The sequence below is a fragment of the Paroedura picta genome, chromosome 3, assembly GCF_049243985.1.
Source record: "Paroedura picta isolate Pp20150507F chromosome 3, Ppicta_v3.0, whole genome shotgun sequence".
Lineage (NCBI taxonomy): Eukaryota > Metazoa > Chordata > Lepidosauria > Squamata > Gekkonidae > Paroedura > Paroedura picta.
Window position 1 is genome coordinate 59,990,756 of NC_135371.1, and position 144,179 is coordinate 60,134,934.

Below are 144,179 nucleotides of genomic sequence, written 5' to 3' on the forward strand. Positions count from 1 at the left end.
CCCTGGTAGAATGACTAGCCTGACAAGATCAGGTGAGTCTTCATACTTCCATAAATCTGTAAAATGTATAAAACCAAACTTTTCAGAGGGCAATAAAAAAAAACAAGAATAGGATTGTGCAAAATGTCATTGCTCAGGAGGACACTTTTAAAATAAACACAACAGGGCTGTTTAATAATTCTGTCTCATCTCATATTGCATTGTTTACTGGATGTATATTACTGGCCTTACTGCATTGTTTTATAATTCTGTAACCCACATTGAGTCTTACTGAGAAAGGTAGACAATAAATGAAGTAAATAAAGCATGCTCTTAGTCGTAATCTTCAGAAATGAATAACTGCGTGCTTGTGTTCATTTTGCTCAGTAAGAAGCACAATTGGCAATGGATTTGCCCTGTATATTCATCCATTGAAACAGACACATTTGTCAACCATTACGGTGTAAATAGCTTTCTTACAAAGAAATAACTTTTTAGGGAAATGGTCTAGGGAAATTACCGCAGGAAACAAGTAACCTCGATATATTAAATGTGGGTTGGTTCTGCATCCACTCCCCCCCCCCCTTGTCAATCCTGCTGAATTCAGATCCATCTGAACCCAAGTCTTCCGGCTTGCTTTTCCTGAATTGAAACAGATGTTGCATTCTATACTTAATTGTCTGGCTGCTCTCTCCTTCCCAATTGATTGGGGAAGCTAAGAGGGGGGAAGGGAGTGGCGGAGTGAAGCTCCAGCTGGCACTTTAGAAATGAGGACAAAAATAAGTCTTGCAAGAGAATGGCAAACAGGAACCAGGAAGTCTTTGAACTGATGCCTTGACCAATCAGTGTCAGAGTCCTGCGCTACATCAGCATTGGAGGCATGCAGGAGGAGGAGGAAAATCCAGCAAAACGCAGATATCTACACTTAATATTGGGGCTTTTGGAGCAGTTTTCTCAAATGTAGCAAGATGACCAGATTTTAACATTGGTAAAGCGGGACACCACTGACAGGGGGGGGGCGGTTCTTGATTAAAAATGTGGTCTATATGGAGGAACAAACATATTCATAGAACGCAAAAATAGTATTGTAATATATATTTTTAAATTTCAACATAAGTACATTTTGCCAGGTGCCCCCAGATGTCCCTCCAAAAGTGGGACAATCTGGTCACCTTAAATTATATCCAATCCTGGATATTGCAGGGGAAAGGTAGTGTCACCATGGATTTGCTGGATCGTGGAAATTCGGTTGATGTCGTTTACTTGGATATTAGTAAAGCTTTTGATAAGGTTCCCCATGATGTTCTGATGGATAAATTGAAGGACTGCAATCTGGATTTTCAGATAGGTAGATAGGAAATTGGTTAGAGAACCGCACTCAAAGAGTTGTTGTCAATGGTGTTTCATCAGACTGGAGGGAGCTGAGTAGTGGGGTACCTCAGGGCTCGAGGCTCGGTCCGGTACTTTTTAACATATTTATTAATGATCTAGATGAGGGGGTGGAGGGACTACTCATCAAGTTTGCAGATGACACCAAATTGGGAGGACTGGCAAATACTCCAGAAGATAGAGAGTTCAACGAGATCTGAATACAATGGAAAAATGGGCAAATGAGAACAAGATGCAATTTAATAAAGATAAGTGTAAAATTCTGCATCTGGGTCAGAAAAATGAAAAGCATGCCTACTGGATGGGGGATACGCTTCTAGGTAACACTGTGTGTGAACGAGACCTTGGGGTACTTGTGGATTGTAAACTAAACATGAGCAGGCAGTGTGATGCAGCGATAAAAAAGGCAAATGCCATTTTGGGCTGTATCAACAGGGGCATCACATAAAAATCACAAGATGTCATAGTCCCATTGTATACGGCACTGGTCAGGCCACACCTGGAGTACTGTGTGCAGTTCTGGAGGCCTCACTCCAAGAAGGACATAGATAAAATTGAAAGGGTACAGAGGAGAGCGACGAGGATGATCTGGGGCCAAGGGACCAAGCCCTATGAAGATAGGTTGAGGGACTTGGGAATGTTCAGCCTGGAGAAAAGGAGGTTGAGAGGGGACATGATAGCCCTCTTTAAGTATTTGAAAGGTTGTCACTTGGAGGAGGGCAGGATGCTGTTTCTGTTGGCTGCAGAGGAGAGGACACGCAGTAATGGGTTTAAACTACAAGTACAACGATATAGGCTAGATATCAGGAAAAAGTTTTTCACAGTCAGAGTAGTTCAGCAGTGGAATAGGCTGCCTAAGGAGGTGGTGAACTCCCCCTCGCTGGCAGTCTTCAAGCAAAGGTTGGATACACACTTTTTTTGGATGCTTTAGGATGCTTTGGGCTGATCCTGCGTTGAGCAGTGGGTTGGACTAGATGGCCTGCATGGCCCCTTCCAACTCTATGATTCTATGATTCTACATTGCAGGGGGAAAATTTAAAGCGCCATATATCAGAATGGAAATCAAGCGAGGTGTAGATGAGTTTTTCTTAATTTGGGGTCACCAAAGATAAAAAGCCCAGTGTAGATTCCACTGTGCTTGTCTTGGAAACAGTCACTATACTCCAGAGTAGCTGGACAGATAATTGCATCTATAGGTCAGACAAGGCCAAAGAAGCAAAAGGGGCAAGCAGGAGACCATGGAGGAATGGAAACTATTCACTATTACAAACCAATTCACTATTAGCTTACTAATAGTGCAGTCCTAAGCAGAATTAGACTCTTCTATGTCAACTGATGTCAATGAAATTAAAAGGATATTACTCTACATAGGATTAATCTTCTTTAGCATTTACTGTTAACTTATAAATCACACTTAAGCCAATTAGAAGATAAAGCGTCAATGGTATAACAGTCTTTCTGGGCAGAAGTGAATCCTTTAAATTAGGTTTCCATTCTCTGGTTAAATGCAGTCCTTTTTGCTGCAGGGCTGGGAAAGATTTCTACAGATAAAGCCGGTTCAGGGCCCCATTACAAATTAATTACAATGAAGAAGCAGATCCGTTTAAGAAAAAAAATGCAAAAGCACCATTTATTAGTTTGTGTAAAATATTAATGTTTTACCAAGAACAATTCCATCCAGCGCTCCTTAAAATCAGTCCAACGTCTGCCTGCAGCTCAAAGAGAGGCACTGAGTGGTCAGCGGAGATGTTGCTCATGGCAGATTTCATATGAATAGCCATCCTGGTCATTTTGGAGTAGTGTTATCATGTGTGCACCCTTGTCATGGGAACAGCCTACACATGATGGAATGGCTTGAAACAAGATAGCGGCCATGTGACTAGGCAACTGTGGGCATTTAGCCTCTGTTTGGCACAACTGCTGCAACTGGTGCATTTTATTACCATGATGGAACATCCATGGTCCTGAGAGAAGTGTCCACTTGAAAGTGCTAAGAAGCTTAATCTCACCCCACCCCCCGTACAGTTCACCAGATTAAAATCTACAGTATAACAAGTAGGAAGGCATCTGACAAAGTATATCACCCGATCAAACCTCACACACTGAGAGGAGGAGCATACCTAGATCAATGCCCTTCTGTGCATGGGTTCCTTGAATTTAGGAACATTGTTGGCATATTCAATTATTCTGCTCAAACAAATTTTCCCTGCTACATCAAGGGATGTTTGTTATGCATGACATGTGATTATTATAAATCTAGTGAATAAAATGGCAGATGACAGAAATCAACACTCGACATTTAATAAAAACCCTCCTGTAACAAGAGGTCTGGAAATTCAGATCTCAGTTTCTGTAAAGAACACCACCCTCCCAGCTTCTTCCAGTTGGGTACAGGATGTTCTTTCAACTGAAATCATATGCTTTTTTGGCCAAATTTGTGCATTAAGATTTAAAAACAACAGAAGATCAAGTCGCACTACTGGAAAAGCCATAATATAGGCCCATTATGCACGGCCGCCGAAACGGCGATTTCGGGTCACATGGAAAACGCGGAGGGGGAAGACGCGACGCATACCGGTTATGTACGGGGCGGGGCGCGACGGCGGCAAAACCCAGAGTAACCGATTATGCACGCGGCGATCCGGGCGCCGCTTCTGGTTGCGCCCCTTTCACCCGGAAGCTGCGCTTTCTTCCGCGTTTCACTCATGCGGCTTTTTCGGCGGCATGCACCGAAGCTGCGGCCGGTTGCAGCCGGCTCCGTGCGTTATCGGTGATTTTAGTCGCCGCCATTCCACCCCGAATGTGCGCTAAAACCCCCGTGCATAATGGGTCCCACTGAGAAAAATATGTGCCAAGGATGTTAACCTGCTACATCTTAGTATGTACTGATTATACACATCTGTTTTGCTGCATGAACATGCACAGGAAAGCTTGAACCAAATGCAATTTTCCACTGAGTTTTTCTACAGAGAAACAAGTGTGTGCAATCCACATACATATTATGATCTTCATGTGTTTCTCTCAAATTTTCCTATACAATGAACTTTTGGTGTAGCAAATTTCTGAATACAGAAACAAATCTTAAAGCTTAAGTTATAAACATTTTCTTGAAAAACAAAAAACAACGCTTTCCTCTTTCAATTGATACTGTGCAAGTCGTCAGCATTAACCCAAGGAATGACACAGCCTTATATACAACATGAGCATGTTGGAATACAAAAATGTACTAAAATCACGCAGGAAGATGTAAAAAACCTTATATTCCTCACACTTATCAGTGTGCTGTTGTCAGAGTTCTTGAAATACTCTGATCTTTCTGATATTTGGGATTATACCACGGGAAAAAGCACTCCCTCACTGCTCAAATACATAGAGCATAATCCAATCAAAGCAGTTTTATATTCCACTAAATTCAATGGGATAATGAACTAAATACATGTTTAATTCTCTGTCCCTGAAATCAATGGAACTAAAAAGTGATTAGCCTTGGCAACATTGTGCTGTTGTGAATAAGCACTAAATCTGCATGGCTTCCAGTGCCATTTACTAACCTAAAGCTTCACTGGAATCCCAAGGTCTTCTGGAACTCTTAGGCAGTTTCTTTATTAAAATGTAAAAAACATAATTTCCATTTTGAAAAAACAACCATACAACAATCCAATACCCAAATAGAGGTCTTAGAATATCATATGTCACAGTTCACCATCTCTTTTAGGACATGAATACTGCACTGTTTCAGTGATTTATCCTTCTTTTTTATAGTAAGGAGCTGGAGCCAATTGGATTAATTGTTCCTTCTGATATTTATGTTCTTTCCTCCTCTTTATTGGTTATTACATCCAGGAGATGATGAAGAGGTGCCTCCTTGTTTCTGTTTCTTGCGTCGTTTGTTGAGGAGGCGGTTGTTGGATGTTTTCAAGTCTTTGATTTTTACCTGGTCGTAGTCCACCCTCATGGTAGCCAGAGCACTAGTCATCTCCTCCTGAAACCCACAGGGGACAACAATGAAATGGAGACAGTGCCCACTCCCATTATGCTTTGACAAAAACCCAGAAACCCCCTGTTACAGAACCTCTTAAATTTTACTGAGACAATAACTACCCCTCCCAACTCATCCTGCAAGAATACAGGAAACATCTTAACTGGCAGGTTGTGTGTATGATCAACCATTGTGAAGGAAGGAGGGAAGGAAGGAAGGAAGGAAGGAAGGAAGGAAGGAAGGAAGGAAGGAAGGAAGGAAGGAAGGAAGGAAGGAAGGAAGGAAGGAAGGAAGGAAGGAAGGAAGATGAGCAGGCAGGCACATTTCATGCATCTGAGATGCTGAGAAATAAAAACGTGTTAAACTATAAAAGTAAACAAACCCTACATACTGGTTGTTGTGGGTTTGCGGAACTGTGTGGCTGGTATCTGGTAGTTTTAGTCCCACAGAGGAATTCCTATCTTGCCATGTCCTACCCATGAAGAAGTCTTGAACAATTCATCAAACCCTTCATACATCTTTGATTTGGAATTACTTGCCTTTTTACTAGCATAGAGAAACATTACCTTCACTTCATCCCAGTGATCTTTATCCTCTTGTAGGACCCGAGCAGTGTGAAGAGGAGTTGGTGGCACCACCATGGATTGCTAAGACAAACAAAGAAGCAGGAACATATAAATATTACCTTAGAAAACACAACTGCTCTTGACACTGTGCCACTTGCTGTCCTTTCTGATAAGATGATTAGAATTCTTAAGAAAATATAAATGTATCACCTAAGGAACAGGAGAAAATGTACTTGACTGCTCTGCTGAGCACAAATTATATATTTTAATGTCACTGAAATGCCTGTCACTTAAACAGGCCTGTAGCTAGAATCTTTTGAGGTGATTCACAGTACAGCTCTAAGCAAAGTTACACCCTTCGAAGACCACTGCAGTCAATGGAGTTAAAGGAGTGTTTACTTAAGATGGTGCTGTGAGAGGATAAGTACAGGTCTCAGTGCTGCTTTTCTTTTCTTTTTTAAGAAAAAAAAAAGCTTTTTTCCGAAGAGGCACTTAATCAAATCCTCCTAAGCAGCTTCCCTTTCCCCAGTGTTTCCAAGCTATGTTTGTCCTCAAACACTCAGATTTAAAAACCTGTGGAGGGGAAAAAAAGCTACTGGGGAGGATCAATTTGGAGCTGGTGAAAATGTTTTGTGCCCATACCCCACTACTGGTGCTGTGGTTGGAGTATCAGAGCAGAAGCCGGGAGATCAACGTTTGAATCTCTGTTCTGCCACGCAAGCCAGCTGGGCCACCTACTCTCTCAGCTGAACCTATCTCATAGGTTGCGGTTGTGAGATTAAAATGGAGGAGCAGAGAGTCGTGTTGCAAGCAGCTCTGGGACTCCAATGGATATAAAATCCAGGGTATAAATATCTAATCTAAGTAAAAAATATTATTCTCTGCTCTGTAAATACTGCTTCTCTGTTCTTAATATCCTCCACCTACTGTCCTTAACAAACCTGGTATGGCGTATGTTTTCGCATCATATGTACTTACGGCTTAAACTTCCAGACCACTAAGGCCGCAAACCATCTAGTCCACCCCTCTGCTATAGCCCATGACCATGTCAGTCATGGCTTCCAGATCTACTTTCATTCTGTGGGCTGATTAAATAAGAGCAGAGTGAAGCAGAAAGGTTTTAGCAGCACTGATTACTCCAGAAGTTGCAAGAATGCCAATGCAAGTAATATACTGTATGGAAAGGAAAAATAGGTGAAATTTATTGGGAAGGCTGGGATATCTATTTCTGGGATATCTATTGCAAGTTGCTTCTCCGGAGACTTGTTTCATGTGGCTCACAAATAAAACCAATACCAAAAAACCAACAGAAATTATTAATATAAAAGCAAGCCAATAAGAAGCCATGAGCCTAAAACAACATACAACAACCATTAAACAGCACTCTCCCTGCCCTGCAGTCCATGAAATAGTACTCAGGCTATAAGCAGACCATAAAACCTCCAAAGCAGTAAAACCACTTAATTAGAAGCCTGGGTAAAAATAAATGGTTTGGCATAATGCCTAATAGATAGTTAAATACTAAGGTTGCCAGCTCTAGGTTGGGAAATATCTGGAGACTTGGGGGGGGGGGAGAGCTCTGAGTGGGTGGGGAGCAACCTTAATGTTGTATGATGCTAGGCAGTCCACTCTTCATGGCAGCCATTTTCTTCAGAACTGATTTCTGTTGCCTGGAGATGAGCTGTATAACCAGGAGACCCCAGGTCTCACCTATTAAGTAGGCACCAGGTGAGCCTCAAAGGGGTTCACATTCCACAGCCTAGGTGCTGCCACTGAAAATGCCCCCTCTCTAGTTGCCATCCACTTCACCTGGGGGGGGGGGCTCAGAATGCAGGATTGGCAAAGAAGATTTTAACTGTTGGGCTGGAAAGTATGGGAGGAGGTTTTTCAAGAAACTTGCAACAGGTGTTGAGTGGCAGACAAATATTCCAGCATTAAAAAAATCCTTTAAAAATCTCATTTCCCTACTTTTCATTTACAAGAGGATACTGCCAACAAGATTTATAGGCAGGAATTAAAGGAATCATTAAAACATCAAAAGTTGTCTGAACAACTGAACCAAATATATAGGGAGCAGCAAAGTTGGTATAATTTCTTACTGAGTTGAACTCTTTTTCAAAGTAAAATTACTGTTATAAATCAGTATGACAGTGTTGTCTGTTCAAGCTCTTTAAATTCATGTTACAAAATGTCCATTGATACCGGTAAGTAAAAGCAACAGACCTGAACATTCCCACTTTGAAAACAGTGACTAAATGAAACAGACTGAAAAGGAGTTCAATGCAAACACTTAAGGAAAATGGTCTTTTCTCCCCCCATGGCTTCTCATCATCTCTACCCTGACATTACATACTGAGTTTTACTCTCGTTGTTCATACCTCCCACCCCTGGTTGTGAATTGTCATTTAATATTGCTGACAAGAAATGTACAGGCACATGCTTCTACCTCCTTTGTGGATGAGCTTGCAATTTTCAGAGCTGTATAAGCCTTGACAACTTAACCAGTTAGTGAATATTTGCAGCACAAATGCAGCCTTGGCATCCTGCTCATGGACTCCTCATGAGAATCCTTCCATACACGCATATGAGGATGCCAGTGCTTACAGCCTCTATACCATGATGCAATACACACTGAGACCAAAGAAGGGCAATGAAATAACTGTGGCTCACAAAGTACAAGCAGGAAATCAAGCCCGTAGGAGTTCTGATCTTTTCCCATTGCATGGTGAATAATGAAGCCAGGCCACACAGTAGAACTATATCCCTCTCCCATACCCATCTCAACCAGTATATTGAGATGGGAGTGTCAGGATTGAGTTTTAATTATTTAGTGTACAGTTTTTATATTCTCAACCACTGGACCATTTAGAATGACATACACACACCTGAGTGGAGTGAGGATGGAAGCAGCAAGGGGTGAGTAGTGTTTGCTGGCTTGCTTGGAGTTGGAACGGCTCCATGTAAGCCACAGAATGCTGTTGGACCCAAGCTTTGCTGTAAACCACTCTATTGATTAAGCACATATGCACACCTCTGTAGATGGCAATGGATGCTTATTTAATTATCCATGGGCTTACTAAAATTCAAAGTAGCTTCATTTTTATTTCAATCTCGGTAAGAAGCAAAGTGCTTCTCTATGGTCTTTAGAAACATAAAGTTTATATCAAATAACCAACTATCTCTGTCACCCAGGCAGTGTTTATGTTTTTTGATCTAATTTGCCATGCCTGAAGAGTGATGGTTATTTTGTGAATCAGAAATTTGTTATTTTTAAAAAGACCTTTTGGTGGTCAACTGCACTGTAAGCAAATCAGACTTTTTCACATTATTATAGTGCAAGGCATAAAGGAAAAGACAGATCAAATAACAGTAGTACTGAGCTTGAGAGGAGTGAAAAAGGTTGATGGAAGGCATTACTTTAATGTGGACAGGGAATGGTTACTAAGATAAAAGGATCTCTTGGCCTTGGTCACTGCCCAGAGGACCAATAGATATAGAGAGGTTGCACTCTCCCTTATAGCAGAAAATTACCTTTCGGCTGCACTATTTTTATGGCCTGTTTAGGGAAATTTAACCTCTTTCATTTTCTCCACATCTTGTAAAAAAATTTTAAATATTTAATGTAAACTTACAGAGCCTTGGTAACAGGCAAACAAAATTAATACAGAAAGCTGGTGATTCCTGTATGGAAATACAAGAGAGACACCCTGAAACACTTTAGAGTTTTAGCCTGAGCAAAGGCTTGCTTCTGCCTGAGGCAAAGAATTCTACGTCATGGGGTGTGGATGTACACATGTGTGTGTGTGGAAGAGACATTTGCTCAAGATGAGGAAGACCCAGGTCAGCATTGTCACAGCCTTTTAGTCACCATCACTATTAAAAACAGTCTCTGGTGTTATTTTCTCAGTGTGTTTCACATAAACCTCCCCACCCCCTTATCCCTGGCATTTTTAGATCTGCGCCAAAGACTGAGAACGCCCTCAAAGCAGTAGGTTCTCTATTCATATCAACACAGTTCAGCACGATGTTGCCTCAGATATCTAATAATAGTGCTCCACAAATCCTACACTGATGAGGTAACATGACTTTTTATAAGTGAAAAAAGGAGGGTGTGTGCCCAGTGCCATGAACATCAAGTGCAAGCTGAGAGTACTTAGGGTGGGGGTATAATATACTCAACTGCCACTCACCAAACCCCCCTCAAAAAGGTTCCCCCACATGCTGGTGGAGAAATTATATGTTTGTATGTTCAAGCCATTCCACACAAGGCAGACTCATGGTTAAATTAGGTTACAGTTGCCCTTACAGTGGCAGGCAGCCAACATTTTACTGTTCCAAAAGTGAAAAGGATCTACCCACTTTAATAAAAACACTAGAGTGATTGTGCAGGACCTACATTAATCCAGGGGTGATTCATAAACTGAGAAATTGTCATCCGCTCAGTGGGATCCGTCTTCAACAATAGACGAATTAGCTGCTTAGCTGATGGGAGGAAAAAAAGAGTCCAACATAAATGACAGATGCCTGCAAAGTTCAGAGATGTGGACAAAACCTTGAAGAATCAATAGAAACTGTTAACCATCATATACTTTATTTTAACACCAGTGTTCAACACAGAAAAGGCTTGACATCTACACATGACTATAGACTATGCATGCAGTCCTATTTAAAGATGAGCGGTAACAGGGCAGAAAAGTGGTGAAGGAGGAAAAAAGAATTAAATATATTGAGCTGTAAAACAGTATTTCTTTTTGCAGCTGTAATGCATCATCCTAGACCCATGTCTGACAGCCCATTTCTAATAAGATGTACCCAGAAGTGCCTCTAAGTCCAGTGGGACTCGCTTCCATCTAATTTAATTAGGCCTCTTGTGGCGCAGAGTGGTAAGGCAGCAGACATGCAGTCTGAAAGCTCTGCCCATGAGGCTGGGAGTTCAATCCCAGCAGCCGGCTCAAGGTTGACTCAGCCCTCCATTCTTCCGAGGTTGGTAAAATGAGTGCCCAGATTGCTGAGGGGTAAACGGTAATGACTAGGGAAGGGAATGGCAAGCCATCCTGTATTGAGTCTGCCATGAAAACGCTAGAGGGCGTCATCCCAAGGGTCAGACATGACCCAGTGCTTGCACAGGGGTTACCTTTACCTAATGGTCAAAACAGTTCTTATCTTAGCTATCATCTACTGTTGTGTGTCTCCAGCTTGTAGCTCCATAAACATGGGAGCACTTAATAGTTCACATATGCTGCAATAGGGATAGTGTTAAAATTTCTAATATTTCTTGAATCTTTTGAGTCACTGAAACCTTGTAAAGGCTGATTTAGATGCTACAAAGTACTGAAGATGTGATTTCAAGAATGCTCATGCTTTTGAATTCCTGGTAGAAAAATGACATACCGATCTCTGCTGATAAAATAAAAACTTATAGTGCTTGCTTCTGGTTGTGGACATATCACAGCTAACGTACAGTAGCCATCTTGCTGTAGTGGTTAGGAGTGCAGACTTCTACACTCGGGCGAGCCGGGTTTGATTCTGCACTCCCCCACATGCAACCAGCTGGGTGATCTTGGGCTTGCCACGGCACTGATAAAGCTGTTCTGAACAAGCAGTGACATCAGAACTCTGTCAACCTCACCCACCTCACAGGGTGTCTGTTGTGGGGAGAGGAAAGGGAAGGCGATTGTAAGCTGCTTTGAGCCTCCTTCAGGTAGAGAAAAGCAGCATTTAAAAACCAATTCTTCTTCTACTAGGAATCCACTTCTCAGTTCTGGCTTGGCAACACTGATGCAAGGGGTCTTATCCCTAACAATTACATCAATTAGCATCTTAGGGCTAGTTTATGATCTATCAGTTCTACAGATGCCCCAGAGGGAGAAGATCTACTGAATGTTTTTTGTCTCACATATTTATTTCTCTCTTTTAAAGACTATTAAAACAACCTCCTTAATGTCATGTCATACTATTGACACCCTATCCTTCAAATCTCCACCCTCCTGTGGAAACTGGAACTTCTAGCCTACATGAGTGCTTGGAAGGGTGAGATTTCTGGCTTTCAAAATGCTCACATTTTATATTGTTGGTGTTTGAAGGAAGACAGGCACAGCTGCACCAGCTCAGATTGACGAGGCAGATGCTTCCTTTTATCTGGCAGAGATGTAAGGTATGTTCCTCTTGTTATATATGTCAGCTGTTACTATCTGATGGATATGACTGTGCCAACAAAATTGGCCCTGAGGTGACAAAACATCTTGCATGGAGCATCAATGAGCTACTTATAATTCTTAACGCAAGCTTCCGCCTCACTCTGTTTCACATAAATGGCTCTGGGCATCATCACAACTGGAAAGAATAGCGGCTGTGTAGTAGTGACAACCAACCACCCATTGGCATGATATGCAGAAGCCAATACAAGATGCCACAAAGGGTGATGATATGTGGGCCTGACACTCATCCCTAGAGTCTGCTTCTGTCTCCATTTTTGCTGGGCCACCACCATTTATCAGCTGTATCATGACCTCAATGTGGAGTTTGAAGGGGGGAAAAAAAGGAAAATACAATTAAATAGAGTTTTGTTCAACATCTTCTGGGTTTCTGGATATTTTAGCACTGATTTGACTTCTCACATGTGATAAAAAACTAAATAACCATTTTCTTACAGTCTAGGTGTATGTGTGGATCTAGGCAGTGAAACAAAATCCTGAACAAAACAAAATTTCAAGAGATTGCAACCCTTGCAATGTACAAGATATAGCACAGATTTCTTTTTAAAAAAGAAACTTGTCTCATCCATCCATCACGGATACATGTGTATGAGTAGCCCACAGCCATTTATTTACCTTCATCAGATACTTCTAACCATTCAGGATTTGGAAATCCATACTGCCCCATCCGAATTCTCCTCTTCATTCCTGGGGAGATGGCTTGGCCCGTGTTGGAATAGAAGGGAGGGAACCCACACAAACTGCAAAAAAGTGTCACAGAAAGAATAGCTTGTGATAAGTAGGCAATCACTGCATCTCCCCGCTAATCCCATGCAGAATCACCAATGGCTGCCTACTATCCCTATGATGGAATGAATAATAACCCCCAGTGACTATTTTTCTTGGTGAAGCATAAACAGAAATATCATCAATGTGCTGCTGGGATCAGGAATGGGAGTGGGCTGGGATATAAGGGAAGTGCCTGCTCATTCCTGGCATCTCGAGGACTATGCTTTGTTAAATCTATCCCCCTTCCCACTTTCACACTTACAGAATGTACATGATGACACCAAGAGACCACATGTCACAGGATTTGTCATACTTCTCAGGACCAAGAACTTCTGGGGCTGGATGGGGAAGAATGATCAGAAGGAATTTCATTTCCCCCCCAAAGCAAGAATTGGTGATTACTTCACAAATATGCTTTAAAGAAATTCAGTATACCAGGAAAGTAACAAGTAATCAAACTGGTTCAATAAATTCCTTATTCCTTTGTTCTCCCTTCCCCATGTCCTTAGAAGTACTAAATGGAAAGAGAGGCCTGAGATAGACTCACCTACATAATAGGGAGTATAACAAGGGGTCTGCAGTGCATTCTGTATTGTTGTCTCTTTGGCAAACCCAAAGTCTGTCAGCTTGAGCACTGCATCCTTTCCTTTGGATGTATAGAGCAGGTTTTCTGGCTGTAGTGGTATGAAGAGAAAACAAAAGAATATAAAGCTGTTCCATTCTTCTGCACTGATAGGTATGTCACCCAGAAGAAACTATCAGTAAGTTAGAATGTAGCTATCTTGTCTTAAGCAAACACTCACCTCTCTTAGCTCTTCCTTTTAAAACACGTTTGGCTCCTAATAGCTATTATTTATAAATTTTAGATCTTGATCTATATGTTCAACAATTAAAAAATGAAGTAATCAAAATATTGTACAGCAATATGGCCAGCGTACATCACAGCCATGTTTTTGCTTGTATGGTTTCATTTTTCTTCTCTATGCAAAAGCACATTCAAGGCTCACCTTAACATCTCTATGTGCAATGTTCATTGCATGTAGATGTTGAATGGCTGTTCCAATGTCTCTCATTATTTCAGAGGCCTCTAAAAATAATTTTAGAGAAAGATCACATTAATATTCCCACTGTACTTCAGACATACACAACCAGGCAATGCTTTCTGACTAGCAACTAGCTTGTTTGTTTACAGGACTAGTGTCAAGACAGGGGAAAACTAAAATTAGCCTCAACAGCTGTGTTTTGGTTTTTGCAAATGACTGTGCCCCCACACTTTCTTATTAAACTATGCCTGCTCCTCAGCTCCCTGGCTCAGAAGATACCTCACTCAAAATGGCAGAACTCTTGCAAAATCTAAATGCATTGTTTCAACAGGCACTCCCAACAGAAAATAATATATACATAAACAGAAACTTGAATAGAAAAAATATATACTGAAACACCTGAATGCCAGTAATGGGGAACTGGCTGACTGATTACTGAAACCAAGTATTTAATTTCCAGTAAAGTTTCAGGCCACAATTATATAATGCATACATGTGATAACAGACTCCCACAAAGCTCTGTTATAATCCACCCCTATCTCTTGAGGGTGTCTTGGGCATAAGCTGCTGAATACTGCCAGGCAAGTCATAGGAAGACCACTTGTGTATGTGACAGGAGTGCCCATCACAGCAGAGATAGTAAGGGAAGGTTATGCTGGAGCTCTGTAGGAGCCCCTTTGTCAATATTCTCTCTGGTCTTCATCCACCCAGAATGTAGGACTGTGTCCTCAGTGATCAAACTGGGAAGTCTTCTCTTATATACATATACCAGTTTGCACTGAAGAACTGTAAAATGAGAAGAAAAAGAATTTTATCAAATATTTTTTGGGAAACATAGAAGATCTGTATGAAATGGTCAGATTCTCCATGTTTCCTACATACGCACACCCCTACTTTCCTCAACACAACAAGCTGACTTTTTCGTTTCAAATTCTACCTTTTTCTGTGAAAGCTTGGTCTCCACGCTCTTGGATCCTGCTGAACAGCTCTCCTCCTTCCATGCTGTGAACAAAAGTTGCATACAGAGAAAATTCAATATGCAAGCACAAAAGGGTACCCCATTTCATCAGCTCATTTTTATAGGTACCAATGTTTCTCCAATGCACATTATGTATTTCTAATATTTATTTTATTAATTTTAAATGGTGACTAGTAAACAGTTACAGCAACCTGATAGTAGAGGCAAAAGTTTTAATAGTTTTACCATTAGCTGATCAAATGTATAACACCTGATACGAAGAACAGTCTTGCTAGGAATAGCTGGAAAGTCTACAGGTCCCCTACATTGGTGGTCCCCAACCTTTTTATCACTGGGGACCACTCAACGCCGGGGACCACTCACTGGGGACCACTCAACACCTTTTACTGAGGCCCGGTGGGGGGGGGGAGTAATTTACTCCTCTACTCTCAACCACTGCCCTAACACTCTCTGATCGCTATGGTAATGTTTAAACATCCCTTCAAAATAAGATACAGACACGCCACAACAATGAACATAAGGAACATTTTATTTTCATGGAAATTTTAACTCATGACAATGACAAATCAATGGGAGCCCTGAGCTTGTTTCTCTGCAACGAGATAGTCCCATCTGCGAGTGTGGGAGACAATGACACCTGAAGTGTGTTGTAAAGGGCCCGGGGGGGGGGGGAGAAGGTGCCCTTTGCGGCCCATCTCCAATTAGTCGACGGACCACATGTGGTGCGCTACCCTACATTACTTCCTGGTTTTTTCTGTTAGTGGCATAGTCATGTTTTTTAAGTGGTGAAGGGTGGCAAGAAACTTCTGCCAGTGGGAGGCTTGGCAGCCCTAGGTCCTACTTGCACTGGGCTTTTAAAGTTCATTGGTTGTGGTTATAAAACAGCAATCTGTATCTGACCTTGATCTCCACTCTGATGCCGCTCTCCCCCTCCCCCCAATCTGCACTGCTGAGAATTGACTTGGGAGTCACATTTCCTGGCATATCTGAGAGTGCATTTTCTCTGCTTCATTGGAGAAATGTGGGTCCATGGCACTCTCTTTTAGGTGCAGATGCCATGACTCGTTCAGATTTTTTCTCCCTCACCCCAGCCATGCCTCTAGCACTGACCTTGTGTAGAGGTCTCTGCTGAATTTCCTCCAGGGCAGGCTGGATTCTGGATATTTTTGGTGGAGGGATTATTTGAGCATGATATTGGGGTCACTGTGGATGGGTAGGAAGGTGTGAGTTCCTGCACTGTGCAGGGGATTGGACTAGATGACCCTGGAGGTACTTTCCAACTCTATGATTCTGATTGGTCGATTTTTGGCAGCAGCAGGGCTTTCACTTCCAGGCTTCACATTTTAGTGTTTTTTAATGCTTCCTTCATTTTATCTAACCTTTTACACTGTAATCTCACCAGGGCTCTTTTCTCCTGCCTTTCCCCTCCCATCTTATTAATTTTTTTTTTTAAGTTAAGGGGATGCTTAACACTTCCTTTAAAAAAAAGACTATAAGGAGCCATTTCATTCTTTAAAAACAAATTTTAAAACTTGTCAGTTAAACTTGTGAATAGGACCCACAGGGAATAAATTTTCACACAGCTGAGTTGGCTCATTGAGTAAGGTCTTGGGACTCAATATGAATTCAATGGATCTTGAGTTTTCTTTCTGATGCAAGAGTTTTTTGGGTCTTTTTACTTTTGAAAAGCTCATGTTTTAAAAACTAAAACTCCTGCATGGGGAAAAAAATTATTGCCTCCCCACCCACGTGAAGCATGTGGAGACTTGGGAGAGAGGGGAGGAAGCAACAGCTTGGGCTCGTCTTTACTTCTTTGGACATTAATTGTTGTTGTTGTTAGGTGCGAAGTCATGTCCGACCCATCATGACTCCATGGGCAATGATCCTCCAGGCCTTTGGACATTAATACTTATCACATAAGGGGGCTGGTAAAGCACAAAATATGCTTCTACAGTGTAAAAAATTAGATAAAATGAGGGAAGCATTGAAATGCACTAAAATGTGAAGCCCAGAAGTGAAAGACCTGCTCCTCCTGGAAACCAATCGACAGAGACCAATCAACAGCTCAAGGGGGAAGGTGGCACATTTCAGCAATCTTTTTTTCATTGGCATGCAGATTTAAACTCTGCGATTTTGAGGAGAAAACCCAAGAAAGAAGATAGGTGCAGGTCAGATGTGAACGGGATGTGGGTTAAAGAGATATTGTTACAATTCAGTAAAAACAGAAGAAGGTGGAGGAGGAGGTGGAGAAGGAGAAGGTACATATATGCTGCTTTTCTCTATCCAAGGTAGTCTCAAAGCAGCTTACAAACGCCCCCCCTTCCTCTCCCCACAACAGACACCCTGTGAGGTGGGTGAGGCTGAGAGAGCCGGAGATTACTGCTTTCTCAGTGTGAGCCCAAGGTCACCCAGATGGCTACATGTGGAGGAGGAGGGAAGCACACCCAGCTCGCCAGATTAGAAGTCTGCGCTCCTAAGAGCCACTACACCAAGCTGGCTCTTTTAAGCATGACAAATGATCAGAAGTGCTTGCTTAACACCCCTGATCATCATGAAAAAGCACCTAGAGGTGTGTCTTCGGAGTTTGTCTCAGAACTTCCTTCTCTTGCAGCTTGCAGCTAATTCCAAAGCAGCAGGAGAGGATGCCATTCTGCGGTAACCACACTCCATCACTGGTCCTTTTAACAAGTCTTTTAACAACTGGGAGAGCTAGCAGGGTGTAGTGGTTAAGAGCAGCGGGCTCTAATCTGCAGAACAGGGTCTGTTTTTCTACTCCTCCACATGCAGCTAGCTGGGTGACCTTGGGCAAGTCACAGTTCTCTCAGAGCTGCTCTTGCAGAGCCATTCTTGCACAGCAGTTCTCTTAGAGATTTCTCAGCCCCACCTACATTACAAGGTGTCTATTTTGAGGAAAGGAAGGGAGAGGCTGTAGGCTGTTTTGGACCACTTTACATAGTGAAAAATGTGGCATAAAAACCCAGCTCTTCTGCCTTTCCCCACCCAGTCTACTGAGAGGCAAAATGAACATCCTGCTTCATATTAGCAGAAGGAAAGAGGATGGCACAGAGGAGCAGAACAGGAGGTGCAGTGACTGCATTCTCTGTGGTACACCATAAGTAAGAATGGCGGACCTATCTGGAGAATTAGGTTCGATCACCCACTCCTCCACCTGATGCCTGCCGGGTCACCTTGGGCCAGGCACAGTTCTCTCAGAGTTCTCTCAGTCTCACAAGGTGCATGTTGTGGGGGGAGGAAGCTAATATGATTATATGCCACTTTGAGGCTCCTTAAGTACAGAAAAGGAGGGGGTTATAAAAGTATAGTCTTCTTCTGTCATTCATTAGGAATTCTTTTAAAAGGTAGGATTGCTTGCTTGACATCTGGCAACCCAAGTTTGGCTAGTGTTTTGTGACTGATTTTGTAAAAAATAATCTGCCTCTTTCTAATGAGTCAATACAGAGTTATTTTATATTTCATATATTTTTAAAAACACAGATGATGAGGCAAGCACTGCACACATTTAGGCTATTTAAACCCTACCCAAGTCAATGAGCTTCAAGTTGCCTAACTTTGTGTAGGTTCACATCCTAAATGAATCACCCGTTTGTGACTAGATCCCTGCGGCACAGTGAGGTTTAAAGCCTATGATTTAGTACACAGGCAGGCTCTTTGGAGAAAGCTGAATCATGCTGTTAGTTGACCCTACTGGAAATGAACACAACAGACCGTGCTGCAGAAAGGCTAAGAGCCATCCCTGTAGCTCTGGTACCATCAACATTCTGGAAGAGCCATGGAATGGGGAGAAAACAGCAGAAACAGCAAAAGGAAATAAGTGGCTGGTGAAGGGGGAAAAATTAAACCTGGCTTTATAAAGGAAGTGATGTGACGCCTCTGCATCTTATGCCACAAAGGGATAAAAGTGCCTGAGAGAAAATGTAATTCCAATAAACATGTTCAGGGTTGGCATGCAAAACAGTAGCCTTCAAAACAAGAATGAAGTACTGAGTAGTATGATCTGCTTATATCACGGCTGATTTCGGTGTGTCAGATATTTACCTCCACACCAGTCCTTTTGACAGGGTGGATGACTGGTGGCAGCTACAAATTTTACTGTGAATGTGTTATAGTGGGGGTGTTTATTAACTCTGAAATGACTCTGTCTTCTCCATATTCTCCACTTTCCTGACAGCACACCAGCACGGCAGGCAAACTCTTCCACCTACATTCATTTACTCACCATGTCAGATCATGTACAAGAATGTCTACAGAATTCTCCCAAAGGGCCTGTCTTTGCAGCATGTAAATAATGCCAATAACAGGTACAAAAGCAGAAAGTCCTTCAAATGTTTTTTCCCCAAGAAGTAGACATCTTGTGTGTCTTAAAACTCTTTGTCGGAATGTATGTTTTATTATTCTCCTAGGATGACTGCAGAATTCTTCTTTAGCAAGCTAATATTTGAGCCAAGATGCAGTTACTAAGTTATGCTACGTATCATTTCTTTGGTCACAATATGAGAACAAAACACAGATTTTGCCCTTTAGTAAAACTACCTACCAAAATGCACAGAGCACCTACTTCCTTGAATAAATAATTTTGAGTGCCTGTGGCTTTTAAAGTTCTGCATAGAAGCTTTCATCACTTCCTCTGATATGCTTAAGAGTGGAGAAAGCAGCATTTATGCAAAGTCAGTATGACGTGGAGTGGCACTTTACACTAGCCACATGAATTAGCCTGACCATGTACATCATGGGCTTACCTGCATGTTCCATACAGGGAGAAATCTGTCTAGGCTGTGTAAAGGCGAAGTCTGGATCTCAAATATGCAGAATTAACATACTTGGAATCCAGAACAAGAATATGCCCTGTTCTCCAGGCTGCTGTTCAGCTGAAGGTGTCCGTAAGATGATCTGTGATGGTCTAAGGCAGTGGTCCGCAACCTTTGTCAGGCTGCGGACCGCTGTGCCGGGGTGTGGGGAGAGGGTGACCTGGGGCCCCGCGCTGTGCGCGGCAGCCCTGGAGCAAACGCACATGCGCGGACTTGCCGGCGGCCGCGGCTCCCTCTCCCCGCCCCTCCAGGCCGCAAGGAAATCGGCCGCCGAAGTGGCCGATTAGCTTGCGGCCCGGCAAGCTTCTCTTCCCGCCCCCTCCTAAAGCAAGAAGCTTCCCGGGCCGCAAGCTGATCGGCCGCTTTGGCGGCCGATTTGCTCGCAGCATGGCGAGCTCTTCTCGCTGTGGGGGGGCGGGAAGAGGGAGCCGCGGCCCAGGGATTGGGGACCACTGGTCTAAAGAACTGGTCTAAGGAAAGTTGTATGCAAATTAACAGGGCTTTTGTGCCTCCACTACATTCAGCTCTTTCACTTCCATTACTTGCTATGGAGGTGTATTAGCATCAAAGCCATCACCAGCCACAGCCAGGATCTACCATCAAGTATATTGGCATGGCTGGGTTCACAAGAGAGCAAGCTCCTGAAAGAAATCCGGGAACTATTAAGTGGGCTGCCATATGCTGTTGCTGGTGCTTCTCCATGCCCAGGATGGATTCTGACCAGTGCAGTATCAACAAGGCAACAAAGTGAACAATGTCTAGTTTTGCTGAAGCATCACTCAGTCTGTGGCACCAGCATTAACAGTGTTTGGAGTACAGTGTTTGGAGAAAAGCAAGTAATAGAGAGAACAGTTGTTTTATCCACTGAATGTTCTTTTATGATTATAGAGACATTTCTAAATAAATGAAATGTAAGATTTGTCTCGGGGATCATGAAAAACCCACCAATGTTTCCAAGGAAGGTGTGCTGTTTTACTGCACGATGGAGCTCTTACCAAAATATAGACTGGGTAAGAAAAAAATGAATTGTTCCATACCATTCCATGATGATGAGGAGACATCTCTTTCCGTGGTGTATATTTTCATAAACATCCAGGATATGGACAATGTGGGGGCAGCCTGAAGCTCGCCAGTGATAATCCACCTCCTGTCGTGCTTTTGGACTGTCATACAAGAGCTGGAAAGAGACAGGGAAGAGGAATATTATCAAACTACCCCATATTCTCTGGATTTAACTCACTGTCCTTGAAATTCTGAGAGCCATGAAACTATGAACTATGAAAGTTGGCTGGACAACTGGGTTTCCCCAGAGCAACTAGAGACACCTGACTGAGCTTGGAAATAGGTGATTTCATACAACCATACCTAACATGAAGGGAATAATCCATAAAGATATTAGCTCTGGCCTTTATTTACTCCAGTAAATTGCCAGAATAGATAATACACAATCTTGGTTTCTCAGCCACTGTATGCAGATCAAATTGGCAGCGCTGGACTCTGACTGACACAATTCTAACACTTTCATCTTCCACATGGAATAGGAGGCAGAAATGTGGGTGGGATCTAAATCAAGACCAAGGAAAACCAGAGGTTTCCTTCATCTCCTCTCTAAAAAGGTAAAGGTATCCCCTGTGCAAGCACCGAGTCATGTCTGACTCTTGGGGTGACGCCCTCTAGCGTTTTCATGGCAGACTCAATACGGGGTGGTTTGCCAGTGCCTTCCCCAGTCATGACCGTTTACCCCCCAGCAGCAAGCTGGGTACTCATTTTACCGACCTCAGAAGGATGGAAGGCTGAGTCAACCTTGAGCCGGCTGCTGGGATCGAACTCCCAACCTCATGAGCAAAGCTTTCAGGCGGCTGCCTTACCACTCTGCGCCACAAGAGGCTCTCTACAGGCATTAAATAAATTATAACAAGAGCTGCCTTTGTTCTGAACCCTAAGCTCAACTCAGCCCTTTCCCAACCAAGAATAGATCAATCCCCTGAGATCTAACGATTAAAAACATTAGCAATGAAGACGGGAAACAAAGAGCATGATTGACAACTACAACACCTAGTTTCAATGGAGTCAAAAGGTCTGGGCTCTCCAGATAATGTATGGAAGATTTGTTTTGCACTCTAGCCGACATTAAGGCTGGCAACTGCAAAGGGCACTACAGGGCCTTAAAGCAACCACAGGCAGTCTAAATACACGATGACTGTATGAATATGCTTCCTGAATGTTAAACCAACTCCAGGCATCCCAAGCCTGCATTCTTATGCTTTTTATTTTATTTTTTTTAATTTAGATTTTTATGCCGCCCTCCCATACGGCTCAGGGCAGTTTACATATAATGTTGTGGGGTAATACATGGAACGACCTAAGCATATAGCATAGTCAGAAATAACATCAACAATAATCCAACGGTTTAAATTAATATGGTATCAGTGATTGCAGGGGAGGAGGGAGGCAAAAGTACTCTGGTTGCTGGGCAGCTACGATGTTGGCAAAACTTAAAGATTTGCTGGCAGAGCAGCCTGATGCTGCTAGCACGAGCAAGGAGTCTGGTCTATAGGACCACTCAGTGATCATAGACCTGGTTGCAGACCCAAAGGTGGAGCAATCAGTAATGCGATGGTGGGTGAGTGGGACAGGCGGACAGAAAGAGTGCCATTCTTCCCTTCATAGCAGAGAAACAGCACCCAAATTATTTCGACACACAGGTGGCCAATTACAATCAGGATAATTGAATTTCTACCATGTGATTTTATGTGGGAAACACTTTTCTATAGACGTGGTGGACCAAATGAAGAGAACTACTGATATCCTTTTAGCCTGTGGCTCAGACAAATAAATTAACAATGATAATGATGCTCTGAGCAATACAAGAAGCACTATATCTCCTTTTACATTTTAGAAAATGGTGTATAGTTATTCACTACCAAACTCTTTCCTCTTGTCACAAAGAACATTGCCAACATACTGGCTTTTGTCATTTTGAAACACTGATTTCTGCACCGCTGCCTCTCTCTCTCTCTCTGTGTCATCTTCTGGCCCCAAGCCCAGGTATTCTTTCGTGACATGAATTTCTCTTGTGATACTGGGTTGACAACTGTTCAAAGAAAAGGAGCCTTAGCACTCCTTTGGAGAGCTTGATTTAAATTAAAGCACCTTCACAATGCATTTGTTAATTAGTATCATTTATATATTTTTTGTCTGAAAAACCAAAGGGAACATTAGAATAATTCTTGCGAATAGGCATGCTCAAGCACATGCAAGTTTAGCTCACGTCACACAATTTATTGTTTGGCTGTCAGCACAGGTTGTTCACCAGCACCTCAAACCTGTTCACCAAGTTGCTTTCCGTAACTGTGGATGCACAGGTGTCCCCCCCCCCCACTGCTATACTACTGACATTAACTGTTTACACAAAGAATTACAGTCCTATAGAAATAAATACCTTATGGGCGGGGACGGGGGGGGGCATTATGTTAATATTCATCTGAGTTTGCCTGAAATAGAAACGTTAACAGTTGCTATTCTGTCTCTGGTCCAGTGCTGACCCAGTGATGGCCAAACAAATCCTTGGAGTCAGTAATGGACTGGATGAGATTAAACAAACTGAACCTTAATCTTGACAAAACAGAGATTCTCTGGGTTAGTAGAAAGGCAGACCACAGACTCCAAATCTCTTCTGTCTTGGATGGGGTTATACTCCTCTTTTAAAGTCAGGTTCACAGCTTCAAAGTGCTGCTTGACCCAGAAGTCACCTAAAAAAATCAGGTGGCTGGGGTGGTTTGGACTGCTTTTTTGCAACTTGACTGGTGTGTCAACTGAGCCCACAGGTGATCCTGTCAGATTTAGTCATGGTGATCCATGCCTTACTTACATCTAGACTGGACTGTTGCAATGTATTCTTAGGGCTATCCTTGAAGGACATTCTGAAGCTGCAGCTAGTGCATAATGCTATACTAAGACTGCTGATGAGGCCAATTACACTGGCTACCAACCTACTCTTGAGCCTAATTCAAGGTGCTGATTCTGAGCATTAAAATGCTCAAAAATTAAAATGTCCAGTTGGGCGGCGGGCGTATTTTTGCCCGCCCAAGGAGACTTATGGATCCAATTGGTTTCCAGAATGCTCTGCGGGACCCGAAACCTCCCGGCATCTCACTGGCGGCCATAGTGGAGGTCTGGCAGTCCCACCTATCGGTCACCATAGACAAAGTTACTCCTAGACGTCCTCTCTGCCCTCGACTCAAATGGGCACCCTGGTATACTGGGGAGCTCCAGGAGAAGAAGAGGGAATTGAGACGACTAGAGCGAGTGTGGCTGAAGGCTCGTGACGAGGCTACAAGAACATCTCATCGCACGCTTATGAGGGCATATGAGATGGCAGTGAAAGCGGCTAAACGTGACTTCTGTGCTGCGGAAATTGCATCTGCTAGCTCTCGGCCAGCTCGACTAGTTAGGGTTGTTAGATCTCTTACTGCCCTGGAAGAAGAGCGCCAAAATAGTAGGAAATTGACTATCAGGTGTGAGGCATTTGCGAGCCATTTTGCAGATAAAGTCTTGTCGCTCCGCCACTCCCTTCCCGCCACGGTTAATACAGTTAATGAACTGGAGGCCCGTTGGCTACAGTAATCCATGCGACGGTCACCTCCAGATTCGATTTCTGTAACCTGCTCTACACTGGCCTCCCTTTGGGCTTGATCCAGAAACTGCAACTGGTCCAAAATGCGGCTGCTAGGGTCCTCACGGCTACACGTTGGAGGGCACATATCCAGCCAATGCTGAGGCAGCTGCATTGGCTATCGGTTATCTTCTGGATCAGGTTCAAGGTTTTGGTTTTGACCTTCAAGGCCATCCGTGGTCTGGGCCCAGTGTATATGAGGGACCGCCTATTGCCCTATGGCTCCCACAGGGCCTTACGCTCTGCGGGGGCTAACCTATTGGTCATTCCCGGTCCCAAGGAAGCTCGCCTGGCCTTGACCAGGGCCAGGGCCTTTTCGGTCCTGGCCCCAACCTGGTGGAATGAGCTCCCAGAAGAGCTGTGGGCCCTGTGGGAATTGTCATCATTCCGCAGGGCCTGCAAGACGGAGCTCTTCCGCCAGGCATTTGGTTGAGGCCGGGCAGCGAGAAGATCTAGCCCCCCTCACAAATGTGACAGTTGCGTCTGTCCTCTGCCCCCTCCATTTCCCTTCTTAGTAGATGTGGAATTGGGTTAGTTATATTAAATTTTTCCGCCATTCTTGTCTTAACTTTTGTATTAATTGTATTATGTTTTATTGTGCTATTATTGTTTTAGGGGATTGGTTTTTATGTGACCCGCCTCGAGCCTCCAGAGGGAGGCGGGATATAAATTTAATAATAATAATAATAATAATAATAATAATAATAATAATAATAATAATAATAATAATAAAGCTCTACTAGGGACCAAGGCCATTGCATTCAGTAATACTATGGGTGCTAGACTGGAGTGGATGGGGTGGAAGAACTCAGTGGATGGCCTCTCCCTCTCCCCAGGACCTGGAAAGGCTGCAGGCTGGAGGCCCAGGGCAGGGAACTCACTGGCAGGGACAGCTCTCACACGGCATGGATCTGCAGCCTCCAAGCCTCTGAGGGAAGTGGAAGGAGGAGAGGGTGGTCAGGGGTGGGGGACAGAAAGTGATTGGCTGGCTGCTGGACAGACAGGCAAGCTGGTTGGAGGAGGCGGCACTCAGGGGCGGGACAGCTGCCTTGAGTGGGTATTAAGCACTGAGTGGCACTTAAGTCATGAGACCAGCTCCTTCTCCAAGCCCTTACCAGAAATATAAGTGGAATAGAAGATGTGGTTTGGCAATTTGCAGGACCGTCTTTTCTCATATGTCCCTGCTGGGAAATTAAGATCACAGGGAAAAGCTCTCCTGACTGTCCCATCAATCAAAGAACATGCAAAGCAAATGCTCTACCACTGAACCATGGCCCCTTCCCAAATACACAAGTCTGTTAATGGTTCTGAACTAACTATTGTTGCAGCAAAAACTGGCTTCTCATGATATAGTAAAGACTAACAGCTTTTTTTTTTGCAAGCCGTTTTCTTTTTCACCTCAGGGGCCGATTCATACTCAAACTAATAACCATTTCCTGTTGATCAGAGATGTAATATTCTATAAATAATGTGAAAGGAAACTCCTAACACTATGACCAAAGGACAACATGTAGATAGGAAAAGGCTTAATTTGCAAAGGCAGAGGTTAGAGAATAGTTTTAAAACATACCTTAGCAGACCTACACATTATGGTTCATTTTATGTCCACTGAGGCTGCTTTCTAGAAGAGAAAAATGATGTGGAGGAACAAGGGCTCTTTGACCCTTTTCTTCCATATATATGTACCAAGTACATTTTACATTTTTTTTTCATGACAGAAAAGTAGTGCTGGAAACATGTGTGCTCCTTTCACATCCCCATGCTTGTATGTGTATCCTAGTACATAATGCCTCATGAAAAATGGTCCTCAGTAATACACCAAAGAACACCATCAAAGTGAAGCCAAAGAGAATGGCTATTTCTTCTTTGTCAGATATTTTGCCGTTACTGCAGAATTCCATCAGAAGAGTACTTTTGGCTTCAAAATGTCTAGAAACAGACTTAATGGCTACAGAGAGCTTGTTCACTAACTGCATTTTAGTTGAGAACAGCAGCATCTTGTGACTGGCTAGCACCACCAGCATATCTTAGCCACTAGACCTCTAGTTGGCATTTTAGGGCTGTAGCAAGGCAATGTGCCTCAGTCTGAATTCTCCAGGTGCCAAATCTGAATTTGAGCAGATCAGTGATGGATTTCAGTTTCTAGTAATATCTGCCTGTCGCACCACAGGGCAAACATCTCTATCTAGGAGCTCTCCCCTGGTTAAATCCTTTCCTCTGGGTACTAATTTTGGGACATTTTCCCCAAAGAGAGACAGGAAGAATGTCTTGTTGTTGCCAAGTCGCCACCCAATGAGATTCAAAACCTCAGAAAGCAGTGGAAGAATTACATGAGGTTGCTTAGAAACCACAATTTGCTCTCCACAGTAAGCAGCTGGCATCAACTCAAAGCCAGCCATGAGTGCTAGTATAGCTGCAACCACTGCCACACACTTGAATCAGTAAGTGGCTGAAGAGAAACTCCATGCTCACTCAGCACTGCTACTGCCACAAGTAGGCCAGTCTGGGTCTACAAGATTAATGCTATTTTTGTGAGACTTTCATCATCTCCTTTCTCTCACAAGCCAAGCCTTTAGCACACATGTTAGTTTTCTTTTGAAATGAAAACCGATGTAAAATGAGGTTGCACTTATCTGTAACTGTTGTTCATCAAGTATCTTTTGTGCAGGAACACATGGGGACTGCACATCAGATAGGTCTAAAAGCTAAAAGCTTCCAAGGGCACTGTGCGCCAGAGTCAAAAGTGTGTTCCTACTTGGGAGCATGTGCTCCTGCACAGCAGTGCCCTCTTGACCCTCAGTACCTCTAGTGCTTGGAAGCACAGCATGCAGCAGGTTAGGAGAGGGGCATATGTGCCTGAACAGAAGATACTAGATGAAGAACAGTTACAGGTAAGTGCAACCTTGTTTTCATCATTGATCTTCTGTGCAGTTCTACATGGGGATTCTATCAAGCTACTCACCGGGCAGTGGGGCATGCTGTCCTCACTTGAACAATGAATGAAGAACTGCCTTGCCCGCTTGTGCCTTACATCTAATCTGTAGAACCAATGTCTAGAGATGTATAAACATGTCTGCTGATGACTAGGTAGATGTTATGCACATGCTAGTTCTACATATCTCCATCAAATGCACACCATCCAAGAAAAGCTAAAGAAGAATCCATTGCCCTAGTAAAATGTGCATGAATGTTCAATGGGCATGGTAGTCTGGCCTCCTCATAACATTCCCTAATAACCTTGACAATCCATCTTGACAGTACATAAGCAGTGCTTTATCCCTTTGAAACTCAAGGCTTCTCTGGAGCTAAAGTTATAATGCCCTCCTAACAACTAAAGAATGTAATGAGCACTCATTCTCAGAGCTTGGCATGAGGAAAAATTTGGCTGACACAATATCTTGGTAAAAACAGATCCCCCAAACTACTGGAGGTAGAAACCCAAGACTAGGGTAAAGGACTACCCTTTGAGGGGGGAAAGAATCTGATGCCTGAGACCCCATATCCTCTTCTATGGCACCCTTATCAATTAAGGAAGCCAAAGCCTAAGCAAGACCCAAAGCTGCTTGATTGTATCCCATTACACAAGGTAAAACACAACAGGGAATAGATTTAAATTCTAACCAATAATCAAATTTAAAGATGGCCAAAACCCACTCATCTGAGGTAACAGCCTCCCAAGCTGAAACAAATGGAGTCAGCCTGTCCTCAAATTTAACAGGAACTAACAGTGCTCCTTGTCAGAATGACTTCTGGGATGAAGATGCCTCTCTGGCAGAGGGTGGCTGCTGATTCAACTTAAGTCTATTAGAATCTTGATGCTTATGATAACCCTGTGGAGTAGATGACTTAAACATAGGATACTAAGACCTCAATAGGCATGAAAATTGGTAGTCCTTTTGATACAGATGCCAGTGGCTGTCTCACAAAGGACCTCTGCTTAAATTGGGTTGTGGGTGAATGACAGATTCCTAATAATTTAGCTTCTTTATCAGGGGCAGCATTTTGGTCTGTCTTGAAAGAAAAAAAGAGTGGAACTCTTGAAAAGAGAGTCCTCAACTTTAAGCCTGGACTCCATAGGCAATGATGATGATCTCAGTCAAGCATGATGGGTGAGTACAATGAAGGCCACCATGGCCCTCAGCTGAATCTGCAGAATGCCATCCTACACTAATCTACTTGGAAAGTTTAATAACTTCTGTTTTCAGAATGTTAGTGAGTGAAGTTCCAGGAAGAGAAGAATCCTCCCCCACAAATACAGCTGATAATCTGCCATGAGTTTCATAGTTAGGGATTTTGAAACCTAAAGCTGCTGAAGAGTATAACTTTTGACTGAGGACATCCAACTTTCTTCCCTCACTTTTAGTAGGAGTGGGGAGATAGGGTTGACAGCACCTTGGCTGCATCTCCTTTGTAATCAAGGAGGATGGAAGAGGACGAGTTACAAAAGGGTTCCTTTGTAATTTAATACAAATGTTTTACCCTTCTTGGGGTCAGTTTGGAGATACACAGGCTTTTGCCACGGTTCCCGTGGGATGTTCTCAGGGCCTTCCAAAATCAGGAAACCAATAATCCTAGAAGACTCTGAATAAGATGACTCAAAGACTTGTATTTTGATCTGTGTTCTGAAGTAACTACTTCTATCTCAAATAACTGGGACATATGAGACATTTGTTCTCCAAATATGCAGATTCTCCATAAGTGATGCAGGTGAATGCTCTCCTACTCTCTCATCAAGGCTCGGATCCGACATTGTGTCAGATCTGTTTGATTCAATTGCTGCTGCTTCTTCTCTGACAACAGGAAGAGAACACAGCCTGCACAAGATGATTGCTGATGGAGGATACGATGACACTCAATGAGGATGATGGTACAGACTTGCATCCCTGGGGATTGCAAAGTTATCCCCTAATCCTCCAAACAACCTGGTGACATCGTGTTGGGAAGTGGCCACTGTACAGGTGGTTAAGGCTGAGCCCACAGAACTGTGGGTGTTTGTTCCAGATCAGACTCAGGTGGACTCTGGCCTTGTAGTATGCCAGCATCTCCATCCTCATCAGTGATGGACACAGATGGAGACTCAGATCTGGTGACGTCTTTTTCTGCAAGGCCAGCACTGGTTCAGGAGTGCCAATGAGGGCCTTCTGTTGAGGAGCCAATCTGCATTTTCTTTTGCCTTGTCTTAGCCTTCTTTTCCAAGAGTTCAGAGGAAGCACAATGAGCCCTAAGGGAATAAAACTGAGATCAGATCAGCTGAAATATGGATTTGGGAGGTGGAGCTGAATGTGTCAATTCTGACAATCCAGAATTAGGAACTCTCTCCAGGGCCGGCTTGGACTAAGGCTCGAAGGCTTTAAGGGCTTCCTCCCACAATGCTGTCTTAAGTTTCTATTCCCTATCCCATCTAGCTTTTGGGGTAAAGCATTAGGGTGAAGCATTACATGTAGAAACACTTCATCTAGACATTGGGAGCACTTCTTGAAAACAGCCTTCTGAGCCATGAAAGATACTCAGAAGCCGGAATAGCTTCAACAATCTGTACAACGTTTGTCTCACAAATAGCTGGAGACTCTAAAAGCATGACCTTTGGCAGCAAAAGAGGAACTTGGGGATAAAGGGGGTGCTGCTGCGCAGGAGTGTTTGGTCCCCAGACCGGAAACAAGTTTTTAACTTTGGCATGGTGTGCCCCATTGAGACTTTTAGCTGTAAAGACCTTTCTGATAGTGGGCCTACTCATGTTCAGTCGATATGTGGGACTACACAGAAGACTGATGATGAAACAGGCTGACAAAAACTATCAATGTGCTGCAGACATGGGGTAAACTGAGCAAAACTTTCATATCTTCATTATGTGTGGATAGGTTCACATAACCAAAGATCAAGATGTATAGCTGTGTTAGTCTGTCTGCAGCAGTAGAAAAGAAGAATCCAGCAGCAACTGAAAGACTAATAACATTTGTGGCAGGGTAGCAGCTTTTGTGAGCCACTGCTCACTTACTCAAATAATGAACTACATTATATTTTAAGTAGCCAGGGATACTTTGCTTTCTATAGGCCTTACAAAGATTGTGAAATGAAATCTAGTGACTATGTAGCACAACGTTTAGGGAAAGAATATAGGACTCCATCGATCTATTCTCTAAGTGCTGATGTTCCCAACAGAGGATCCTGTTTAGCATTACTGCTTGCTCTGAACAATATAAATCTGTTGACCTTGAAAACAGGAATGTCTATTGGGCAGCTCAGGTATCAGATACATGATACTTCAATTGTTCCGTTCTCAGGACATTTCTCAAGTAGAAGAGGAAGAGAGCAGAACAGATTTAAACACTGTCTACAATATTATTTTCCTTGTGTGATGGGCAAGACATTCAGACTTGCTGGAAGTTTTATGCATATCCCCCCCCCCAAAAAAAGCCTTGTGATCATGCTTACTCTACTCCCACATAGCTGATGATTACATTCTCCAAGAATCTGCAATTCACAGTCCAATTCTAAATATCTTGACTTGCTAGTACAGACGCCAGCCTAAATAAGTTTGTTGATGGGCAATGTTAATGTACAAGAGTTCAAGCAATAAAGCACATTCATTAATCACAGCAGATAAAGCAGGTAAAGATCAATTGCTCTTGGTGAACATGCAAAACTTTCAAGGTTAATGAATAATTTCCCTAAGCAGAAAGAAATCCACAGCAAGCAAAGCAACCCAGAGAATTCATATTATACAAGTTCTAGCCACAAACAGTGCTTTAACGCTAAGAATTATGAGCAAAGTAGAACTGGATGGAAGATCAAGTCTATAGCTTCCATCCAAACCGACATTTTGCATAATTGCTAGTTTTTGGAGTTTCCAATTAACATGTAATGTGACATATTGTGATCACACAAGATTTAGTTGTTCTTAAGCGAAATGAACTATGCTTGCATCATCCAGTGATGATCCCTTCTGTACAAAAGCAATTACCATAATCTGGAATAAGCCCCCGGCCCCAAGACTTGGTTCACATATGCAGCAGAATGAGGTAGTAGAACAGGCTGTATCTTGGGTTGCCATCTTGAAAGTGGGGTCTTGAGTTCCTGCAGAATTACAACTGACATCCACACTACAGAAATCAGTTCCCCAGGGGAGAATGATTTTTTTGGAAGGGGATTTGATATCATCACATCCCTGTTGAGATTCCTCCCTCCCCAAACCCTGTACTCCTCAGGCTCCCCCCCCCCCCGCAAATCTCATGAAACAAGCCATGATCAATGTACTGACAAGAAGCGTGAAAAGCTTTGAGAAAGAGATTGGCTGTATTATATTTCAGACTACATGAGGGTAGAGTCATCTTAAATGCTTAATTTTTTAACGTCGACAAACTTAAAAATGTAATCTCTCCTCTGCAGTCTGAAGTGGTTTTGTCCATTCTATAACATCAGCACTCTGCCGCCATATGACCATTTCCCTCACCTGTTTGTCTAGATCAGGCCTAAGTAATTTAGCACGGTTAGTAAGTATAGGATAACAAGAGAGTGTTTCCACTTTTTAACCCCTCTGTAAGCCCAAAAGCCCAAAATGCCACCCGCCCTCCCCGTGTTGAACAAATATATAAGTTGGCCAAATAGTGGAGATGAAAAAATAGTCAAAAAACCTTAGGAGGCAAAAAAGTAAAACAATTTTAATAATATATTCCCATAAGGTACAACACTGTTTCCTTATATCTAAACTTTTTTTCAATAAGCACTTCACAAATGGAGAAAAAAACTGAATGCAAAGCTTGTCAAAATAGTTATGTAGAAGCTCCCACATCATAAATTTGGCAGAAAAACCATTATGGGTAAAATTTCCTCAAACAATGTCTCAGAGAGACTTGATTTCAACCTGAGTCTTTGTGAGGAATATTTCTGTAATATTATATTTTTTCTGCCAAATTTATAGTGTATTATTAAAATTGTTTTAGCTGCCAACGTTTTGACTGTTTTTCCATCCCCCAAATGTAAACAGAGGAACAGGGAGCTGAGAAAAGTCCAACTCAAAGGTTGGACATAACTGTGTCTGCCAAATACAATGGATTCTGCCCAAGGATTCCTGAATATCTTGTGTCCAATACCTGCCTCTCCTTTCAGAGATCTACCTTTCATAACAGCACCACCTGTAATCAATGCTGACTTCAATTTACAGAGAGATTAAAACCAAAATTGTAATATTGTTCCTGCCTGCCAAGAAACACTGAAATGTGTACTCCTCTTTCAAACTGAAATTATGTACAAACTCTCTATAAAAAATGAAAGGCCTTTGTATTTCCTACACTGTGTGGTGTGCTTTGTTCTGCCTAATCATTCTAGAGGAATTAATCTCCTGAAACAGCAAAAAGTAATTTTGTTCCTTCCAGCCATCAGCAGGGCTTCCAAACCCATCCTGGGCTACACAATCACTATAAATAGATTGAGAGAGCACATGAACCATCAAACAACAGTAATAAATTATCATGCTGTAATCCCAATAAAATGTAGATTTAAGGCACAAGGATAAGGCCACATCAAAAGGCTAGAATGTTTGCAGAGAACTAGAAAAATTCTAGATTGCATTGAGTTTCAGAACTTCTGTTTTATTAGAGGATCCCATGTTGTCGCATTTATCCATACCAGCACTACTCCTACTGAAAAACAGCAGAAATGTTGCCACAGGGAATAGCTGCTATGTGAATTGCTTTCACACAGGCTACAGTTTTAACATTAAATTTGAAACACAGAAGAAACTCTGCACCATTTCTTGCTCATGCTGCAAAGATAATGTGAGAAAGGGGCATTTAAAGGAGAAGGTTAAAATGGTAGGACAAATGAGGAGACAGCCTAGGGAACAATATGGTAAAGCATGAAGGTGGTGTAAGAAAGGAGATCTATATTGAAAAACAGAGAATTAGACTTTTAAAAACCCAGTGTTTTTGTGTAGACTGACAGGGAGCAGTTTAAGAGATTTGAGAAGAGTGACATGATAGTGATGGAAGAAGAACTATATGTTTAGCCAGAGGACTCCCTACAGAGGGCTGAGTGGAAATAGACTAGGCAAAAAGGCCGTCAAGGAGAAGAGAACAATGACTGAAACAAGCCATGATCAATGTACTGACAAGAAGCGTGAAAAGCTTTGAGAAAGAGATTAGCTATATATAAACCACCTTGTCATTAAAAAAAATACTTTTTCATTCTGCCTGGTAGACAAGATATGATTTTAGTGGGTTCCTATCTCAGATTCATCAATATTTGCAATTCCAGAGAGTGCAATGAACTAAAATTCTACAACTTTTAGTAATAGGGAAGCTATGATTCTGGCATTAACCAGAAGGGGATCTTATAACCAAGAGGGATCTTACAATAGTGCTGTCAAGCAGCCAAGCCCAGGGGCAGGGAATGTGCAAGGCTCCTCAGCTGAGTAACTGTAGTAACTACAAGGCACAAACTCACAGGAACTAACTACAAGGCACAAACAACAATGTAGTTTTGCATATAGAACAGTTTGATGCTTCTTAGACTTATGATATTCATTCACTTAAATTAAGGTGACCAGATTTTAAAGAGGGACACCATTGACCCGGGGGGGGGGGGTTCTATATGGAGCAACAAAATTTCTCATAGAACGCAAAAATAGTATTGTAATTTTTTTTTTAATTTCAACAATTAACAATTAAGTACAATTAACAAATATAAAACATTTTAAAAAACTTATGTATAGTATTATTTTATCCTTTGGCATATTTCTCAAGTGATTTTTTTTTTTTTTAGATTGCTGTCGTTGCTTAAAAGGTGCTTTGTGAGATGAGGGGCAGATGGCAGTGATACTGTGACAGTTATGGTGATGGACTGGGTAGATAGCATCCCAAAGACTGGCACAGCATGGGAAAGATACACTTCGCTGGGTAGAGAGCACAGTTTACAACCCAAAGGAAAAAACATGCCATCTCTTTGATGAATTAACATCCCTCAGTTGCCTGTCCTGCTTCTGGCAGGCTTGAACTCTAGATCCTAGTGCCCAGATTGGCCAATGCCCTATCAGTCCATGTGGGAGGGGGATCTAAAAGGGGGAGCTGTTCCTTTGTTTGGGGTTCAGAGAGACAGACAGACAAAAAAAGAAAGTCCAGTGTGAATGATGAAGGAGGATGGTGCTTGTGAATACAGTCCTGGGGAGAGGTTCACTATGCAACAGTAAGCCTCCCTCTGAGACTGCACCAGATGTTGAAGAACTGTAAGTTAACTAACAAGTGACCTTCCTTCCATTTCTTTTTATTTGGCTTAGCCCTACCTGGAACTACATTGTTGTTTGTGCCTTGTAGTTAGTTCCTGTGAGTTTGTGCCTTGTAGTTACTACAGTTACTCAGCTGAGGAGCCTTGCACATTCCTTGCCCCTGGGCTTGGCTGCTTGACAGCACTATAACCCTCTTGGTTATAAGATCCCCTTCTGGTTAATGCCAGGTGAGAAGGGTAGTTAACTCAGGGGCACTGGAGATATGAGGGCCCCAGAGTAAATTTTTGCCTCCAGTATGCCCGCGAGGGGAAGTCTGTAGGAGAAAGCATTTGACATCCTACATGGTGATAATAAAATGTTTTTGCTAAAGTTGCCATTCCATCTCAGTTTCAGTTTGTTTTTAAATCTTTTACATATAAGTTGGTCTTGCAATAAGCATTTCTATGCCCTTGTTCTTTGATGCAGACTAAAATTCAAGGCATATCAATAAAAAAGCCTTTAGTCAGTATTAGGACTAATAATAGAAGTTAAATTGTTTTTACTGAAAACAATTAAAGGATGCCATAATTCAAATGAAGTGTACTTCCCTATCTTGAAAAAGGGAGCGTACCCAGTGTGGGGGCCGAGAATACAAAGCCTGCCCTCCTTCCCCGGCACACCTCGTTTGCTTGCTTGCCCCGCCCATTCTCTTTCCTGGCTCACCTTGTTTGCTTGCTTGCTCTGCCCGCTCTCTTCCCCGGCTCACCTCATTAGCTCACTCGCCTTCGGGCTGAAGTTGCACGTGCTGCCGTGCACCTTCCCTTCCCTCGCAGGTCCCGTCTGCAAAGAAGGCGGAGTCCAGGCAGGCGTGGTATGTGGAATGGGGGCGATGCTTGAGCTTGGCGAAGGCTGGGCGGCCAGGCTGGTCAGAACCGTGCCAAGTGCTCACTTTGCAGCTGGCGGGACGCGGGACTATTTTGCCAAAGGCGGGAGAGTCCCGCAAAAAGCGGCACTAATGGTCACCTTAACTTAAATTGACTATTGGGCACATATTAAAAGACTAGTAAATAAGCCCGCTGTCTCCTAAATACAGCGGGCGCTAGGAACCATGAGAGCCTTCCCGGGCCGGCTGGCAGCATTCCCACCGGGCCCCCCGCAGGTGAGGCTGGCCAGGTGGCGGCCTGGGAGCCTTCCTACCATTGGTGGTGTCCACGTCGATCTGGGCGTCAGAGGTGGGCTCGGGAGAGTGTGGGGTCGTGCAGGTCATTGGCGGCGGCGGTGCTGGCGGGTGGCAGTGCATCAGCGGGTGGTGGGCAGCGGCTCTCGCGGCGGGCTTTCCCTCCAGTCTGGCAGGGCGTGCAAGCAGCGGCCGTGGCGCCGTTATCTTGCTGCCGCAGCGCCTCTCTTCTCCTGTGGGCAGCCAAATGGCGGCAGCGACGCAAAGCTGGGTGAGGTTGGAGGGGGTGCCTCCCGATTCGTCAGTCCAGTGTCAGCCTTCGCACCTCTCGCCGCGTCAGGCCACCGGCAAGGGAGCAACTGCGAGCCACGCGGTCGGCAGGGCGGGAATCTGCCAATTGGGCCGGCCGATGGTCTGTCTGGAGGAAGGGGCCAATCGGCACCCTTCCTCATCCTGGACAGAGCCTGCCCTAACTCCTCCCCCTAAGCCCTTATGGCTTTATTTAGTCCGTGGCGCCCGTGGCGCTACGGGCTGTGTTAAGATAAGACAAAGATGGGATCCATACTTTGCTGCACAATGAGGTACTATCATTATTCACCTCCTGAAAAAATCAGGAGGTGAGTGATTATGACAGCCCAGTAACCCCATGACCCACAGCCTATGCCTGCAACTTATTGCCCTTATTGCGGAACCAAGTACAATAAATGTAACTAGTAAACCAATGAAAAAGGATCATTCTTGTCTATTTTTCTTTTTTCTAATTTATTTGTAGTCTTCACCAAAACACTGTCCGGTAACAACTGCTTTCAAAATATTTTAATCAGTGGCAAAGACTGTTCAATAAAGTGATATGACAAAAGTAAATCCAGAGTTAAGAACTCTTATAATACATAACAACAATGGTAATACTGAGATGACAATTAGGATCAGTCACCATCACAATTAGGATCACTCACCTGGAGTATATTTGAAACAGTGAACACTAACTTCTCTAGACAATAACACAAGTGTAATCATTAGATGCTTACTACAATTCCATATGGAAAAAAAAATAGTAGAGAGGTAATCTATGAAACACTTACCAAAAGTGGTATCATAAAAAATACCTACAATGAGTTATAGTGTTCCAATATCCTGTTCCCAAGGGGGACCAGCTTTCAGAATGGCAGAAAGCCTAAGTAGACGCTTAGGGTCCTCCAATAGGACCTAAAGTCTTTAAACGTGAAAGATAGTGCACTTGAACCACAGATCTTAAAGCGTCCACATCCAGTTTATAAAAAGCAAGAATAATCTAAACAGGAATTTAAACCTTCACAAACCTGGTTTCCCTCCTTCAGGGAGACCTATTGTGGCAGAAAGGGGATCTCCCTGTGAACTTTTAGCCCAACATGTTGACCATCTTTTACACAAATTCCTTTATTCCCACCATCTTGAGGGACACTACTAAGTTTATTGTCGAGATAGAGAAGCTTCACATCCCTAAGGAGTCCAGTCTGGTCACCTGGGATGTAGGAGCACTTTATACTAACATGCCTCATGAGGAGGCTCCTGGAGGTTATTTCACATCATTTAAACAAAAGGGATGCCACCAACTCACTTTCTGATTTAGTGATTGAGAACAATACTTTCAGGTTCAAGGATCAACTGTTTTTACAATTATTTGGGATTGCCATGGGTTCATCCTTGGCTCCAGGGGTGGCCAACTTATTTATGGCCCATTTATTTAGCCTAGAGCCTCAATCAGCAAATGATATTGCACCATTCAGAAGCTCTCAGCCTAACCTATCAAGATTGGGGTGTGAGAAAGCCATGTATACCACCTGGAACCAAATTGGTGTGTTTGTGTGTGTTAAATAAATCTTGCAAAGACTGTTTTGTTTTTGCATTGCCTGCTCTTCCTTTTTCTTTTGTATCAAAAGCTTCTGGTCTAGGTGTGTGGATAGGATATGTCTAACATCCTCTTAAGAAGAAAGGAATGCTTTTGTGGGAGATGCTTTGTCGCATATGTACACAGTACTCAAAACGTATGATCATATAACTAACAAGAGGAAAACCAAAACTATCAACTGTTTAAAGGAGAATATAAACATATGATATGTTTTGTCCACACAGATTAATGGACACTGAAAATGGTAGTAATACTTCACAGTGGTGTGAACATTTTATTCTTTTAAAAAATTGGTTTTGTTGTATTTAAGGACTACTTGCTTCTCATTAATTTCAGTGGGAAAATATCTCCTACTGTGACTTAAAGCTCACCCCCCTATTTGAGATATTTTCTACTGGACTGTACCCCTTACACCCAAGAGATCCTAGGCAGATAGGAGAAAGGGTTGCAGCTTTACAGGCAATTAAAATTTTTGCTTGCAGAGCAGGTGACACGTTTGGCTTCCTGAGAAGGGAGGAGGTTTTACAGAGGTGGCAGCTGGTATTTTAAGATGGGAGGGAGATGGCAACAGACGGGTAGAACAATAAGCATTTGGGATCCCAAGAGTGTCAACCATGAATAGAAAAGGCAGAGGCTTGCTTTTGGCATCCCCAAGAAAGTCAGGGAGCATGGCAGAGCAGGCACAAAGGCTTCTGATGTTCAGACTCTGTGAATGTTTGGTGGAAAACAAACCCTGAAGTAACCATATTTGGGAGGAAATCATCATTTTATGTATGTGTGCAGTACAATGAGTGAAGCACAAAGAAGTTGACAAATTATTATTGTGCATGCCCTCATTTGTGATGAGTAACACAGGAAATCAGTATGTGTGCATACTACAAATAATCACAGTAATCACAAGTCACAGTGACAAACAGACAACACACACAATTAACAGACTTGAAGTGAAGAAGGGAACACACAATTTAAGTAGAATCAATTTTTCACCTATTGTAACAAACCAATCATGCTCACACAATAGCAGAGCTTTAATGATAGCATGAAGACATTTGGTATCTATGAAAACATAATCAACACAAGCATCAAGGGACCATTTATGGCAGGTTTCAAATGTAAAGAAAGTCCACTCCTTTAACCACTAAACCATCTCTCTGTGGGTTTCATATGCAATGACTCAGAAGCAGTGCATGTTCTTAATAGCTATTAATCTTAACGAAGAAGTGTATAATACTAACACCAGTGGTTCAAAATACTCCTCCTTCAATATAAAGGTGAACTTTTCAATTAGATCTGGAGCAGCTCATGCTGAAATCTGAGCCAGAAAATTCTTCCTCCCTTTTCTATATGTCAGGGCTTTTCCACACATTGGGCATTGTAGTGTGAAGCCTGCTTTATTGCAAAGCACGAGAAATAATCACGACTCACCAGCATTCCACACTTCTCGAGTTGTCTCACATGTTTCTGGGCACTTTTCCCACTTTAGTCTTGTTGCGCTTTGGCCTGCCTACCAGTGTCAATCATTTTGGCCAGCCAATCCCCTCGCAGCATGGCTGATTAAAAAATGAACTTCCAGCAATCTCTGTTTTTAATGTTTTAAATATACTTATTTGTTTAAACGTCTAACCAAATCTTCATAATAGAGGCACAAACAATCTCAACTGAAGCACATGTCCGCTTATTCGTTGCTCCAGGCTGTACTCCATTTTTAAAAAGCACTCCCCATCCCCCGGAAGAAGGGAGAGGGAATTGAGTGCAAGGGCAGGACATTGGAGATGGGTGTAGCGCTTCTTTGCCTCCATACCTTTCTTTTGCTGGTGGCCTGCTGGTTGTCCACTGGGGGAAAGCAGTTTTAGTTTGATGTATCCACTTTATGCAATTCCCCAGCTACTGCTTTAAAATGGCAGTTGTAGCGAGCAGAATGCTGGCCAGATGTGGGAGGTTGGCGACGTCATGTGGAGTGGCTGGAATATAGCATCTTCACAAAGTAAGCATTTCACTATATTTTTTGCGAGCAGAAAAGCCCTCAATATTTCCCCCTCTACCATGAGCCAGTATGGTGTAGTGGTTAGGAGCGCTGACTTCTAATCTGACAAGCCGGATTTGATTCCCCGCTCCCCCACATGCAGCCAGCTGGGCGACCTTGGGCTCACCACAGCACTGATAAAGCTGTTCTGACCAAGCAATAATATCAGGGCTCTCTCAGCCTCACCTACCTCACACAGTGTCTGTAGGGAGAGAAAAGAGAAGGTGATTGTAAGCTGCTTTGACACCTTCTGGTAGAGAAAAGTAGCATATAAGACCCAACTCTTCTTCATATCTCCTTCCATCTAAGGTGCTAGGAATCATGGGAACTGACAGGGTATCTCACAATAGAAAAGGTCCTACTAGGGGCTGGGTGAAGTCCCTTCGGAAGGTTTAGCAAATTATGAATTTAATACTTTCAGAGGTGAAATTGCTCATAATTGTAATGTTTGTGATTTTCGGAATGCTTTCTGGTTGTAGCCTGAGAAAACTACCATCACCAATAAACAAAAATGAGAAGAGAACTGATTATAGAGCCTGCCTATCCATGAAAGGGTCTGTATACCACTGTCCTAAAAACAAATTATCCTCTAGGAATTTGGAAGTAGGCTATCTCTACCGCAAACCACAGGCCAGATACATACTAAACTCATATTAATTGAGGTAAAGAAAGAAAGAAACACAAACTCTAGCTGGCTTTCATGTATAACCACAATCCTTTAAGAGAGATCTTTAGAAAAACATTTATTTATTTGGCTATGAAAAACAGCCAGCCAGAAGAGCACGTGTATCTAATACAAGCTCCACATGGTACACAAAAGGCACAATAATACTTAATTTTATAGTAATTTCTGAAACACGACACTAATTAGGAATATTCCAGTGGTTTCAGCATATCAAAGAATAATCCATGACCCAAAACCAACTTGCCACAATGTATTTAAGAATGATTAATCCCAACATTGCTGTGAGCTTTCAGGTTGACACCATTGGCAAAATAACTTAACACTGAAATCAAAATACTTCTGCAGAACAAATGGTTTAAAAATATATATGGAAATGGATGTATCAGCAGTCGGGGGAACAAAATTAGGAATGAATGAAGAGATTTAGGAAGGAAGAAGTTGTTGATTCTCAACATTTAATATAGCAAGAAAACGTTTAGTAGAAGTGATGCCATTCCCCCCCCCCATCAGAAAGAAGGTAGTTTTCTATCACTGATTGTTTACAATAATGTCACTTAATTGGTCTGAGTTTGTCTTAACATTTTAGGGCTCATCCATTCACATTATTCTGTCCTCATGGATGACCCCTATATTACAAAAATATGTTAACTCAAATTTGTCCTAGTAACATCCAGCTTAGACTAATGAAAAGACCATGTGGGGCTGCCCTTTCAGACTATCTGAAACTACAGTTGGTATATAATGCTACAACCAGAATATTAATTAGAGTGGGTCCCAGGGACCACAGTGTGGGGTGGGGAAGAGGATAAAATTGTTCTTCCTGTGTCGTTCATCAATATAGCTATGTTGATAGATGAGATTAAAAAGGTGATTTCTCCTGTTTCACCCTTTCCACTGCAGCCATTGTCCACATGGGAAGATATTTTCCTGGAGTTGGAAAGAACTGCTGGAGTAAGAGGAAAGGGGAGAAGATCTCTAACCAACAGTACCTTTGAGTTTTCTTTTTTGATCTCATATTTGTACCACTGAAATAACTGTAATGACTGGGGAAAGCACTAGCAAACCACCCCCTATTGAGTCTGCCATGAAAACGCTAGAGGGCGTCACCCCAAGTGTCAGACCTTTACCTTTAATAACATACCTAAATATCTTGCTAATATTTACAAGCTCATGCATCCAGTGCCCAGCTACAATGCAGGTACATGTTCACAAACATACATTTTATGGAGGAAAACTAATATACTATAAAGTTTCCAATTCACACAAAAGCACATGTGTACATCTGAGGAACATGGATTATAGTGAGACCTTGAAAAAAAAAACAGAACATATTATTATTATTATTATTATTATTATTATTATTATTATTATTATTATTATTTAGATTTATTTCCCGCCACTCCCCCTAGGCTCGTGGCGGGTCACAATAGTCTTATCCCCATTAAAATACCCATTAAAAGACTTTAAACCAATCCCAACATGGCGGAAGCTCTCATTATTCCCACCCCTGCTATCAGAGCGGCAGGAAGGGTGGGGAGGAGATCTAACTTACTAGGTCCGGGGGGGAGGAAATGCTGGCGATCACTCGCTGACCCCGGCCTCAACCAAAATGATAAACAAATATGATAAAAAGATTTCCATATGCCAAGCTGCAAATGCTGCAGCTGCTTTAAGTAGTGGATGCTGAAAAACCTGGATTCTATAAAATAAGATGACATACTTTTGGCTGTACAAATGCCATTTGAATAGCAAATACAATATTACAAGTCCTCGGCAACTGCTAAATATAGGTTGACCCTGGAATTTATTACATTCTTCTTTTTTAGTGTTGAGATTTCAAAATTAGCAGTTCTGAATTTATATCCCAGTGTCTACTTTACTGGTCCATCTCCCCTTATTCACTTCCAGCTCACTAATAAAAAATGCTAGAGGGACAGGAGGGAAATTAGTTCTGCATACAACAGGTGGCATTCAGTGATTTTTGCTACAGACAGCACTGAAAACAAACTAACAACAGTCACTTTGTGTTAGGTGGTTTTCTTCACATTTATTCTGTTATTATAATTCCAAGTTTAAAAACAAAGAGCACAATCCAGACCAAGTTAAGTCTGACTGACATTATGCATTACACACTGCCCAAGGAAACCAACAGCAGAAAACTCAGAAGATAACAGTGCAGCTAGACATCCAAGAGAGATAATCCATTATAATAAAGATAAGTGGTTGCATGATGCAAATTAATAAGGCATGAGATTCTGCTGACTATTCATTATATGTTTACAGGCTCCCCCCCCCCCTCCAAGTAGGTTCAGAGTGGCATTTTAGCTTCATGACCATCTGGTGTGGTCAGATTAGGCTGAGAGATAAAAGATCTGATCAGGATCAACCAGTGAACTTCACAGATCTTTTAACTTGTTATTTCCCAGAGGAAGGGCTATATTCTAGCTACTGCAGGACATTAACTTCAGTAGGTACGTTGATTATTGCATAATGAGCAGTTGGTTAAAACAAGGTTTACCATGGTGCCAAATATTGTTCTAACTTTCAGAAATGTTTCACTGGCACGCTAAGTATTTTAGGATTTTGACAAAGAAGAACTAAATGTTCACTTTCTTAAAAACTGGCACAAGCACTTCATGTAGAATACACAAGGGGACTTGTGTGGATCATGGTCCCACAAGAAATTAATATATGGTGGATGGTCTGAGAACATGGATGACATTAGTATTTGAATGTGAATCCTTTTCAAGCCACACAAACAGTCTGTGTGCCCATTTGTATCTGAACTGCCTTTACAGTTTCCAATGTACGTGCATACCAATAACTAGGAACCTGTTTATGCAAACAGATCATAGAGGGATTGAGACCTTTTTCTCTATATGTTTTCTTGTAAATATTTCAAGAAGCATTGCTAACCAAATTTATAAGTAACTCCAAATCTGGAAAGTAATGTTTCTATACCCGTCTCAAAAAACATACAGAATTACTAAGGAGCTTAGAAGTTTTAAGTAAAATGTTTAGGAGGAAGCTTGTCAGAGGGAAAATTTAAAATGGTTCAGTTAGCTGTGGTAGTAGTAAAATATTATAAATGTTACTATTTAATCTTTTCAAAATGTCTTTTGACATTTTTATTAAATAAATTGGCAGATGTCTTTTTACTTTAACATTATTACAAAGAAAAATGACACTGGAAAATAAGTGCACAAGCATTAAAAAGCCGGCTATGCGCTACAATATCTCATATGCAGATGGTGATTAGACGTAGAAATGTCTGAGGTCTACTTTTTACATTTTGCTTTTATGTAACCATACTGGCTTGAAATACTTCATTATGTCTGCAATTACTGCATTTATGCATATTCTACTAAAAAGCTTGCTGGTATTACAGACAATATATATATTGAAGACATAAATTCCACAGCTGTTTTATTACAAACATAAAACTTCCTTTTTAAGCTACATGACAATGTCAAACTTTTCTTTGTTTTAAATGTTTAATGAGAGCCTAAAGGCAATGAAATGTACAAGATGGCTCACATGATTAGAGGTTCGTTTTTAGAACTCTGGCTCGCAGTAGTTAAAGCTTTGGACTTGGTCAAGGAAACTCGTTCACCATGAAGCTCAGCTCCCTGGGTAACCTTTAGTAAGTCACACATTTTCTGCCTGACCTATTCCTCACAGGACTGCTGCAAGGATAAAATGAAGAAACCCTGTCTCATGTACACTCCCCCAGGTCTCTGTGGAAGAAGGGTGAGATATAAATATGAAAAGTATACATGACGGGCAGTTTGGACAGCAACACACCCTCTCTCCCCAGCTGATTACAGTTTGCAGAACAGAGGTGTCTTCAGTCATCAATATGCAGTTTCAGTAAACCAATATGGGATTCAACCTCACAACTGAGTGCTGCTTTTACACTCTGCTCTATTTCCACTCTGTGTCTGACAAAGGGAACTTTGACTCTTGAAAGCTTACAACCTGAAATTCTTGGTTGCTAAGGTGCTACCGGGCTAACTGCTCTAACAAAGTCTCCTGTTTTGTTTACTGTTGTAAGTTAGGGATGATTTAATGTTATATTTATTGTCACAGCTTGTGGGATTAAGCATGAGGAGGATTGTTTAGAGCAGTGGTCCCCAACCCCCAGTCCGGGGACCGATACCAGTCCGTAGATCAGTTGGTACCAGGCTGCGGCTCCTCTTTGTCCTCCTGTCTGGCTGCTGCCTCAGGGGCTGCCCTGCTACTCTGCCGCCGGCTCACCTTTGGTGCTTTCCAGCGGCCGGCATGGCTGGTGCTCCCCCCTGGTGTAGCACTGCGCAGCTGCTGCTGGCAGTGACCCCCCCCAGCGGGCGGCGGGAAGTCAGGGGCACCGACGGGAAAACAAGTGGAGAAGGGGCTCGGGCGGCAGTGGCGACATCCCTTGGCAAGACTACCCCCCGGGCCTCAGTAAAATTGTCAAGTGTTGACCAGTCCCTGGTGATAAAAAGGTTGGGGACTACTGGTTTAGTGGATGGCCAAGGTTGTGTTTCGGCCTTCCCGAGGTGTGGAGGCTCACATAAGAGGCTGTGTGAATGTGGAGCCAGGCAGTTCTCCCCATGCAATGTCATGCTTAGTTATTGAATAAAAGTTGTGGCCAAGTTTTGCCAAATATTAGGTGTAGGAGTCCTTATTATGATGAGAACAATATTCCCCTGCTTGTAAAGTCTCCTAAAGCCAGATTCCCAGCTTCAGGGTCTATACTCCTGAAACAAAGCCTTGCTTAGTACTGCCCATTAACTAGAACAAACCTACAAGGTTGCAGACCTTCTATTTGTTCTGTGCAACTTTCTCCCACGTATTCAGAACTGTAGCCTACCATCTTTGTGACTTTGTTATGTTACCTGTCTCATTCCCCCTCCATTCAAGGCCATTCTATTAAGTGGAGGAGAAAAGACAACAGATGCTTTTGCTTCTTGCAGGAGTCACGATTGATCCAATTTTCCAAGCATTAGAGGAGAAGCAAGCTGCTCATTCCCATGCTGATTGGATTACAGGGGTAAGGAAGGGCAGGCATATAATGTGGGAGGGAAGGATAACAGTTTGTTCACGTGTCTTTCTGCCTAACCAAAAACAAATTCTATTCAAGCACATTGTTAATGTATCAGCCAGCTTTTCTCAAATGTTGTACTGGTTTACAAGAATGCACAAGTACATGCACAAGTAAGGTGGATATTTGATTACCTTCTGCAGAAGAGTTCAGCATTTACCATAGAACTGCTCACCAAAGGAGATATTTGAAATCAATAGATTTTCATTAGAATTCAGATATGAGAAAACTAATATTTTTTCTTGTTTAACAAAATTCATCTTTTTCAATATTTATAATTTATATGCATGGTATTAAAATGCCTCCTCTTGGATACTACAGGGGAATAGCTGAGGACATCTACTTTTAATGATGTAACTGAAGCACCAAAAGGATGTTTAGTTGTTGATGTGAATGAATGCAAAAGGATGAAAAAGAAGAGCTTTTTTTGTACCCTGCTTTTTACTACACGAAGGATTCCCAAAATGTATTTATTTACTAGCTTCAAACCCCATTCATAAGAACAGGCTTTGAAAGGGTCCTCCCTGTGAGCTTCCTGGCTGCTTTCCAGGCCGGTGGGAAGCACTGAGGGTGAGGGGGGGTGGGGTGAGGGCGCGCTTCCTGGGGGCCTGGCAAGCACACTCAGTGCCTCTGCGGGGTGCCAGGCATGCTTGCCAAGTCCCTGGGAAGCGCTCCCTCTGCCCCACCCCCCCGCGACCGGATGACTTTCTGGGGGCCTGGCAAGCACACCTGGGGCCTCTGTGAGGACCTGGGCATGCTTTCCAGGGCTTTGGGAAGGGCCCCTCTGGCCCCCCTGCGGCCGGATGGCTTCCTGGGGGCCTGGAAAGCACACCCGTGGCCTCCGCAAGGCCCTGGGTGTGCTTTTCAGGCCTTTGGGAAGCGCTCCTTCTCCCCCCCCCCTATGGCCGGGCCTTTTACCTGGGGCCCGGCAAGTGGAGTGGCGGAGCCAGGCATGTTTGTGAGGCAAGGGGTGAGGGCTTGGTGAGGGAGGGCAGGAGTTGTAGGGGCAGGGCCAATCAGGGTGCAGCTGGCTGCACCCTGATTGTCCCTGGAGAGGCCGGACTGGTTGTCCCCCAAGGCTGTTTCACAAGTATTAAGAGGCACCAAATGGATATGATTATATTTATATACTGTCCTCCCCAGAGGCTCAGGCTTACAATCAACTTCCCTTCCTCTCCCTACAGCAGACACCTTGGGAGGGAGGTGAGGCTGAGAGAACAGTGACTGGCCCAAAGCCACTGCTTTTTACTACTACACCAAGCTGGCTCTCTGTTAAGTGAAAAGCTGTTCAACACATATAATGGGAACATAGAATGTGAGTCAGTGAACTAAAGTGGACTGCATTAGGACATTTCCAGTCAGAAAATTACAATGCATTTTACTCTTGAAACGACAAACACAGGAGAAACTGGGTTGCTCTAATAGTGAGGAAGAAATTGATTAAATGCCTAAAGAGGATATGCTGAGAATGCCAGGTGAGTGGCCCATTAAAATAAGAAAAACGTAGAAAATATTGCTGAAGAATTTGGGTTAGGAACAAAAATGAAGCAGGAGAACGACTCCTGGAATTAAGACAAGAAGTTGTTCCAGGCAACCAAACAGGTAACTGAGTATGTTGATATCACTGGGTGGCTAATACAAAAATCAAATAGACTACATAATCAGAAGGAGAAGCTCTATTCTCTCTACTAAAAGAAGACCATGAACTGGTGGTGGTACAGACAGACCATAAATCTGAAATTGAAGGAAAATATCAAAATATTCATAGTACCTAAATATAATCTAACCAATATTCCCAATAAGTTTAAAGACCATATAAAGAACCGGTTTGCATTACTGAGTTCAAGTGTACAGGAGCAGGAAGAACTATTCCTGCAGTCAAAGGAAATGAAAAGCCTTAAAGTTGTTAAAGATAGATAAGTATCAAAAGTAAAAAGTAACAAAAATAGAATCAGAAGTATAAATGTAGTGCCCCAGCTACTGGCACATAGAGACAAAGAACTATTATAACCAACAGCCTAAAAAAACAGAACAACTGAAATGGAAGAAAAAGAGATCCAATTGTTATATTGGTTGAATCAAGGAAGCTACGGCTCAGTGTGCAACACCTAAGCAAAGCTGTCAATGAGCAGACATTTTGGAGATTAAGTCAGAGGGTCACCATAAATTGGAAGTGACCTGATATTACATACCACAAACATACACAATGTAAAATGGTCAGAGTTTTTGTTGTTGTTATTATTATTATTGGATTTATTAATCACCCCCCTATAAGGCTGATCATTTATGTATTGTTTTTATATACTTTGTTTCAACTTTGGAAAGTCTCCATAGCACAGGCTTTCTCAACCAGGGTTTCATCAAACCCTGGGGGTTCTTGATGGCCCTGGAAAGGTTTCCCAAACGGGTGGGAGTTAAATATATATATATATATATATATATATATATATATATATATATATATATATATATTTAAATTTGTTAAACATTTATTGGGTGATAAGACCACATGTGGTCTTGTCAACCCCCCACAGCCATTGATAGGCCTGGAGTGGGGGTGGGGAGGGGCCCTGGATGGGCATTTACACAGCTATGCTTCCCAACCATGTTCTGCACTATAGCACCGCCTCTGGGGTTTCTTGAAGCCTAAAAAAGTTGAGTAAGGCTGCCATAGTAGCTAACCATATAACAAATAAAAAAGGCAGGAAAGTTCCATATATAGTTTGGATCCAACCCACTGAATATACCAAGTGCCAGCAATGATACAAAAGCTGCTGGGTTTCTGCTATACTCTCTAAGCCTTTATAGCAGACCAGCAAGTTTTCTCTGACATTTGAGAGATTTATCTGTTACACTGTCAGCTGTGTGGCAACCATTTTTGCTTCTTCTTCCAAGCATGTTGAGAACACAACCTGCTACCAAGTTAATGTGAAAGACCTCTGCCTAAGACCCTGGTGATCTGATGCCACACTGAGTCGACAATACTGACCTTGACAGACCAAGAGTCTTCTGATTCAGTTTATGGCAGCTTAATGTGCACCGACTAGCCATATATATCCCCATGCCCTGTGAAACCAACTAAGCATCCAATAGAAGAGAAGATGGACAGGCCACACAATTATGGTCAAGAGATGCATCAATTTTTCTTGTTTTTCACACTGAGCTTGATGAAGAGGTCTGGAGACCTTCAAGCTTGTGTAACATTTTGCATTATTATTTTAATAAAAGGTACTGCATGGCTTCTGATTTTGGCATCCTTCCAACTATTATTCTCAAAGGGCCTTCCAGTATAAAAATATCCTAAAAATCTTAGGCGACTAGAAACTGTCAGCATAAGATGGAATACAAGTTTCCTGTACTGGCCCTACATATTATTTAAAGCAGTGGTCCCCAACTTTTTTTAGGCTGGGGACCAGCAGGGCAACTGCCCCGCCCGCGCATCGCGGCTGCGCATTGCGCATGTGCGGCCGCACCCACGCATGCACATGTGCGCCATGCGCGGATGAAATCGCGCATGCAAGGCACTTTCACGCATGCGCAATTTCAGCTGCACATGGTGCATGTGCGCATGCACGGCCCTGGCCGCGCATCCGCAATGCGCAGGCGCAGCGCCTGATTCCCTTTCTCCCCCTCCCGCAGTAAGAAGCTTCCCGGACCGCAAACTTGCGGCCAGGGAAGTTTTTTACTACGGGGGGGGGCGGGGAGAGGGAACCGCGGTCCGGCACTGGGCCGCGGGCCGCAGGTTGGGGACCACCGATTTAAAGTACGAGACAGGATAATTTACAGGATACTGGGTGTGATCCAGCACATATATTCTCAATAGGCGACAGAAATCAACGTTCAACGTTCCGCAGGGCCTGCAAGACGGAGCTCTTCCGCCAGGTCTATGGTTGAGGCTGGGGCTGCTGGGGTACATCGACTGCTCTCCCCCTTCTTGAACATTGTTGACCTCCTTCTCCTCCAACCCCCCTTTTTTAGGAATGGGGGTAGGAAGGGGATCTTATTATTGTGCCGCCATGTTGTGACATTTTAAAGTCTTTTAATGGGAGTTTTAATGGGTTTTTTAAGACACTGTAACCCACCACGAGCCATCTGGGAGTGGCCGGAAATAAATCGAAATAATAATAATAATAATAAAAAATATAAAATACTTGCTTTGAAAGGCCCTTCTAAACATCACCTGTTGATGAGATGGCATATAACATTTAAGATACACAGTCAATACGTACATCACTTATCCACTGGTATTAATTTGAAGAACAAACTGTGTTGATTGAGATTACGGCAGTAAATCCATTTTACATTTTAAAACCACATGCGGAATGAGAAAAAATCAGCAGTGCCTCTGTTAAAAAAGGAAAGTCCTGAAATAACATTAACTTTGTCTACATTTTGATTATAAAAAAGCATATAAAACAAGATATCAATTCTCATCAGCTTCTTGAAGTGTTAAATGCTGGGGTTTTTTTTTAATTGATGATGATTCTGAGTCCAACAAAATCTGATTCAAGATGTAAGCTTTCATGTGTATGCACACTTCCTCAGACACAATGTTATAAAGGTGTCACTGGACTCAAACTTTGTACTGATGCTTCAGACCAACATGGATACCCCCCTGAATCAATGATTCTGAGAGTTATTACATCTATTTTTATTAACTTTATTTGAATCAAATTGACATGAAAGCAATGAAGTTTCTTTCAGTGTAATCCTAAATAGTTACATCCTATTAAGACCATTGAGTTCAATAGACTTAGAATTGCACAGTTCTTAGGACTTTACCTTTAGTTTTGTGGTTGTAAATCTGACAGAGAACTACAGCAGCATAGCTTTTGACTAGACTCCTTTAAGCAAACATGTGTTAAGAATGAAACATGTTTACTAGTTCCACACTTCTCTCATGTTCTCAGGTAGAAGTCACTACTAGGCTAATAATTAATTTATAAATGCTGGCAGTTTCACAGCAACTGAAAAACATGCTAGACCATCTGCTATTTGTGTCTACTATATCAGTGGTCCCCAACCTTTTTATCACCGGGGACCAGTCAATGCTTGACAATTTTACTGAGGCCCGGTGGAGGGGACATCACTTTTACTGAGGGATGTCACTGCCACTGTCTGAGCCCCTGCTCCCCTTGCTTTCCTACCGGCACCCCTGACTTCCCGCCACCTACTGGGGGCGCTGCCAGCAGCAGCTGCCCAGTGCCACACCGAGGGGGAGCTCCAGCCATGGCAGCTGCTGGAGAGCACCAAAGGTGAGCCGGCGGCAGAGTGGCAGGGCAGCCCTCGAGGCAGCAGTCGGGGAGGAGGACGAGGAGGAGCCGTGGCCCGGTACCAACTGATCCATGGACTGGTCCCGGTCCCCGGACTGGGGATTGGGGACCGCTGTCCTATATGATGTGTTATGGGACTGGTAAATGTGTTCCCATTCTATCTCTTGTTAACATAAAGCTGTGCAGGTAATTCTGTTAACAGGATTCAACAAAACATTTCATTAAGAGCAGTGAAGGACAACAGACATCTACATGAGAAAGATGATATACAAATATGAAGAAACAGCACCAAATCCCATCAAGGTTGCTTACAAATTATACATAACAATCCAAAACATATAGGACCATTTGACTAGGCTGCTAAAAATTAGACAATCAATTCTTGGCAAATAAATTGTCCATATGACCCCAACCTGATGTTTGCTTCTGTGTGACAGCAAAGGGCTTTAGCAAATAAAATCTATCACACCAATGCTTAAAATGTAATTTACAGTCAACTATTATCAGCAGGTCTAAATGCTGCGCTCAGATAGCTTAATTTTTTTCCATAGAAACACTGCCCTGCAAAAATTTAGCAATAAAAAATAAGCCAAATATTGTAACAATGCAAATCTCTGGATCATCCATATACCTAATTTTCAGCATGGTCAAATGGAACCATGAAGAGATAAGACAGAAAATGAAACCATGAACTCACATGACATGTCTTCTTACAAATCTGAGAAAAGCCCATGTTTCCCAGAAACTCTGAAATCTAAAACAAACAAACCCAAAAAACCTTGGGTGTTTTTAAATGTCCCGCCAATAATTAAGAGGCTCATATAGCTTTAAGAAATAACAGCTGCTAAGCAACAATGGGCAGCGGAGACTTACCTCGGCTGCCTTTTGGCGCGTAGAGGGCGGGGGCAGGGGAGACGCGGCTCGAGCGGCCGGCTGTGGCGTTTGCTGGGTGTGCAGGAGGCAGGGCTTCAGCGGCGCTACTACAAATAGTGCCACGTGCTGGGCCCCGGCCTCTTTGCCTGAGCGCCGGACAGCAGATCCCTCCCTCCCTGTGTTTTTAAAATTTTGTTAATGATGTTTGCTTCGTCACAGCGGATTTTAACATGAACAGAGCCTGTTTATGGGAGCCGGTGTACAATCGGACTCCCATGGGAGTGGGGCCTTCTTAAGAAGGTGGTGTTTGAGCAAGAGGCCCACCCGGCGGAGGGGGGGATACTTGCTCATGGCGACCAGATGGCCCTAGGCAGGGCAACCAAGGAGGTTTGCGCCCTTTGGTCCCTGCTATATGGGCCATCTCCCATGGTATAGAGTTCAAGAGCACAGGAGGCCATGTTTCCCAGCGGGGAATGGCGATGGATCCTGAACACTCTTGGACTTGGGTTTCCAGCCAGCGGGCTGTGTAGGCCAGGCTCCGTTTCATGTTGCGCCAACCCATGTTTTGGGAGGCTGTTAAATAAAAGCTGTGGCCATATTTAAGCCATATCAGGTGTCGTGACCTCACTGCCAATACTGGCCTCCTACCTGCCAATTGCCTTCAAGCCTTGATTTTTATCCATAAAGGACTGTTTTGGCTTTTGAGGGAGGACTCATTGGAGCAAGACTCAGCAGCAGACACCAAGTGACTTGATACCACATAGCAAATGTTACTCACCCAGGCCTGACTGCTCCTTACTGTTCCATAATTGCCATCCTATGAACCCCTGTGGTATGGTTGTTTGAATATCAAGATAGGAGCAGGGAGCCCCGAATTCAAATTTTCACTCTAACATGGTACTCATGGTGCTAACCTACTTCACAGGGCTATTGTAATGATAAAATGGAGTACAAGAGAATGATGCAAGCTGCTTTAGGTCCCTTTTGTAGTAAAAGTGGGGGAATAAATGAAACAAATAAATACTAAACATGGCCTAAGATGCAGGGCAGAAAAAGGCTGGTTGACTGGTAGGTAGAAAGAAAAGGAGGACGCAAGAAAACAGGAAAGACAATAAGGGGTTCCAGGGAATGGAAAGCATAGCATGGGAGGAGAACGTGTGATGCCCTGGTCAAGTCCTTGTAGGTGGCTGCCTGTATCTACTTATTTGACATATTGCATTTCTGCCAGTGATTATTTTTGTACATTATTTTGTACATTGTACAAGCTATTAACCAACTTATGAGACTAGGAAGCTTCTCTATGAAAAAGTGAACATACATTTTCCAGATGAATGCCATGCAGGACAGCATATATTTTAGTCAATTTCAGTTATAAACTAGTATTGGTACACCAGTTTTCTATTTTCTATTATTCCTATAGTAGGAGACTAAAGAAGCATAGGCAACAAAAGGGGTGGGGGGGGGAGAGATCTGAAATTAAACGCTATACTAAAACTTATTATTTCCAAAACTTTATCTAAAGGAGAAGTGGCACAGCAGAAAAAGTTTACTTCTGCCAAGAAATGGTCTGCGAAACAAATATTGAAAACCTGTACAAATAAATAATTTGGCATTACTTACCAAAGTCAAGAGCATTCTAATGCCCTGGATATTATATAAAGTAGAAAGCAGCATCTTTAAAGCATAAGGAGAACGTGCTGGTGTAACTATTGCAATAGTGCAGCATTTTGAAGATCTGATTGAAGTATAAGCAAAAACGGGACAACCCAAAAAATAAATAAGAATGGCTAGTTGAAGATCCTCATTAAGCCTACAAGTCTGGTAAAGGTAAAGGTATCCCCTGTGCAAGCACCGAGTCATATCTGACCCTTGGGATGATGCCCTCTAGCGTTTTCTTGGCAGACTCAATACGGGGTGGTTTGCCAGTGCCTTCCCCAGTCATTACCGTTTACCCCCCAACAAGCTGGGTACTCATTTTACCGACCTCGGAAGGATGGGAGGCTGAGTCAACCTTGAGCCAGCTGCTGGGATTGAACTCCCAGCCTCATGGGCAAAGCTTTCAATCGGCTGCCTTACCACTCTGCGCCACAAGAGGCTCTTTACAAGTCTGGTACTACTACATAAAAGATCTTTCCACAGCAGAAGGCATTAGTAGTACATAGGATTACAATTCTCAATTTAGTCAAATTTTAGGGTTACTATAAAAGAACAGAAAAGTACAAAAATATAGCTGTGTTAAATGAAGTACAAATTTGATTTTCAGGCAGAACATTCCAATTTGAGCATGTGTATAAGCATGGGACATGCTTTTGATGGTGAATATTCACCTTTTCTAAACCTGTTTGGTGGTGTTGTTCCCCATCAAAACTGCTGCTTTGATGCCATTTCTGTCCCATCTAACTGTCATTGCTTTTGTCTTCCTGTCTTAGGTACACTTGCACACAGCAATACATGAAACTGCAATATATTGCATTAGAACCCTGGTCAGTAGAAGCAGCTCTCCAGAGTCTCAGGCAGAGATCTTTCACATTGTTTACAACTTGGATTCTATTAGGGGGAGATTGCAGAGACTGAACCTGAGATTGAACCATGCAAAGCACATGTTCTACCGCAGCCCCAATTCCACTCAATGAGAGATAGATTATTTGTATTTATTTATTTAATTTATATCCTTTCTCTCAAAAATGACTTACACTGTTTGTTGTATAACATGATGGAGCTAAAACAGTTCCGCAGGGCATGCAAAAGGGAGCTCTTCCACCAGGCATTTGGTTGAGACCAGGTGACCAGCATCATCTACTGGGCCCCTGCTCTCTCCCTCCCAAAAAACCACTCATGTATTCTGCTCTGGACCTGTTTGCATTGTTATACTTTGTTACCTGTGTTATAGTTCTAATGTTAATATTATTATTGTTGTTATGAAAAACTAAGTTCCATGTACCGTTTACTATGTTTTATGTAAACTGCCTTGAGCCTCAGGGGAGAATGGTATATTAATTAATAAACAAACAAATAGTGCCACAGATCAAAGTCAACTGAAAGTAAACACGTTTCCTGGATTATCTATGACATTTTGATCTTGTCTTTCCTCCAAGAAGCTCAGGGCAGCATACATAGTTTTTACCTCCCCATTGTATCCCCAGAACAACTTTATGAAGTAAGTAAGGCTGAGAAAGGAGGACTGGCCCAATATCACCCAGTGAATTTCATAGTTTAGCAGAAACGTGAAGGCAAGTCTTTCAGGGCTTACATTTAGACCAACTACTGAATCATACACCTTGGATCAGAAATAAGGGTAATTTAGTGCTGGCTAGAAAATGGAAAACGCATGAGCTACCGTCAATAGAAGACTGGTTGAGCAAATTGGCGGATCTCGCCAAGATGGCAAAATTGAAATTAGTGGTTAATGGAAAATCAGAAGAAGCTTTTCAGGAACAATGGGGTCCTTATCTGAACCATCTAAAAAGGTAAATCAGATGGGGAAAGGAGCGGGTTCTAATATGCTTAGATTCTAAACAATTGCTTCACTAATGTTTATTATATGTATCTATTCCTATCTTTTCTGGAAAAATAAAAATTGTATGTACAGAAAGTTTAGAAAGGCTGGTTTATGCCTCCTATTAAACTTTCTTTGGTCTTCAAAAAAAGAAATAAGGGTAATTTGAGCCATAGACATTAGAAGAACTTCAAACTTTGTCTAATCCCCTAGTCTAGTCAAAAGAGCTAACATTTTACTTAATTTTAATCAAGTCATTTTCTCAATGCCACTGTCCTAGTTAAAAGCAGAACAAGTATATAAATTAGCCTACTTTGCACATACTAAATTTATAATCCACATTTTATTGAAGTCAACAGAACTATAAATTTCAGTAGTGCTAAATTGTGTCTGTTTTACTGATCACAAAACAAAAGCTTATCTAATTTCATGAGGACACAAAACCAGCCATTGTATTCTGTATTTGCCAGCAATGCTGCATAACAATAGATACTAATTCACACACACACATGCCAAATATCATGGCTATGCAACCTCTGTGCGATTGTTCTGTTGAACCAGCCTTGAAGTCTCTGAACAAAGGCATCTCCATAGTTACAAGAAGAATTTTTGTTCCAAAAATTATGACAGATCTAAAAATGACCATAACATTTAACCTTTGATTGGTGGCTGCTTCTCTTCCTGCTCCATGTGTCACTGCAACTTTCATAAGCAATCTCTGCCTCTCTCAAGCCTCTGCCTTTTTATAGCCATTTAAATCATTTACACTCTCTGTAAAAATTATATCTACCTACGGATTTTCATAAATATTAAGGGCATCCAATAGTCTTAGGTAATAAATATTAACCGCACCATCATAATTCTCTTCCACACCTTCAACCTCATCTGTACACAGCCCGTGGCGCCACGGACTGAATAAAAGGGTAGTGGGGAGGAGTTAGGGCGGGACCGGTCCAGGATAAAAACTCGGAGGGGCCAATCAGGAGCCGCGAATCCCGCCCCAAGCAGGCAATGGGGAGCCGCGCAAAGCGCGGCTCCCCATTGCCTGCTTCACCCGCCCAGGGAATATGGCGAGCGGCCTCGGTAAGAGCCTCGGCTGGGGGGTGGAGGCCGAGAGAAGGTTCCAGAGAGCCTCGGGTGGGGGGGGACGGGAAGCCTTCTCTCGCCCGCCAGAGCGGCCTCGCAGCGTCATAGACGCTGCGAGGCTGCTCCGCCGGCCGAGAGAAGGCTCCAGAGAGCCTCGGGTGGGGGGGGGACGGGAAGCCTTCTCTCGGCCCACACAGACCCCATCGCCGTGCCCTTGCCTGAGCCCTCCTAGCGCCCATTTTATTACTATTTAAAATGGGCTTATAATCTAGTCATTAATAAAAACACAGAGTCCCTGATTGGCAAATCAGAAAGAAGATCAAAGAAGATCCGTTCAGCATCATCCAAATGCTGACAGGCTTCAGGAAACAAATATCTGTATATTACAACCAGCACTGTATAGTGGTTAAGAATGGCGGCTTCTAATCTGGCAAGCTAGGTTTGATTCCCTGCTCCTCCACACACAGCCAGATGGGTGGCCTTGGGCTCCTCACAGCTCTGATAGTGCTGTTCTGACTGTCAGAAGCTCTCTCACCTACCTCACAGGGGTTGTGAGGAGAGGAAGGGAAGGTGATTAGAAGCTGCTTTGAGACTCCTTCGAACAGTAAAAAGCAGAGTATAAAAACCAACCATTCTTATTCTTCCTGTATCAAGATATACTAGTAATCCGTGAACGGTGGCAGCTACTGTACTCTAAAAATATTAACTGTTTTATCACAAAAAAAAATTATACACACGTATATACTCGTGTATAAGCCGAGTTTTTCAGCACAGTATTCACACTGAAAAAGTGCTCCTCAGCTTATACACGGGTATATACGGTAATTGAAATAACAGCCTGCTCCCAGCCAGCCAGTGGTGACTTTGCTTCTGCAAGTGTCCTGCAAGCTGAAGCTGGCTTGGTCTGGCTGCTTGTAGGACAGCAACGGTTTGACTGAGGGACTCCGATCTTTTCTTTCCTTTTGCCTTCACTTCTTCCTAACTATTCTTTTGGTTTCTGTGGGTGGGGTGGGTTTTGGGGGTGCTTTGAGATTTACTGTTTCTCCTAATGTTTATTTCTTCTTTTTTCTGAGGGGCTGCATTGTTTGCCTTTTCTTCTTGGGGTTGTGTTTCTTTTAAAAGTTGATCTTTACAGTTCTTTCTTTGTGTTGATTTTTTCAGTTCTTTGTTTCAGTGTTTTGTTCTGGGGGGGGGCATTGTAGCTGTAGTTAGAGTAGTCCATTCTCCCAGTTTGATAGCTGTTGTACTTGTCGTAATATGTTGCCAACTTCGGGTACTGTTGTTCTGCTCCGGTTTGCTGGCCCTCTTTTGCACTTACAGAGCTAGTTTACTGTTTTTCTTTGAAATAACATTTATTTGAAAACATTTAACCTACTGGTGCCTCAATTAATGTAAATTTACCAGTAACTGCTGCATTTCCCACCCTCGGCTTATATGAGAGTCAATAAATTTGCCCAGATTTTGTGGTAAAATTAGGTGCCTGGGCTTATATGCGAATATATACGGTAGATATAAAATAGAATGAAGATTGCTTTTCTCTTCTTATAGTCAAAGCTTTGGAGTGGCATTCCAAGAGATACTCCCTGTCATATATATTGAGAAGAGGTGGTGGTGGGTGGGTGTAACAGTGCCTTTCTGTGCCTCCCATTAGATATGCCTGTCATGCCATTGCAGTCCCTTGGTATTGATGTGTGTCAAGTATGAAATATGGAGCAACATTTGAATGGCCTAGAATCCAACACATATCTGAAAACCGCTCCGCAGGAGCGGTAGTAATAAAAGGGTAAGGGCTACCCTCCGCCGCCGCTTACCCACCTCTACATCCCCCTCCCCCAAAGGGACCTTCCCCCCTTCCTCCCACCCCTGCCCCGTTCCCTTCAAGCCCACCTACCTACCTCCCTTCCTTACTCCCAGCATTCTCGTTGTTCCTTCCTTCCTTCCTTCCTTCCTTCCTTCCTTCCTTCCTTCCTTCCTTCCTTCCTTCCTTCCTTCCTTCCTTCCTTCCTTCCTTCCTTCCTCAATTACTCTCTCTCCCCTATCTGCCTCTTTCTTTCTTTCTTTCTTTCTTTCTTTCTTTCTTTCTTTCTTTCTTTCTCTCTCTCTCTCTCTCTCTCTCTCTCTCTCTCTCTCTCTCTCTCTCTCTCTCTCTCTCTCTCTCTCTCTCTTTCCTTCCTTCCTTCCTTCCTTCCTTCCTTCCTTCCTTCCTTCCTTCCTTCCTTCCTTCCTTCCTTCCTTCAGGCAAGAGTTGGTGGATGAGGTAAAGGAGGTGGGGACCCTAGGGGGAAGTGACCATGTCCTCATAGAATTCCTTTTGAGATGGGGAGCCAAGGAAGCTTGTAGCCAGACGCGGAAGTTGGATTTTCTTAGGGCAAACTTTAATAAACTCAGAGACATGATGAGTGTCATACCATGGACGAGACGGGAGCATGTGAAGGGTGGGCGCTACTCAAACAAGAGCTATTGCATGCTCAATCAATGACTATCCCAGAAAGACGAAAACACTGCAGGAGCTCTAAGAAGCCTATTTGGATGAACAGAGAACTTCAAGAGGAACTAAGAAAGAAAAGGAAAATGTTCAGGAAATGGAGGGAAGGACAGAGCTCTAAAGAAGAGTACTTACAGATTACTAGGCACTGTAGATCAATCATCAGAAAGGCCAAAGCTGAGAGTGAGCTAAGATTGGCCAGGGAAGCCCATTGTAACAAGAAAAGATTTTTCAGTTATGTGAGGAGCAAACGTAAAGTAAAGGTGGCAATAGGCCCACTGTTGGGTGCGGATGGACAAACTCTAACGGAAGATGCAGAGAAAGCAGAAAGGCTTAGTGCCTATTTTACATCTGTTTTTCCCCACAGGTCAAAGGGTTTAGGCACATCTAGAGATGGCAGTAGCCAAAGGATAGTGTCTGGGTGGCAGGTTAACATGGATAGAGAGGTTGTCGAGAGGCATTTAGCTGCATTGGATGAGTTCAAATCCCCTGGGCCGAATGAAATACATCCGAGAGTGCTCAAAGAACTATCCAGAGAACTTGCACAGCCCTTGTCCATCATCTTCGGGACCTCTTTAAGGACTGGAGATGTCCCAGAGGACTGGAAGAAAGAAAACGTTATTCCGATTTTCATAAAAGGGAGGAAGGATGACCTGGGAAACTACAGACCAGTGAGTCTGACCTCTGTTGTGGGGAAGATAATGGAGCAGATCTGCAAACATCTGGAGGACAATTTGGTGATCCAAGGAAATCAGCATGGATTCGTCTCCAACAGGTCCTGCCAGACCAACCTGGTTTCCTTTTTTGACCAAGTAAGAAGAAGAAGAAGAAGAAGAGCTGGTTCTTATATGCCGCTTTTCCCTACCCGGAGGAGGCTCAAAGCGGCTTACAGTCGCCTTCCCATTCCTCTCCCCACAACAGACACCCTGTGGGGTAGGTGAGGCTGAGAGAGCCCTGATATCACTGCCCATTCAGAACAGTTTTATCAGTGCCGTGGCAAGCCCAAGGTCACCCAGCTGGTTGCATGTGGGGGAGCACAGAATCGAACCCGGCATGCCAGATTAGAAGTCCTCACTCCTAACCACTACACCAAACTGGCTCTCTGGTAAGAGGTTTGCTGGATCGTGGAAATTCGGTTGATGTCATTTACTTGGATTTTAGTAAAGCTTTTGATAAGGTTCCCCATGATGTTCTGATGGATAAGTTGGTTAGAGAACCGCACTCAAAGAGTTGTTGTCAATGGTGTTTCATCAGACTGGATAGAGGTGAGTAGCGGGGTACCTCAAGGCTCGGTGCTTGGCCCGGTACTTTTAAACATATTTCTTAATGATCTAGATGAGGGGGTGGAGGGACTACTCATCAAGTTTGAAGATGACACCAAATTGGGAGGACTGGCAAATACTCCAGAAGATAGAGACAGAGTTCAACGAGATCTGAACACAATGGAAAAATGGGCAAATGAGAACAAGATGCAGTTTAATAAAGATAAGTGTAAAGTTCTTCATCTGGGTCAGAAAAATGAAAAGCATGCCTACTGGATGGGGGATACACTTCTAGGTGTGTGAACGAGAGCTTGGGGTACTTGTGGATTGTAAACTAAACATGAGCAGGCAGTGTGATGCAGCGGTAAAAAAAGCAAATGCCATTTTGGGCTGTATCAACAGGGGCATCACATCAAAATCACAAGATGTCATAGTCCCCTTGTATACGGCACTGGTCAGACCACACCTGGAGTACTGTGTGCAGTTCTGGAGGCCTCACTTCAAGAAGGACGTAGATAAAATTGAAAGGGTACAAAGGAGAGCAACGAAGATGATCTGGGGCCAAGGGACCAAGCCCTATGAAGATAGGTTGAGGGACATGGGAATGTTCAGCCTGGAGAAAAGGAGGTTGAGTGGGGACATGATAGCCCTCTTTAAGTATTTGAAAGGTTGTCACTTGGAGGAGGGCAGGATGCTGTTTCTGTTGGCTGCAGAGGAGAGGACACGCAGTAATGGGTTTAAACTTCAAGTACAATGATATAGGCTAGATATCAGGAAAAAAATTTCATAGAGTAGTTCAGCAGTGGAATAGGCTGCCTAAGGAGGTGGTGAACTCCCCCTCACTGGCAGTCTTCAAGCAAAGGTTGGATACACACTTTTCTTGGATGCTTTAGGAAGCTTAGGGCTGATCCTGCATTCAGAAGGGGGTTGGACTAGATGGCCTGTATGGCCCCTTCCGACTCTATGATTCTATGATTCTATGATTCCTTCCTTCCTTCCTTCCTTCCTTCCTTCCTTCCTTCCTTCCTTCCTTCCTTCCTTCCTTCCTTCCTTCCGCCACTCCATCCACCCACCCACACACCCACCCCTCTAGCGCCCGCTGTATTTTGGCTACAGCGGGCTTAATATCTAGTAAACCTAATAAAATGATCAATTCCCCTACCCAATATTTAAAAGCATATAAACAATTTTACAAAAAGCCTAAAGCCCATTACTTAGAAAGAGGTTTTAATTTCATTGATATCTTGTTCCTGAGTACTGGCTCCATTAACAGAACAAGTCCATGAACAGGTTCCTGATGTAAAAACTTCTATAAGGCCGTTACCACATGGAGGACACCAAGCCACACTGCTAACTGGTTTTTGGTCCCGGGCAAACAGTGCCAATCTTTTCACCTACTGCATGGGAGCTTTCAGTCCGCTGCAGTCCTGTGTTTTGTTACAGATTTATGCTTTCACAGAAATCAGCCGATGGACCAGAAGTCAGGACTTCCCGCCTCCCCCTCCCCCTACTTTGTTTTCAGTTTTGGCTTATCAATCAGTCATGTGGCATCAGCATCCAATCACGCCAACTTTTTGCATCCAAGCACCCACCCTCAAGACAGAAATTTAATTATTTTTTATAAATTGCCACAATCGTATTAGGACGCAAATCTGTAAGAATAGTTGGGATTTTAAAACGCTTGGGTGTTTTGTTGTCTTCTCACCCCCCCCCCTCCGCTGGAGAAGACTGCTGACTCATCCATGACTCTCCAACTGTTATGGGGGACATATTTTTTAAAAAATTTTTAAAGGAGGAGTTATTGCATGACAACACAATAACATCTTATAAAAATTTAAAATGCTTCCTTTGGCTCCACAGTGTGGCTCCAGTCAGGGTTGTGCCATGGAGCCAAGGAGAGTGGTGGGTTGTCCCCAACACTTTCCCTCCATTCCTTAGTGCAGCTCTGGTCGGAGTCATGCTGTGGGGCCACGGGAGAGAGGCGGAGTCACATTGTGAAGCCGAGGGATAGCGGTTTCCCCACTGCTTTCCTTCAGTTCTGCAGTGCAGCTCTGATCAGAATTGTGCCATGGAGCCCAGTGAGAGTGGCGGAGTCATGCTATGGAGCCAAGGGACGCTGCTTTCCCTCAGCACAGCTCTGACTGGAGTCATGCCCTGGAACAGGAGGAGAGCTGCAGAGTCATGCTGTAGAGCCAAGGGAAGTATTTAAAAATATTTCATAATGTATTATTGCGTTGTTACGTAATAACCCCTTATTTAAAAATTACAAAAATGTTTCCTTTGGCTCTGCAGCATGGCTCCACATTGAGAGAAAGACTGACCAGAATTTTTGAAATGCTCCCCGTGGTGGGGAGAAGCCGGGCCAGCCTCTATCAGCCACAGAAGAAGCTGGAGGACCCTTGCTGACCAGGCAGAAGCGGGCAGCCAGAAATGCTTTTTAAAAAAGGGCAGGGGAGGACTGAAGTGATGCTTGAGGGGGTAGGTAGGCAAGTGTGAGGGCCAGGACAGCATGACTGAGGAGGGTGCAGATTCCCACATCGTGATGGCCCAGCGCCGATATATGCACCAATTGCTCACATGGCAAAATAGGGAATGCTGATTTTTCAACATTCTTTTGCTGTGCATCAACTGGTGGCCAGATTTGTGCCAGTCCTAGGATGTACCTGTTATCATCAGGAAGTGGGAATTATATCCACTACCAGATAAGCTCTGAGACTGTGTGGGGCAAAAGCCTAAAATAGGGCACAGAGAGGAGTAGTTGAACAGAGCTAGTACATATGTTCATATGGGGAATGTTAGATGGGTTCTAAACCAAAAAGGGTTGGTAAAGATTAATACCAGCACCTTGAATTAAGCACAGAAATATCAACTGATATTACTTCCCCAAACAGGTACAAACTAAAGCTGTTTTTTTTTTGGGGGGGGGGCGAGATGAGAAGCTGCATTCCAAACTAAATGAAGACTCAACTTTGTCTTCAAGGGCAGCTTCATGTAAAGCTGACCTCATGTAAAGCATATTATAATAACTAGCAGACTAGGGGAATTTCCGCATGTGCAACATGAAGCTGGACAGCCTCTGAATGTTGGCGACATATTCAGGCCCCTCTATATGATGTCACCTATATCCAGAGGCTGCCCAACAGCCAGCTTGCGATTTCACAATTTTTAACTCACAATGCTGTAAATCCAGGAAAGTGGATTTACCACTATAAAATATACAAACCACTGGTGAGCAACCAGCGAGAAGTAACGTTTAGAGGGGGAATGGTGCAATAGACTCAGGAGCTTTGTCTCGCCCTCGCTCCCACCCTCCCTTCTCCATTTCCTGCCCAGCAAGGGAGGCTGATCCCCCCCCCCCCGTGTCAGTTCAACCTCCATTAAGTCTCAATGTTCTGGTTTTTTACTAAGTGCCTCCTTCCCTTCCTCCTCTCGGTTGTCAGACCCCGATCCCTTCTTCTCCTCTCTTTCCCCCTCCCCACCCCGCTGGTTTGCCTGCCTGCCACTCAGCCAATCCCTTCCACAATCCTTCTCCCTCCCCGAGCACTTCTTAAGCGGGGTGCTGCCTCCATGCCACCCATGTCGCTTCCATGCTGCCCCATGCCGCCTTCACACTGCCCATTCCATCTCCATGCTGCCCGTTCTGCCTCCACACCGTGTCGTCAGGGCTCCTGCCTTGGGTGGTCACAGTGGCGGCCTGAGCAGCAAGGAGATGGAATAGGCCCTGTGGAGGTGGCATGGGGCAGCATGGAAGTGATATGGGTGGTGTGGGGGTGGAATGGGCAGTATGGGGTGGCACGGAAGTGGTACAGGTGGCACAGAGGTGGAACAGGCAGCATAGAGATGGCATGGGGCGGCACAGAAGTGGCATGGAAGTCATGCTTCAGAAAACTTGACTAAACTTTTAACTTCTGTGCAACCAGGGAGTTCATGTGCATTTTATACCCGGTCCCTCCCTCCCTTTTCTTCCATGTTTTCAGAACTAACAGCAACAGCTTCAGACAGTGTGTGTGTGTGGGGGGGGGAGTTGATGTAGGCTTGACTTCTTCTGTTAGTCAATTCAGTGAGTGAGAAATGCATCATCACATCTTCCATGGTTTTAATGCCCAGTGTTTTAGAATTCCAAACTCATATACCCACATGACATTCTTAAAATTACAGAGGGGATATGAAGAACCCAAAACTATAATTTCATGTAGAAGTTTTTAATCAATAAAACCATTTATGATTAATTATAAACTGTTTTCTTCTTAGTAACAAGGTAGTTACACATTTCAGATATTTAATAATAAAGAATTCCATGCTTTAATAGTAATAGCCATAAGCTCCAAGGTGCACCTGTCAAATTCTGAAGCAAAGCTGTCTTTAAACAATTCCAAATCCATCTTCTTCCCACTCCCTTCACATTCAGAAAGCCACTGAGCACCTTAGCAACAACGGAAAAGATACTGCAGGCCTAGAAGACTGAAGGAAAATTCCACTCCATATCAATCCATCATAATTGCAGCAGTTTCTAAATGAATTGACCTTCTCATCAATCCCCTTCTATCTATCTGTCTTTCCTCAGACTGCTTTTGGAAATCCTGTGGGATGACATTTTGTCACTGTCCCAATTTAGAAAACCTTTGCTGAAACCCAACCCAGTTAATCCTTCAACAGGCTTACCATGTAAAATAAATTTCAAAAGTACAGGCAGACAACAGTACTGTCTCTTTGTGCCTCACAAATTATTTGTATACTGTAAATAATTGGAGGGCTCTGTCACAATGTAAGATGCCTGTCTAAAAAGATTAACAAGTCGAGAAATGAAATAAATCCGGCTTCAGAAGGGAATGCAGTTTTAGAGTCCCAAGGAATGATTACGCTTTACAGTTCTTAACACTATGACTAACTGAAATGGGATTATTCAGACTGTGGGTACTTCTCAAGATGGTTTATGTATCTGGAAGAAATTATACAAAATACATGAACAGTTCCCATTTCTTAAACATTTTAACACTGGAATTGTTGGGCTAAAGGGGAAAAAGGCAACAGGGTGCGCATGCAAGTAGCTTCCCCTCCCCCCCCCAAATCTTGGATCAATGGCATAAAGTGTTGGCACAGTTTAGATATGTACCAGGCTGATTAAAGGTATAATTTTGTTCTGAAGATGAAGATAAACAACTCTGTATAGAAAGAGGAGAAAGAATTAGTCCTTACAGTCTAATTGTCTGCTCTGTTGGCAAGCAAGGAAGACGTGTGCTCAAAGGAGCAGGAAGTCTCCAACTGAGCCATCAGGATGCTGGAAGAGGTTATTAGAAAAATATCAGGAAGTTCCTGTTCTAAATATGCTAAACACACATCTCCCCTGATAACTCCTGCAGGTTATTCTTCATATCGTTTTGTATCATGCACACCATGGTTCTTGCATATTCCACACAAAGTACTCCCAATAGGTAGATTTTCCATTTAAAAGGAAGCTCAATTAAGGCTAACTAATGCCTGTGGAACAAGAAGACATACATCAAATCAGATCACATACTGGATGTAGACTGCAACAATTCTTCCAAAATGATTTTGGCCAAACTACATTTTATCTAGCACTCTTAATCTGTAAGATCAAGCAACTAATATTGTGCAATTGAGACTACAGGTATCTAGACAAACGGAGCTGTATGGAGCTGGAAAACCTGGACTAGTGATTCCTTTGTTACAGTATAGACTTGGGAGAGCCATTATTGTTGCCTAGTTGTTTCCATTCTGGTTCTACTATTCTCATAATACTGCTAAATGGCAATATAAAACAAAAGTCAAGAAAAGCAAATGGTCAGTACGAGACTTGGCATATTGTTTAAGCCAGCTGTAGAATTTAAACCTCATCTATTTTAGCTGAGAAATGACAATCCCCCCACTTATTCAGGGTGCAGGGTGCTCAAAGCAGGCCATCTGAAACTGAGCTCTTTGTAGACAGAGGTCCTGTGGTTAGGGAGGAAAGGGCCAAATCAGGAAGCATGCCTTCCCATGGTGGATAGCGTACCACTGGTGACTGCACAGTTGGCCAGGAACCTAGGCATGATTATGGAGGCACAGGTCATGAGAGTAGCACAGCTGGTAATTTTTCCATCTTCACCAAGCTATGCTACTAGCTGCCTATTTGGCCCCACAGCACCTTGCTACAGTGATCCATGTGACATTCACCTCCAGGCTTGATTACCATAACTTGTTCTGTTTGGGCCTTCCCTTCTCCGTGATCCAGGAATTTCAAAGGAAAATTATAGAAGTCTAATTCAGAACCAAGCTTTATCTAGACCACAGAAGGAATCATCTTTAAACCGCTCAAGGAGCGGTATACATATTTGGTTAAGGGCTAAGTGGGCGGACAGTGGACGGGGCTGGTCCGGGTGAGGGCCCAATAGGAAGGCGCAAAGCCAGAGGGTACTTGTTAAAGGGCTCATCTGGAATGCAGTTGCCCAGGTTCTCACACAAACACAATTCAGTTGAATTTTGTTGTGGTTTGAATTACGTGATTAGAATTAGGTTTTAAATTATTTTAATGCTTTTTTATTGATTAATTTGTTTTATTGTTCAGAACTTTTTAAATGCATATTTTAAGGCCTCTCACCACTCCAAGGCAACTGTCTTGAGGGGGTGACAGCCAAACACCAATCAATCATCCCATACAGATGTGAACATAGCAATTCAGATTAATGGCATTTGCCATTTCAGCTAGAGTTTCCTGGAAGAAACATTGTCTCTTGATCTATTTCAGTCCAGCTTCCAACCTGCCCATGGGGTGGAGATAGCTCTGGTCACTTGCACGGATCTCTGGAGACAGTTGGACTTAGGCAGGTTGATGCTGCTGTGATTACTAGATCTGGCACCTGCATTTGAGACAGCTACCTTGGGCTTGTAGCCCAAAGCCTAGCCAACAAGGGGGTTCAAGTTGTAGCCCTTAAATGACTGCAATCTATTCTCCAAGGTCTGGGTAATGCTGGGGGAGAGAACCTCCCAGCAACTTGCCCTGGTGTATGGGATTCCACAGGGTGCTGTTCTCTCCCTGATGCTATTTAACATCTACATGCATGCATTCAATAACTGATCCAAAGTTTCAGACTAGGATTCCATCAGTATGCAGATGACACCCAGCTATATCTGCTGATGGACAGTGATCCATTGATACCCCAGATTCCTTGGCCAAATGTTTGGAGGCTGTGGAAATAGGCTCAAGTGGAGTCAGCTGAAGCTTAGATGGGCCACTACAACTGACTCTTGACAGTGTCCTGTTAACTTATTAGGCAATCAGTGATTTGATATTGTTTTAGACTCTTACTATATTGCCCCCTGGAGGGCTCTTTGCTATGCGGGTTCAAATCTGTTGGTTGTCCCTGGACCCTGGGAGGCATGCCTGGTCTCGACCAGGGACAGGGCCTTTCTGGTCCTGGCCCCAGCCTAGTGAAATGAGCTCCCGGAAGAGTTAAGGGCCCTGACAGAGCTATCACAGTACTGCAAGGCCTGCAAGATGGAGCTCTTCCACCAGGCATTTAGTTAAGGCTGGGCTAGGAAGAGTGGATCCCCCCCAATATAGGCCCCAAAGGCTAGTGTCGTGAGTAGATTCCCCCCCTCCCAGGGTGTCGGTGCAGTGGTGGCAGCTATTATAGGGTGGGGCAGTAGAAAGGCTTTTTAGAAGTGTTTTCTGCTGTCATTATTGTTTTGATATTGAATGTATTTTATTGAATGTATTTTATGTGTGTTTTAATTTTGCTGTAAACCACAACGAGCTGGCTGGGTATGGAAGTGGCAGTTAACAAATATAAATATAAATAAAAATAAAATTTATACATAAATTATTTTTGTATGTCCCATTACAATGTGCTCCACCCTGAGTCTAAAGAGAAAGGGGAGAAAACTAGTACAATGATAAATAAAGATGATAAAGAAACAATAGTTAGCATTTAAGCCCTGCAAAAGCGAGTCCTAAATCTTACCAGTTTAAAATAACTTCAGAATTTGATGTACTTCAGCATATATTTTTATTACCTCTAATAATGAAATAATTTGGGCAATGTAAAAAAATTATTATGCATGTATTCTTGACTTCCAGAAAGAATAAATTATTTTGGTTCCATAAATTAGTTTGGTTGTCTGTCATTTTATTTTTAAGACTGAAATTTTTAGAATTTTAAGGGATTTGTTTACACAGTGGTTTGTCCTAAATTTTTGAAGGCATGAATTTTGTTTTACCAATTGTGTTACCACTTTAACTTATGTAGCAATGCATGAAGCTACAGAAATGGGTTAGGGTAGTCATTTTTTAAATCATTCCTTACTTTATGGACTCCGTACATCCAATCATACATAGAACAGTGATTTTCTCCCAAATTCCTCTGTCCCAACAGCCACTATTAACCCCAAAGAAAGATAATTCTGGGGTTGTAGGATATGCACAGAAGAATAACAATCTGGTTGCCAGGCACGCTGCACGGATGAGATGGAGGAGAGTGAAATTACTCACCAACAGAGCCACCCACCCAAGAGTATTTTCAGGAGTGCCGTTTTTATTTGTTATTTATTTATCTTATAATCAATCCCTTTCTTGATAATCCCCTGTATAGAGCTGGCCTTCTTCACTGTTGTGGAACACAGGACTGGCCTTTTATCAAGCTATCCACTATGAGCCCAAGGTCTCTCTCCTTCTCAGTAAATTCAGTTCTCATTAGCATGTAATTAAAGTTAGGATTTTATGCTCCAATATGCACCACCTTACACTTACCCTAAGGTGACTAGACGTCCTGCTTTTGGCGGGACAGTCCCGCATTTGGGGGCATCTGCGCCCTGTCCCACGGCATTTTCCAAGTGTCCTACGACGTTCTACAATTTTTTTTAAAAAATTAATTTTTTTTTTACAATTTTTAAAGTAAATTTTTTGGCAGGCAGAGCAGCGGGCAGCCCGGGCTCAGGAGGCCCCCACGCAGGCCCCCAAGCTCCAGGGCAAGGCTTGTGTGGCGCCGCCACTCCTGCCGGCTGTGGAAACGGGCTGGCAATGGCAGCGGCTGCGGGGCCCTGGAAGCGTGAGGTGAAGCCAAGCGTGGCAGCAGCGGTGGCAGCAGCCATGGGCTGCGGCGGGGCGCTTCCTGCCTTCCTCCTGCTGCTGCCTTCTCTTCTCTTTGGCTTCCTCCCTCCGCCGCCCCACCAGTCTTGGACTCTTCAGCTCAGGGCAGGCCCTCGGCAGCTGAAGGCAGGGGCGATCTTAAGCTCTGCATCCACCTGGGCCCGTGCGTCCTCTCCGGTGCTGCAGCCGTGCTGCAGCCCGCAGGTGGCTCCTCACTGAGCTCGCGCGAGGGTAGCGATCAGTGAGATCCACCCCATGAGAGCGAGCCCAGCCAGGCGAGGAGAGGACTGCAGAGCCGGCAGTAAGGTAAGGGAAGGGTGGAGGACCCACTCAGAGCCCCCTTTCCCTTCCGATTTTTGGCATTTAGACAGGAGGCTGTTGCATCTAAGGGGTGGGGGAGGAGGGGGTGGGGGGCTCACCTGCCTGCTGCCGCCACCATCACTGAGCAGGAGCCACCCCCCACTGCCCCCCCACCCCCGGTGTCCCGCCTTAGGTCCCCTCAGAATCTGGTCACCTTAACTTACCCACAATTAACTTCACTCACCACATTGTTGCCCACTCACCCAATTTATGTAGCTTCACAGTGAGCCTTGATTCTCACCATCATGGATAATTTCATATTTTCTGCAAATCTGGCCACTATAATGCTCACCTCAGTTCCAGATAAACGATGAGTAAATTAAATAGCATAGGCCCCAACACCAATCTTTGAGGATCTCCACCTACTGAATACTTCCCTCCATTGAGTTATTCCTACTCTGTTTCCTTTTGTTTAACCAGTTTTTAATCCATAAAAAGTCATGTCCTCTAGGCAAAAATGGGTGTTTTGGAGGCTAGACTCTGAGGCACTGTACCGTTTTGAGGCCCCACCTCCAAACTTCAAGAAATATTTCCACCCCAGGCGTAGCCAATCTCCAGGTGGAATTACAGTTTATCTCCAGACTATAAGGATTAGCTCTCCAGGCAGAAATGGCTGCTTTGGAGGGTGGACAGAGCTGTTATACAAAAGAAACATTTGAGGGTTCCCACACATGTTGTGGAGATGAAACACTTGAGGCCTACTGCACAGGGTTGTTGTATAGATGAAACAGGAGGGGAAAGAGCCCCCATAACAACATCCAGTTTCATTTGCACAGCAACCTTGTGTGGTAGGTCTCAAATGTTTAGAGAATAGTGGAGAAGAAGAATGTATGGCTTGGCTGCGTCTTCCCTCGAGCAGTGAGGCAAGCCATAGTAGTATTTGAAGTGAGAAGGGGCTTTTCTGTGGCCCCCTGTCAGCCAATGGTTAGGCAGAAACAGAAAGCTTTCCCCCCTCAAAAGCTTTCCCCCCTCTAACAGCCCACAAACTCCCCTGTGTTGCTCTGGAAAATGTGTATTTCACCTCAAACAGAGGCTTCCTTCACAGCAGTTCCAAAGGGATAGAGGAATCCTGAGCAAGAGCAGCCATTGGCCATGAGTGGAGGATACTCTATCAATTGGAGGCTTCAGAACCTTCAGCATATTGTCAGGGTATACAGTCATGATTTCATGTATATAGATACTAAGCTTACGTGGGACTTATTAGTGATGTACCTTGTTTAAAGCCTTTTGATAATCCAAACATAAAACATCTTCCCTGAATCCCTGGAGACATATTATTTTTCATTTCCAGTAGACCACTTCTCAACACCTCAATTTAACTCAGTTCTTCAGACTTCCTTCCTGAAAATAGTGGCTGTGGCCTGGGTACATGCCCCCACACTTTCCATAGTGAATACCGATGGAAATAATTAATTAAGCCTCTCTTAAATTTCTCCATCTTCATTTAGCAATCCTATTTCTTGGTCATCCAGCCTCTCTGGCAGGTTTCTTGCTCTAGATATATTTAAAGAAATGTTTATTATTTGTCTTGATACTTTTAGAAATGTTACTCAAATTCTATTTTTGCTTGTGTAATTATTAATCTGTAGTTTTTTGCCAGATTTTGTTGTGTGTTCTGTTCACCATACTGAAATATACCTTCCACTTTTTAAACAAAGACTGTTTGCCTTTTATGGCTTCCTTGACTTGGTTCATTACCCACACAGACATCCTTTTAAGATTTGAAAATACTTTTCCTAACCCAGGGAATACATTCTATCTGGGCTTCAATTAATGTGGTTTTAAATAGCTTCCAAGCATGCTCTAGGGATCTGATTCTCTTCTATTTATCTTTCAGCTTCCTTGTAATTAGTTCCATCTTTTTTTAAATAAAGTTTCCTCTTTTGAAATCAAATGTCTTGGACTTTAGGAATAACATTCCTCAGGCAGGAATACTGAACAATAACATTGGGATCATTCATCTCCACTAATAACATCTCCACAATAACATTTACATCTTGCAACATGTCTCAAACTCCATACAGAATCAAGTCAAAAATCACTACCTTTCTGATTGGCTGTTTACCAATTGCTACAATGTCAGTTATGTAATGTCTAGAGCCTCATTTCTACAGCATAATTTGAGCAATAGCCAAACAATGTGAGGGTAGTTGAAGTGACTCAGCATTACTTATTTGTATTGATCACTTTCTTTATTTCCTTCTCCATCTCCAGATCAACATGGGCAAGTGAGCTATAGTATGCTCCCACTTCTAAGTTCTTCTTATTATTTCCACTCATATCAGTTTTGTTGGGGAGTTAATTCCCCTAACGTTTTTAGCTTATTTGATTTTATGTCCTTTTTGACTATTTGCGTCAGGCAAGTATGACTGTCTATAGATTTTATACCCAGGAATGATAGTATCCCTTTGAGTTTCCACATTACACCATGATATGAAACACTCAACATAGCTAAATTGTCATTTAACATCAAATGCCCCAACTTTTCCCCTCTTCAAGCACTAGCACACAGGCATGAATAACACACTTCCCGCTGCTACAGTAGCCCTTTTGTCTCCAAACATGGCCATCTATTGACTTCCTCTGCACACTCCCAACTCCTAGCAATGAGAGTTTATGCTATTGGATCTTTGGACTGACTTGTCAGAAATCTCCTGGGATTAGTTTAAAAACTGCTCTACCACCCTTTTAAATACTCCCATGTTGCAACTCCTAATCTGTGCCTGTCTAGCTGGCCATGTGTGTGGAACTGGCTTTGAATCTGAGAATACTACTACTGAGGTCCTGTCTTTTAACCTTCTGTGTCTTTTAACCTTTTAAACTTGTGTGTGTGACTCTCTCAACCTCCATTTTATCCACACTGGGCAGCAGGTTAGACTGAGAAATAGGAACCAGTCTAAATCATCTTGTGAGCTTCTCAGATTCTGAAATGGGACTAGCCCAAAGCACTAATTACAATATGTCTTTCTTATTGCAGAAATCTAATGAAATTTTAAATTTAACTATTTTTGGACTTTTGAAACATCAGTCCACCATTTTTTTCCTCTTCAGAACGAAACCCAATATAGTTAGTGGATAGAATGCAGGATAAGGGTCAAGAGACTTCAGTCCAAATCTCTGTTGAGTCACAAAGTTCAGCAAGTGACCTAGGGTCAGTCATTCACTTGGCCTAACTACCCCCAAAGACCTTGGGAGGATGAAATTAAGGAAAAAATTCTATATAGTTATCTGAGTGCTTTCAAGGAAGGATTCTATTAAAACGTAATAGGTTATTTTCCTTCAAATATCTTCATGTCATTCTTCACTGGATTCTTACTAATTGATGAAGACTGAACTTGAATGGTTCATGTTTTAATATTTCCCCTAATGTTTTCTATCATTTATATTTAGCTGTATTAAGAAGAAGAAGAAGAAGAGTTAGTTCTTATATGCTTTTCCCTATCCAAAGGAGGCTCAAAGTGGCTTACAGTCGCATTCCCATTCCTCTCCCCACAACAGACACCCTGTGGGGTGGGTGAGGCTGAGAGAGCCCTGATATCACTGCTCGGTCAGAATAGTTTTGTGGTGAGCCCAAGGTCGCCCAGCTGGTTGCATGTGGGGGAGTACAGAAACAAACCTGGCATGCCAGATTAGAAGTCCGCACTCCTAACCACTACACCAAACTGGCTCCAAGATATAAGAATACACTATAATTTGATAAAACCACAATTTGATTATAACTAAATTCTTCAAAAGGTTTTATTTCAAAAGGAGAAATTTAGGGAATACAATGAAAAGAGCAGGAAAGAAATCTAAGGTGAAGAGTTAACAGTCATAAAACATAACTATAAATGAAACTGGAACATGTTCATGCTATAAGTTACCCAAAGATATCCAAAAAGGCTTATCTATAGCTTCCCAAACCCGCTTTTTTGTCTGAACAAGCATGTTTTATCAGTGGCTAAGCTATTGAACAGCATCCATGAAAGCCACTAGAAGGCTGGCATAAAACAAACAAGACATAGGATATATACAGTTGTGGTTTGTTTTGGGCAGCTAGTAGATTAACTAAAATGACTTGTACAAAATCATGGTTAACTGTAACAATACAGTGCAGCAACTGTGCACTTTTCTACATTTTTCCCTTCACAGTATTCAATACTCTCATCAAATTCATTTATCAGTCTTTTGCATACTCAGAGATGTAGGCATGTACGCTTAATATTTTCTCTGTTTCTTTTCTCTCTCTTTTGTGTATCTAGTATTTTATTTATTTCATTTATACTCTACTTTTCTCCCCAAAATTGATTACAAAATTCTTCCCTCCTTCATTTCATCCTCATAACTACCCTATGAGGTAGGTTGGGAAGAGATTGTATGATTGGATCAAGGTCACGCAGCAGGCTACCACAGCAGAATAAGGAACTGAACCTGGGAATAAGGAACTGAACCTGGGGACTGAACCCAGATCTTAGTCCAATGGTCTATAAAGAAACAGCAAAAAAGAAAAAGAGCCATTCTTGCCTCCAGAGATCTGCAAGCTGACAACACACCAACCGTATAAAGCGGGGCAGTATGACTGGCTAACAACGCTGTTCCATGGACTGACCACCATACTCTGAAGGCTCGCCTAAGGATGCGTCGGGAGAGGAAGAGGGAGATGAGACGGCTAGAGCGAGTGTGGTGGAAGACTCACAACGAAGCTACAAGAACATCTCATTGCACGCTTATGAGGGCATATGAGATGGTGGTGAAAGCGGCAAAGTGTGACTACCTTGCTGCGGAAATCGTGTCCACAAGCTATCGCCCAGCCCAATTATTTAGGGTAGTTCGGACCCTTACTGCCCTCAAGGGAGGGCATCAAAATAGTAGTCAATTGGAACTTGTCTGTGAGGCTTTTGCAAGCTATTTTGTGGATAAGGTCTTGTCGCTCCACCGTGATCTTACTGCCACTTGCGATGCCATTTGCGAACTAGAAGCTACGTGGCCGTTATGGGGGGTTAGGTGTGATGGTTTCAGGTGGCTCTCTTTATCCGAAGTGGACAAATTGCTAGGGTCGGTGAGGGCGACAACTTGTCCCCTTGATCCCTGTCCGTCATGGTTGCTTAAGACCAGTGACCCACGGATAGGTGTGCTCCTGAGGGAGATTATAAACCTCTCCCTTACATCAGGAGAATTCCCTCAGCAACTCAAGGAGGCAGTGGTTCACCCTCTTCTGAAAAAAACATCACTAGATCTGCGGGACCCCACCAGCTACCGCCCGGTATTGCATCTTGCATTCATGGGTAAGGTAGTTGAGAAGGCCAACACGCACCAGCTCCTAGCATTTTTCGAGGAAACTTCGACCCTTGATCCATACCAGTCTGGCTTCTGTCCTGGCCATGGGGTAAACACCATGCTGGTTGCCCTGACAGATGATCTGATATTACTAGACCTCTCAGCAGCGTTCGACACAGTCGATCATGAGCTTCTAGCTCGCCGCCTCACCGAAGCCGGAATACGAGAGACAGCCCTCCAATGGCTGATCTCCTTCCTCCGGGACAGAGGGTTGCAATTGGAGACAAAACATCAGACCTTCGTCAACTTACTTGTGGAATCCCACAAGGAGCGGTCCTCTCTCCTATCCTATTCAATATCTTTATGCGCCCTCTTGCACAACTGGTACGTAGGTTTGGGCTGGGTTGTCGTCAATATGCCGATGACACCCAGCTCTTCCTCCTGATGGATGGCCGCCCTGACTCCCCCCCAGAAGCATTAGCCAGCTGCCTGGAAGCAGTGACGAGATGGCTGAAGCAGAGTCGTCTGAAGCTCAACCCTTCAAAGACGGAGGTCCTGTGGCTGGGTAGGAAGGGCCCATGCGAGGAAGCGTGCCTGCCTGCCCTGGATGGAGTACAGCTCTCTACGGCTCACTCCGCCAGGAACCTAGGCGTGATTCTGGATACTTCCCTTACAATGGAAGCCCAGATCACAAAGGTAGCACGGCTGGCATTTTACCATCTCCGCCAAGCCAAACTATTTGTGCCCTGCCTGGCCCCGGAACACCTAGCCACAGTGATCCATGCGACGGTCACCTCTAGACTGGACTTCTGTAACTCGCTCGACGCAGGCCTGCCCTTAGCCTTGACCCGGAAACTACAGCTGGTCCAAAACGCAGCGGCCAGGATCCTCACAGCAACACCGTGGAGGTCCCACATCCGGCCCATTCTCCACCAACTGCAGTGGTTGCCAGTTGAATTCCGGATCAGATTAAAGGTTCTGGTAATTACCTTCAAGGACATTCGCGGTCAGGGCCCAGTGTACCTGAGGGACCGCTCCCTGCCTATGCCCCTAAAAGAACTCTGCGCTCCACCGCCACCAACCGGCTAATGATCCCTGGCCCTAAAGAAGTCCGCCTGGTCTCGACCAGGGCCAGAGCATTCTCTGTCCTGGCCCCCACCTGGTGGAATGAGCTCCCGGAGGAGATCAGGGCCCTGACGGAGCTTAAACAGTTCCGCAGGGCCTGCAAAAAGGAGCTCCTCCGCCAGGCATTTGGTTGAGACCAGGCACAACCAACAGCGAATGAAGGGCCCCCGCTCCTCCCCCTCCCCCCTCCCCCCCTTCCTCCCAGAACTCCACCAGAGCGCTCTGGACCTGTTGTGGTATTGCACCGTTCCATCGTTATATTATTTTATTATATTGTTATACTGTTACATTATTCTGTTATATGGTTACAACCACTGTTATTAATTACTGTATGTTTTAACGAAGACTGTTTCATGTATCGTTGACTAGTTTTAATGTAAACCGCCCTGAGCCTTCGGGGAGGGCGGTATATAAATCTAAATAAATAAATAATAAATAAATCTCCAGCGCCAGCCTTTTCGGTCCTGGTTCCTACCTGGTAGAATGAGCTCCTTGAAGAGCTGGGGGCCCTGTTGGAGCTCTCTGAGTTCCGCAGAGCCTGCAAAACGGAGCTCTTCCACCAGGCATTTGTCTGAGGCTGGGTGGTGGCCCAGGGGCTAAGATTGGGCCCCTCTCCCTGGGGGGGAGGCCAGTACTGGCCTTGTTCCCCAGATTGTTCCACCCTATGCCCTATCATCCATCCACTCCCTTCTGCCATCCAGTGGGCCTGTATGGGAATAATTTTTTCTTAGTCGCCATCATTGTGACTGAGTCATTGTTTATGGGGTTTTAATGGGGAATTTTAATGGTTTTAATGTACTGTATTTGTATTGAAACATTGTGAAGCACCGCAAGCCGGTTTCCGTGAGCAGCGTTCATACAAATCAAATCTGTAGTATTGGGAGCTATTATATATTTTGCTAGAGGTAGGGCCCAGGTCACGCCCACTCAGGACTTTGGCCCAATCATTGGAGCAAAGTTCTGACAGGGCCCACCCACACAGGGGCAATCTGGAGACATTGCTGCCAGTCTGCCCCTGACCACCGCAGGGGGAATGAGAACAGAGGTTTGGACAGGCTGCGCTAGCCCTTTTCACTCAGGGCTGTCCTAACTGTCGCGTCCAATCGTAACTTCCCTCAATTTGCCTCAGAACACTGACAGAGCTGGCAGGAGGCTGGTGAGTGCCCTCCCTCCCCCTTCAGGTCTGCTGTGAAAGAGCCTCTAACAGCCCCTGACTGAGGGGAGGGAGACATTTCCGAGAGCAACGCAGGGGAGTCTGAGGGCATGGGTGGGGGCATTCCTTTAGAGGGTGGGGAACTTTCTCCTTCTGCCAAACAGTTGGCTTACAGGGAGGCCACAGAAAAGCCCCACAGAAAAAACCCTTCTCACTTAAAATACTGCTCTGGGCGGGGGTTAGACATAGTCAAGCCATGTGTATTTCTTCTTTGCAACTCTCTGCAGATTTGAGGGCTACTGCACAGCATTATTCTGCTGATGAAACTGGATGTTGTTGCAGGGGTTCTTTTGTCTCCTGTTTCATCTGCCCAACAACCCTGTGCAGTAGGCCTCAAGTCTTGCAATTCAACAACAAGGGAGGCCTTAAATGTTTCTTCTCTACCACAACCCTGTCCAAAGTAGCCCTTTCTGCCTGGGGAGCTGATATTTATACTCTGCAGATGAGCTGTAATTCCTTGGAACTGGAAGTTGGCTACCCCTGGGTTGGAAATATTCCTGGAGGTTTGGAGGTGAGACTTCAAAATCATACAATGCCTCAGAGTCCAGCCTTCAAAGGAGCCATTTTTGTCTGCAGAGCTGATCATTATAATCTAGAGACAAGCAGCAATGTAATTATTATTATTTTTTAAATAATTTTATTATTTATTATTATATAAAGCATTTACAGAAAGGTAAAAGAGAAAAAAGCGACCAGCTGATTACTTATTACTGAATAATTACTTATTACATGGTCTATACATCGTCTATACCAGTGGTCCCCAACCTTTCTGAGGTTGGGGACCGGCAGGGCATCGAGGCGCGGCCCGCGGCCCACGCCCGCGCATCGGGCCGCGCCCGCGCATCGGGCCGCACCCACACGGGCGCGGCTGGCCCTGATTCCCTCTCCCCGCCCTCCCGCAGTAAGAAGCTTCCCGGGCCGCAAGCTTGCGGCCTGGGAAGTTTTTTACTGTGGGGGGGCGGGGAGAGGGAGCCGTGGCCCGGCGCCATGGCCTTCGCGGCCCGGCACCGGGCCGCGGCCCGCAGGTTGGGGACCACTGGTCTATACAAGTATACCATACATAGTATAGTCTGATATTATCTCAAGAAATATATAGTATAATATATATATCTAAGTCCGCTAATTTACCAAGCCATGTAGAAATAGCTGGGGTCTCAGTCACCTTCCAGTGCTTCGCCCTCACCAACCGTGCCGTCGTAGTTGCATGGAAGAAGAGGCTTCTAGAAGAACTTGGTAAAGCACTTGGGTGAAAACTTAGCAACATAGATTCAGGCTTCACTGGGTATCGCATTTTAAATATTTCCTGTAACACCATATGTATTTTAGCCCAATCCTTTTTTGCTTTCTCACAATTCCACCACATATGATAAAAGGAACCTATTGCTTTATTACATTTCCAACATTTATTATCAAACCTATCTGAGATTTTTGCAATGACCTTTGGAGTAATATACCATCTATAAAACATCTTATACCAGTTTTCCCTTAAAATCTGGCTGTTGGTTTGTTTAGGAATTTTGGTCCATACTCGTTCCCATTCCTCCATAGCAATTATGGAGCCCAAATTTTGCATCCATTTAATCATACAGTTCTTTACTTGTTCCAACTCAGTCTCGTATTTCAAAAGAAGTTTATAGATCTGGCCCTGTAGGTTTGGTTTTTTGAGCAGTAACATGTTTTCGAAATCACTAAGAGGCGAGTTTTTGTCCACTCGAATCTCAAAGTCTGTTTTTAGTCTAGCTTTCAGTTGGTTGTACTCCATCCATTGTAGCTCATATCCTTCTTTGTTTAATTCTTGCAGACTCTTGAGCTCACCTGTTCTCGTTAACAAGTCCTTGTACATTGGGCATGTTATTCTTTTTTGCTGCTATCTGGAAAAATACGCCTCTATTGGCGATTTTAATAGGTATGATGAGGAGCAAAGTCTTTTTTCGTATTTGTTCCAGATCTTTAAAAGAGATCTTGTCCAAAAGTTGACCTTAGGTTTTTCCTTTCCTTTTGTTTTCAGGGAGGGCCAGAGCATTTCATGAAAGCTTTGCTTACTATCTACTTTTTCCAACACCAAGTCTCTTGTCATTGGGTCAGTTATCCAATCTGCCACTGCTGTCAGTGTTGCCGCATGTAGGTATAATTTTAGATTTGGGACGCCCTGTCCCCCTCTCTTCTTGTCATCTTGTAAAATTTTAAAGGCAATTCTTGGCCTCTTATAGTTCCAGATGAACTTATTTATTTCAGACTGCCATTTATTTACCATGGAGTCGTTGATATCTATTGGTAGGGTTTGAAAAAGGAAGTTAAATTTTGGTAGTATTGACATTTTTACTGTGGCCATTCTTGCTGACCATGAAAGGTTCAAGCTGTTCCACTTCTTAATGTCCTGTTGGATTTGTAACCAGAGCTCCCCATAGTTGTTTGCAAACAAGGTCTCAGAGCGGTTTCCGATTTGGACTCCTAGATATTTGACCTTCTTGGGGTTGATCGCACACCTTAATGTCCTTTTGGTTATCTCTATATTCAAGTCAGACATGCCGAATAGCATAACGTTAGTTTTAGAGAGGTTTACCCTGTATCCAGAGTGTTTTCCAAAAGTGTTTATCTCTTCAAACAACAATTCTAAGGTGGACATTGGATTGGTTAATACACAAACAACATCATCAGCATAGCTTTTGAGTTTAAATTCTTCTTCAGCAATCATAAGTCCCGAGAGCTTTGCGTTTGCTCGAATTTTATGAGCTAGTGACTCCAATACCAGGTTGCATACTAGAGGGGAAAGCGGACATCCTTGTCTGGTTCCCTTCCCAATTTGAATAGGGTCCTTAGTTAACATTCCATTAACCAAAATTCTTGCCTCCTGCTTTGAGTATACATGCTTAATTAAATTCCAAAAATTGTCCCCACATTTTAGTTGGATGACCGTGGCCAATAGGAACTTCCATTGCACCTTGTCAAAAGCTTTTTCAGCGTCTAAAAACACAAAAGCCACTTGGATTCCTTTAGTACGGACCACCTCCATTGCATTAAGGACAAATCTGACGTTGTTTTTCATATGCCTCTTGGGCATGAATCCTATTTGGTCTGGATGGATGATTTAATTAAGGCATTTCTTCAGTCTTTCTACTAAGGCCTTAGCGAAAATTTTATAAATCCACGTTAAGTAGTGATATTGGTCTATAAGCATTCGGCGATGATGAGTTCATGCCTTCTTTGTATATGAGTGTTATCGACGCTTGCTGCCACGATTTGGGGAGCGATTTTCCAGAATTGTCCACTACCTCATTCAGCATCTGTGTCAGAACTGGTAATAATATATGATTTAATTTCTTATAGTAGGTTGCGGAAAGGCCATCTGGGCCTGGAGCCTTATTTAATTTCATAGCTGTTACCGCTTCGGCCAGTTCCTAAGCTGAGAATCTCTGATTTAATATCTTTCGTTGCTTGTCTGTGAATGTTAAAGATGGGGTGCCTCCAAGATATTCCATACTGTCAGGTACAGTTTCTTCATCTGTTTGGTATAAATTTTGGAAAAAGTTTGAGAGACATTGTTGTATTTCCGGTTCTGTACTAAAGTGATTGTCTCCGTATTTAAGGCTGGATATGACACTTTTGTTATGATTTCCTTTTAATTTATATGCCAGCCATTTCCAGGTTTGTCAGCATGTTCAAAGTTCTTTTGTTTTATCCAATCCAATTTTTTCCTCATATCTTCGGTATCCAATGCATCTCTTTTTAGTCTTAAGAGAGTTATTTGTTTGGCTGTCTTCTTGGACAGATGGGCTTGGTGTTGGATTTCTAGTTGCCGAATTGACCAGACAATTTCATTCAGCTCTTTTTCTTTCTTTTTTCTTTTGGCGGAGTTCAGGCTTATCAGCAATCTATTTATTATGGTAGAGGATTGCAGGCTGCAGTTGGGATGGAGTGGTGCAGGTGTGTCCCTCCTGGGCTATGGGCTATGGCCAGCCCTTACCAGCAACTGTTTGTATTCTGGGGCGCAAACAGACAGGCCAGCATTAGTCCTGTTTGTCTGTGAACAAATAAATGGCTGCAGAGACATGGGAACTGAAGTGACTTTTTCAACCTTGGCCTGGCAAATAAAAAAGCAGTGTAAAAAACCTTACTAAAGTCAAGACTGCTGTGCACAAAGAGACTTCCTCTTAGGGTTGCCAGCTTCCATGTGAGGCCCTCTACCCCACCTCCCTCATGGGGAGAGGAAGGGAAGACGATTGGAAACTGCTTTGAGACACCTGAGATTTGCTGGGTCACTGCAACCAATTCCCAGTTCTTTCAGACCACTCACAGCCCTACATCCCTCACAGGTGGCTCCTCCTCCTCCTCCTCCTCCTCCTCCTCCTACCTCCCCCTAACAAGAGTCTCCAGTCTGATTTTCTCTTCATATATATGAAGACATGTCTTTGGAAAGCTCATCTGTAACCACTATGCCACAATTCCCAAATGTCAGTTTTCTCCCACACTCAATGAACATTCCAAACCACAGGTTCTTGACCCCCATATCTCCACACCCATGCCCTCATTTGTCACTATGCTAACCCAACCTCCCACACAACACACACATTCAATCCCATGCCCTTACAGACTGGACTACTTAGAATCATAGAATCATAGAATAATAGAGTTGGAAGGTACCTTATGGGTCATCTAGTCCAACCCTCTGTACTATGCAGGACACTCACATCCCAATCGCTCATCTACTGTAACCTGCCACCCCTTTGCCTTCACAGAATCAGCCTCTCCGTCAGATAGCTATTTAGCCTCTGTTTAAAAATTTCCAAAGATGGAGAACCCACCACCTCCTGTTCCACTGAGAAACCTCTCTAACTGTCAGGAACTTCTTCTGGATGTTTAGATAGAATTTCTTTAGAAATAATTTCATCCCATTCATTCTGGTCTGTCCCTCTGGGGGAAGAGAGAACAATTCTGCTCCATCCTCCATATGGCACCCTTAAAGATGGTTATCAGATCCCCTCTCAGTCGTCTCCTCTCTAGGCTAAACAGACCAAGCTCCCCCAACCTTTCTTCATGTGTCTTTGTCTCCAAACCCCTCACCATCTTTGTTGTCCTCCTCTAGACATGTTCCAGTTTGGCAACATCCCTCTTCAACTGGGGTGCCCAAAACTCCAAGTGAGTACTCCAAGTGAGGCCGAACCAGAGCAGAGTAAAGTGGTACCATCACCTCCCATGAACTGGACATGATACTCTGTTTGATACAGCCCCAAATCCCATTTGCTTTTTTAGCCACTGAGTCACACTGCTGACTCATGCTGAATGTATGGTCTACTAAGACAAGTCTCCCCCATCTTATATTGGTGTATTTGGTTTTTCCTACCTAAATGCAGAACTTTACATTTGTCCCTATTGAACTTCATTTTATTCAGTTTACCCACTTCTTGAGCCTATCAAGATCATCATGTATTCTGTTGCTGACTCATGCTGAATGTATGGTCTACTAAGACAAGTCTCCCCCATCTTATATTGGTGTATTTGGTTTTTCCTACCTAAATGCAGAACTTTACATTTGTCCCTATTGAACTTCATTTTATTCAGTTTACCCACTTCTTGAGCCTATCAAGATCATCCTGTATTCTGTTGCTAACTTCAGTTGTGTTTGCTACCCCTCCCAGTTTAGTATCATCTGCAAATTTAATAAGTATCCTCTCTAATTCCTCATCGAAATAATTTATAAATATCTTGAACAACACAGGCCCCAGGACAGATCCTTGGGGTACTCCACTTGTCACTCTTTTCCAAGAAGATGCTGGACCATTAAGAAGTACCCTCTGGGTACGATTTGTCAACCAGTTATTGATCCACCTGACAGAATTAGGATCCATACCGCATTTTATCAACTTGTGAACAAGATTATCATGTGGAACCTTATCAAAAGCTTTACTGAAATCCAGATAAACTATGTCCACAGCATTCCCCTGATCCAGCTAGGTAGTCACTTTCTCAAAAAAGGAGATAAGGTAGGTCTGACATGACTTATTCTTGCAAAACCCATGTTGAGTCTTAGAAATCACAGCTCTCAGTTCCAGCTGCTCAAGGACAGAGTGTTTGATTATTTGTTCTAAAATTTTGACAGCTACAGATGTCAAGCTGATGGGTCGATAATTACCCGGATCCTCCTTTTCCGCTTTCTTGAAGATGGGGACAACATTTGCCCGCCTCCAATTGTCTGGCACCTCACCGGTTCTCCAAGAATTGTCTAAAAGAATGGACAGAGGTTCTGAGATGACATCTTCAAGTTCTTTTAGTACCCTTGGATGCAGTTCATCTGGCCCAAAATACTTTGTTTCATTTAAAGAAACTAGGTGTTTGTGAACTGTTCCAAAAGTGATCCTAGGCCCATTCCTGTCCCCCGTGTTGTGTTACATTTTTGCCACATTGATTTCCCTCACAAGAGAAGACCGAGGAGAAATAAGAGTGTTAAGTAGATCAGCCCATCATCATTTGTTATAATTTTACTTTCTTGTCCTCGCAGTGGTCCTAGGTGAAGGTAAAGGTATCCCCTGTGCAAGCACCAGGTCATGTCTGACCCTTGGGGTGACACCCTCTAGTGTTTTCATGGCAGACTCAATACGGGGTGGTTTGCCAGTGCCTTCCCCAGTCATTACCGTTTACCCCCCACCAAGCTGGGTACTCATTTTACCGACCTCGGAAGAATGGAAGGCTGAGTCAACCTTGAGCTGGCTGCTGGGATCGAACTCCCAGCCTCATGGGCAAAGTTTTCAGACTACATGTCTGCTGCCTTACCTCTCTGCGCCACAAGAGGCTCTTAATGGTCCGATGGTATTCCTATTCTTTTTCTTGCTTGAAATATAACTAAAGAAGCGTTTTTTGTTATGTTTAGCATTTCTTGCTAGCCTAAGCTCATACTGAGCTTTAGCTTTTCTAACACTCCCCCTACAATTATTGATTATTTTTTTATACTCATCCTTGGTAATAAGGCCTTCCTTCCATTTTCTAAATGACTCTTTTTTATTCCTCAAAGCATTTGACAACTGCTTATGGAGCCAACTTGGCTTTCTTAGGCACCTTCTATCTTTTCTTCTCAAGGGAATTGTTTGCGATTGAGGCTTCAGTATTTCACTTTTAAGAAGCTCCCAGCCCTCTTGGTCTCTCATCTCTTTAAGTCTTTCTGACCACGGGACTCTACGCAATATACCTTTCCTGAGGTCCAGTCTATACGTACGAGTATGTAAAGATTTTCTCTTTCCCACGATTGAAAATTCCAAAAGCACATGGTCACTACTACCAAGTAAGCCTAGTACTTCCACCTCATCTACCAGTTCTTCCCTATTGATGAGAATCAAGTCTAAAATAGCTGATCCCCTGGTTCCCCTCTCTACTTTCTGGGAAATGTAGCTGTCGGCAAGACAAGTTAAGAATTTGCATTTTTAGCAGAGTTGGTCTTCCAACAGATATCTGGGTAATTGAAGTAACCCATGACCACTGTTTCTCCCTTTTTTGAAAACTGTAATTTAGTCTAGCAGTATTTCATTCAAGTCCTCTGAGTGGTTTGGTGGTCTATAGCAGAATACCACAATAATACCACTCTCTTTTCCTACTCCTTTTATATTTACCCAAATACACTCAATGGAACGTTCCAGCTTGGGTACCTGTATTTCTTCACAAGTATAAAGATTCCTAACATATATTGCTCCCCCCCCCCGTTCTTTTCTTGTCTGTCCCTTCTGAATAGATTGTACTCCTCAATTTTATTGTCCTTCCTCTTCCCACTGCCAGACTCTAGCGCCCATTGTATTTCTGGATACAACGGGCTTTGCCCCTAGTAATAATAATTATTATGGATAGACAGCAGAAAGATTACATATTGTTGGCAAAGTAACCAAAAGAATTCTCATGGTAAAACCTGATCTAGAGTCTCTTTAGCTTACACAATTCAGTACACTAGGTGGGGTGGTGGTAGAAAGAAACAGAACCAACACACTCCAAAGTGTTATGCCCTAATGCTGTGACCTGAATCAGATAAACCAACTCCAGCAGGCTCCACACATCTGATCATACTTTACACCAACATTTCCATTCAGTGAGAAATGAAAAGTCTCCTCATGGAGTAAGGCTTGCTTCAGTTTCAGCATATCAAGCAAGTCCCTAGTCTTCCTACCCTGCCCAAGTGTCAAAGTGTGACTGTAAATTGATCTGAAAGGAAAGAGAAAGGGGAAATATAAAAAGCTTTTACTTCCCAAAGACAATGGGGACCTTGTACTGTAATGTGGCTGCAATAGGAGCTTCTGCTGCAGAGACAGTGCTAAGCAAGAGAAGCCCATCCCCCCTTCTCCCTACCTTCAAGCAATGACATCTTTAGTGTTAACAGCTCTGTTGCTGTGGCAACCAGACTGCTTTTGACAAAGCCACATTGACTGAAAGCAACATGTGGGAAACTGGAATCTCTTAAGCCCTGTGAGAAATGGATTCTCGGTGAAAAATTAAGATTTTGAATTTTTGTATAATTAAAAAAACGCAGCTACCGAGAAATGATGTTGCTACTCGATACAGAGACAAAAGAGGGAACATTTAATATTTTTGCAACACCAAGGTGAAAGAATTAAATCCTAGTGGTATTTTAAATAGGTTTTAACACAATGTGCCAATGCCAGAGCGTACCCTGTCACATGCAATGATCTCGTGCATCTTCAGGCTCTGCGTAAACTGCACAGCATAGGTGTTCAAGTCACTAGTTATTTACTGTGAAATGTATTATGCCCACAAAACTCTTACCCAGAAGCTGATGGGTTGCAACCACCACTTAATCTTGCTAGCAAATACAATCTCATCATTTTTCAGTGCATCCTTTGTTCCACTGTTTTTGTTCACACCCTTTCCATACCATGGGTTAGAAATCCTAAGGTGTAAGTGTATATAATAGGTCAACTGCATGTTAATTCCCAAATATTACAGGAGTACCAAACTTTTCTTATTACAAATATATATGTGGATTTTCTTACAAGGGTATGCTTCTTAATAAAGCCACTGTTTCTGAGCCACTATCCTTCTCAATAGTGAATACCAAATTAAAGATACAAAAGGCATTGCACTTCTACAGACAGGCCCAACATATTTCAGCAATCAGCAACCCCCCCCCCAAAAAAAAACCCCACCATCAAGAGCTTTTTTTCTGTTCTTGCAGATATCCTGAATTTTTCACACTTAGTAAGACAATCAAATGAGCTTTCTTACCCCAGGATAAAAGTGACTGAACTACTTCAAATACTAGCTAACTCAGATACCAAGCCCTGCTTGTCTTGTTGCTTATGTTTCAAAAGAAGAGGGGGGAAATGCATTCCTGAGCAAATGCCTTCAGCAGTTAGCTAAATTTTTAGCTGATTACTGAACTTACTTTAGATGTCCTGTATCAGGATTATGTCCTGAATAGCCCCCTCCTCCAGCTGGAATTTCTGATCTTCTATAGAAAATTTTTTATTTATTTATTTCATTTATAGCTCATCCTTCTCACCAGTGGGGACTCCAAGAACCTAGCAACAGTATTCTCTCTTCATTTATTCTGTCCTCACAATAACCCTGTGAGGCAGGTTAGCTGGAGGGCTGTGTGACTGGCCCAAAGTCACCCTGAAAGGTTCTATGGCAAAGTGTAGATTTGAACCTCCATCTCCCACTTCCTTGCCTGACCCTTTAACTCACTATATCACAGAGCCCTTTCTAAGGAGCAGCCTTTCTAAGATTGGCTGCTTAAATATATATCCTTGCCTCACTTCATAGAAGAGAGTAGAAAAAGAACTGGCTTTTTATACCTTGCTTTTCAGTATCCCAAAATGGCTTACCTTTCCTTTCCTCTCCCCACAACAGACATCCTGTGAGATAGGTGGGGCTTAGAGAGCTGGAAGACAATTGTGATTAGCCCAAGGTCACCCAGCTGGCTGCATATAAAGGAGAGGGGAATCAAACCCGGTTCTCCAGATTAGTGTCTGCTGCTCTTTAATCACTACAAGCAAGCATTTTTGATTTGGTTATTTGGCCATCGTACTCATTACTATTGATTAGCATTTCAAACATGACTTTTTCAAACTGATTTATTGGCATCCTGACATAACATTTTATTGTGCGTATCTTTGGGACTTCTTGCTATCTTTCTCTCTAAAACAATATAGAGAGAACTAATTTGCATGTTGAGTTGCAAGTGTTTGACTCTCCAGTTACAATCTATTAAAATGAGAGTTATAGCCTAATCTCATTTAGAGAGCTGTGAATCTTCTTAAACATTTAGGAAGATAACACCATCCAGACAATTTGTACATTCCAGAGGGAAGAAAGCACCTTCAGGTTTCCACTGATTGCTAAAAGAAAGAGTTCTCATAATTTTTCAACTCAGCTCATCTACCCTATTCCTTCTTCACTGAAAAACTTATGCTGGAAAAGCAACACTGGGGTCATGTTACTTTGGTGTTCAGATGTTGCATACATATAGTCAGTATATCAGGCAAAAGCCTTTTCAACACTGTACTCGCTAGCAAAGGCTATTCCATTACTTCTATACAGCCAGTGTAAATCATCCTGGAATAACCTCTATGAGAGACAAAAGAGCTGATGCTGTGCATAGATTTATACATAGACCCAGCAATTTAAATGCTTCCAGTAGTCTATTTATTGACAAAAAAAAACCCATACTCTCTCATTTCATATTACAAACATTTTCAAGACTATGGATCATTCCACCATACTATTCTCAATCCAAGATGCTACAGCAGGCTTTCTCAACCAGGGATTTGTGAAATTCTGGGGGTTCCTGAGAGCCCTGGAAGGGTTTCCCAAATGGGTGGGAGTGAATTAATTTTTAATATATTTTTAAAATTTGTTAAACATTTATTGGGTGATATATGGTTATGTCGACTCACTCCCCTCCTCCCAAAATGGCTAATGATAGGCCTGGAGGGGGTGGGAAGGGGAGGGGCCCCAGTGGGCATGTACACAGTTATGTTTCCCAACCATAGTCTGCGTGATCACACATGTTTTAGGGGTTTCTCAATTATAAAAAGTTGAAAAAGGCTGTGCTATATAATGCAAATAATCATCAGTAGTTAATGTAAATCCATATTAAGTTACTTAGTAACAGGTGCTTGTAGGTTATTCTATATGTGGTCAACTGAATCCTATTTACTATTTGGTGACAGTTACAGCAAAATTTGACTATAACCCAATAGACTGTAGTTTCCACATTTTAAAGTTTTTAAAATTTTTTTTGAAGAAATAAGAATATAATAAAGATATAAAAGGGGTACAAAAAAGTAAGGGGGATTGTCCAAAGCAATTCATATAATTGTTTAAAATTTGCTTTATACAATGCATTATATTAAACAAGCAAGAAAGAAATTCTCCCCATCCTCCTCCTCATCTTTGTAGAGTCTTAGCTTCAATTATTACAAACATTTAATAAATTCTAAATTTCCTATGTATTACTTTCTATGTTCTCTGATACACCACGTATGATAAAAGGTTTCATTCTATTTAAGCAGCAACTTGTGCTATCTTAACCTTCCTTCCTCTCACTCCAGCAATAAGGTTTGGTGGGGTGGTAGTATTTTGCCATGTTGTCGGTTCCTGTGAGGTTCTGTGTCCATTTTACTGGGTTTTTTAATGGGATTTTTATTGGATGTTTGTAACCCACAACGAGCTAGCCTTGGGAGTGGTGGGGAATAAATTTAATAATAATAATATATTTGAAATTTCCATCATTTTTCTTTAGAATTTTTATCTATTCAGCGTCCTTTAGGGTAATGTACTGTCTAAAAATATTTTATACCAATTTTCTCTTAACATCTGTCTGGCTATGAATTTGATTTGTTTTTTCTATAATTGTTCCCATTGGTTTCTTGGAATTCATTCATTAAACTTCTGCATCCATTTAATCATGCATTTTTTCACTTGTCCTGTTTCAAACTGAAGCAGTAACTTACATAACCCCTATAATTAATGATCCTTATGCTTTATAAGAGCCTCTTGTGGCGCAGAGTGGTAAGGCAGCGATATGCTGTCTGGAGCTGTCTGCCCATGAGGTTGGGAGTTCAATCCCAGCAGCCGGCTCAAGGTTGACTCAGCCTTCCATCCTTCCGAGGTCGGTAAAATGAGTACCCAGCTTGCTGGGGGGTAAACGGTCATGACTGGGGAAGGCACTGGCAAACCACCCCGTATTGAGTCTGCCATGAAAACGCTAGAGGGCGTCACCCCAAGGGTCAGACATGACTCGGTGCTTGCACAGGGGATACCTTTACCTTTACCTTTATGCTTTATAATTATCTTTTCAAACTCAGTGTCTTCTTGTAGAGCTCCACCCTGATTATTTTCTATAATGTTTATGCTGATTGATGTTAGAATGTATTACCAAAATAAGTGTAGGAACATTGATTCCCACATACCTTGCAAAGATTTGAGCTTCCCCTGAGCATTCAACATATTATCTTAAGTTAAAAAGTCATTTCTCCCCATATATTTATTGTGACATAAGCAGAGAGTTTGTGCTCAATGAATTCCAATGTGAAAACCATACTCTCAATAATTCATCTCTAATTATGTGGTTTTTTTCTTGTGTTACAATCATTTTGATTTTCTTAATCCATAAATGATTATGTATGTCTTCATATACGTCTGTTGATTCAAGTTTTACTATTCTTTGTTTAGGAATTTTAACATTTCAGCACTCCATTCTTCATGTGCCAATCTTCATCCCACATGGGTCTCCCTCCTCTCGGTTTATCTCCTCTCCTTCCTATATTGGCACATGTTACCAACTCCACAGGACAGATGGGGGGTGACTAGGGGAAGGGATAGGCGTTTTGTTAGTTGCTGACAGTTAATTATTAATTTTAGTGTGTTATGTTGGTTAAATTTTGATGTTGTTTAAATAGTTTTATCAACTGTATTATCTTACTGTTGCAAACTGCCCCAAGCCCGTTCATGGAGATGGTCATTATACAAGCTGAATAATAATAATCATCATCATCCAGTCTGCAATCCAGATCAGATTTGCTGCTTGATAGTACAATTTTACATTTGGAACTGTTAAGGCACCTCTTTTTTTCTCACCTTGTAGTATTTTTAAATTCATCCTTAGTTTCTTGCCATTCCAAATAAATTTGTTTATTTGTCTTTGCCATTTAATCAAAAATGTTCTTCTATATATGGTTAACATTTGAAATGAGAAATAAATTTGGCAACACAATCATTGTGATTGCCCCCCGCAGAGCCTTACATTCTGCGGGAGAAAATCTGCTGGTCGTTCCCGGCCCCAGGGAAGCACGCCTGGCCTTGACCAGGGCCATGGCCTTTTCGGTCCTGGCCCCTACCAGGTGGAATGAGTTCCCGGGAGAGCTGCGGGCCCTGCAAGATCTTCCATCATTCCGCAGGGCCTGCAAGACGGAGCTCTTCCGCCAGGTTTACGGTTGAGGCCGAGGCTAACATCTATGCCCCCCCCCGGGGACCCGGGACCTGGGATTGAGATTGGGGATTAGTACCATCAGTATCCCCTCTCCACCTGCTTGTAGTAGGAGGGGGAGGTTGATTAGCCTATCTTGCCAGGTTAGCTTGCTAACCGATAATGTTATATTGTAATTGTTGTTGAGGGATTTTAATGGATTTTATTGGGGGTTTTAAAATGTTGTAACCCGCCACGAGCCGTAAGGGAGTGGTGGGCAATAAATCGAAAGATAATAATAATAATTGCTGAGATTCGTCTAGGACAGGAAATGTTTAATTTTCCCATCTAGATAAACCTGCTCATATCACTTTCCAAGTCTTCTGATAATTGTTTTTTTAAAAGATTACAACTTTGTCTAGTCACTTTTATTCCTAAATATGCAATAGCTTCAGTAGCTCCTCTGCATTCTGTATTCTTTGCGATATCTTCTTGTTGCATTAAAATTTTTGTTATCATTTTTTCTTCTCCATAGCCTGAAAGGGATCCAAATTCTACAATATTTTCCATTACATGCAGTAACAACTTTTGTGGGTCCAAAACTCTTATTAAAATCCCCAATTGAAGCACACTTTAGCAAAGCTCAACAAAAAAGAAGCCTGCCTTAGTTACAAAGATCTGCTAGCTAAAAGTGGCAAGTTCAAAGAAAGACAAGTATTAGAAAAAGAAGTAGAAATCTACTGGTTAGAATATAACTGTTATCCAGATTTAAAGCTGAAATTAGCCAACCTCTAGATCTAAGGGCTTCTATACCAGAATTTGAGAATTTATTGATTCAAGAGAAACACTACCTAATGGCTGCAATTGACGATTTTGCTTCTAGGCACCCTCTCCGCCTTTGCCTCAAACAGGCTCCCTGGTATACCCAGGAGCTTCGGGAGAGGAAGAAGGGAGACAGCTTGAGCGAATGTGGAGGAAGACTCGCAATGAGGCTCCAAGGACATATCACACGCTTATGAAGGCGTATGAGAATGCGGTGAAAGTGGCGAAACGAGACTTCTACACCACTGAAATCGTATCCACAAGCTCTCGCCCGGCACAATTGTTAAAGATAACCAGGTCACATACTGTCCTCGAGGTAGGGCGACAAACGATAGGGGAACTGGATTTGAGCTGTGTGGCTTTATCAAGCTATTTTGCAGACAAAGTCCTATTGCTCCGCTGCGACCTCCCTGCCAGTATTGATGCAGTTAATGAACTGGAAGCTCCGTGGCTGTCGGGGGAGCGAGTGTTTGATGGCTTCAGGCAGCTCTCATTAACCAAAGTGGACAAGTTACTTGGCTCAAGGAGGGTGACCACTTGGCCCTTGGATCCCTGCCAGTCTTGGTTGCTTAAATCAAATGACCAACAGGTAGGAGGCCCCTTGAGGGAGATTATCAACTTCTCCCTGATATCGGGAGAGTTCCCCGAGGGGCTTAAGGAGGCAGTTGTTCACCCTTTACTGAAGAAACCATCACTGGACATACGGGACCCTGCCAGCTACTGCCCGGTCTCGCATCTAGCGTTTCTGAGAAAGGTGGTAGAGCGGGCCGCAGTGGACCAGCTCATGGGTTTCTTGGAGGAAACTTTGGCCCTTGATCCATACCAATCGGGCATCCATCCTGGTCACGGGGTGGAGACTGCGCTGGTCGCCTTGACAGATTATACCCGGCGCCAACTGGACTGAGGAGGATCTGCCATTCTCGTGTTATTAGACCTATTGGCTGCATTTGATGTAGTCGACCACGAGATATTGGTTCACCGCCTCGCCAGAACCAGGATTAGGGAGACTGTGCTGAAATAGCTGGTCTCCTTTCTTCGGAACCGGACGCAGAGGGTTGCAGTGGGGGATGAGCTGTCTGCCCCCTGTGGGCTCCCTTGTTTAGTTCCACAGGGAGCGATACTCTCCCCCGCACACACACTTTTTAACATCTATATGCGCCCTCTAGCACTGTTGGTCTGGGACAATGGGCTGGGATGTCCTCAGTTTGCAGATGACACCCAGCTCTACTTCCTAATGGACGGCTGGCAGGACTCCCCCCCTGGATACATTTGCTAGTTGTTTGGAAGTTGGATAGTTCAGGCAGAGTCGCCTGAAACTCAACCCCTCCAAGATGGAGGTCCTGTGGCTAGGAAGAAGGGGGAAGGATCAGGAAGTGCTTCTCTCATGCCTGGATGGTGTGCAATTAACACCTGCATCAGTTGCCAAGAATTTGGGGGTGACATTCAATGCCTCCCTTTCTATGGAGGCTCAGGTCACTAAAGTAGCCTGGACAGCTTTTTTCCACCTAGGCCTAGCACCCTACTTGTCCTCGGACCACTTGGCCACAGTGATTCATGCAATGGTCACTTCTAGTCTAGACTTCTGTAATTCGCTCTACACTTTCTACCCTTGTCTTTGATCTGGAAGTTACAGCTGGTACAAAATGCATCTGCAAGGGTCCTCACTGGGACATCTTAGAGGGCCCATATTCAGCCGGTGCTTCATCATTTGGTTACCAGTCAGTTTCTGGGTCAGATTCAAGGTATTGGTACTAACCTTTAAGGCCTGGGTCCTGTCTATCTTGGGGACCACTTGGTTGCTTATGCTCCTCGCAGAGCCCTTCGCTCTGCGGGTATGAATCTACTAGCTGTCCCGAGGCCCCGGGAAGTTCACATGGCCTTGACCCGGGCCAGGGCCTTTTTGGTCCTGGCCCCCAACCTGGTGGAATGAGCTCCCGGAAGAGCTGAGGGCCCTGTGGGATTTGTCAGCTTTCTGCAGGGCCTACAAGATGAAGCTCTTCTGCCAGGCATATGGTTGAGACCAGGGCAGAGTCCCGGCATTTCGATCAAGGATCCTCAAAGCTTATCACTTAGGCTCCCACTCTTACAGGAAGATGACTTACCCACTAGGCTGAACAAGACAGGATGGGTTGAGATATATGATTATTGCTGTCTTGCTGTTTTATTGTGTTTTGTTGATATATTGGGAATTTATTGGAGTGATGTGTTTTTATTGCTATGTGTAAACCGCTGTGAGCCTTTTTTGGAGAGCGGTGGTCTTTAAATCGAAAAATAAATAAATTAAAATATATACAAAGTGTTACTAAAATATGAGATAGAGATGGAGCAGATTAAACCATGCATGATTAAATGGATACAAAATATAGAAATGAATGTGACAATTGAACAATGGGAATATATATGGTCTAGAATTCCTAAGTTAACTAATAGCCAAATTCTCAGAGAAAACTGGTATAAAATGTTTTATAGGTGGTATATAACACTGAAAGTGATTGCCAAAACTGCAAAAAATTGTAAGTGGATTCGTTTTATCATATGTGGTGAAAATGTGATAAAGTACATAAATTTTGGGCCAAAGTTCATACTATTATGCAAAAAATGTGGGGTCTTAATTTTCCAATGAAACCAGAGTATATATTATTAAGTTTACCACCGCACTGCCTCCCAACGTGTACCAGAGAACTATTTTTTATGTGACAACGGCAGCCAGATTAGTAATGGATATGAAATGGAAGGTATAAGAATTACAATTGATAGAAGAAGCTGCACTGGATGATTTCAAATCCCCTGGGCCGGATGAAATGCACCCGAGAGTGCTCAGAGAACTTTCCAGAGAACTTGCACAGCCCTTGTCCATCATCTTCGGGACCTCTTTAAGGACTGGAGATGTCCCGGAGGACTGGAAGAGAGCAAACATTAATCCGATCTTCAAAAAAGAGAGGAAGGATGACCTGGGAAACTACAGACCAGTGAGTCTGACCTCTGTTGTGGGTAAGATAATGGAACTGATATTAAAGGGAGCGATCTGCAAACATCTGGAGGACAATTTGGTGATCCAAGGAAGTCAGCATGGATTTGTCTCCAACAGGTCCTGCCAGAGCAACCTGGTTTCCTTTTTTGACCAAGTAACAGGTTTGCTGGATCGTGGAAATTCGGTTGATGTCATTTACTTGGATTTTAGTAAAGCTTTTGACAAGGTTCCCCAATCTGGATTTTCAGATAGTTAAGTGGATAGGTTAGAGAACCGTACTCAAAGAGTTGTTGTCAATGGTGTTTCATCAGACTGGAGAGAGGTGAGTAGCGGGGTACCTCAGGGCTCGGTGCTCGGCCCGGTATTTTTTAACATATTTATTAATGATCTAGATGAGGGGGTGGAGGGACTACTCATCAAGTTTGAAGATGACACCAAATTGGGAGAGACAGTGTTCAACGAGATCTGAACACGATGGAAAAATGGGCAAATGAGAACAAGATGCAATTTAATAAAGATAAGTGTAAAGTTCTTCATCTGGGTCAGAAAAATGAAAAGCATGCCTACTGGATGGGGGATACGCTTCTAGGTAACACTGTGTTTGAACGAGACCTTGGGGTACTTGTGGATTGTAAACTAAACATGAGCAGGCAGTGTGATGCAGCGGTAAAAAAGGCAAATGCCATTTTGGGCTGTATCAACAGGGGCATCACATCAAAATCACAAGATGTCATAGTCCCTTGTATACGGCACTGGTCAGACCACACCTGGAGTACTGTGTGCAGTTCTGGAGGCCTCACTTCAAGAAGGACATAGGTAAAATAGAAAGGGTACAGAGGAGAGCGACGAAGATGATCTGGGGCCAAGGGACCAAGCCCTATGAAGATAGGTTGAGGGACTTGGGAATGTTCAGCCTGGAGAAAAGGAGGTTGAGAGGGGACATGATAGCCCTCTTTAAGTATTTGAAAGGTTGTCACTTGGAGGAGGGCAGGATGCTGTTTCTGTTGGCTGCAGAGGAGAGGACACGCAGTAATGGGTTTAAACTTCAAGTACAACGATATAGGCTAGATAACAGGAAAAAAAATTCACAGTCAGAGTAGTTCAGCAGTGGAATAGGCTGCCTAAGGAGGTGGTGAACTCCCCCTCACTGGCAGTCTTCAAGCAAAGGTTGGATACACACTTAGGGCTGATCCTGCGTTGAGCAGGGGGTTGGACTAGATGGCGTGTATTGTCCCTTCCAACTCTATGATTCTAAGATTGGTTGAATAAGCTGGCAGATCTGGCCAAAATGGCAAAACTGACACTGATGGTCACCGGGAAAACTGGAGAAGCCTTTCAATGGGGCCCCTATTTGAACTAGTTTGGTGCCAGTTTCGTGTAGTGGTTAGGAGTGTGGACTTCTAATCTGGCATGCCAGGTTCGATTCTGCGCTCCCCCACATGCAACCAGCTGGGTGACCTTGGGCTCGCCACGGCACTGATAAAACTGTTCTGACTGGGCAGTGATATCAGTGCTCTCTCAGCCTCACCCACCCCACAGGGTGTCTGTTGTGGGGAGAGGAAGAAGAAGAAGAAGAAGAAGAAGAAGAAGAGTTGGTTCTTATATGCCGCTTTTCCCTACCCGAAGGAGGCTCAAAGCGGCTTACAGTCGCCTTCCCATTCCTCTCCCCACAATAGACTCCCTGTGGGGTGGGTGAGGCTGAGAGAGCGCTGATATCACCGCCCGGTCGGAACAGTTTTATCAGTGCCGTGGCGAGCCCAAGGTCACCCAGCTGGTTGCATGTGGGGGAGCGCAGAATCGAACCTGGCATGCCAGATTAGAAGTCCGCACTCCTAACCACTACAGCAAGCTGGCTCTCTGGAAAGGGAAGGCGACTGTAAGCCGCTTTGAGCCTCCTTCGGGTAGGGAAAAGCGGCATATAAGAACCAACTCTTCTTCTTCTTCTTCTTCTTCAACTATTTAAATAGATAGCTGAAGTTGAATTAGGAGGTTATTTTTAATATCTTGTTATTATACTGTGTATAAGTAATATGATGTACTAACTATAAAAATTCTATTTCTTTCTGTTCTTTTTTGAAAAATAAAAATCTATTTTTAAAAACTCTTAAAATCATATCACTTTTATAGCTTTTCATTTTAATCCTATATTTGATGGTCACCGGGAAAACTGGAGAAGCCTTTCAATGGGGCCCCTATTTGAACTATTTAAATAGATAGCTGAAGTTGAAGTTGTTTTTCTGCACATGTAATTTGATCTCCTCTCTTTATACATTAGTACTCTTTTTCTTTCTCCTTCCTTATACAATATATAAATTTCAGGTTTGTTTGCATGTCCAATATGGCTTTTTTAAAGAAATTTAATTTTTCTGCATCTCTTCCATCTTCTATGTATCTAAATGATTTTTTTGCTTTAAAAAATTTTTAAATTTCTACTAATATATTTTTGAGGCTTATAGTGCTCTTGCTCCAAATTCTGTATTTTTTCAGTTGTTCAGTTCTATTTTTCCTTTTTTCTTCTTAGCAGCAATTGCTAATAAGATTCCTGCAGTGAAAGCTTTGCTTGCTTCCTAAATTGTAGCTGGTGACATTATATATTATATATATTTTGAAGAATTCATCCATAGTTTCTGTATTTGTTCATTACATCAGTGTTCCCAACCCCCGGTCCGAGGACCGGTACCGGTCCATGGATCAGTCGGTACTGGGCCCCAGCTCCTCCTCATCCTCCTCTCCAGCTGCTGCCTCGGGGGCTGCCCTGCCACTCTGCCACCAGCTCACCTTTGGTGCTCTCCAGCGGCTGCCATGGCTGGGGCTCCCCCTCAGAGTGGCAATGCGCAGCTGCTGCTGACAGGACCCCCCAGTGGGCGGCGGGAAGTCAGGGGTGCCAGCGGGAAAGCAAGTGGAGCAGTGGCACAGGCGGCCGTGATGTCCCTCGGTAAAAGACTACCCCCCCCCCGGGCCTCAGTAAAATTGTCAAGCATTGACCGGTCCCCGGTGATAAAAAGGTTGGGGACCACTGCATTACATCATCCTGTAACAAAAGAATAAATTTTGACTCCCATGCACTCACACTATATCATTGAGGTAGACTTATTCTTATGATCCATTAGGGCTCTTTGTGACTAAGCATTGTCATAAATGATCACAGGAATGCTATCCTGATTATTGTATAATTGCCCCCAAACTGATCTTCAATATCCAGTGGTCTATGTTAACAATCAAAAAACAGCATTTGCTTGTTACAAACAAGAATGGACAGAGGAAATATGAGCAATTCATTCTAACCCTGCTGATGTTTCTAACATGTAAGGCTGTTATTAATCACTGAGTTCCATAACAGCTGGTGGAGAGGGGTAAGGCTCTCATATGCCAAAAAATAGTCAGCTCTACATCCACTAGATGGATGAACAAACACACACATGCTGTGTTGTATTGCATGAGGTTTAACCACACATTTTCAAACTTCTCAACACTGTAGGAAGATACCTTGATCTTCCTGAGACTTTGTTACTCCATGAATCTGGATAAACCTGTTTGTGGAAGAGAATACAAAGGGCAGCAGCAGTATGTCTTGCTTACCAGAGATACATTATGGTTATATAGTTCTTTTCTCTCCACCTTCCTGCATTTCCACTTTGAAATGTGATGGATGAGTACCCACCTTTTAAAATTCTCTGATGTAATTATTTCATTATGGTAGCCAGCAACACCTAGTACTTAAATTTAAAAATAAAGAAGCATTCAATTCATATAACTCACACATATTCCAATGTACACATATCCCCCCAAGCATCTACAGCATCATTAGAAAATGCAACAGCTCCCAAATTACACATATATACCAAAATATAATAAAAATACATATGTAGACTCTAGTTCTACTTTCAAAAGTGTGAAATTAGACACAAGCATGAAAGACTTATCTGTTAAACTCTTAAATACACCTAGGTGTATATCAGTGTAATTAGAAAGGTATTTAATGCCCCCAAAGCCTAACAAAAGATTTAGATTTACTACATTAATCTCCAAAACCATTAGCCAATGCACTGTGTTCCAGAGGCAAATACTAGTTGTACTAATTTTGGGTGCCTAGTATTGCTGCATGATATGAAAAGCAGTTAAAATATGATCCCAGACGGACTATTTGACTACCTTCAAAACAGAGTCATTCAGGATCGTTCATAGTTTACAATTTCAGTAGAAGAAAATAATAATCTTCCTTTAAAGTCCATGCTTAGCATAACAGGAAAGTACAGCCAGTGTGTCTTTACACTGCAGTATAGAGTTGCCAACTCCAGGTTGGAAAATATCTCCAGCTTTTGGGGGTTGAGTGACTACAGAGGAGTATACCATAGGCAGTGGTCCCCAACCCCAAGGCCGGGTCCTGGTCCCGGTCAATGGATTAGTCAGTACCGGGCTGCGGCTCCTCCTTGTCCTCCTCCCTGGCTGCTGCCTTGGAGGCTGCCCTGCCACTCTGCCACTCCTCCTCGTCCTCTCCAGCTGCCGCCTTGGCGGCTACCCTGCCACTCTGCTGCTGGCTCACCTTTGGTGCTCTCCAGCAGCCGCCGTGGCTGGGGCTCCCCCTCGGCATGGCACTTCGCAGCTGCTGCTAGCAGCGCCCCCAGCGGGCAGCGGGAAGTTGGGGGCACCAGTGGGAAAGCAAGTGGAGCAGGGGCTCAGGCGGCGATGACGGCATCCCTTGGCAAAAGATTACCCCCCCCTCGGCCTCAGTAAAATTGTCAAGCATTTACCGGTCCCCAGTGATAAAAAGGTTAGGGGAAGAATCTCCAAAAGAACTATTTTATCCAGGAGAGCTGTAGTTTGGGGGCTGAGTTGCCACCAATATGTGGATGACACCAAGCTCTTCCTCCTGATGGATGACTGCTCTGACTCTCCCCAAGAACCCGTAGCCAGATGTCTGGAAGCAGTGACAAAATGGATCAAGCAGAGTCGTCTGAAGCTCAACCCTGCAAAGACGGAGGTCCTGTGGTTGGGTAGGAAGGGACCATGGGAGGAAGCGTGCCTGCCCACCCTGGACGGTGTGCAGCTTTCAGCAACGCACTCCACCAGGAACCTGGGTGTGATCCTGGATACTTCCCTTACAATGGAAGCCCAGGTCACAAAAGTACCGCAGCTGGCATTTTACCATATCTGCCAAGCCAAGCTACTAGCGCCCTACCTGGACCCAGAGCACCTAGCCACAGTGATCCATGTGGCGATCACCTCTAGACTAGACTTCTGCAACTCACTCTACGCAAGCTTACCCTTATTCTTGATCCAGAAACTACAACTGGTGCAGAATGCTGCGGCCAGGATCCTCACCAAAACATCATGGAGATCCCACATCCGGCCGATACTCCAACAACTCGGCTGGCTCCCAGTTGAATTCCGGATTAAGCTTAAGGTTTTGGTAACCACCTTTAAGGCCATACGTGGTCTGGGCCCAGTGTACTTGAGAGATCGCCTCCCTGCCTATACCCCCAAAACAGCCTTGTGCTCCGCCACCTCCAACTGGCTGCAGATCCCTGGCCCCAAAGAAGCATGGCGGACTTCAACAAGGGCCAGAGCCTTTTCGGTCCTGGCCCCCACCTGGTGGAACGAGCTCCCTGAAGAGATCATAGCCCTGCCCGAACTTCCACAGTTCCGCAGGGCCTGCAAAAGGGAGCTCCTCCCCCAGGCATTCGCTTGAGACTGAGAACATCTGCTGGGCCAGCCCTTCCATGACTGAACAAATTTGATCTCCCCAGTGTTGTTGTTATTTATGTTGTATTATAAATTGTTACTTGATTGTTATGATGTTGTATTGAAACTGTAAATTATGATAATTTTCCATGTAAAATTTCATAATGTTCCATGTAAACCGCCCAGAGCTGTAAAGAATGGGCGATATAAAAATCCAAATAAATAGATAAATAAATAAATAAACAAATAAACAAATAAATAAATACAGAACTGTAGTGCATGAAACAACCTTCAGTAGGTTATGGAGTATTCTGTGCCTTGTTGAAACTTCCATTCAGTCAGGGTTTGTCACATTGTACCCCACTGAAGAAGAGCCTCTTGTGGCGCAGAGTGGTAAGGCAGCCGCCTGAAAGCTTTGCCCATGAGGTTGGGAGTTCGATCCCAGCAGCCGGCTCAAGGTTGACTCAGCCTTCCATCCTTCCGAGGTCGGTAAAATGAGTACCCAGCTTGCTGCTGGGGGGTAAACGGTCATGACTGGGGAAGGCACTGGCAAACCACCCCGTATTGAGTCTGCCATGAAAACGCTAGAGGGCGTCACCCCAAGGGTCAGACATGACTCGGTGCTTGCACAGGGGATACCTTTACCTTTACCTTTACCCCACTGAAATGTTTCACTCTAGATTTGGCTGTTACTTGCTGGCAAGAGAAGCCATGCTAATCAGTACCAGCACAGCCAGAATTAGCTCACAATAAATTATCTTCTTGAAAGAAGAGTTTTGAGCTTCCATAATCAAAGGGAACTTCAAGTATTCTGGGAAACTCCCAGTCTCATCAATAGTATTCAACCTGTGGTTTCTGAAAAATTTACTTTGGAAAGTACATTCTATCTTTATGTCTGATCAAATATTTTAGAAGATACAGACAATATTTTTAAAAATTAGTTACTGAACTCAGAAAGTATGCACTATATATATGTCTGCATGCGTGATATTCTAACCCCCACAAAATGCTTTCTCTGTTGATTGGTCACCATGTAATTAACTTTGGATAAGTAAGATTTAAACAAATAAAGAATCAAATTTGACTGTAGATATATTTGTTTTTCTGCAAATGAAGTCCTCTGATATTTACTCAAGGACAGCTATCTAGGGAAATAAACATTAAAATGACAGTTGTTGCAATTAATGATGTGAGTTTACCATGAACATTTTCTTGAAATTTTTACAAATCAAATTTAAATAAACAATTTATATATTTAAACAATGTTAGCAAAATGTAAAATAACATTATCCAAAGGAGGTAAGTGTATATACCAGAACCATGTACAAGTACTGAGGCTTGCCCATGCTTTATATCCTACTCAACTTATTTACAGCACAACAGGCCTTATTTACAGCACAACTATACATAAACAGAATATATTTATAAATAAGTGGGGCAGAATTTTGTTCATGAATTTTTTCCTGGAAAGGTTTTAGTCATGCGACACTGGTCTGAAGAGCAAGAACCCCTATCATGCAGAAGAAATGTACCTGCATCTGATAATTTTTTTCTTATTGGACAGAATAAAGAGGGAATTTTACTAACAGATGTTTGATATTTAGCTTCTCTCACTAGTATGTCATGAATTAATTTATTTTAATTCTCCTCTTTCATTGTGTTTCCCAGGTAAAAAAGAGACACAAAATAATTTCTACGATTAAAAAAAAGTATTAATCTGAACCGTATAAAAGTCCAGCAAGAACAAGGTCTCTAGACATCATTTTGCCTTAGACCAGCCTTTCTCAACTTTCTTACCATTGAGAAACTCCTGAAACATTGTTCAGGTTTTGAGAAACCCCAGAAGTGGCACAATCATGCAGAATATGAATGGGAAGCATAGCTGTGTATACGCTCACCCATGGCCTCTCACCCAGGCCTATCATTGGCCATTTTGGGAGGGGGGGCAGGTCAACATGACCATATACCCAATATATTTTTTCAATTTGTTAAGCATTTATGTAAAAATTAATTAACTCCCACCCATTCAGGAAACCCTTCCAGGGAATGTCAAGAAACCCTGGTTGAGAAAACCTGACTTAGGTAGTATAAACCAGTCATGTTTACTCCAGAGAGCCAGTTTGGTGTAGTGGTTAGGAGTGCGGACTTGTAATCTGGCATGCCAGGTTCGATTCTGCGCTCCCCCACATGCAACCAGCTGGGTGACCTTGGGCTCGCCATGGCACTGATAAAACTGTTCTGACCGGGCAGTGATATCAGTGCTCTCTCAGCCTCACCCACCCCACAGGGTGTCTGTTGTGGGGGGAGGAATGGGAAGGCGACTGTAAGCCGCTTTGAGCCTCCTTTGGGTAGGGAAAAGCGGCATATAAGAACCAACTCTTCTTCTTCTACTCCTCCATTATTTTAAATCCAAATATTTTTTTTCTGTTCAAAAGCACTGCAACCCAGATAGTTTAGTTTACAAACGAGTAATCAATTTGCATTTTCTAAAGGGAGACACGTGTGTGGTATTTCAATCAAATGGAAATGAAGTTGACAACACTTCTAAGTAGTACACATAAAATTAGTACCTGTATGCCAAGTGGACTAAATGAAACCACTTCATACTTCAGGAATATAACCACAGCCACTGTAAAGCTCTTTCACTGTATTTGGAGAGGGTTGCATTTTACATTCCTATACTAAAATGATTCATGAAATTTTTAAGTAGTTCCATTTGAAGGAACAGATTATAGGAAACAACAGGGACCTCCCAATTAGAATGTTCAGTGGTTGAATAATATAGGGCTCTGTGGCAGTTTCTGCCCATTAAAGACCTTTTGCATCAAGTACTTAAGTAAAAAATTCCTTCCATTGAGTAATCTGTCCATAGCCATGTTTATTCCCACAGTGAAAGACAGTTTGCTGGCAAAGAGAAGTTAACTGCCATGTCCAGTAAAGCTTTGATGGGAAAGTGATGCTGGAAGCCTGCTCTGAATTAGCAGTATAACCAACAGAAATTAACCATTTGTTTATATATCTATATCTATATCTATATCTATATCTATATCTATATATCTGGATGGCTCAGGACAGGTGACAACAGGTTTTAAAAACAATCATTATTAAATTTATATAAAAACAATAATATATAACATTAACTTAAATCTAGGTTTTAAAAATGTTTCCCTTTTGATTAAACTTGTTTTCTGAGAATATTAGACAGTGCCAGAAGGTTTTTCCTTTGGATGGATGGGAGGCCAGCATTTATTTGGTCTTTGTGTCCTCTTCTTCTACCAGACTGAGCCCCTTGGGAGAAAATGCGGACGGGACTTACTTACTTACTTATTTATTTATTTATTATTTAAACTTGCATACTGCCATTCGCCAGTTCACAATAAAACATTAAAATCACAATAAAACCTCATAAATTTCCATTATATGTTTTGCAATAACAACGATGGCATTCTAATCCTATAACCCCTGCCTGTTCAGTCAGAGGTCATAATGTTAATCTCACGAGAGAGGGAGCTGGCCGATGGATCTAAGGGATCCAAGATGGAACCCGGGCTCTGCCCTAGCCTCAATCGTACACCTGGAGGAAGAGCACAGTCTTGCAGGCCCTGCGGAAAGCTGGTAATTCCAGCAGTTTACCTGGACCACTACTGACATGGTGGTGGGTGGGCAGGAAAAGGCATAGCAGGGGGAAATGCAGGCAAGCACAGTGCATGACCGCATGGGGAGGGGAGTGGGTACGCAGCTATATAAAGAGCCATATGCTCAAAACCCACCCTTCTCCCAGCAGCTGAGCAAAGCGCTGCTTAGCCACCCTGCCACTGTGGGCTAGAAGGACTTGAGTGGGCTACGGAGCATGTGCCGGAGAACCCTACTGGTCTAGAGGCCCGAAGGCAGTTGACCCTAGATCCTGAAGAAAGGGAGGAGGAAGAAGAAGAGTTGGTTCTTATATTCTACTTTTCCCTACCCGAAGGAGGCTCAAAGCGGCTTACAGTCACCTTCCATTTCCTCTCCTCACAACAGGCACCTTATGAGGTACGTGAGACTGAGAGAGCATTGCGGCAGTGGGAGAATGAGCCCCTGGGACACACCTATTAGGGGACAATGGTGCCTAAGAAGAGGGCTAGGGCTGCGGAGGCAAGCGGCAGGCCAAGAGGGAGAGCAAGGTGTGAATGGTGGGAGAGGGAGTCTGGGCTTGCACTAGCCAGGGGAGCAACCGGGCGGCAGGCCAGCACCCTCAACAGTGGCCATCCCAACCCTTCCCTCAGGGATAGGGAGCCCAGGGGAACCTGGGTTGGAGCACACACCAAGGAGCAGGCCTCAGATCTGGCTTCTGCTGAAGACACAGTGGCTAGGTCTCGAGGCACGGGTCAGGCTCCCTCTAGGGAGGCAAACCTGACACATGGAAAGACCAAGTTTTGGGAGAAGGTGCCAAGGCAGAGTCCTAGGGGACAGTAGTAGAGGTATGGACATCGAACATGTACATATCAGCATATCAGCAGAGGGGGCAAGCCAGCCCCAGGCTGGAGTGGGCAGATCCCAACACCAGCAGGACAGTAGGAGCCAGCGTGAGGCCTCACCCCAGAGTGGTACTGTGGAGGGACAGGTTTGCTCTGGTATTTTGTTCTGATGTGACAACCGTGTTGTGAACAGACAAACCTCTAAGTCAGACAGAGTGATGTGGCTATTCTGCAAGCTGGTCCTGATGTGTGTGGAAGCAAGCATCTCCTTCAAGGCACAGCATTTAGCTGGGGGTGAACAACAAGGTAGCAACCGCCCTATCTCGATCACAAGTTGAGAGACTTTGGCAGCCAGGACCCAGAGTTCTTCCCTGTCAACCTATGGAGCCTTAGAGAAGAGTCATCCTGAGCAGAGTCTTAGGATCCATGGCACCTTCCACCCAGCAAGCCTATGAAGGGGCAGCAAGGAGTTTCCTAGCTTTTGCCAAGGAAGTCAGCTATGCAACTGCATGGTCAATTGGAGAAACTTTAGTGCTACGATGTCTAGCCTTTTTGAAGGAGAAGGGGATGTCTCCGAGGGCTATACTGGTCCATTTGAGCAGTTTATTCTTTTATAGTAAGGTCATGGGATTGTGGGGTTCCGGAACATCCTTTTTGGCTTGTCAGGCCACGGAAGAGTGGAAAAGAACAGAACCACATGGGCCAGATACCAGATGGCCTATTATGGTGCCGTTGTTACAGAGACTGTTACGACAATTAAAGGCAATCTTTTTCGATCGCTATGAAAGGGTGCTGTTCTCAGAGGCCTTCACTGCGGCATTCTTGGAGATATTTAGGAGCTTCAAATTCCTGGCTCTTCCAGAACCACTGCCAGGGAAACCCTTTGTCCAGGGTGGACATCCTAATAGCACGTGACAGTGTTTATGTCACATGGCACAAATCAAAAACAGATGCAATGCCACAAAGGACTTCTACAAAGAATGCTTTTGCTATCATACCCAAATGGAAATAATCTACAAAAAGCAGCACTTACAATATAATCTCACCATGCAGAAAAGAAGTTTTTAAACAGCCTCAAAAACCTTTCTGATACCATAATCAAGAAAACTGACAAAAGAGTGGTTGTTGATATCATGGACAAGTTGAGCTATATTCTGGAGTCTTCAGTATCACATCTTGCATCACCACCTTCACACCCCACAAAAAAGTACCAGATAAAAAAGGATGAGAGAATTACCCACACATATACAGGAACAGCCCTACTAGAACACACCTCAGTAACATAAGCCATGCATCTTTATCTGCTATCCAAAACACTCAAACTTAGCAACCCAGGACACCCCATTACCTCAGACTCTTGCATTAGCAAAATGGGGTTTTAGACTGCTTGGACTCCATCCTTATGTCCTATGACATCAACACACAAGTTACTTGTGTGATACTAGTGACTTCCTGAGGAAACTTCTATCAGTCACTACCTCAGTAAACACCATTTTGGTCATTATGGGTACTAAGTCTCTACATACCAACAACATACCAATATATCCAATAAAGATGGACTACAAGCAACTAGGAACATTATTCCTCACAATGCCACATTAGACCTTATTACCAAGCTTACCACTTCATCTTTACTCACAAGTACTTCAGATTTGGCAACAGTCTGTACCTTTACACTAATGATATAGTTATGAGTAACCAAATGACACCACAACATGTAAACACTAGGGGCAAAGCCCATTTCATTCAGGAATACAATGGGCACTAGATGGGGGGGAGGTGGAAGAACTCTGTGGATAGCCTCTCCATCCCACCCCAGGACCTGGAAAGGCTGCAGGCGGCAGGGCACTCACATGCAGGGGCAGCTCTCACACTGCAGGGATCCGTAGCCTCCAAGCATCAGAGGGAACTGGAAGGAGGGGGGGTCAGGGATAGGGGATGGAAGTTGATTGGCTGGCTGCTGGATAGACAGGCATGCCGTTTGGAGTAGGAGGCACTCAGGGGTGGGACAGGGGTGGGACAGCCTGAGTGGATGTGGCACTTAAGCCATGAGAAATATATAGTGGAACAGATTTTCACAGATTTTCATATAGTGGAATACTTCATCAGTTCCTGCCCACTAACACCTCTCCTGTACTATGACATTTTATTATTTGGGCACATCTTAAAGAGTCTAGAGTCTAGAGAGATGCCACTAGAATGTCAACAACTTTCACCCTATAATCAATCTGACCATAGCTATGTCCTCGTAACAGGCATATTTTCTAAACACCACTGACCAATTTTATGATTGACACATAATTAATTTTCTACAATCAATAATGATGTTACAACTACATTTGTTCTCACATCTCTGACATGGATTCTCACCTAAAGGATTTTCAGCAGGCATCGTCAGGATTACAGTGACTACCCAGTGAGGTAAAGAAGCAGATCAAGAAAGCCAGAACAGTACACAGAAATAACTTACTGTAAGACAGGCCCAAAGAAAATGACAACAAAACCCACAGTTCAAACCAGTCCAATGCATCAGTTATAATTCGCAGCCCATTCCAGACAATCTTTCTTCCTCACAGGCCAATGCCTGTAACAGGCCTTTCATTCCTTACAGACAATCCCTTAAACTAAAACAGCACCTGCAATTATGGACTACCAAGCAAAGGAGCAAAATTTAGTAACCAGAGGCAGCAACAAACCTAAATGTCAACTTTGAAAATATAGTAAAGCAAACATAAACAGAGGGCCTAATAAAATTGGCTACACCATACTGGCTCATTTATTTGCACATCTTACAATGAAATACCATGCCATCATGCATCAACATTAGACAAATGCATCAGTCTTTACATAATAGACACCAGACACAAATCTTACATTAAAAATTACAAAATTCGGAAACCATCAGGCAAATATTTTCATCTTCCAGGGTATTCGGCTGCTAATTTTAAAATTACTCTTATCAGACAAAGAAAACTTCAAAGGAATAATTCACCGTGGAATTATGAAAGTAGAATTTGTTAACAAATTCAGGACAAGTTCTTAACAGGAACTTGTGATTCCTCATCATAAGTGCTAGTATCTTGCACATCCTTCTGTAATTTCCTACTGCAGCTACTTATCTTGCACAATATGTTAAACCTACTTTGCCTATCTAAAATCAATATGGAAGCCCCCCCCCCCATTTACTCTGGCTTAATTTATATTTGAACCTGCTTTTCGTCATAACCTCCCTCCTTTCTGTTTTGAATGTAAAAGCAACAACCTAGTGCATTGCATCTGATTAAGTGAGCTCTAACTCAGGAACACATATGCTAGAAAGCTTGCTAGTTGTTCAGGTGCTAGTGGAATCCTGTTTTGTTTAACATGGCCACCCACCCAGAATTACAATTTTTGCTTTGTATTTTTACAGTCTGGTAGAAAATCCAAGATGGGGACAGAAGAATGAGTGTAACAGAAAGTTGGAATGCATGGAAAGACTCTACACTTCTCCCTTACTCTCCTATCAAACACATTAAACCAAATTCTTCTATCTGTTTTTAAGTCCCAGTGCCCAGGGTTTAAAACAATACTGATTAGTATGATTTCAGCAACAGCATATTCCAGTTAAACTAAGATTAAAACATGTATATACATGTTGAATCATATATTTCTATTATTAAGAAGCATATCATCAGTCAAATGAAATGTATCCTTCATAAAGGAAATTTCTCAAGGATTAGTAAGTACATGAAAGATCCAGATCCCTGGCCTACTTTTCAGCAAATGACAAGATAAACCTGTTTCCAGACTGTGCCAACTACAATTGGCAACTGATATTACTGAGTGTGTCTCCAAAATACTAATATATTATGCAGAAGACAATGGCAGTACACCAAACTGCAGCAATGTTTTTCTGGACAATGAGAAAGAAGTTACCTTAACAAATATTAAGGTAATAAGTGTGGAAAAGCCCTCTGGCACACTAACATCACATAGCAAGTTTAGCCTACAGCATAACCAGATAACCCTGTTTCATAAAGAGTAGAACTGCAACAACATGATTGCAAAATAGCTTATTTTACAACACACCACATGCTCAAATCCAAAAAAGACTTAGAGTGCCTCACTCTCTAAGATTCTCATACAAGATCAAATATAATGAATATTGGGCTAAAGGGGAAGGGACACAAAAGAGAAACAAATCCTTGTTTCCAGAACAGCCTAATACACCCATGGGTGTGACCATATTTGTTCAAAGGTTTCCCTAGGATTCTAAATTTTATCCAAGTAATTCATCGATAAATGATAGTATATCAATTTCAATAGAAAAGACATATTTGGAGAGCATATATTAACCAGGAGTCAACAAGACTTAGGGAGCACTTCTAAGCAACTCTGCTATCCTATTTTATTCAGTGGTGCTTACTCCCAGTAAAGTGTTCCTAAGATTGCACTATTACTTAAAAATTACATCATTGAGAAAACAAGAGACTGCCAATATTTTAGCTAGGTAGTTCAAATCAGAGTGGACATATAGGTAGAGAGGAACACTACCTCAATGAATCTCTAGGCTAGACTAATTTCTTATTCTCTAAAGATCTCTCTTGTCAATTTTTGGTACAAAAAAAGAGGAAAAGTACAGTGAGATGGCCATCTGCAATCTAACTGGAGGGGATCTTGCAGTTGTGGAACAGAACAGAATTATTATGGCTTGTGACATGAAGGCTATGGATTCTATTAGCTCAGCTTAAAATCAGTGTTCTTTTTTCTAGATGCATCAAACTACTGACTTATGTTCAAGTTCTTCTGAATAACTACAATCCCAAAATCCTTTTTAAATGCACTTCTGCTAAGCCAGGTATTCCCCAACATTTGATTATATTTGTTTGAATGCAGAACTTTGCCATTAGTTTCAGCCCAACTTTCCAACCCATCAAGGTCAGTTTTAATTTTATTTCAGGCATCTGATATGTTAGCTATCCCTACCAATTGTTTTATCGGCAACTCTGAAGGACTTCCCCTCCATTCAATTCACTGATAATTTTTTTTGAAGAATAGTAGACTTGGTACACAGAGCTTTGTGTCAGTCCATTCACAACCTCCCTCAAGATAGACAATGTGTACATTGGTGAGTACACATCACGAGCACGCACACCTACATATATGTATGTAAACCGCCCTGAGCCATATGGAAGGGCGGTATAAATTAATAAATAAATGTCTCTTTCTCTGTGTTGCTATTAAACTACATATTGCTGTTCAACAGTGTGATTTGGTTCTCATCATCCTTAGCTGCCTGAAAGGATCTGGCCTAGCCTGTTAGCCATGGCCCTGTTTCACCATCAGTGTTAATTTATGAGTGTAAATGTACCTTATTAAAGAATGTTTCCCTTTATATAATTAATGTGATCATAACTATCTGTAAACCGCTCCGCGGTTATTACATAAAAGAGTAAGGGCAAGTTGGGAGGAGTTAGGGCGGGCTCTGTCCAGGATAAAAACTCGGAGGGGCTTTGCGGCTCCTGATTCGCCCCTCTGAGTGTCAATCCTGGACCAAGGAGGCAATGGGGAGGCGTGCAAAGCGTGCCTCCCCATTGCCTCCTTAGCCGCCATACACTACGCGTCGATGCGGGGAAAGGAGCAGGGACGCTGCGTCAAAGACGCGGCAGCCCTGCTCCTTTCCAGCCGCACAACCTCCCAACTTGCTTGGAAAGGAGCAGGGTCGCCGCGTCAAAGACGCGGCAGCCCTGCTCCTTTCCAGCCGCACACCCTACACACTTCCCGCTGACCTTCAGGATCCTGTCGCCGCCGCCAGGAACAGGTCAGCCACCGCCCGCCGCTAACCGCCGCCCGCTGGTTCTACCCCTCCCTTCCTGAACTACCCCCCCAACATCTCCCCCTTCACAACTCCTTCCCCGCACCCGACAACACGCTGCCACGACCGACACTCCCCAACATTCAGCCTTCCTCTCTCGTGACCCGGCCCAACACCCCCCGCTACAAGCACCCCCCACTCCGCTACGCTTCCCCGCGAAACCCTACCCCCTACACCACCCTTCGTCCCGCCACTCTCCCACACACAGTCACACAACACCTCAATCACCCCCTCGAGGACCGCGCCGTTCTCCCCGCCGCACTCCGGCCCGTGCGGCCACCGCTGCCAGACCGCGCGACCCGCACGGCTGGCGCACCTCCAGCACACTAAACCATGCATGCGCCGAGTCCCGCGCATGCGTGGCTCCCTCTCCCAACTTCCCCCCACCCTCCCCCCGCCCACAGAACCACCAGACACCACGCATGCGCCGGATCCGGAGCATGTGTGGTTCCCCTCCCACTCCCCCCAACCGCCCGCCAGCATCCCACTGCCCGCTGCCGCCCGAACCGCCCGCCCTCAGCGTCCAGTCCAGCCCCGAGCCTCAGGTAAGATCGCCGGAGGACCGCGCGCCCTTCTCCCGCCCCAAGAACACCCTTCCCAGAGGCTTCCCGCCTCCCCAGCGGCCGTCTCTGCACCCCCAAAACAGCCTCGCCGCGTCTGCCACGCACCTAGGCTCTCCCCGTCCCTGGGACCATGCCCCACGTCCCGCACCCCTGCCTATGCCGGCCCAGGCCCCAGGAAGACTTCGCCCTCTGAAGCCTTACCTGGCCAGTGCTCGCTAGCGCCCATTTTATTTCACAATAAAATGGGCTTTAGTTCTAGTCCTAAATATTGTGCACTCAAACTGCTTATAAAGTTTAAAAAATACTTTGTCAAACTTTCCTAACCTGCTGAAGAGGGGAGAAAAAACGTGGTTTAGAATATGGTAATTGATTACCAGCCCCTTCGGACAATTAACAACCCATAAGCTTCACCCATTTCACAGAAGAAATCACTTGTGTGTGTGTGTGTGTGTGTATGTGTATATATATATATATATATGTGCAAGTGATTTCTTCTCAATTTCTTTCTCAATATATATATTGAGAGAGAGAGTGCTTGTTATAATGCACCAATAAAATGTCTATTAATTCAGTTTTTCCCAGAGTACTGTCGGGCAGGGATCCTTCATTCTGCCCACACTTAGCCTTGCTATTAATCCACATTAATGTGATTACAAAGATATACCTTGTCAGCTTCCAGCTCAAACCTCTTGAATTGCCAAATTCAAGCAATGATTTCCTACCTCACTACCATGTAGTGTCAGTATTCAAATTACCATCTGATTCACTGGGAGGGGGTAGGGAGAGAAATGAAGCATTTTTTAGCCCACACAAAAGGAGCAAAACAAATTCACAAATAGAAATTTAAAATACTAATTTAGAGACTGCTTGGAAGAACCTTACAAGGCTCTGCTCCTTGTAATTCAGAATTTCTAACACAAACCTTTCAGCAACACGCAGCCTTCAACAAAGACGGATGTTGCCTCTGACCTCAAAAATCCAAAAAGGAACCATACCTTCAAAGCACATTTCTGTCCTTTCTCCTTGTGAAAGCATTCCAATACTTTGCCATTGATGCCTAAGCCCAGGACCCGTTTAGAGATTTTGTAGTCATCTGTAACAGCATGTTTCTTGATTTCCTCCTTGACTGGGCCCGCTCCACTAGGCAAGGGTCTTGTGCTACTTTTGTTGGCCTCATGATTCTCCAGTGGGGCTCCCTCCTGACTGGCACTTTGTTCCATAGCAAGTTCCCAGTTCAGAAAAAGTAGCTGCCAGTTTCCTCAAGTTTACTGGGGAGTCTTGTCAGAGAAATAACCCCATCGAGTTGTTCATAGCAGATGATTCAACTATCCCTGGTCCATCTCCTAGGATTTCACTAAAGAGACTCCTGTTTAAAAGGACAGAAATATTATTTAGTTACTAAGACATGGACTGAAGGACTTTTCCTAATTCTCTTTCCTTCTCTATGAAATGAGAATAGGGGAACCATAGGAATTGACTATACCACAATCCAAATGTTTAAAATTTTTATTCAATATAGGGTTTATTCAATATAGGCAAATATAGGATTTGATGATGCCGACTTCTTTTCTGGCTGGGTACAGTTGGGTTTTTTAAACAAAATAAATCAGAAGTCCAGTGACACCTTAACCACCTAACAAAACTGATTCAAGAATGATTTTTTGTGAGAATCACTACCAGATGCATCAAACTTTTAAACAAGCAAAATTTCAACAGGTCCAATACCTCTAATCCATGTCAGGTAGAAAAATAACTGCTGAAATATTTTTGTCATATAACTGTTAAAAGGCATGGGTACTTGCAAGGGGGAAAAATCCCTGACAATTCTAAACTTATGCTTTAAGTGACACTTTAACATTTCAGCTTTAAATCTGACTCAAAAAGATTATCTGAGCACTTGGATGGGAGAATTTGAAGGTGTCTGCTATCATCTATTACTAGTGAATCATCTCCATGTCAGTAATCTGGGCATGAAACCAAAGTAAGGGGTCTCTAGACTGAGATATTAGGATGTATCATGCTTCCTGAATCATTGCACTCAATAGGGTCCAAAACAGAGTTGGAGAACAAGTCAGCCCCTAGCAATAACCTGCATGGGAAGCACAGAAATAGCAGCACCAACCAAGGAAACATGCTGGGTGACCTTGGGCCAGTCACACATTCACAGTATAACCTACCTCACAGGATTGCTGTCAACATAAAATGGAGAATCAGTGATATAAACCAGTGGTCCCCAACCTTTTTATCACCGGGGACCGGTCAACGCTTGACAATTTTACTGAGACCCGGGGGGAGGGTAGTCTTTTGCTGAGGGATGTCACCTGAGCCCCTGCTCCGCTTGCTTTCCCGCTGGCACTCCTGACTTCCTGCCACCCACTGGGGGCGCTGCCAGCAGCAGCTTCGCAGTGCCACACCGAGGGGGAGCCCCAGCCATGGCGGCTGCCGAAGAGCACCAAAGGTGAGCCAGTGGCAGCGCAGCTCCTGAGGCAGCAGTCAGGGAGGTGGACAAGTAGGATCTGTGGCCCATTACTGACTGATCCATGGACCGGTACCAGCCTCCGGACTGGGGGTTGGGGACCACTGATGTAAACTATTTTGGGTCCTCATTAGTGAAAAAAGTGAGACATAAAAGAAGTAAAATAAATACAATTTATATTTATTTTAACTTGGCTATACATTTTTACTTATAAATTATCATCTTTGGTTACCCTTCTAGGATTTAATACTGAGGTGTCAAATGATAGAAGCATGTGCAGAATGTTCTTGTCTGAATAGTGAGTAATCAGTAACTGACCTTCCTCACTAGGGGTGTGTGTGTCAGAAATGTTTTCCCAGCTGCAATATCTCCCTTTTTAGAAATTAGTCATTGACATGATACACTAGAACACCCTTTGAAGTGATATAGAAAGCTAATATAGAACTTATTTTTATGACAGTTAACAAAGTAGATCTTACATGCTGTGTGCGTAAACCTGTGTATAAAATGCCTTGTATTTGAGAGCAAAAGTAATTTCTACAACCTGAGACAAAATACCTGTCCTTCCATAAAACAACTAGCTAGAAAGTAACTGTATTCCAAGCCTAGATACAGCTGACAAGAAGGCCTTGCATAAGGTGGGTTTGGAGGTTCCTCCCCCCTTAAATAAAAGAAATGATACAAATTGAATCAATGAAAAACTATTAACAATGGTTGATAAATAACAGAAATAGAGTTTTTAAAGTCAAGAAAAAGTGAGAAAGAACTAATTCAGAAGTTTCAGGAGGATTATTGTAACTCATCCCCTCACCCCTCACAAAAAAACTTTGCACTGGCCTGGCTGACAGGTTTTAAAAGGCCTCACCAGGTACTACTTCACTCCCATCTCGGAGTTAGCTGAAGAGAACCCCTCCACCCAGGGGGTTAAAAAAAACAAAAAACAAAACTACATCTGGCAGCATTTTCCTCCTGAACTTAAGTTTTCCTCAAATGCCGGGTCCTCAATACCCAAGCTGGGATATTAACTCTCACTAGGCCCAATGAGGTGAAATATACCAAGAAGAACTTCTTACTGCGGCGCCTAAGCAGATCACTTTTACGCAGTGACAGAACAGACGGAGCCCTTCCTCCGGTCGCAAAACAAAGACCCCCCCCCCCCCGGGTTGCGGTGGGGACTCACGGGGCTCCCGCAGGTGTGCCCGAGCTAAGAAAGGGGAGGCGGGGTAAAAGCGTGGGAAGCTCCCGCGGGCAGGCGGGGAGAGGGGGAGGGGTGTCGTTACCTGCGTTGGGCGCATGCTTCTCGCAGGTGGTCGCTTTGCTGCTCCTTCCAATGAATGAATCACAAAAGAGGGGGCCGGAGCCGGCCATAGAAGGAATCGCAAAGTCCGGGCCCAGCCAAGCCTCTGCCCCAGCCGGAGAGGGCAGGTTCAGGCAGCCGCGCATGTGACTCCCCGCCCCGGCCCAACCCGGTCCCGGCACAGTCACCCGCCAAGCGGGTGGGGCGGGCGGGCAGGCAGGCAGGCGAGTGCGCAGGAGGGGGCAGGACGCGCTCAGGGCCACCTGGCTGGAAGCGAGCCGGGCTAAGCATGGAGGCAGGGGGCTACTCCGGGGCGGGAGGCAGCCGAACCAAGGGGCTTCTGCCAGCCATTGCTGCGAGGAAGGAAGGGACACCCCGGCCGTGCCGCCCGAGGATTCATTCTCAAGCCTGGTGGCGCCCGAGTGGCCAGCGAGGCGGTGGCGCAGGGCTCTTCGCCGCCCTAACAGGTCCTGCGGGGGACCCGGGGAAAGAGCGTCGAGGGGAAGGTCCTGTCCTAAGACCAGCAGAGTCACCAAACGCTCCCTTTCTGTGGCAAGGCCCCGACTCGCCTGCAGGCCAAAGTCAAGCCCAGAGGCCCCGAAGGCGCCCAGCGGCTTCCCTTTGTTTGAACGAGCCCCTGAACTGTCACCGCGAGGCGCGCTATTGAGGGGCGAAGGAATCGCCGCTTTGTTTCGCGGTTCGCCAGAGGAATCGCCCCGAAGTGCAAAACCTTGACATGCGGCTCCCACCCCCCGCCGCCATTCTCGGTGTGTGTGTGTGTGTGTGTGTGTGTTAAGCCACCGATGGGTAAAGGAAACAAAGCTCGAATGCCGAGTACTCGTGACGGAGCGGGCTCAGAAGGTCCGTGACTTCACTCTCTCCCTTTTGGGATTCAGCGAACGACACAAACCATCCGGAGTACCGTGCTGAGAAAGTGTCAGGACGGCACCTGCTGGTGGGGAAAAAAAGACTGACTCGGCCAACAAAATATAACACTAAAAATGGTGGCAGGGCAAGAAGGAATTGCTTTCGGCTTTAAAGGCTATATCAAACATGTGTCCTTCGCCTTATATATTTTTAAACGCAATGAAGCTGCCGTGCATCCCACAGTGCCTTTTTGTTTAAAAATGGTACTGTGGCTCGTAAAACAAGAATCCGTTGGCCCCCTAACGACCAACATTTTTTTCAATGTGAGCTTTTGCGAGCCCACTTGCTCAAGTAAATGAGGTAGAACCATGGGGCGGGGGGGGGGGGGGTCCGAGGCTTCCTGTGAATTATACTATGAATTCTTTCAAGTGTAAATTTCAATGTAAAGGGAAAAGAGAGAATATAGAAATGGTATGTATGAATCTTGTCATCAATCAACAAAATTAGCAATGCCACATAAGTTTTGAGCCAGCTGGATTACTGCTCTCTCAGATGTGTTGGGGGTGAACTGTAATCATGAAGCATTCATTGTGCAACAAAGCACCTTCAAATACACCACAAATCTAATAAAGCCCGGTTATTTCATATAGGTTCTGATCTGAGTCTAAGGTCCTGTTCATATTAAGCATTGTGCATCCTAATACATTAATAAGTTCCTAACATTGATATTCAAAACTCAAAGGTCCACAATAATGGTGTTATGAGGGAAATTATAAAGAATATATATTTTTGGTATTTATCAAATCAAGCATTGTTTTAAAAGCTGCTATCCAAAAATATCAACACATTCCAAGACACTCCTTACAAAATGTTTGCCCCACCCCATCTGAAACATTTTCCTTTTGACCCTTTGCTGCCTTCACTGGTAAATCTCATCCTCACTCGGAATTAAAAGTTTTGCTGTGCTCCCTCAAACAGGGGAGGGACACCAGGGATTCATTCAAGTGTTATTTTTAATCTCTAATCAACCCATTAACTGGTTAGTTACACTGATTAATCAAGGCATGCTCACTGTTCTTGGCAAAATAGAATTTTGTTTGGGGGTTTAAATGCTCAGTGAAGACATAAAAGCTATGGTTTCCACAGCAACTATTGGTCAGTGCTAAATGAGTTTTCAGTAAGATGCTGAACCTCTTGTATGTATGATCATAATAACCCAGAATTTATTGTAGATGAAACATTCAGAAAATATATCTGCCCAGGCTCCATCATTGTTAGGACATCAGTTGATTCTGGGAACTAGGATGTTTTATTGATTTATATACCACCTTTCTGTCCAGTGTGGAGGCAAAATGCTTTACATTGTTCTCTTCCTCTCCATTTTATCCTCACAACATATAGATTGGACTGAAAGTGTGTGACTGTCCCAAGGTCTCCCAGAGAGCTTCCGTGGCAGACTGAGGATTCAAACCTGTGTCTTCCAGATCCTAGTCTTGTACTCTAACCACTGCAGTGGCCCTTTAAGGCAGAATACAAATATAAGTATATAAATAGGCAGGCTTCACAAATGAAACAACTGTGCCTGCATTTTTATCAATTCAATCAGAGCCAGGGAAATATCCCACATGTACTCCTGTGTACATTAAAATTAGTGTGCGTGTATAAGAGCACTTACCTAGTACTCATGATTCCACTTCAAAGGGAAGAGGATGAGAGGAAGAACAAACCACATGTGACAGATGTTAATGTTGTTTAATGCACTAATGGGAGACACTATAATAATGAGAGCAGTATAAAGCCCCATCGAGAATTCAATTAAATGCCTTGGGATCAAACCGGACTTGGCATTCTCCGCATCAACGGCTATATGGGTTAGGACAGGAGTTGCAAATACTAATGAATCCTCTTTTCTTACAATATAAGATGAGCAAGAGCATGGGTTCTGTTGATGCTTTAGGGAAAAAATTATGAAAAGAAGGTTGTTGGGCCTAGATCCTGAGAGAATTCCTGAACCGCCAGATGCAGGGTCCCCTCCCCCCCCCCCACTGTCAGTATTTTGCAGAGGTTAGAGAAGCTGCTTCTGGTGGAATTCTAGGCAATTCTTCATTCGGGATCAAGAACTAACAAGGATTTTAATAAACCAGGAACCATTACACCAGTTGTGATATTTCTCCCTCTAACACCTGGGGGCTTCTTTTGTTTGTTTCTTTTATCTGCAAATGAATATTGTGTATGTGTATGTATGCATATATATATGTGTGTGTATATATATATATGTGTGTGTGTGTGAGGCTTTTGAACTCTGGTGCTGGAGAAGACTCTTGCGGGTCCCTTGGACTGCAAGGCGAACAAACCGGTCAGTCCTAGAGGAGATCAGCCCTGACTGCTCCTTAGAAGGCCAGATCCTGAAGATGAAACTCAAATACTTTGGCCATCTCTTGAGAAGGAAGGACTCCCTGGAGAAGAGCCTAATGCTGGGAGCGATTGAGGGCAAAAGAAGAAGGGGAAGACAGAGAATGAGGCGGCTGGATGGAGTCGCTGAAGCAGTAGGTGCAAACTTAAATGGACTTTGAGGAATGGTCAAGGACAGGAAGGCCTGGAGGATCATTGTCCATGGGGTTGCGATGGGTCGGACAAGACTTTGCACCTAACAACAAATGTATATATAAATATATGTGTGTGTGTGTATCCGTCTTCCTCGGATGCAGAGTCGTCCGTCCTCCTCGGATGCAGAGGTATGCGGAGGTATAGAGTACTATTGTTTTTCTAACATCCCTTTTCATTAACAGCCTTTTGGTGCAACAGCTACCAAGTGGTAGGAGAAGAAAGGAGCCATCCTTCCTGAACACCCAGCTGGGCAGCAATTAGATTACTTCTCCCTTACCTGGGCAGGAGATAAAGACTGCTGGGTGGGGGTTGGCATCTGGGTACTGCTGTCCCATCCTAACAACTCCAGAAGGGAGTTGGCTGAAGATATGGAACAGAGAGAGAAGGCATGTGCAGACACCCATCCATTGAAGGTTAGGTTGCAGCTGCAAGGCATTACTGCGTACCATTGGTGGCACATATGGTAAGTGCACTATACTCCTACTCCTCTTTTGGCATGCTCTGGGGTAGAATAGAGAGAATTCATCCCCTTCTCTCCCCCCCCCCCCGGCTAAATTTTCCCAGCAGGGAGCAGAATTGTATGCTGGGCATCTGCTGGGGAGGAAATAAATGGGGTGTGAGAGTGCATGGAAATGTATGATACAGTACAATTCAGGATGGGGGGAGGGGACATGTACAAACCAGCTTTGCAGAAAATGATTCATTGTTAAAATGAGAGGCATCTGCCTTCCAGTCATATTTATGTAATTTGTTCTGGTCATCTTAGCCATTAAGAGTAACAGTGAAACTTATGGAAAAAATAAATCCATATGGCTCAGAAGTAGCCTGAGGGTTGCTGGTTGAACAACAGATAGAGGAGGTGGTCTAGCAGGGAGCTGTGGATGGAATGAAGCCTGTTGGTCTGTAGGGGGAGGTAATGCAATTAGTTTTTCACTGTTGGCACTTTTTCATCTTGGAGGTTCTTGCTCACTTTTTTTGCAATTAATATACTGGGTTGAATGATGGATCCCATATCAAAATCAATGAAGTGAGTTCACAGATTATACCCCACCCTCCTCCGCAAGTAATTTACATTCTTCCCTTCTCCTCCCTTTCGTCCCTGGGGGGTAGATTAGACAGAGAGAGTGACTGGTCTAAGTTCACCTAAATTTCAGGGATCTGAACCCAAGTCTTCGAAATCATAGACCAGGCTTTCTCAGCCAGAGTTTTATGAAACCCTGGGGTTTCTTGATGACCATGGGAGGGTTTCCTGAATGGGTGGAGTGTATACTGGCATTTTAAAGCAGTATTCTTCTAAAGGACTGTTTTGCTTTTAAGAAATGTAATGCATGGTGCCCTTGTTCTTCTTTGCCATCTTTGCTCTGAAGTTTTAAATTGCTCTTTTGGTTAATAAGGGCTATAAGATGCCTGTGTGTCTTGGAGGAATGGTTGCAACACAAAGGAAATGTTGGAGGTTACATTATAAGAAAAGTCACAATAAAATATGTTGGCAGAACCTATGGGTATGTTATGGAATGAAGTGCACAATATTATTGCATGTTGCTCCAAAGAACTCAAAGAAACTTGCGTAGGAAATGCTATATTGAAGTTGATTTACCTAAGTAAATCAATCCAGACATTTAGCAATGGGTCCTTTCTCCTGGTTGCTACAGTAATATTTTTACTTATCTGTGTTGAGTCAAAGATCCAGATTCCTAGTGTCTTTGTCTATTACCACTTACTTTTATTAGTATATATGTATGCTCACAGATTATATAATTGGCAATGAAAAATGACAATCACAAATGCTAATTTGTTTATAAACTTTTGGATATTATTTGTTACTTTATTGCCATGTCTTGTGGGCATGATAAATTTGCCTGTTTCATGGTGATTGCTTTGAACTGTCTATTAAGTTGATTGTTGCATTGGTGTGCAGCATTTGGGTTGCAAGGAAACATGGATATGTTCTCACTGGCAGCCTCAAACTTACAAAGCCCAGTCTCTTTACCCCCTTGCGTATTTTTTTCTTTGCATCTTCCAGTTGTAGTTAAGAGTGCACTGCAGTACATGTGGTCAATGTATCTGCTCAGAGCAGACCTTAATATATATGCTGGAATGTAACCTACCTAAAGACCTGTATATGAAATAGGATCAAAACAAGCAAATATCAGTCACTTGTACCACTATTTGCCTGTGGCTTATCTGACATCAATATATCTATTTTGAGAGTATCATTGGAGGCCATCAAAGAAGTCCAGGGTTACTATGCAGAGGCAGGCAATGGCAACCCACCTCTGAATGTCTCTTGCCTTGAAAATCCTCTGCGGCCACCATAAGTCAGCTGCGACTTGACAGCAGTTCCCACCAACCATGTTGTTAGTAGCATGACTTTCAAATTATTTTCCTAAAGCTAAACTAAAACAAACTAAGCTGCAATCCTACCAACACTCTCCATGGGAGTAAAGCTCCACTGAGCCCAAGCAGGGATTGGGCTGTTAGCTGTTATTATGACCATTATCTTCTCTGAGCCAGTTAAAGTTTTACAACTTCTTCGCTAAGCCTGAAAGAACAAAAGTGCCAGGTCAGAAATTCCTTTGAGTTAGCAATTAACTATAGCTATTGCCACTGGAAATGGAGAGAGGATTAGCTTGGTTACTTTATGATTGTCTGCACTTCTCAGGAGCATTTCCTCTTATAGTGCTGTGCCCTTAAAGCCCAATTTCAGATTTTCCTTAGAAGTATATTTTATGATGATTAAAATTAGAATCATTGCCATATCCTTTATGCTTGTGGTCATTCAAATGGCTGAAGATCCCAGTGAGACCCCCTCTTTGGCACCTCTCCCCCATGCTTCAAGGATTCGAGAAAGCAGGAAAATGCTACCCCAAAACCTTGTGGAACCTCTGTTTGCAGTTCTGCCACCCACAGACATCATCCACTGCTGTCACACTCTCCTCCCCTCCGCAAACTTGTGGAGTTGCTGTTGTAATGGAGGAGACGATGCAAAGGGGTATTGAGGGTATAGACATCAAGATGAGTTTAAACAGTGTTGCTCATTTTGGGACTGACACATACTTCTGAACTGCATAGTGGTAATTTGCTTGACTGAACTATCATAACTATTTGCTCTGCAGATACCAGGCAAGACACCTGTTTTCTGTCCATAGTAAACTGCAGCCTGTATTGAAAAAGTTGTGGTGTATACATTTGTATATCTTTATATCTTTGCAAACAAACCTACTAAACTGTTGTGCATGCCTGGCTGCTTGAATAACAGCAAATTACTTTGCAACCTTCTTTTCTTCATAATTAGCCAGGCATTCTTAGAGAATGAGAAAGGACCTTGTCTGTGTGGACCAAGTGACCAGCAAGAAACATGGACCAAAAGCTGTGGCTGCAGGAAACAGTGTTCCTCTGGTGACCAATTCATATTTAGCCTGTAATATTTGGTAGTATTTCTGCCATGAATTTTGGATACTACATTGTGACTCCACACTTGCATGATGCTCCACATTCCTGGTGGATGCTGGAAGGAGGAAGACCTGTTGAAAGGCATCTTTGTGTTCATAGTGGTAACGCAATAGAGCCAGCCAACATCTTGCGATGTTGAAAGGCAATCACACTAGAGACCATAAGCCAACGTCAACAAAAGCAAAGGCAAGAATGTATTGATTTGTATTCTCTTGTTTCTCCCCAGAGCAAAATCAGCATCTCCATCTGATGAGCAATCTACTCATAAGGCTACATCATACAAGCCAGCATTTGTGCATTTTCCCATCCGCCTCTAGGGGTCAAACAACAATATCTCTTTAGATGACTGAACAATTGCTGTAACCTTGGAAAGCTTTTTCAGGAGAATCTGCCAGAACTTCTGCTTCTGTTTTATCAATGCATAGCTACATAAAATCTTTCGGCATGTATAGTAACTGAAAGTATCTGGTTGGAAGAAAATGATGTCTTAGCCACCCTTTTGTTTATGCACTTTAAATCAAAGCTGTTAATCGACAAGTAGTTCTCCAACACAGCCATATCTCTTTTTTTGTTCTTTTTTTAATGGCTCAGGATAATTGCAGCATGTTTCATGAGAAGCCACCATCCGCCTTCTAATAAAAATTAATTGCCTGATAAAGCAATGCCTTTCCCCTTAATAAAGCAAACATGTGCTTTGCAGCCATAGATTTCTATACAATTTGATTTGTATGTACAAAAATTTTAAACTGCATTTTATAATTTTGAAACTGTGACTAATATTTCATTATTATGTATTAAATGTTGTAAGCTGCTCTGAGGAAAGGTTGGGGTATAAATCTGAAAATAAATAAGTTTGTACATAAAGAATACAAGGTGGTTTTGTAAGTGCTTGTTGAAAGTAATCAATGTAATTAAGCTCAGGAATGAATGTACTTTCTGTATATAGTTTTAGAAATCTTGTTTTTAGTGCACCTACATTTTTGTATTTAAATGTAGCAAGTATAATTTCCCTGCTGTTTGTCTGGAATGTATTATAGACAAAAAATAACATTGCATCTAATGCTCTTCTAGGGAGACACAAGCCACCATGAAATCCTTCCATGCACTCACACATTAAGAAGAACACACTGAAGATACTTGATTAGAACAGACATACTGTTATTATTCCCTGCTGGCACTCATACAACACCCTGGTCCCTGGGCATTTGTACCCAGAGAGGCCATTCACTTTCTGTGCTGAAGTTCTTTTCTGTGATTTCCATAGCTTTACTGAGGGCCATTCTGCACCCAGAAAATGAAGTGAAAGAGTGACCTCTTGCAGATGCTTTTTTTCTTTTTGACGTTTTACATGACATTATCAGCATCCAGCATTCCAGCAGCAAACTAGCAGCTATATCCTCTATTTTAAAGCACTAGCTGGGGAATCCACAAAACTGGATTCTCCCAGCCTTGTAGTGTGAGTGGGAGGAGAGCAACCAGCAACCACCAGCAAGATAGCAGTGCATAACAACATGGCCAGAAGTACTGTGATCTCTGTCTCCAGTGCCTGCCCTCATGCCTGCCACCTTTCCCTTCTCCCTGGAATGGGGTGCTTTTTTTTTTTTTTTTTTGGAGCAAGTTGCCTGGAGCAATGAATACATGTTGCTCCATAGAGGCAAAACAAACAAAACAAAAAAACCCGACCCACCAGTTGGCACACAAAACATGCCTCTCAACTCCCCCCCATCGGGAAAGAAGTTACTTTTGTGGATCTTCAAGCCTCATAATTCCAAAATGGAGTAGCATTAAAATATGCACTATGCTTAGATGCATAGGCATAGCAACTGAGAAGTTTTACTTTGAAAAAAAGATAGCTTTCCCTAGAAGAAAGCTGATTGGCTGGCTGCTATGATTGACAGGCAGGGGGAGACTCGCTGGTATTGCTAGTCCTTCCCCCAAACCATTTTAATCAGCAGTGCAGAGTGCCAGGAAGCGTCAGAAAATGGGAAGAGAGCGAGGAGGTGAGAAATGATGGGGGGGGGGGGCTTATAGCATTAAGCAATTGTGGTTGCTTAACACTAAATTTTTAGAAATGCAGAATGGCACCTTAGTCTTCCAGGTTTTTACACTGAGCAGATCTGCATGGGCATTTGCTATGCAAACATTTGCCATACTGTGCCTGCAGTACTACTCGTTTCTACCACAATGGTGCTGATGGAGCAATTTCTTCATAGGATAATCTGCATAGGTAGCATCCTCAGACACGCAAGTTATTATATGTGCAGTTATTGGTTCATCCTTTGGCATGAAAATGAAGCGAATGTTGGTCATTCCCTTGCACAGGCAATAAATAAGGATGCTGTGTAAGTTTTGACATCTGACATAAATCTTTGTGTCAAGAAAGAGAAACAGATGGTTCTGAAGTTTGCTTGCTTGGTGTGGTTTAGGGCCAATTTAAATATACTAGGTGTGCTCCTGGCTGCCTACTGGAGCCACCATGTTGACTAAAGAGTTTCAGAAAGCCCAAGAACAACACTGTATTATGCCAACCCAGCTGCAGATCTGCCTGTTCTGTGATTCCTCATATTGAAGACAAGTTCAGCTAAAGGTTCCCCTTCCACTGAATGTTTCTCCCTCTCCACTTCTTATGATATACTGAGCAGCAGAAACCTAACACACTAAATAATGAGTGCTCTCATTCTTTCCCCCCATGTCTGTTCCTTTTCTGCTTCCTTTCCTTTGCAATGGCATAGGTGTTCTTGATCACATCCCCTGGAACATCTGGGCTTTCACCCAGCTTTCCAGCAGACAGGTATATTCCCAGAGGCCTGGGTTATATTATACTACCAGCCCAGCTTCAGGTGGTACCCACAGAAAAGGCTCTGTCTAACCCAATACAGACTACAGTCCCAAATATAAGAAGAGTCTAAGCAAATTTATTTGCATGCAGACTCCTCACCACCACCACATACACACAAGAAATGCAACAGACAGAGCTATTCTGAAATATACAAGAAGGATATTCAGAGCTTTCCTCTCCACCATTATGCAAAGATTCTGGTCCTTGATATATGCCAGGTGTATGTTATGGAGTAGAGTAGTGTAGTGTCTGTTTGCGAATATTTGGATTTGTCTACTCTAATATTTTCCCAGGGCATCTGAAATGCTTTTGAATCTTCGATATGAAGGATATGCTCCAGATTAGCTTCTTGGTTCATTGCTACTTGACTTGGAGTTATTCCCCAAAGCAAGTGGGTTCATTGGTTAGCATGAGTTTATTGTGGTATCTAATCTGGATTCTTGTTGTAGTGGCTGGTTCCATATCCAGTGATATCATGGATATCTATTTTTCATTTTTATCCTTATCAGCTTCTTATTTTGTGGCTTCATACATTTGTTTATAGATTTATAGATTCAAATGGGTAGCCGTGTTGGTCTGAAGTAGCACAATAAAATCAGAGTCCAGTAGCCCCTTTAAGACCAACAAAGATTTATTCAGGGTGTGAGCTTTCAAGTGCAAGCACTCTTTGTCAGATTTTGATCTTCTTACATGACAGGGAATATATAGCAAAAATCAATTTGGTTACATCAGTAGACTGTGTCACAACCAAATACAACCAATGGTAATCCTTTGTCAAAACAGCCAAACAATCCCCTAGAATTCAGTGTACTTTACACAGGGAGAACCAAATTGCCTTTTATTAGTGATCAATATTATTAGTATGGAGACAGATAGAGAAAGCAACGTATGGAGAGGTGAGAACCTTTGATCACTAATAAAAGGCAGTTTGGTTCTCCCTGTGTAAAGTACACTGAATTCTAGGGCATTGTTTGGCTGTTTTGACAAGGGATTATTATTGGTTGTATTTGGTTGTGACACAGTCTACTGATGTAACCAAATTGATTTTTGCTATATATGTAAGAAGATCATAGTCTGACAAAGAGTGTTTGCACTCGAAAACTCACGCCCTGAATAAATCTTTGTCGGTCTTAAAGGTGTTACTGGACTCTGATTTTATTGTACATTTGTTTATAACACTTCTTAGTTTCATCATCCAATAACTTTTATCATTTATCTATTTGTTTCCTGGATCTTACTTTACTTTTTCTTTTGTATTTTGCAAATAATAAGAGCTGCTTACAATCATGACCCACCCTTCCCTACAACAGACACACTGTGAGATAGGTGAGGTTGCAAGAGCTCTGAGAGAATGTGACTGGATCACCCAAGATCACCCAACTGGATACATATGGAAAAGCAGGGAGTCAGAACTGATTATCCAGTTTAGAGGCCACTGTTCTTTAACTTCTATACCACACTGGCCACTCTAAACCCTAGTTTGTTCTACATCTACTGGATAGAAAGTTCCTGTCTCTTATCTGCATGTGCTGATTGTGCTTGGCTTCAGTAAGTGATATACATCATACAAAAGCAAAGGTGGTGGATGAAAGAGCCATGATTCCAGAATGGCTTATTTAGCTCTGATGCAATTCTTTCACTCTGTCTTTGGTCTTCCTGAAGCCAACCTGAATACAATGCCACCTAGTGTCCCTTCTGGCAAATGCCAGACTGCCAAATCACCCATCAACGCCCTGCTGTACACCTTTCTCATCTCAAACGTATACATACCTGAGCAGAAAGTAACCAGTTCATTTCTATGTGTGGGCAAGTCAGACTAAAGAGCATAACTCAAAAAGGGTAATATAAAGGGGCGAAGCATACCTTACTGCAGGTGGACATAAACAATTCGGGATCATCTCTAGCTTTGAAAGACTGAAATGTAATGTTGTTTATGTCGACAGATTACAGAAGAGCAATGACAATATGCTGTAGGCTTTTTCATGTAATGGCAAATTCATGTGTCAACTAATTTAAACCTACAGATGACAGAAACTGTTTGATAGAGCTGTGTTTGAGCTGCTAGTTCATACAGCAACCAGTACACAAATTATGCCCCTTGGACTATACATGTCAGTGTGAGGAAGGAAGGTGTTGGCAGAATATTTGCTCTGTTAGAGTACATAGAAATGTCAGCTATGCAAACTGTAAAAATAGCGAGACCGCCATGTTCAGTCTTTATATGGGAATCATCATTAATACAATTAACATATCTATATAAAGATCCATATATCTATATAAAGACCCACACAGGCCTGGAAGTAATAGCATTGTAGCTGCTAGTGTGGCTGAAAATAACTCTAGCTCAAAAAGTATGTGTATTATTATTATTGGGATGGGATAAACCAACCCAACTTATTTGACTGGAGGCTTTAGTAGAAAAAAAATCAGTATGGGTAATATGTAATATACTCTGCAGGCCTGATGCCCTCCAGCATCTCACTGGAGGCCTTGGTAGAGGACTGGCCTGTTGGCCGCCATTACTGAGATTGCTCCTGAGTGCACTCTTTGTCCTCACCTTAAATGGGCTCCTTGGTTTACCTTGGAGCTTCAGGAGAGGAAGAGGGAGGTTAAACGGCTAGAGTGAGTGTGGCGAAAGACTCGTGACGAGGCAACAAGGATATCTCATCGCACGCTTATGAGGGCATATGAGATGGTGGTAAAAGTGGCGAAGCGTGCTTGCTTCACTGTGGAAATTGTGTCCACTAGCTCTTAGTTTGGACTCTTACTGCCCTTGAGGAAGGATGCCAAAATGTTAGTGAATTGGATTTAGGCTATGAGGCTTTACCAGGCTTCTTTGTGGATAAAGTCTTGTTGCTCCACCATGAACTTACTGTCACAGTTGATACAGAATGTGAACTGGAATTTCCGTGGCCGTTGCGGGGTTTACATTTGATGGCTTCAGGCAGCTCTCTTTATCTGAAGTGGACAAATTGCTAAGGTCAGTGAGGGCGACTAGTTGCCCCCTTGATCCCTGTCCATCTTGGCTGCTCAGATCGGGTGACCGGTGGATAGGTGATCCTCTGAGGGAGATTGTCAGCCTCTCCCTTTCTTCAGGAGAATTCGCTCAGAGGCTCAAGGAGACAGTGGTGTGTATACTGGGATATTTTAAATGGTTGTGTTTTTATTGTTTGATGTTTTATTTATGTTGTGAACTGCTGTGAGCTGGTTAGTCTAGAAGCAGTGGTATACAAATTTAATTATAAGTAAATAATACATTCATTTCTTAAAGGTACAAGCTCTGCTTTATTATTTGAGGGTTTTAACCCCTCCACGTATTTCCTCTTAGTTTTTCACAGGTTTGTAGAAAGGTCTCCCTTGTCTGTTCATGGTTCCAGTTTCTGCAATTAGGTCCACTGATGATGATATGGATATTGTAATATAAAAAAGAAAGGCCACAGTGTAAACATAAATCACAAAGTAGCCCCAGGTTTACAACTGAAATGGCAGACAAGCATGCTAGTGAATTGAATATTGGCTCAGCAATCTTGTCTCTTCTTGAAAGCTTTAAATAAATTTTTTAAACTCTCCCCATGAGCACCCATGCAAATGCATGCATGCTGTTGCTTATTAATTCAAATAATTTTTTTTTAAGTGCTTGGGTGGGTAGTTGCCTAGCGGCATCGTGAGAAACAGCTAGTCAATGCTCTGCACAGCTGACTGCTTCTAATGTACTGCTTGCTGCCCCCCCCCCACTTGACCCTTGAGAGGAATGTATGTTTGGATTCACAATGAGCTTCAAGAATGAAATAACTACTTTTAAAATTACATGTGCCCTCACTACTGTGTATCCCCCTGCATGGAACAACAGTTACACTGTACTACCTTCAAGTCCTTGATACTCTACACAATCTCCTATCTCTCTAAGAGCTTTCTATTATTTCACAGTCCTAAAACTCATAATCAACAACCCTACTTTTGTCTAGTTAAAGATCACATTCTAAATGTATGGTTCGAATACTGAAAACTGCATTGAAATATGTGCCCAGTTCACAAAGGGACATTGTGGCAGGACCAGGTGTCTTGCAAGTGACCTTCAGCCTGCAGCCATCTCTGTAAGGATATACAGTCCATTGGTCCTGTTCCTCGCAAGCACCTGCTAGATTCTCCAGTCAGTTGTGCCAGCCGTTTATTCAGTCATCCATACAGTGCAGGAAAGCAGTTACAAGTGCCCTTCTTGCTTCATGGCTCACAAGTTCCCCTTGCTCCTCCATCAGCCACCCGCAGCGAGCATCTGGTGGCTTCTTTTAAGCCTTGCCTCAGAGACAGCTTGGCTTGGCTGCCCTGCTGCCCCACCTGCTGCTGATTGCTGCTGTCTCAGCCGGTCTCCAAGGTGGTTAACCCTCACCCATTCACTTTGCCTTTCTTGAGATGGCTTTTCAGAGCTACTTGTGTGCCCTTTTGCTTCAATCTGTGCCTCAGGTCTTTCCTTGTGAGATGTACCTTCTGGCCTCCGTTAAATGGGTTCCCTCTCCATCCTGTCCCTGTCACTTTTACCAGCAGATGGTAGCATAATGCAAAGCTGGAACATTGAATGGAATAGTGAGGAGTTATTTTTAGCTCTCCCTCTTTTTTAACTTTCCACTCATGTTATTCTGAGCTTTCTCAGAATGTCTGTAATAGGATTTTCTCCAACTAACACCTGTCTGTGGCTCAACATCTCTTTCATTCATAACTTGATATACAGATTGACTTGATCACCAAACATTAGTGATGCTAGCAAAAATGTTCAGTTTTAATAAAATGGAATTCATATCTGGGATGGACCAGAGGCTGTCCTGCCCCTGAAAGGAAAAACAACCATTCATCTGAGCCTATAGTAGAGCTGTTCCTGCATCCAATCACTTTTTGGGGTGAGGGGTGGGGGAGGGATAGAATGTTGGAGGGAAGCACAGCAGGAGAGAGAGTTCTGCCTCAGAGGAGAGAGCAGGGATAGTTGTAGGCCTGCCTCAGCAAAAGAGCAGACAGTACAAAGGGTAGCTGATCCTGAGAGTGTGGTATAGTGGTTTATTCTGCTTCCGAGTAAGAACACCGTAAGGATGGACATGAACTTTAAAATACAGTTTGATTTAGGGTTTTGGTGCCCTAGGAATTAGCCAAAATGCCCTCACTGGTCCAGTGAGTTTTGTTGCCCCTTCACCATAGCTGGGAGAAGTGGGGGTGGGGGGATTGCCTGGGAATAGTTAAATGGCTGGCAATCATTTAACCCATGCATTTCACCCTGCCCCCCCTGGTGGGGGTTTAATGGCTTAAAGCTAAATGACAGGTTTAATGGCTTAAAGCTATTTAAACCTACAGTGGGATGGGTGCACCTGTCAGCTGTTAGTATAAGTCCTTTAAAAATACCAGATGCCAGATCTAATATTATTATCATTTCAATTTATTGCCCACCACTCCCCAAAGGCTTATGGCAGGTTACAGACGTCTGGATAAAACTCCAATAAAACCCCTTAGACATAAAAACAAATACAAAATGTAGTAAACTATAGCTTAGGGTCTCAGATTTTGAGAGGCTTCGATATTAAAAACAACAACAAAACAATTGGAATAAAACATATTGTTTAGGTGATTCTTTGGGTCTCTTCCATTTGATATGGTTACATTCTCCACATGTCTTAATCCAACCCTGTCTGAAGCTTTCATCAGAAATACTGAGCTATAAATGATGTATGAAATGTGTCCTGTCTCAAATGAGTCTGAATGGTGGACTTGCATGTCCCTTTTTCAGACTTCGGCTACTAGAGGGCGCTTTATAACTTTAGAAAGTCTGTGAAGGACATGGAAAGGCATTCCCCCCTTCCATTATGCTTTTAGCCTAGTAGAGCTGCAGTGATTATAGCATTTATGTATAATAAATCTGTTGTCATAAAAAAATAATAATCCACAATTAAATTGAATTTCCCAAAGGTTAAATGAGGTTGCAGAACCAGCAGCTGTTGCACATGTTTTCAAACGTGATCTGGTTTACTGACTTTTATTCTTTCTCCTAAATTAGGGAATGGGCATGTGAAAACAGACTGAGATAACAGACATACATACAAGCCACACACTTGCTGAAAGTTTTCTGAGTACAGAATTTCAATTCTGTTGAGTCACATGACCAATTGAGGAATCCAAGTTCAGGCAGAGTTGCTTCTTTGAGTTTAGGGGATCATGGTAAAGATGGGAACTGAGACCCTCACAGTACATTATCAAAGTGAATAGTATCCTTCTAAACACCAGGGCTGGGGGATGCAACCATAAGGGGAGAGGCTTTCAGAGCATGTGTGAGATAGAATATCAACTGTTTTTATAAGGTTATTTACTCAATATATTGTTTCATGAAAGGCTGTTGTATGGATATGAATTTTGTTTTACAGGTAAAGGCAATCAGAATAATCAACAGAACAACTAAATGGTGTACTCTTCAGTGCTAAGATCCCCCCTCTCCTTTTCATAAACAAGTAGGGTGTGGTGGAATTTTTAACAAGTCAGCTGCACACATCTGTACAACGATTTACATTCCATATACCATCAACATCCGGGAATGCTGTGAGGGAAGGAGCTTTGATGTTAAACTTTGACTCTATGAGATTAATATGCCACAACCCTTTTGTTCTCAGAGCCGGTTAGCTATGATACTTAACTAAATGTATAACAAATCTAGACCATAAAGACTCTTCCAGACTAAAGGGAGGGAACAGGTCTCACTGTTAATTCTCCAAATCCTCAGGCCCATATCTCAGAAACACAATGCAATGCCAGGAAACACCCTGCACCCTGCAATGCAAAAATGTGGAGGCACTTTATTTATTTGACTTGTATACTTACCTCCTGGCAAGCTGGCTTAGGGCAGTCAACAATAACAATAATAAAAATTAAAATTAATAACATTACAACATGCAAGTGGGGTGATTTCACTACTCCATTACAAATTTTCTTTCATGGCAATTCAATGAAAATCACCAGAACCCCATGACAAGCCATATTTACATCTGGACCTTAGATGTGCGAACCACCAGCACTAACTACAGCTATCTTTCCTTAATAAAAGAAGAGATGCCTTGCTGAATGTACAGGCACAAACCTACAGAGCACCTATGCTGTTATACTGGCCCACACAGCCTAGCACTACCCGTTCCAAGTTCTCCAGCAAGAGTCTACTCCAGGTTTTCTATTGTGATCCTTTGAACAAGAGATGCCAGGAAATTAACCAGGTCAACTTTCTAGATACAATCTGGGTCGAAATGGTATATTTTACTCTCTCTCTCTCTTTGTCAAAGTGCTCTACTTATATGAAGAAAATCTGGTGAGATTTCTAGTTGTGTGAGCAACATCATGAGTTAGTTCTTTGCAGGGCATTTCAGATGCTGTCTGAAATGGCGCTGTTCAGCCGACCACCCCTGGATTTCGCCACCTCATCGCAACCGTGAGCCATGCTTCCCCCCTGTGTGTGTGCAGACGTGTGGCAGCCCTGGGAGAAGCGAAAAGTTGCGGACAACAACGGAAAGTGCGCAGGAAAACTTGTCTAGAAAGTAGCCATTCGCCTTCTAGGGCAGACTTCCGTCCGAGGCCCTCGCACACTCGCTATCGGGCCCTTCACGGCGGAGGGAGATATTAAAGCCCCCTCCCCTTGCCGAGCGGCCAGAGGGGCTCCCGGGCCCGGCCAGCTTTTGCCACACGGCACGCTGCACCCGCCGCTCCCGCCCTTCCAGCCGCTGGTGTGTCGGCGTGCGCTTTTCTCAGTAAATGTACAAGGCTACGCTCATTACAGCATTTCGCGTCACTCGCCTCTGATTGGCAGGGCTCGGAGGTCCGGCCCTGCCCTCCTTCCCCCTGATTGGCAGGCCTGCGTGGTCCAGCCCAGCTTTCCTGGAAAGTTCTTGGAAATCTATCAAAGGTATTTCTTTGAACACAGGACGACGGCAGCCAATTCTGGCCAGCCCTGAAAACAAGTCACAACTTTTCAGCTGGATCCCTGGAAGGACCGCGGCTCGAGCCTTTTCTAAGCAACACGTTTTTTCTATTGCTTGTGGGAAATTCAAATTGGATTATTGGGGGCATTGTTTTGACCCCTGCCGAGCAAACCTAACATCAAGATACCTATTTACGGACAAATCTATTTATACTTTTCCTCCCTTGGTTAATGTCGGAACAGTGATGTGAATACAATACAATTCCAGGAATCCACCACTTCCTGGAATCGCTTAAAAGGAGCAAACAAAAGATTACTTCGTAGTGTTTCCCCCCCAGAACTGTATTCCGCCAAGAGCCTGTGGCGAAGGTAGCTGCTGTTGTTCTCCGTTCAACTTCTTCCGGACAAAGAGACTATTTATTGAGATATATTTATAATTATTCATTTTTCTCGGTTTTTAACTGGCGATTTTAACGCCACTAGGAAGGAGGGGGCCCCCCCTTCAGTATTCGTTTCTTTTTTACGTCGGTAATCTAAAATTCAGGCATTACTTTTTCTCCTGGATAACACAATTTAGTTTCTTGCCTGTGGGAGAGCTCCAAGGTGCTTTTGAGAAGCCGCGTACTGTTGGGATAAATCCGACCTCTTCTCGGCAAGTTTCTCGTGATATTCCGGTTGGGAACAAAGAAGCTCATCAACATAAATAGTGGGAGAACTACTTCCCAGTTCCCCTGAAGATTTAATGCTCTTTCCTTGGTCCTGGAGGGACATGATCCTCTGTGTTCAGGGGTAAGATACATTTCAGACTTTACTTTGTAAAGGGGGGGGGGCAAGCGTATTGTCTCTTGTGAATCCTATGAGACAAATTCTGAGCGTCAGTTTGCCTTGAATAAGTGATGTTTCCATGCGTGTCAGAGGGTTCTAGTGAACTTACATTAGCCAAAGGGCAGGCAGTCTGTCTGCCTGAGTGTTTGTCTTTCCTTCTTTTACTATCACCATCCAGGTATTTAAAGTGATAACACAATGCAAAACACCTTTTAAATATTTTGAAGGGAGATAAAAAAGTTTGTTGATGTCCATGTCTTCTTTATAAATGGCTTAAAGATCCCATCACAAACTCTCTCTCTCTCTCTCTCTCTCTCTGTGTGTGTGTGTGTGTGTGGGTATATTAATAATAAACTGGATAACTAAAGCTCTAGGAGAATTCCCTGTGAGCACTCTACTACGAACAGAAAAAGTTTCTGATTTTAATCTATTTTCTCAGAGCTAAGTTCTGAAAAATATGCATAGATTTCTTCAGGTGGGTAGCCATGTTGATCTAAACCAATAGAACAAAGTTTTGAGCCCAGTGACACCTCTGAAATCAACAAAGGTTAATTCTGGGTACAAGCTTTCATGCGTGTGTACATTTCATCAGATACGTGGAGACAGTTTCCCTTATGACTTACTTATAGGTATGAAGCATGTGTGTGCGTAGTTGCCAGGAAGGGCTAGTTACAGTCAAGATGCAGCCTGACTCTAACTAGCCCTTCTTGGCAACTCCCCCCTCCCCCCAATATATAAGGCTTCAGCTTATACCCAGAATTAAACTTTGTCTCAAAGGTGTCAGTGGACTCAATCATTGTCACACATATTTCTGAAATTGGTAACAATGGATCTACCTCCAAATGTGTGTGTGTTTGGGAAACTGTTTTACTGCAGAATCTGTTTTACTGCAACACAACTGCCTTCTGAAAGTACAGCTCATATGTAAATGTGGATTTTGCCATGTCAGGCCACTGGAGGTATAAACGGCTGTATTTGCAACCAGTGCCTTCCTTACACTATTTTTAAAAAACCTTTTTACACATATGGGCATGCCAGAAATACAGACCCAACCTTATAGCTGTTAAAATCTCATCTAATTTTAAGCCATGGAAATGAAAGATATTAGCAATGTTTTCCCTCTCCATTTTTAACCCAATGTGGGGATTTCCACCTCATTTTGCTTGTCTGGGTTTCTGCTTCTCTGTGTTTCTGCTTCATTCTAGTGCTGATAAGATTCTGCGGTTATTTTTATGTTTCTCAACTCTATGTACTTGAAATGTGACTTGTGTGGCAGGAATATATCTGATTCTCTTACCCCTATTGCTTCACAGTTCACTTGGCTCTTGTGTTGAGATTTTACTGTACAGTTTAGAGGCCAGTTGTGTCTTCCTTATTCAGACAGAACTCCCAAGGGAATTAGTAGAAATAGCCCCCACCCCCATAGTGCAGAATGCTGTGGAATTGATCTTATCTGATGTACTGCTATGGAAGTTTCATTATCCAGTTAATATTCTGGAGAAGGTAAGTTCTTGGGACCAAAGAATATCTACCTTCTTTTCCAAAGTAGCAGTGTTTTAAAAGAATCTTTGTATTGATATTGTATTAATAATTTTGGATGTAGCCATTGTTGCCCTTTCAGTAAATACACCATTCTTATTCTTAGTCTTTAGAACTATTAATTGACCCCCGGCCATTTTTCTTGCACTCATTGATATCTTCTTATACCTCTTGTTCCTATTGTAGCATTGTAATCCCTCTTTTCACTCAAGGAGCCTGAGTGGGGTAAATGTCTTTCTCTCCACTCTTTTATATCTTAGAACAACCCAATAAGGTAGAATAGGGTGAGAGATCTAAGTAATCCATTGAGATTCATGGCTGAGTGGAGATTTTTGAACTGAGGTGTCTGTGAGCTGTCCAACTCTCTACCCACTGCACAACACTGCCTCTCAGCCTGACTAGTTTTCTGAAAAAATCATACTTTGATGAACAAGTTTTCCAACTTCTCTCTATTGAGTAGTCTGCTGTACAATCATAAAGCTAGCTTCTGCCCTGTTCCAAGTAGTAATGTTTTAAAAATTGCTGCATTATTCTGGGTATATCATGGTGTCTGATTCATCATTCTCACATTCATCATTCTCACATACGTATTCAAAAAACATGCTCAATTTACTAATTGCTGGTCACTCATACATTCAGATCTAACCATACATTCTGTATCTTTCTGGCAGACTCTGGAGATGCTCACTCTGGTAGAATTCCAATTATCCCTCCTTATTAAATGGGCAAGAATCTTGGGAGTGTATCTCTAAGGAGATACAGACAAAAACTCACTAATAACAACAATAATGGTTGGCTCAGAGCAGCTGGCAACAAATACAGTCATACAATTTAGGCATTAAAACGTTTTTAAAAACCTCCTGATTTTTTAGCCTTTCTGAGGGTTGGCTACTGCATTGCCTCACATGCAATATAGCTTCCTTGTTGCCATTGTTGTTTGTTTACAATGAAAAAACTACAGCAGTAAAGGCAACAAAGTTATGAAATGTTAGTTACAGCTGGTAATAAGGATTAAGACAACAGTACGATCCTAAACAGAGTGGCAAGTTTCTAAGTCTACTGAAGGCTTAGAAGGGTACAACTCTCCTTCAGATGGCACTATGAATGGGATCCATGGAGATTTCTGTTTTACTTGCAAGGTGTTCCTGTCTATGCCCTGGTTGACCATTGGGATGAGAAAATGACCCAGATAGTTGACATGATTGTTCTCAGGTATCCTCTTTCAGGTGTTAGAATTCAGGTAATCCCTTGGTTTACTGGGAGTCATTGTTCTGTGGTGGTTCTGATCCTACCTGGAGGGTAGGTTTCAGAAAATGATCCTGGAGAACTGCTGGTCAGCCCTTTGGCTTTTGGCCTGTGAGGTCCTACAAGGTTCCAACTTGTCCTGTATATACTCTTTAACAGCTATATGAAACTGCTGGGGGAGATCATGTGGAGATTTCGGCTGGCTAGTCACCAGTATACCGATGACATGCAGCTGTATATTACACTTCCAGACAATTCAACCAATTGGCTGGTACAAAAATGTAATCTTTTTTGTTATAATTATTCCAATTTATTTTGTAGATATTGCCTTCATATCTATGATGTACAAACATAAAGCAAAACGGGTTCCGGATAAGCACAATTTTTTTCTTTTTCAATAGCCCATTTTCAAAGGTGTTTTCTTCCTCAGTGGTTTTTATCATATAAATAGTCCCTCAGGCTCAGTGTTTCATGGAGGTTTCTTTACTGCTCTATGGCTGTGAAAACCAGTTGATCCTAGAAACCCTGAAAGCAGTTTTGTAGTAAAGCTTAACCCCAAGATGGAATTGCTACTGCTGGATGGAAGGTCTGATTTAGGATTTAAGGTGTCACCAGTTCTGGATGGGGTTGCACTCCCCTTGAAGAAATAGGTCCCATGGCTCTTGGATCCATGCCTATCGCTGTATAAATGGTAGCTATGGTCAAGAGCACCTTTTACCAGCTTCAACTGGTTAGCCAGCTTTCCTGGACAGATCAGCCGACTGTAGTATATCCTCTGGTTATGTCTAGATTAGATTACTGCAGCACGCTCTACATGCTGCGGTCAGGATGTTGGCTGGAGTGGCTTGTAGGGAACATATCACTCAGTTCTGGGCACCTACAAAGGCTTCCAGTTTGTTTCCAGGCACTATTCAAGGTGTGGGTCTTGAACTTCAAAACCTTATGTGGTTTGGCCCAATATACCTGATCACATAAACTTTCCCAACCATTCAAGTCACCTTTGGAGGCCTTGTTTTTGGGTGTCTCCACCTTGCAAGTTTAGGTGGATGGTAACCTAGGAGAGGACCTTCTCAGTCATGACACCAGATCTCTGAAACTCTCCCCTTCTGCTGCTGTCTTCCTTCAGCAGGTGAAGACTTTTTTTTGTTTCAGTTGGCATTCCCCCAGTGGTCTCACCTTCCTAACCAATGTTTTATGTTTTGCATATATTTTAACTGCCTTTTAACTCTTTAAAAAGTTGTTTTAAAAAAAAAGTTGTTTTAATGTGGCTTGTCTGGGAGAGTTTCAGACTATCTTTTACCATAGCTGTTTTAAATTGCTAGCTGCCTTGGCAGCCCTTGTAAGTGTAGAAAGGTGGGGTATACTGGCCACATGTACTACTGCTTGGAAATACACATTCTGCACTGTTCACACAATATGGTGAGTGTGCTCATCTCACATAGCATACTTTTCTGCTATACCCCCAAACTTTCATGGCAGAAAGGGCCTCTTGTCTAATCCAGTTTAACTAGTGGCCATTATCACGTCTTGTGGCAGCAAATTCTGCAAGGCAGCCATGTTTTGTGTAAAGAACGACTTTCTTCTGTCTGTTCTTTTATCTTCTTTGGATGCTGGCGAATTCCAATATTCTGGGAGAGAGGAAAAAATTCTCTATCTACTTCCTCTAATTCAGGCATTATTTCAGGCATAGACTTGTACCATATCTCCATTGAATCTTTTTTCTCTAAACGAAAGCACCTTAGCCTTTCCCATGAGGTGCTTCAACCCCTTGATCATTTTGGTTGTTAGCTATTGTATCATCATGTCAGGATTTTCTAGTCGTTATTTCTTCTGCTTTCATAAGTGAGCTTAGAGATTGCACAAGACAGAAAGCGGTTTAGAACTGTGTTGCTCGTCTCTGTTGAAAGAAACATCACAACAGGGAAACTCAAGATGTAAGGTTGTTTCTAGACATTCTTTGCAAGAAGGACTTTTAAAATTGTGATGAAAGGTGAGGTCCACGACAAAGCTTCCAGCATTAGTAGGTGCCTATATAAGGCCATGCCTACTTTTAGCCTAGTGACTCACATTTGCTATTGACGCTGCTGCCATCCTGAAGCAGATACTAATGGGCATGTTCCAGACAGATGGGATTTCTTTTTGAGAGAGTTGTCCTGAATTTCCTTTTGGGGCAAGATGCAAAAACTAGCAACTCAGAGACCAAGTGGTTTTTTCAAAGAAAATAAATCCATTTCCAAGTCCTTTTTGCTTGGTATTATTTTCGACAAGCCCTTCCTTGATGCAGCTTCAGACACAGTATTGAACAGGGGGAATTGAAGTTGCAAGTGGTAAATTGAGGCTGCTCAGGGAGGAAAAAGAACAGGATCCTTATGTAACCTTATCTCTCCCTGGCCCCAGCGTGTTCATCAGGGCATTGTTAACACTGCGTGCAATAAATGCCATGGTTTTATACAAGCCATTAAGAGGCTGCATAAGGAAAGCAGGAAGGTGTGGAATTTTCCAAAAGGCACTCATACCTTTGTCATGGCTGTATGTGTGTTTTTTCACTTATGCAGATTAACTAGAGAAGTATAGTTGATAATTATGAATGAATGCCCAAAGTACAGAGTTCGGTCACATGGATGGGTTCAGCCTAGTGGGCAGTTGGAAAAGGGGAACAAATCTGGCAAGGAGCTGGAGCAGAAGGCAAGGCCAGACCTAGGCATAAGCTTGGCAAACATAAATTCAAACATAACTTGCCTTCTAACATTTACTCAATTTTCTGTTCTTTGGATCTTCAGCTCTTGTACATCTGTTTTGTTCTTGTTGCTCTTTGGTACAAATAGTATCCATTCTGTCTTACTGCAGCAGAAATTTAGGACCAGCATATTATATAATCGTAAATGAAATAAGCTTACGCCCTGGAAAAATTTGTTTGCCTTCAAGGTGTTATTGAGAATTTTTTAAAAAACTGTTAAAATCACTGAGTTCAATTTCAAGTTAACAATTGCTTCCTAGCCATAAGTTAAGATCTTTAGCAAAGGTCCTACCTCTTTTTCCCCTGCCTTCAGACAATAGGTGGGTGGCCACCAAAGACAGGGCCTTCTTTGTAGTGGTGCCTCATATTTGAAATGGCTTCCCCATAGCTGCTTGCCTGGGACTCAGCTTGAATAGCTTTAAGTAGGACAGTTGTGAATTTTCTGCATTCTAGGGGGTTGGACGATAATCTTGGAGACCCAACTCTATGATTTTATGATTCTAAGTACCAGGTGAAAACTTTTAAATTCATCCAGGCTTGTGACTGAATTGAGTGCATTTTTATTTTTGTTTTACGTTGTTTTGTTTTTTAAAACCAGTACTTAGTTACTACTTAAAACAAAACAACCCAGCATTCCCTCTTTTGATTGCTTACTGTTTGGAATGTTTTAATGTAGCTTCCAACTTCCCCACCCTCAGGGAAAAACATTACAATGTCGTTCCCTCTAGCTCCATAGATAAGATACTGTTGACATCTGGTAGCTGGAACTTGGCTGTTATTACATAAATCAGGTTCTTCACATGGCTGGCAGCACCACAGGTCTGCCATGTGATCAAGGAGGCAGCCATGCTGCAAAATGGTTATTGGAAGCCATCTCCAGAGACGTGTTCCTTTAGCACCCATGCACCACTTTAACATCCAACTGAATACTGATATCGCCATTATGCTTGAGAGCTAGGCAGAGAAAAGAGGATATCTAGATTTCCAGAAACGTTTGACCACATTCAATCTCTTTTGTTCGTACCGGCTGTTTTTTCTATATCAATATTTATCACCATTAATAATAATAATGCCATCATTTCTTAATAATGGTTCATTAATTAGGTACCGTGTTACCTGACTAGAAACACATTGGTATATTGAGATCCTGAAGAGAGTTAGCTGTTAGTGTTTTTTAAAGGTTTTCATTTTTACAAAAAAAATTTTTTATGGGCATAGAAATTATGACAAAGAAACAGACTGACCCCAAATATTTAAGGCTACTTGTATTTTTCCCTCTTTATCTAGGCTAGTGGTTCTCAACCTTCCTAATACCGCAACCCTTTAATACAGTTCCTCAAGTCATAAAATTATGCAATCATAAAATTATGCAAGTGTTCTTTCACAGAAATTAAATGAAAATGACCAATGGCGTGAAGATCCATTGTTCATCCATTCTATAGAAATTTATTTTTTTCCTCCAGAGTTTCTCAGTTCAGTTCTGATCATGCCGATCTTGATCTTTTCCGCTGATCCAGATAGATGAATGCTGTATCTCGATCTACCCCGAAAGGCTGTTGTGTGGATGGTGCCCCCTGGCCAAGCTGCTTCCCCTGCCGCGACCCCTGTGAAAGGGTTGTTTGACTCCCAAAGGGGTCCCGATCCCCAGGTTGATCTAAACTCATATTGGCTTGAGTTGGAATCAGGATAAAAGTCTGAAGGAGAGATGTTATATTCCCCTCCCTTAGTTCCACAGCTCCAGTCTACCACATCACCTCCAAGTGAGCCTGGGGATCTCCTGGAATTACAGCTACTCTCCAGATAACAGATAATTTCCCCTAGAGAAAATGGCTGCTTTGCAATGTGGACTCTATGGCATTATATCCCACTGAGGCCCTTCCCCTCAAACCCTGCTTTCCCCACACTCCACACCTGAATCTCTAGGAATTTTCTAATCTAGATTTGGCAACCTCACCTCACCCTAATAGGTAGTATTTAATGATAATTAAGGATGCTGGGGGAGCACAGGATTGATGCTTTAACTGTGTGGGTGTTAAGTGAAGGGGTCATGTCATTGGAACAATGTGAAAGCTAGATTTGACACTACAGGTGCTGTTAGGCAGGTTCTTTGCAAGCTTTCTGGTATGAATGAAGGCAATATTCCAAAGGACTGAGAACAGAAAATCCATAGGTGTGGAAGAACAAAGTGTGTCATCTGCCTGAGGATATGGTGGATGAGTACTTCAGTGTTTCCTTCCTTCCTTCCTTCCTTCCTTCCTTCCTTCCTTCCTTCCTTCCTTCCTTCCTTCCTTCCTTCCTTCCTTCCTTCCTTCCTTCCTTCCTTCCTTCCTTCCTTCCTTCCTTCCTTCCTTCCTTCCTTCCTCTCTATTTGGGATAACTTATGTAGAGCATACAGTTTAGCATGCTTAGTAGGGCGTAACTTGATGATACAATATGGTGCCAGCCAAACTAAAAAGCACACAAAATGTTCTTCTTTTCAGACCCCATCCTTTGCTAGCAGAGGAGAAAATCAGGAGACTATCGCTTGGGGCTCTTGCTGTGAATTTATCAGAGCAAGTCATGCAGCCTCTCTCAGTTACGCCCTTCCAAGAAGAGTCCGCTCCTGCCATTGTGGCACCCATGCTAGAGAGTGATCCGCCTCAGCCACGAGATCCAGAAGAGGATCTGTTGTGCATTGCAAAGACATTTTCATATTTGCGAGAATCTGGTAAGAGCCCCCTTGAACAGAGATGAGCACAAATGGCCATTAAATTTTTTTTTTGCACTCCATATATGTCATCATTAATTCTGATATGCTTCTTGTTGTTGCTATTCATGTTCATGGTTTTCCCCGATTTATTTGATGCCATTGATATGTTACAGGGCATTTACCCAGAACTGGCACAAAAATAATGCTGAGAATACATTAAATCAATAAGAAACGGTCAATGTGAAAAAAGGGAAACTGGTGTGAAAATAAAGACTTGTGTCCAAAAAGTGAGAAACAAAATCAAAATGAAAATCTTAGAATTTTCAGAAGAGCTCAGGTTTAAGCATGTTCTATTAATAAGCTGGCTCTGTGGTAGAGTCTGTATGATGCAGTTGTTAAGGTGCCCACCTTGAAATAGGGAGACCTGCGTTCAAATCTTCAGTCAGCCATCAAGTTCAGTGCAGGGCTTTGGAGTAGTCCATCTCCTTCAGCCAGAGTGGTATAATGCTAGGGCCGAAGTTCAAATGGGAGCTGGCTGGGTGATCTTTGATTAGTCACACACTCTCAGTCTAACTTTCCTCACGGTGTTGTTGTGAGAATAGATGGAGGCAAGGAAGAGGATGTGAGATGCTTTGGGTCATGTTTGGGGAGAAAGGCAAGGTATAAATCAGCGATTCTGAACCTTCCTAATGCCGTGACCCTTTAATACAGTTCCGCATGTTGTAATGACCCCCAACCATAAAATTATGCAAGTGTTCTTTCTCAGGGATTAAACCGAAAGTGACCAATGGCTTGAAGATCCATTGTTCATGATTGTATGTAAATTGCTTATGAATTGTATATAAATTGGTGGGCGCCTTTAGGAAAAGCGGCAACAGTGGGAGCACCGCCCCCCCCGGCCAAGCTGCTCACCCTGCTGCGACCCCTGTGAAAGGGTCATTCAACCCCCCAAAGGGGTCCCGACCCCCAGGTTGATAACTACTGGTATAAATGAAGGAAATAAATAATTTTGTCTCATATTATCGTTGGTTAAAATAAGGAAAGCCTCATGTATACCACCTGAGCTCACTGGAGAGAAAGGTACATATGTGATATGACAGGGAGATAAATGTTATTTCCCCAGATTTCTTATTAAGAATGCCTTCTTATGAACCATCTGTATTTTTGTCTCTATGTTTTGTATCTTCTGCTTAAGAGTCACACTCTCTCATTCTGGGACTTTCTTCTAGGCTGGTATTGGGGCTCTATCACAGCCAGTGAAGCCAAGCAGCAGCTCCAGAAGATGCCTGAAGGCACCTTCCTGGTGCGGGACAGCACTCACCCCAGCTACTTGTTCACCCTGTCGGTCAAAACCAACCGTGGGCCCACCAACGTGCGCATTGAGTATGCTGATAGCAAGTTCCGGTTAGACTCCAACTGCCTCTCCAAACCTCGGATTTTGGCCTTCCCAGATGTGGTCAGCCTGATCCAGCATTATGTCCTTTCCTGCTCGGTGGAAAGCAAGAGTGATGCTCCCTACCCCCCGCCTATGTCCTCGCCACCCATGCAAAAAGAGATTGCGGCCTCAGCAGTGCACTTGAAACTGATCCGTCCACACAGCCGCAAGAACTGTGTGCCAAGCCTGCAGCATCTCTGCCGGCTTCAGATCAACAGATCCACTGCCGAGACAGACCCCTTGCCTTTACCAAAGAGAATGAAGGACTATTTGAAGCAGTACCCTTTCCGGCTTTGAGGCACGGCCTGTTTGCCTCAGAAAGACAATAGAATCAAATGAAATCCAGATGGGACAGTAACGTGGCTTTGTCCCACTGAAGCGATGTGGTATTAAGTGGGCACAGCAAATAAATGGCCATCAGAAGAGGTCATGTCTATTCTCTCTTCCCCTTTTGTCCCCACCTACCTTAATTCCATTCCTGTGTTAGGGAGAGGGCTGCTAGTACCAATGATAGTTACATGGTACACAATTCCAATGCCTGGACCCGAGGGCTTCTCTCTTGTTGTCCCCCCCCCCCGACTGTGGCTTTGAGAAACACACTTGGCATGTGCACACTACTTGAATTTCAGAGATGCCACGACGCCAGGAATGTTAGAGTATTGTTACTGTCTTTATTTATTTCCATGGTAGTTGAATTACCTTCTAGATTGTTTTTGCTTCCTTCTTTCTTTTGAGAAATGTATTAGAGGTGTGCCCAAACTGGATCTATACAACTTTGTCCAACATGGGAGAACCTTTTGAATACAGGCTCCATTTAATTTCCTGGGCATAGCCTTCTTCATTATCTGCCATGGTTCATTTTTTACCAAGAGCCTTTGGAAGTATGTAAAAGTTTGGGCACCAGTAAACAAACAAACAAACAAACATCAAAACCAAGTCTCACCAATGTGACACAACAAAGACTAACTTCCCTCTCAAACTTATTCAGTCCCCTTCTACCCTTCCATTCTTTGAAGAGGATGCTCCTGTTTTGAATCAACAGATCACATCTCAGTGATTTTTTTTTAATGACAGAGTGGAGACCCCTGAATACCTTCATATGAGGCTTAGAATTGGTGTTTGCCTTGAAGAAAGGAGGACACCTCAATCCGACCGCAGTGTAAAGCTAACTCTGCTAAGCTGCTGCTGCAGCAGCAGACATTTAAAATGTGTACATATTTATTTACCGTATTTATGCCTTTGGCAAAGGAACACAGCAAAACTAGGCCACCTGTCTCTCATGATTATTACAGGGTTAAGATCATTAGATCACCAGTCTGTTACCATCATGTGGCTTCAGAAAGAACTGAATGCTGCTGTGTTTTTCACCTTATTATTTTCTAGCAGAGTCGTGACTTACAGGCTAAAGTCAGTATTGGGGTTGGTTGTCTCTCCCCCCAATAGAATACTGGAATTTTTAAAAAACCTACCCCCCTATCCTTTATGACTTTGTTAAAGTTGGT

At 43.1% G+C, this 144,179-nt stretch overlaps 2 protein-coding genes across 2 annotated transcripts in view; one reads left to right on the plus strand and one right to left on the minus strand.

The window, feature by feature from the left end:
• Positions 1-2,970: 2,970 nt before the first annotated feature.
• Positions 2,971-114,970, minus strand: MAPKAPK3 (MAPK activated protein kinase 3). The gene is made up of 11 exons (XM_077325935.1): positions 114,492-114,970; positions 111,731-112,101; positions 20,782-20,921; positions 14,877-14,941; positions 13,904-13,983; positions 13,444-13,570; positions 13,159-13,234; positions 12,744-12,868; positions 10,310-10,395; positions 5,914-5,994; positions 2,971-5,350 (listed from the first exon to the last, which is right to left on the minus strand). The coding sequence occupies exons 2-11, from the start codon at positions 111,953-111,955 to the stop codon at positions 5,192-5,194; spliced, it is 1,164 nt and encodes a 387-aa protein (XP_077182050.1). The 5' UTR covers positions 111,956-112,101; positions 114,492-114,970; the 3' UTR covers positions 2,971-5,191.
• Positions 114,971-132,183: 17,213 nt separating this feature from the next.
• The window catches only part of CISH (cytokine inducible SH2 containing protein), a 12,703-nt gene continuing 707 nt past the window's right edge, over positions 132,184-144,179 (plus strand). Inside the window, exons 1-3 of the mRNA XM_077325936.1 lie at positions 132,184-132,996; positions 141,034-141,260; positions 142,472-144,179. The exon at positions 142,472-144,179 is cut by the window's right edge and continues 707 nt beyond it. Coding sequence (XP_077182051.1) covers positions 132,950-132,996; positions 141,034-141,260; positions 142,472-142,974 — 777 coding nt within the window. The 5' untranslated portion in view covers positions 132,184-132,949 and the 3' untranslated portion in view covers positions 142,975-144,179. The remainder of the gene's footprint in view (positions 132,997-141,033; positions 141,261-142,471) is intronic.

Coding starts and splice junctions, on each gene's coding strand:
- MAPKAPK3 (XM_077325935.1), bottom strand. CDS start 111,955: ATGGAACAAAGTGCCAGTCAGGAGGGAGCCCCACTGGAGAATCATGAG. Junction 10,396..12,743: donor GTTAGAAGTATCTGATGAAG/GTAAATAAATGG, acceptor TCCTCCCATCAG/CTAAGCAGCTAATTCGTCTA. Junction 5,995..10,309: donor TGAATCACCCCTGGATTAAT/GTAGGTCCTGCA, acceptor TGTTTGTCTTAG/CAATCCATGGTGGTGCCACC.